The 144179-nt window shown below is 38.4% G+C and overlaps 3 protein-coding genes across 9 annotated transcripts in view; all 3 read left to right on the top strand.

Moving 5' to 3' along the window:
* Window positions 1-9224: 9224 nt before the first annotated feature.
* ATP5MC3 (ATP synthase membrane subunit c locus 3) lies at window positions 9225-12557 on the top strand. The gene is made up of 5 exons (XM_027678508.1): window positions 9225-9260; window positions 9340-9417; window positions 10393-10470; window positions 10823-11016; window positions 12316-12557. The coding sequence occupies exons 2-5, from the start codon at window positions 9379-9381 to the stop codon at window positions 12428-12430; spliced, it is 426 nt and encodes a 141-aa protein (XP_027534309.1). The 5' UTR covers window positions 9225-9260; window positions 9340-9378; the 3' UTR covers window positions 12431-12557.
* A 4061-nt stretch (window positions 12558-16618) lies between these two features.
* Window positions 16619-64081, top strand: ATF2 (activating transcription factor 2). 7 transcript variants are annotated; one of them, XM_027678501.1, is made up of 14 exons: window positions 16619-16714; window positions 20476-20509; window positions 25869-25937; window positions 26566-26635; window positions 28948-29044; window positions 30757-30875; window positions 32448-32576; window positions 38217-38395; window positions 38716-38830; window positions 39009-39095; window positions 46808-46957; window positions 48796-49002; window positions 54731-54836; window positions 61420-64081. In XM_027678501.1, exons 4-14 carry the CDS (start codon window positions 26588-26590, stop codon window positions 61644-61646), a joined length of 1464 nt encoding a protein of 487 aa, XP_027534302.1. In that variant the 5' UTR covers window positions 16619-16714; window positions 20476-20509; window positions 25869-25937; window positions 26566-26587; the 3' UTR covers window positions 61647-64081. The 7 variants fall into 7 exon arrangements, with proteins under 7 accessions (XP_027534302.1, XP_027534306.1, XP_027534308.1 ...); XM_027678502.1 differs by lacking the exon at window positions 16619-16714 and adding an exon at window positions 16923-16991; XM_027678503.1 differs by lacking the exon at window positions 16619-16714 and adding an exon at window positions 17213-17231.
* A 15199-nt stretch (window positions 64082-79280) lies between these two features.
* CHN1 (chimerin 1) overlaps window positions 79281-144179 on the top strand; it is a 99498-nt gene continuing 34599 nt past the window's right edge. The window contains exons 1-6 of the mRNA XM_027678510.1: window positions 79281-79494; window positions 101731-101769; window positions 105109-105164; window positions 112392-112423; window positions 113287-113400; window positions 127759-128047. Coding sequence (XP_027534311.1) covers window positions 79389-79494; window positions 101731-101769; window positions 105109-105164; window positions 112392-112423; window positions 113287-113400; window positions 127759-128047 — 636 coding nt within the window. The 5' untranslated portion in view covers window positions 79281-79388. The remainder of the gene's footprint in view (window positions 79495-101730; window positions 101770-105108; window positions 105165-112391; window positions 112424-113286; window positions 113401-127758; window positions 128048-144179) is intronic.

Genomic DNA, 144179 nt, shown 5'->3' on the forward strand with positions numbered 1-144179 from the left:
AACATTCTGTTTTTGCATCTGGCTTACATCAGTCAATAGTATATTATGTGATAGTATCATGGAAATAAAGAGTGTATGGAGGGATTCTAACACTCAGTTACCACATCTGTCTCTCTACATTATCATCATTAGAGTGTTTAGATGTAATTTATCTCCCTTTCCATTCGGAAGATTCATGTTCCCTCCCATGAACTGGGCATCAGCCCAGCCGTGATGGGTTGTGTCCATAGAGGAATGCCTTCACTTCGACACCTGCTATTAGCCATCATCAGCCCAGCAAGCTCTGCTTAGCTCATTTATGTATTTGCAATCCTTAGCCAAGCAAGTAAGGAACCAGCGTATGTTTCTCTGATGTGTTTCTCAGCAGAGAAAACTAAGGGAAAGAAAGATAAAGGTATGTCCACTCTTACACAGCTGACAGATTTTACACTTCAGACATACCAAAACTTACCAAGCTGGGCTCTGCTTTTAATTATTTATAAATAGAGAAGAAGAGTGCTGCTAGGGTTAAGGCCATTGGCTAAGGCACAAGAGATCAAGAGTGAGTCACTAGCAACAGGCACAGTCTGACACTGGGCAAATCAATCTCTCTGTCCCAGAGTTACCAAATAGCTTGTGTATTTAGACTTCATGTACTTTTGGGCAGGGATTAACTTTTATTACATTTTCGCCAGCATTCAGTACCCTGAAGCCCTGATCTCAATGAGGTCATCTGGTTATTAGCATAATGCAAACAGTCCCATCTATGTCTCTGCTCTCTGGCCTAAGTCTTACCAAAAATTTTTGTATATAAAAAGAAACTGAGGAAAAATACCTAGATGGAGCACAGAGAATTTTCCTTTCAGGTAAAAATTTCTATTATGTTAGAGCCAAATTGCTTATTGCTAATCAAGGCATAACAGGAAACACTGGAGCTGAAGCAACTCCCTTTGTCCAAGTCACTGGCATTGATGGCAAAATCAAAAAGCACTAAGGTGATCAGAAATTCCAGAGTACTGTTGCAGTGCATACTTTGTCAAGTCTGATAACTTCTGGAGATGGTTGTTAAAGTATGCTTGGAGAAAGGTACAAGTATCCCTATTTTCTCAGTCTTCTACCAGGGAGAATAATGAGGGTGGCCTGTACTTCTGCCAGCCTCATCTTACTGGGATGTGTAGGTGGGGTGATTCCTAATGCATAAAAGTCATTACGCGAGCTTTTATCTAGAAGCCAGCCTGCACAGGCTGTGATGACACATCCAGTTGCAGCATGCACAGATGTTAGATACAAAAGAAGACTAATTTGAATCAGGAGATCTGGGTTCTGTTAGTGACTCTGCTATATATTTCCTGTATTGCTTTAGGCAAGGCATTCAGGGCCTGATCCAGTATCCATTTAATTCCACAGCATGGTTTTCTCTGGCAGTACTCTGAGCTGGATTGGACTCCTAGCCTGTCACTTTCCCAGGCTCTCCATATTCCTCAGAGGTACAATATTACCTGCTCCATAGGTGTTTGATATGGCTTAAACCATTTTCTTCTAAAGTGATTTGCTACTTAGGCGTATCATGAATATGCAATTGAATTAAATTCTCGATTCAGCAAAAGCCTCAAACCTTTAATAAGCTTCAATCAAATAAACGCATACTGGAGAATTTCAGGTTCTGTGTCATTAGGTGTCAGTACATAGTCTTAAACATGCAAGAAGGTAAATTATTTCAGTGGAACTACTTAGGGACCTAACATTAAGCATACCTCAAAGTACCTTGCTCAAGGAGGTATTATCTATCATTAACCATACACATGTGCTTGAAGTTAAGCATCTGCTTAAGTGTATTGCTCGATTCATCCCTGAGAGCTTAATACTCACACACTTTCTAGCACAGAAAACAAACATTTGAGCCTAGAAGATACTAAAAATAAACTTACATTTGATTATATGAAAGATCACAAATTATTATTTAAATCTTTTTAATAAATCTAATGAAATAAAGAAAATTTAAGGTCAAGTAGCCCATGCTAATTTCCAGGAATCTTGCTTACCCTATAACCCTTCATTTTTACGTAACATTGAAATCACAATACGGATGTGTATTTTGAAGTAATTGTGTTGGTGGTCCCTTCATGCTTTCTGAACATCTAACAGTTAGCTAAGCAAACACACGTGACTGATTAAAAGAAGAAAGGGAACTATTTTTACAGGGACCATTAAAATTTAACTGCCATCTGGCAGGGAATGATTAGAGAAGATCAAAATTAAGGCAGTCAACACAAATACTGTGTGGATACCTCAGGGAATTAATGTGGATAGAAGATGGTGGACTTGTGGCTATGTTAAGAGACAGACAGAGAAGGAAGTGGTGAACACATCCTTTATGACTGCTGCCCTAATGGCCATATTCACAGAAACAGGAGCAGAGAAAGAAGAAATCAAGAACACCTGGGTATAATAGGACGCTTGCTGTCATAAAAAAGAAAGTTAAAGCATTATACAAGAGCCACACCATTGTTGTTCCTCAACAAGCCAGGAAGGAAATTTTTATTGTGGAGGTGTGTTGCAGTTGGCAGGTAGTTAATATTCAAATTACCCTACTATCTTTACATAGGCATTTTAAATAGGGTCTGTAATAAATCTTTTAATTGAAGGACCTTACAGAACACGAACCTGTGGTTGATCTAACTGAACACTGGATGTCACTATTTATACACACTATTACTCATTTTAGAGGCATTAAAAACACAATCCAGCCATGAATTGGAGCAATCCAGACATGGCTTTTTCAAATTAGTTCTCTTTAATTATTGGTGTTCTTGAGATAGCAGTTCAATGAGCCAAAGCTTCCAAGCTGCCTGAATATGCACAGGTCATTTTTTACAACTACTCAACTGCCTGCCCTGGCAATGCTGCTGTTAGGTGTTTCCTAACAAGAGTAGCACATCTGACTTCATATTTTACAGGAAAAATTTGAGGTTTGTACAGGGAGATAAGGGACTGGCTGTTTACTGCAACATATCATAGCTAAGACTCTGACCAGGCAGCCTTATAACTCTGCTGTTGTGACTGGTAAAAAACAATCAAAATACCACTCACCCAAAACTCCAACAGCCCCTACATGAGGCAGCTCCTGGTCTGACTGTGCTGGAGTAGAACCTTGTTTCCACCCCTCATGAGCTATTGGATTGGAAAACCCCTGTTCCCTCAAGCATCTGCCTTGAGGTTTGTTTTATTCTGTGCCACTAATAACATACACCTCTTCTGCCACTCTGCTGCCCTTACTTGAGGAACAGGTGATATCTAAGGTATACAGTTATTATGAGGGAGCACTTTTAGGAGACAGGGGAAGGTAAGAGAAAGAAAAGGGAAAAAAAAGAATATCTCTGAGTCCAAGTGGTATGGGAAAAAAATCAGTACTGATAGTCCACAAGGTCAGGTTAGCTGCCAAAAAGACTAAGGATAGAGACAGGTGAGAAGAGGCAAAGATTAGTAACAATTGATACAATAATGTACTGTGAAATGAGGCTGGTTGTTTTTTTGTTTCTTGAGCTCAACACAGCATTTTGAAGCTGGGCTTTTCAATAGCATAGGAGAAGCACATTAAGTACGCTTCACAGCCTATGATATCTTGTCAACTGTACCCAATTGCACAAACATGCTAAACAACAACAACATTATCAGAAATATACACAGTGCTATTCTGAAATGTACAGTCGGCATTAAAGTTTGGTAATCCTAGACCCTGATTCCCAACAGAATTTTTCAGTATATTCATGTGTCTACTTGTCACTCTGCATCCTTGAAAATGCTAGGACTCTAAAAAACATCTGACTCTTCTGAACTTTCTTAAATTCATCACTCTTTTAGAGAGAGGTAAAATATAACTAAAGACAGCCTTAGGTGTTTTTTGCTAATAAAGAGAACGACTGAAAATACCTTTCACGATTTGTAAAACTGCATTTTTATGCAGGGCACGTGAACATGGTCCTTCCTAGTGCTATACTGCGAGTGTAGTACTGTCAAAACACTATGGGTGTCAAGGGGGTTGCATTTTTTGGTTTATTTTCCACAGATCCTGGGTAAACAGTGCAATGTCTAATTATGACTAGAAATATATGGTTGGAAATTATCTATCCTGAATCTTACTTTATTTCAAATAGTATTTTTCAATAAATATTCTGAGCAAAATATTCTTTTGCTTAACTACAAAATTATATTTTAAAATTTGAGCCCAGGTTGCCATCCAGTTGAGGCTTGTTAACAGGTTTTGCTCTTTCCTAAGCCATGTCTAAGCCATTTCTAGCCTTATACAGTACAGAGTAATTCTGCTAACACAAGTAATGTGTTCAGTGGAGCAAAACAGGAGTCAAGTACAGCTATAATATATTAATATGATACTAAGGTGATGCTAATGATCTACTATATGACACTATTAAAATGTATCTTATAGAGACCTTTATATAGACTAAAAATTTTAATAAGCAGTATAATTTTGTTATACATATGTGCCACTTTACAATCGTGTGGGGACAGAATAAGCCTTATACACAAATATGTTGAGAACCTGGAAAGCCAAACGTGGTGTAAAAAGGCAATGGTCTATCATTCTCTCCTCAGAATACACCACAGACACCAAGCAGTCAAAAGCCACCTGAAAAAGCAGTGCAGCTCTGGTAAACTTCTGCAGTCTGTTGTCCCAGCTTTGATGCAGCAACCTGTTAAGACTGCTCAGGGCATATAACAGCCTATTGTTCACTCCTGTCAACAAGGTGCAGAGCATTCATTCTCCACATGCAAAATTCGGATCATTAAGCCAAGCTGAAAGAGAAATACAGTAGACATTTGCTGATTTTTTTTTTATGATGCCCACAAGCATCTACAGATGTGATCCCATGTAATGAGGCATGTGGCCTTAAGCTGCAATTATGTGCAAACAGCAGGATCTCCTGGCAAAAGAGATGGCACTTGCTGCGTTATGAAAGCTGTCCCTCTAAAACCATGTTTGGTTAGCACCTATGCCCTGTTGAAATTGGCATAGATAATTCCAAGTGGGAACAATGCCAGCATGACAGATGGGAATGAATATAGCCATGCCAGAGAACCAGGATGTTCATCAAGTCTGAGTATTAGGGACAGAGTCCTTTCCAAGAATTTAGAAATGGCAGGCTGTCCAGACTTTCTCTACTTGAGGTACGAAATATAAGACTATATGATCTCTTTTGTAACTATGAGCAAAATCAATTACATCATTTAAAAATAGCTTATCTGAGCCATGATAGTAGTCAGCTGAACTAGAACAACTTTTTCTCTGGATTCAGATTGGCACGAGGTCCTAGAGTGTAGAACCTGTGCATCAGAGTGAAAAGGATTCCACAGATTTTCTCCTAAGTGGTTTGCACTGAAAAGCTTTTGGATGATAATGAGTATTGTTCATTTATATACTGCCTTTCAGGCTGTGAGCCCAAAGCAATTTGAAAGTTTATGAGAATGTAAAGTTATAACTGGGAGGTATGTCATTTACAATTAAGCAAATGAATCTTGCATGTATTAATGGGCTATAGTCCTATCTCGCATCTCCTCTACCCCAGGGATCATAAACTGAAACTATAGTCTCTGTGAAGAGGGTGGAGGAAGGCAAAATCCCTCTGCCACAGTCCTGACAGATACGTGTGCTCTGCTTTTCTCTTTACATGGCACAAATGGCCATAACAGATCAGTTATCCAAAACACTAACTTAATCTCCAAACAAGAATTACTAAATCCTATGGGGTTTTTTGCACACTGAACAGTTACCTTCCCTATTTCTCTTTTCAGATTTTGAACAGCCAAAATATATCACCCAAAAAGACTTATCTATGATCATTTATGTAATTCTGAGAAACAGGAAGAACAGAAATTGCTTAGGTACTTTTGTTCAAAAACTAAGAATCTGGTGTTGCAATTCCCACTGCACAAAATGACTGGACTTCCAGAAGAGCCCACTAACAAAACATCCCTCCATTTTGGATTTGTTCAACTTCAGCAACCAAAATTTATGGATACCTCTGAAAAAATATTGGCTCTAATATGGACAAATTCGTGGCTGTCTGTGCTGTGTATCATATGAAAGGTATTATAACCGGGTTGCTGATGTTGTGTTCTAACCAGTGCAGCTAATAGTGTCCTCTTACAGCTGAACCCTGTTTTCTCTTCAAAAGAGTTTTAATACTATTAGTAGGAATAAAAAGCATTGCTGAATTTATTTTCATTTAATCCAGTGATATTCTGTAAACTAGAAATCTATATGTGTGTTATCCAGTGAACTGACTGACCATTTCAGGTATCAGCTCTTTTTTGCAACACAACCTTGAGTAATATCATGACTCATCTCAGTAAGAAACCTTAGTTAATAGAGTTCATGTTCTAAAGTAATATATGAAGAGATACATTCATTCTAAATGTCCTGAATTTTCTGCGCACTTATAAAAATTACTTTGATTAAAAATCAGTGGATTGTTTTATTACAACTTTTCCTCAAAAATCCGTTTCTGAAAAATATTGAATAGACACACAATAATGATCTTTAAACACAGGAGAGCTCACTCTGAATGTGGCAATCCTGACACACACAGCGCAATAGATGTGAAGCATCAAGTGAAACTACTCATGAACCTAATACTTCCTTTCACTTACAGTTATATTGCAAAGGTTAATGGTCGGACTCAATGATCTTTGAGGTCTTTTCCAACTTTAACAATTCTATTAGTCTATGAAATACAAATAAAAGTTACATTAAAATAGGGAAGCATAATTTTATATACAAATTATAATTTTTGACATATAAAATTAATTTTAAAAATGCAAGATTATCTTCTACCTTGTGACATGCTGCATTTTACGGAAGGGTAAAACATGTTTACACTGCCATACATCATCCTAAAGGTAACCAGAAGAACCCGAATGTAGACAATAGGGCTTGTTATTCAGGGTGAGAGCAGCTCCACCAGTCTTTTCTGGCAAGATTCCTTGGAGTCTTGATCTCACTTTCCACCAGAATCCAATAGCTAGGATGGGAATGAGAACACCTCTTTACCATTACCCCAGTTGTGTGAGAGGACCTATGCAGTCCTGAATGGGAAGATTCAACCACACAGCTGTGAATGGAAGAGGTAGAACTGAAACATGGCCCAGGCTGCGAAAAATGCTGAAAAACCCTGACTTTGTAAATCAATATCAATCAATGCCCTGCAAAGTACATCATAAATCTGGATGTTCAAGAGAGCTAACACTGAGGTAATAACACTACCTGAAGTTTTAAAACATTTCACAAACATTAGGAGAATCTCAGGAGGACTTTGATCCAATGTCCTCCTTGGGGGTCTTCCAACAATTAAGAGTTATTGGAATATATTGGTTTTCCAGACACATCTCCTCCTCAAAACAGAGTTTAAAAAAAAAAGACTAGTGTGAGTGTGGGACATGTTTTGAGTTAATAATCCTCTGCTGGGAGATAAAATTTAACCTGGAAGAATAGGTTTCAATGTAGAAGGAGAACATTTTATTTAGGCTTTGGACAATGGCATTTCTCTTGACTAGCCAAGATTTCTCCTTTAGCAAATATAGAACAGACATTCATCTTTTATAAGTCATTAATAATAAATGTTGAATTTTGACAGACCCTTCAGTGCAAAGCACTTAGGACATGCTCATTCATTCAGCATTGAACAGGATTTTACTTGTTCAATTGAACCAATATGCAACTGCCATCATTTGTCTGAACCTGGAGGAAAAGCAACCCATATTTACCAGGCAGGCTTTCCAGTTTAAGGGTACTGTGCCCAGTTTCCTTATTATCTGCTTTCTGGATGGATATAAGGCTTAGATAGTTTTCTTTTAAGAAGTCACCAGAAAAATGCCATTTGAATGCAATATCTGTTCTGCTGATACTGCCGATGTGCACCTCAGTTCCCAAAGAATGGGTGTAAGCTGTGAAAGGAAAAGTAAAAAATACAAAACCACCGGCAACCTATGACCTCTTTTGCTGGCCTTTACGGGCTGTTTTTTTAATGCTTTGTTACTAAGACTCTGGATGAACACTGGAACCAAACCAAGATTGCTGTTGTATTGAGGCTGGGAAATTCAAACTGTACTGTTTCTCACCTTCACACCTCTAACTGAGTACACCTCCACTGTACCTGAGGATCAGAAGACAATGTGTTGTAGGTTATAAAAGCAAAATTATCATTAACATTAGTATGCAGCTGCTGAAAGTACCTATTGGTCATGTTTGGTGGTGGGTGTTCAAGTTGCTGATATGGAGCATGTCAGCTGTGTGGCACCTGTGGTTTAATCCATGACAACATAAATTGTCCGTGTAAGTTTGCAGGAGGCCAGCAGTTGAGTCCTAAGAGACTGTGCTATGTTCCCATCCCTAAACACAGTGCACATATCGTCTTACTTGTTCTCTTAGAGGCAGTATGCTACACACAGACTATTTAGAATTTATTTTTATGGCACAGATTGTATCAAGTGAAAATTGTGCAATGACTTAAATACGTTTCCCAAAGTTTTACATAAAATGTGGATTTTTCTGCATCTTTCCTAGTTGACACTAATACTACTTATAATGGAAAATGACCATTAAAATGATGATCCCGTTATCAAATGAAAAACACTAAAGCACGTGTGAGTGATTAACGCGGGAATCTCAGGAACACATGCCCAGTTCAGTGATGATAATCCTGTTTCGACTAAGCTTGATTAAAAAGGATTTTTGTCGTTGCTTGGGTGTGAACCTGCTTATGGCGCAAAATTACTCATTACACAGAGGGGCTTTTTGAGCATTACTAATTAAACAGTAGCCGCATACGAGGACACAGCAGGTGTCCTCGGACGCGTCCCCTTCTCCTGCCGGTGACCCGAGTCCCGGGGAGGGGGCGCGACACCGACACCGAGGCACTGACACCGTGGCACCGACCCCACGACGCAGCCACCGCGATACCGTGTCACTGCCACCGCGACACCGCTACCGCAACACCGTGTCACCAACACCCCGTCCCCGCCCCGCCCTCAGCAGTCGCCCCGCCCCTCTCGCCCCGCCCCTGCCCCGCCCCCGGCGGGCGCGGTGCGACTGCGGCTGCGCGGGAGCAATGGCGCGCGCGCGCGCGCACCGCGCCCCCCGCGGCCGCCAATGGCGCCGGCACAAAGTGACCTTGGGCGCGCCCCGCCCCTTCCGCCGCCCGGCCCCGCCGCGCCTGCGCAGCCCGGCCCAGCCCGCCCGCCCTCGGCCCGAGCGCGGCAGCCGCACGGTGAGACCCGCGCCCCCCGCGCCATCCGCAACCATCGCCGCCCCCGCTCGCCGCTCCCTCACTCTCTCCCTCTCCGCAGAGACGCCGGATCGCGACCCCCGGGACGCCGCCCGCTAAGATGTTCGCTTGCGCCAAGCTCGCCACCTCGTCCTCCCTGGTGAGTGGGGGCCCGCGGGGGCGCCTGCGCCTCCGCAGTGGCTGCGTCCCCGGCGGCGGCGGGGGCCGTGGCGGACGCGGGGCGCCCGCGGGTCGGGCGGGCCTGTGGGTCCTGCGGCGGGGCCCTGGAACGAGCCCGTAGCGAGAGCCGCCCGCCCAAGTGCGGAGGGGCGAGGGAGGGGCGGTCGGGTTGCGGCAGGGCCGCGTTCTCCTTCCCGCCTCCTTGGCGGGGGCCGCGGCCCGGTGCCAAGGTGAGGGGCCTCCGCACACAGCAGCAGAGGGGGAGGGCAGCGCAGCCGGTGGCTCTTGGGCCTGCTGCTCTCCGCGCCTCGCTGTAGGTCAAACTCCAGCCTGTTGCTTGTCCTGTGCAAGGCCGGGACTTTTTGCCCTTGCGGAGACAAAAGAGTGACCTGCATGAAAACGATCTCTCTGGCCTGCAGAATGTGTGGTTTTGCATGGTGCAGGTACAGGTTTACCCTGCAGGAAGAGCTTTGTGCAAGAGCTTATATGACCTTACGCTGCCGGGAGCCCAAGGACACATGCAGGCCTCTTGTGAAAGAGAATTCATTCATTTGTGCCTCGCTAGATTTAAAACTTTAGATTACACCTGTGCATTTAACAGCTTTGAAATTCATTTTTAAGGCTTTTATTTTTTCATTTCAAAACGCATATCACTGCCTGCTGATTTGTCGGGCCTTTTTGTTGCTGTTTTGGTACATTGTCAGCATAATGCATGTACAGGGTCGTTGAATGATGTGACTGTTTGCACTAACATCTGCTGAGAACGGTGCTGTCAGATTGCATGACAGTGCTTGCTTCTCTATCATTGATTGTATACCCAGTTGTGCAGAGATGGCCGTCTTTCAAGGAAGACAAATGGCTTAGTAGCTAATAGCCTTATAATCTTACAGACTATTGTATGGAACGGCTGTGATCAAATGTTTCTTTTTTTATAGTTTTTTCCCTCCTCTTGCAGATCCGTGCTGGATCAAGAGTCTTGTACAGACCACTTTCGGCGTCTGTGTTGTCTAGGCCAGAGATCAAGAATGGAGAGGTACCTTATAAACAAAATTCTGTATCTTCTTAAATTACCTGGTGAGCCTAAATGTCCTCAGCCTAGAGTTCACTTGTACTAACTCAAATACCTATAGTGTGAAACTTAACTTAAGTGAAACACCTAATAATACTTGTTGTTGTCTTGCTGTTTACCCTGAGAAGTCTTTCACATTTAAAGTTGATGCTTTCAGGTGGAACAGGTAACATTCTGAAGTTTTTAACTCTTACAATGTCATCACTTGGACAAAGAGGTAGACATTGGATCTAATACAACTTTTAATACTGGATAATAACACTGCCACATGGTCTTATGTCTGAATATAATGCTTTTTCTTCTTTTGTTTTCTTAGGGCAACTCAACAGTTAATGGGGCCCAAAATACTGTCTCCCGACTAGCACTTAGAGAATTCCAGACTAGTGCTATCAGCAGGGACATTGACACTGCTGCCAAATTCATTGGTGCTGGTGCAGCCACAGTAGGTGTGGCTGGTTCTGGTGCTGGTATTGGAACAGTCTTCGGTAGTCTAATCATTGGTTATGCCAGGTAATCAATCTCTCTCTCTTTTAAAACTCTTAAGTTGTATGCAGATGTGTCTTGAGACAGAACCCCCAGATCAGCTAAGTTGTAGTAAGGATGTTGGCACTGTAATAAATTCTGTTAATGATTACTGTTACTGATAAACATGGCTGAATAGAACCATATGAAACTGTACTATATTCATCAGGACAGCTCTGTTAAATTCAGAACTTTGTACACTCTATCTGGAGGAGAGCCATGAAAGAAATTGCACCATTAGACTTGCTTGGTCTTTCAGTCACTGAAGTCCAGTGTTTCAGCCTAGAAACGAATTAAAAATCCATCCTGGGTCTTTTCCCATGTGAGGGGAAAAGTCCTAGAGAAAAACGGTCTGAAAACTGGTAATAAGGAGTGTGAGTCTGTGTGGTTAGTCTTCATAGTCAGGATTGTTGTTTATAAATGGATGTTTAATTCAGTTTTCTAACACATTCAGCTTTGCACTCAAATTATGTAATTTATCAAATGAGTTATCATTCCTTCTAGAAATCTGAAGGGGGTGAGGGTGGGGATTTTGTAGTAGGGATGAATTTCCACATAATTTTGCAACATTCCTGTTGTATAAATAGTTCACATGGCATCATGAAAGAGCAGAACTGATACAGGCATAAAAAAGGTTTCATGTTCTTCATTACTCTTTCAGCCAGTTAAGACTTAAGTCTTATTTCTTAACAAAGATTTTTAAGCCCTACTGAAGACAAGTATTTTCAGTACAAAATTAATGCATTGGTTTTTGAATTTGGCATGAACATGTCAATAAGAAGTTGTAGAACATTACTTCATAGTTTTATGTTGAATACTTTTTTCTCTCACTTCTTGAAGGTATATTCATTGCATTTTTGCAAAAAATTGCTGTGAATTTCAACCCCCCCCCCCCCGGTGGTTTCAGTTCCTGTATTTGTCTTGAGCTGCTTAAAACATTATAAACTACCTTGGGAGTATAGTTTCATGTCACAGATGTGAAATAAATGTCTAAAGCATAGTGCTTATAGTTTTTGCATGGGAGGATGTAGAGAAGTCAAATTCAAAAGTATATATGAGCGTAGTCATAAAAACTGCTCATTTGGAAAATCCCTGTACCATCTGCATAACCTGAATCTAGTCTTAATGGCCAACTCATTTGTCTTCAGTGAAATCCTTGCAAAAAAATAGTTCTGCTTGGATTTATTGGAGTTTCCTGTTCTGTATCAAGGAAGTATGAGGTTAAACTGTGTGAGAAACATCTTAATTGTAAAGATAAAAAGGTCTTACACCTTCACTTTCTTTTAGAAATCCTTCTCTGAAGCAGCAGCTGTTCTCATATGCTATCCTGGGATTCGCCCTGTCTGAAGCTATGGGTCTCTTCTGTCTGATGGTTGCTTTCTTGATCCTATTTGCCATGTGAATGGAGATCTGCCTGAAATACTGGCATTGGAATGTAACTGCATTTTATGGGACTCCCAAAATGTTGGTGTCATGGAAATTGATGCTATTTCCAAAGTCATTTCATTAAAGATAACTTTAACTGTCAACCTGTTGCCTGCATTTATTGTCTTTCTCACTAGGATATCTGGAAGATGGCATTTTGTTGTTCAGTTGCTGTGGATTTTTCCTGATAATGACATATTGCATAGGACCTTTCAAACAATGACTTCAAGTCAAACATTAATATAGATGGTCATGTGACTTGTTTGGTAAAATCCACGTGGCTTATCTTTGAAAGATGAAAGGATGCAGAGATGAAGTGTGAAAGGCTGTACTGCTGGCCGCCCTCCTATTTGCGTTTTAAACGTTGAGCACTGTTTCTCTGCACAATTTGGTTTTTCTCAAGCTAGCTGACACATAAGTTGTTCTGGCACCTCTTAATAGAAAGAGCTAAACACAAATCCATGGAAGGTTTAAGAAAGTTCTCTTTGTGTCAGTTTTCAGCTACACTAGAAATTTTGATTACCATGGTAAAAGTTTTCTACTTGGATCTGACCTGTGTCCCCATTGAACTAAATGATTGATTCAGTTTGGTCCAAGGCATTTAGTTGTGACACTCTGATATTATACTGCATTCTTGGCTACACCTAATTAAAAGGAAGAGCTTCCAGTTTCCTAATTTTGTAAAGTCAGCCCTGCATTATCTTGCAAATTTTTTTAAGAGCATTAGGATCAAAGCATTTTTGTTACAAAAATATTGCTGCAGTATCTATCCGTCCTTCTCGTAGTATCTGTCTTGTAACAATCTAAATGCATTTATAGTGTCATCTACACTTGGAGCAAAATACTTTGTGCTACTATAGTAATCTGGTCGGGGAGTTGATCACATCTCAAACTTCATTCAGAATATTAATCTGATCATTTGACAAATACAAGCTGAACTTGGTAAGAATGTGAGTGAGCTTGTTAAATGTTCTGTCATCTTCCTATTAAACGGGTAATTACTGAATTAAATATAGAAAACTTTAATCTGCCTATCCTGTAGGAAGTGGAGAGAGGATTACTGACTCTCAGATCAGTGCAAGATGCAGGTAAGATTTTTCATCTGAATTAAAAAGTACCAGATTGGTGTTTACAGAGATGTGGTGGACTTTGCAGTGTTAGGTTACTAGTTGGGCTTGATGATCTTAAAGTTCTGAGACCTCTCCTTAAAGGTGTTTCCCAACCTAAATGATTCTGTGATTCATGTAACATAACTTGGCCCTAGCATGAGAAGTAGCTTTCCCCACATGCTCTTAGGAGAAAATAGGCATCTCTAACACAGAGAACATCCTTTTATATATGTGAATTTCAGGAGTGTAGAATATGTAGCATCTTTAAGTATTAGCTTTATCACAATACAAGAAGAGTCTTATATGACAAGATGTGGAAATCAGGAGTTTGTGGAGAGGGGTAGGAGGTAAAGGATATTGCAGGTATCTTCCATATCTACACTCGTGCAGTGTTGATTTTAGGAACTGGCTATTACCCATTCTCAGCTGTTGAGTTGCAGAGCTGACATGCAGTGCATTTACCCTGGTTGAAAGGTAGATAATCTAGACTAAAACTCATATGTGTACTGCTGTCCTGGTAGGTGATGAACTTTATTCTGTTCTTTCAGTACAGCAGAGATGTCTGCCAGTATCTGATACTGCAATCTACATTTCCTAAAATCATGGACAGTAGTGGACTAGCTTAATTCAAGCTTCAGATTTCCTTCTCACTGAGATTTGGCCAAACAGGCATCTTCAAACTTGTCTCAGTCAAGTCTAGCTCCGGCTCTGTTAATTCTACTTAGGAATTTGTTTGCAAATAAAATGTTTCTGCTGAGTTGTTATTACATGTTCGGTGTAGATAGAAGACCCGGCTAAGCTGTTGCTCCATAATCTCAGTAAGAAAGCCACCTGAGTCACCATGAGTTACTTGAATCAGGTTTGAATAATAATTTCTGGATTTACATCCCATATTTTCCCATATGCTTCACCGTGTCAACATGTACCCTTTTTCTTGTGATCAGCCTTTCCTGAAAGGCAGCAGGACATCTTGGGTGATCCTGTATCTGGATGTGAAGTCTGTTTTAGTAGTAGCATCTCCCCAAGCTTGTTATCTTTTAAATCACTCAGACTGATGAACATAGGCCAAACTCAAGCAAAATGGCTGTTTGGTTATGCCAATCGTGAAAGAATCGGATCTGGATTTTACAGATAAAGATTAATCAAGGACTTTCAAAACATGGCCACAAACCTTCACACAGAGGATTATCCTCCTTATAGACAATAAGGGGCTTAGAGTTAACGAGTGATGGGCAGATGTTGACAGCTGAACTATCACAGGACACATTGAACCCTTTCTCTATTCCTCCATTTTCCCTATTCTTAAAAAACAGAGCTTAGTTGGTCAATTTGAGTGGTCTGACAAAGTACTCTGTTTTCCTAAAATGCTCACAAAAGTGTCAACTATAAATGTGTAAAAGACTAATTTTTTTTTTTACCAAAGAAAACACCAATCCAACCTCTTTGGATTGATAGAGCAGGAACAGACCAAGGTCTCTCAATCTTCTCCATAACAGTTTACATCAAAAAATCTTTCTGTAAGTCAGAGAAACCAAATTTAAAATTTTTTGAGGTGATACTGTAGGCTTCACTTCCTTGAAACCTTTTTCACGGTTTCTTCTGACATGGACTGTGCTGACCATAGGGATTGTCAACTCATGCGAATTTGTATTAGAGGTTCTCCAGACTCCCAAGACTGTGCTCATGTTTCATTGTTGAAGATGAAGCTAAGTGAAGCAGAGATCTTCATTGTCTCTGAATAACTGTTCTTCCCGCTGTTCAGGTAGATCAGACCTGACGCCATCTCTGGAAGTGGTGTGCACAGCGTGTTATTCTAATGGATAATGAAGGAAATGCTTATGTTAGCAATTACGCTCTTAAGTTATTGCTGCAGGTAAAAGTGAACATCCTGCTGCTGGTTTTCTCATTTTCCTCGTTTCCCTCTGTCTGTTTTTTTGCACCAGTTTCAGACTGAAGAAAAGTACTTGCAGTTCAGGTTTTTTTGTTTAGGCTCAGGACTGCTGCTGCCATGTGATGGTGGAACTAAACCATTGAAAAATGCTTGCTTCCAATACAGCTTTTAGTTGCTCTGTGAAGAAAGAAATATTTAAGATCTCCATTCCTCTCTTCTGCACTCACATTTGAGTCCTTTGCAACATGCTACATTAAAGAATAATACCACCTTTAAGTGAAAAGTGTACTTTTGTGCAATGCTTTTTATCCTACCATATCTCAAAGAACTTTTCAAAAGTGCTGCATAGTGCCTACCAAAACAATACACAAGAAATGAAACATACTATATTGTCTTTTGCAAGTTCAGATAAACTCAGACAAAATGTATTTTACTGGGACTAACACTACTTTTTTAGAAATACTTTATTGTTACAGTCTCGTAATCTCGGATCAGTCTCAGAACAAGACAGTTTGAAATGATACACAGGCACAGAATTAAAACTTCATCTGTGATTCAGAGCACATACTAGCTAAACTGTGTTGCCATATAGGGTTATATTTTTTTAATTAATCCAAAATGCTTTTAGTTCTGTGTAAAATAGAGGTGCTTGCCATCATTCTACAGTGCTGCAGCATTTCTGATATATGAGCAATGGTGAACGTTTAGCAGAACCACGGCTTCAGGCACACGCCAAGCTCCTGCCCCGACTTGTGTGAAGAGAGATGGGGAAACCAATGTAATGTAACCAGTACAGGGCTTTGGAGGTCTGATTATTCCAAAAATTAGATATGACAAGCACGTGAAGACTTGCCACTGAGCACAGCCAGGCAGTGGTTTAGACCCTGCCTGCTGCCTTCCCTTCGCAGCAGCTCCCGACCCTCCCGCAGCAGGGGACGGGCGCTCCATCCCGCGCTCCCGTCCGCCATGGCTGCACAGATCCTGCTCCTCCCACCGCGCTGGGCCCGGCACCGGCGCGGCCCGGCTGTCGCGGCAGAGGTGCTGCCCCGACGAGGCAGCGGAGCCCCGGGCAGCCCCGCGCTCGGTGTCCGTGGCAGGACCGGGCGCTGCTCCCGCCCCGCTGGCTTTGGGTGTGACAGCCGCGCCCCCGCTCGCCACGTGACCACCCCGCCCCCGCGGAGGTGTCAGCGGCGATCTCGCGAGAGGTGACGGAAGCCCGCGGGGGACCCGGCCTTTAATGTGCGGTGCGGCCGCGTTCCGGGTGAGTTTGTAAACACGGCCCGGCCCGGCCCGGCCCGGCCCCGCGGCTCCTCCTCCCTCCGCGCTGCGGCGGCGCCGGGCGGGCGGGGGCACCGGGGACGGCGCGGCGTGAGCGGCCCGCGCGGCGGTAGGCGGGGGATGCCCGGGAGGCAGTAACATGGCGCCGCCGCCGCTCTCCGCGGCAGCCCCCTCCCCCAGCGCGGCCTGCGGCTCCCGCCGCCCCTAGAGCGGGGCGGGGCGGCCCGGCCGGCGCCGCGGACACCGGCACCCGCCCGGAGGTAGGGCCTGGCGGAGCGAGCGGGTGGGCGAAGGGGCTGCGGCGCATACGGGAGCGGGGAGCCCTGCGGGGGCAGCGCCGGGACCTGCCCCGTCCCGGCCCGGCCCGGCCCGCGGCGGTGGGCGCAGGGCGGGAGGAGGGGGCGGCCAGGCCTCGCCTTTCCGCTCGGCTCGGCTCCAAGGAGGCGTCCTCCCCATCCATCTTCTGCTTTGGAAGGAGATCTCGATCCATGCCGGTGCTGGTGCGGAGAGGGCCGAGAGGAGTGCGGGTGTGAGGGGCGTTGGACGGGGGGGTGCGAACAGCTTTTCTGCACCACAGGGAGGTCTTGGCCTGCTTGGGGTTTGGCCGTGGCCGTGGATCTCCCGGACCAGTTGCCTCATTAACTTTGCCTGTTATTGTGCATTATGCCTCTCGAGTTGCCTAATAGAAGGTCTCTGAAGCTTTCACGTGAAAAAGACACATCACAGGCTCTCAATCAGTGATGGCTGCACGGTGTTTCAGGCACAAATGTTTTATGCCACGATGCAACCTGATGTTTGTAGTTAGGGCATGTGTGTGCTGCCATGTTGCTTCTGCAGTCTTATTCATTCTATAGCCTTTTTGCATCCCTATTCTTGAAGGGAGATCCATGAGTGTGTCTTCATGTCCTGTCCATGCGCTCTGTGTCAGTCATTTGCTTTTCCTTGTGTTGCTGTCTCCCGGAGATGTTTATCTTCAAATAGTGATGCTGTCGCCTGTTCCCTTGCACTGGAATGAGACATTTAAATAAAGCTGAAAATTCTGAACCGTTCTCTACTTTCCAAATAGGACCTCGAATATGGCCCAAGTGTATTTTATTTTCTGCCTTTTAAAATAATAGTTTTGTTTTCTTCTTGTCAAATTGGACTCATGGCAGTGAATGTCATGTCCCCAAGTCTTGCTGAGCGTAAAGCCAGATAAAAGTTAATAAAAACAAATGTTCCTGAAGTTAAGGTCATAACACTGCTAGATCAGTGTTAGATGCTAAATTCAGCACCAGCTGATAGGATGAGGACGAGGCCTAGTGGTCCTGATCTTCCCCAGGTGTTCCAAATGGGATTTCTTCAGCCTCCTCTGAAACAGGTTGTTGTCAGTTAATGGACATGCAGTTGCAGACATAATTTCAGAGGGGCAGACTATAGTTGATTTAGGCATTCACTTAAATTCTCTCAAGTGTTTATAATTCTGCATTCAAGAATCAAAATTGTTGTCTTGTTAAAAAACAAAACAGTAATTTTGTCAAGAATTGGTTGTTATATAGTGCATCAAAAGAATTGTGAAATAATAAAAAACCTTAATGTGTCCATAAAGTGAAGAAGCTCTTTTAAAAATCCATTTTGACTTTATGTTTCAATACTGATATTGCATGTTAATGCTTAATCAACTAGTTGAACTTTTGATCTTCACAATGTAGTTGATGTTTCTATCCTAACTTGGATTCTAGAAATATGAGTATGTTTGGTATGTCTTTTTCCAGAAACTTCTAGACTATGCAGTATCTAACATAAGGTGCCTTCAGCTCTTAAGCTGAATACTTTTATTAAGTGTTGTTTTCTCTTTTGTGACAAAATGTTGAACAGCTTGAAATATTATTCTGATTATGGTTTCATTACATTTTGGATGTACATAGTGCTAAAAATTCCTTTTCTGTCATCAACTTTTTTTTCTTCCATTCTTAACAAATTTAAACTTACAAATGCATATTTCTAGCTCCAAGGAGTTTTACTAACTTTAAAAGTTTCTTATGTCTAATATGAACATTTTTAATGGTTTCTTAAAATAGTCTTGAATTTCTGTATAAAAACTATGCATTAACTATTCTCAAAGCAGCCAACTTGATTCAATAATTTTAACTTTTTTTTTTTAACAATTAACAGATTTCAAGTTATCGTTGTCCTCCCGCATAACTCGACTGCATTTGTTTCACATATAATGTGCACTCTAAGGAGGCATTGGTTATAGTTAGTGATAGAAATATGAGTCAATATTTAATAATCATGCAATAAATATTTTTTTCAAGTCTGGGCTGTACTGTTTCCAACTTTATTCTGTGTCAGTTTCAGTGCAGCCTGAGAACTTTTCCATTAGCTTCACTTCAGATGGGAGCTTCTCTTCAGTAAAGCATTCCAAGCAATATTGTATGTTTCCCTTTCTAGATAAATACCAGTGGTCATTGATATAATTACTTATAGGAAAGAATAAGATCTTTTTTTTTTAATGAGCAAGAGGAGTCTTGTAGCGGGATATTTTTGATATATTTAAAGATTTTTTAAAATTAAATTCTTAATTATTGTATTCAATTTTATAATTCAGGGATGCAATCTGAGAAAATGTGAAAAGGAAGTAACTTTTTGTTAAGTTTTTTTTTAATTTGTTGAAAGTAGTGTAGAAAAAGGAGGTTGGATTTCTAATGTTTGTTAGATTGATGGGCAATATGAAGACGTCCAAACCTAGATAAATGAGCTGGGGAAAGTAAGCCCTTATATCTCTGTAAGCAAATTGTAAAAAGATGGGTGGAATATTAACCCCTCTGTATTTCTTCTTTGAGGTTCATTGACTTTTCATTTATCTACAAGAGCTGTAGTCACACAGCCTGAATTATTAATAAGTTAAAGAAAGATCAAGGTGCCTCTGAAAAATACTGAAGCCAGAAGGTTGAATTAGAACCCACCTATTCAGCCAACAGGAAGCATTTGGCCTAAGGACCTTTCCTAATGCCGTTAGTGTTCTCTCTTTACCAGAAATGTGTCTTCTTGTAGACGAAGTCTGCTTCTTCAGCAGAGGTGAAGGAACTTAACTGCTTTGTTCTGTATATGTGACTATCTCTCCAACTGGCTTTCTTGTTCTTATTTGAACTTGTTGAGTTAATCATCATTGATTCTTGGATCTATTCTTCTTGTCTAGAGGCTCTCCCCTCTACAGAATTTAGACAAACCATGGAAGGTATGGAATTAACTTCAGACATCAGATATAAGCGTTAATTAGTAATATCAGCACAAAGTGCGTAACATTTGACTTTTTTAAAGAAAAAATCTGAACATTATGTTACAGGTGTTCCAGTCTTCCTTATTCTTCCCCAGAACTCTCTGAAACAGATCATATGTCTTCTACAAAATAGCACAACCTTTCTACTAAGCAGTGTAGTCTGAAGAAGCAGCTCCTGTTTTCGTGTTCATCAGGTTTTGATATTTACAATCTTTAAATATTGTGGACTATGGGTTGTAGTTTCCTTGCAGAATCTACTGAGCTACTTTCTGGCAATCTTACTTTCATTATGAGGACAAATGTTTTTATTTTTCAAATTTTATCTCCTCCATTTTCTTCATCAATCAGTTTTAACTTTTAGAAATGCCGAATTCTACAGTGTGACACAAATACAGTTAGTCAGATCGCTTCTGAAAGTGCACTGTGATGGTCAAGTATTAATTACACTGCATTTGATTCACCTTTCTTCTTTTGCTTTATAGGAAACAGAAAAAATAGCTGTTCCAGTCCCTCCAGGTAAGTGGAGCAATGCTTTTTTTCCTTTAAAATACAAAACTTTAATTTTTTTTTTTAATTTATGTCACTTCTTATTAAGTAGTATATTCTATCTACTAACTTCTGATTTTTACTCAAATCAAAATTTGCAAGTCTACCTCTACAGAAAATTGTGGAAATAAAGATAGACTCAAATGTGGGAAGTGATTAAAATTTATGCTGTGAATGCTGTATGCAAGTGTTGAAAGTATAAAGGTGCCACATTCATTTTGATTTGTGTTGATTTGTTTGATTGCATGAGAAAGCCGTCTCTTTTAATTTTGAGGTGTTCAAATTTGGAAAACAAAAATAACTGCCTGTTATGTATTTGGTGGTTTTTTTCCCCCTCATCTAAAGAAGCATGTTAAGTGGAGCTAAGCAAAACACTAAATTCAACTCTTCAGGTAACCAGTAAGAGAATGTTGTCCTTTACTGTGGCAAATATGTTCAGTTCACTTTGAGTGAGTATGTACCTCAAGTAGAGCTCTTAAAGTTGACAAAGACTTAAAAATTTTGACCTTATCATTTTATACTTCAGTTTCCTGTTATAAAATGAAGCTTTAAAGTAAAGTTTTATACTATCTAAAGTAATTACACACTATGATGAGATTTACAGAAAAACTTAGTAAGAGTTAATAATTCTCTGTACAGTAAGGCTACTGTATCTTGCAGTAAAATGGGGCACAGTCCTAGATCAAATGTAAAGAATAAAAGGAAATGTTGACTAGACATGATCAGTCTTGAGGAAATGCAAACATCTGTAGGAAAATACATCACTGATACTGTAACATAAGCACTTTGTAATGTTTGGACCCAGAGAAGACTGAATGATGATGGACTACTGTAATTCTGACTTGTCTCAGTGGCCTAATATAGCTTTTGTCCAACTTTCATCTTTTTTCAAACCAGAATGTACAGATGTTTCTTGAGTTGGAGCCACATGCAAGTGGTCAGTCTGGCTGCAGAGCTTGGGTGTGCTTCACGTGTGAGCAGTAGTGGATCAATCAGCTACTACTGTAGCTGCAGACTGAGATTGTCCTCTATGGACTGTCCAGTTTGGGGGGTGACACAGTTCTGAGAATAAGCATCTCTTCTTGCTGGTTGGCCAGCAGAGGAATGCTGTCCTTTAAAAGTTTTAAGGTTTTTGTTTGTGGGGGTTATGTGTGTTTATAGTTGTCTTTTCTGTGTTCAGCTCTGGCAGTTTTACTCCATGCTCTCTGTGTCAGCCCTGACGTGTCAGGAGGGCAGTCTCTGTGTTGCTACAGTGCTTAAAATAAGTAATCACAGGGTAAGACTGCACAGCCCCTGAGCAGGTTCGTGCATGGAGGTCTTTCAGCACAAAACCTGCTTTCTACAGGTAAAGCAGAGGCTTTAGCTATAAGTCTGATGAATCTTTACTAGAGATGTGCAAAGAATTATTTTTCTCAGCAAATTTGTAGAGGTTTTTGCAAGGACTATCAATATGTATACAGTTTAAAAAGCTACTTAAATAGAAAATAAATTTTGAAACAGGGTGTAAGTTTTGTTTTCCATGCTCCTGTATGTGGGAAATTAAAAAAAGACAGAAGAACCTTTACCAGTAAAATAAGCCAATAAGACATGGTTTAAGTCAGTGTATGGTATGATTCTATTCTTTTACAAATTGTCTACAGAAAGGTATTTTGAAAGCAAGCCTCAGACTATATAGTAATAGTTTCCACGAAGTGTACCCAAGATGTTCAATTAAAATCTTATAGAAATATGCAGGTAATTGTTGAAGCTAATTTTGTAGCACATTTAAGTAAGCATTCTTGTGGCATTTTATAGAGACATCTTTATTTTTAAATAAGCACATCGTCCTAAATATTAGTGAATTACTTGCAAACCTTGTTTTTATTTCTCTGTATTAAATATATCTTGAAAATGTATATATACTTATTTATATATTTTACTGCACCATTTACATTCCAAAAGCAATAGAAGAGGCTTATGACATTTTAAATAGGTGTGCTTTGGAAGTATTTTACTTTTGCATTGAAAGTATGGAGCAAACACCAAAAAAGTGAGAGTATTTTCTGATTTCAGTACTGAAGGTGATTATACTGCCAAGATTATTTCATGTTTTTCCCATGTTCAGCTCTGACCCTGTTATTGTGTGACTTCAGATTCTTTGTATGGATTTCTTTACGCTACTGAAAGGAATGTAGAGTTGGAAGATTACAAAAGGAAGTTGCAGTTCAGTGGATTGTAGTAAGAATCACGTCACTGAATGTTCATTTTGTCTGAAGAGGTTAGTTAAGGCTGGAGTTTCGTGTTTTTTTCTATGGGTCAAGGTGTTTGCTGTTGCCTGGGTAACAGTCCAAGGTGTCTATAATTCACCTCTACTGACGGGGCAATCACTTTATGTATTTTATTTCTCATTTGGTTGGGTGATTAACATTTTTGTCAAGGTGGCATTTAAGTTGCTATTTTGGTTTTCAGGGGGACAGTATTTTCTAAATTCTTCTTTCTTACTGTGATATTCTCACGTAGAGCAATCATTTTCCAACAGAGACCATTGAAATCAGAGCGGGAATTACAAACATTTTTTTCTGAAAATTTGCCTTCGTTGTGTTAGTCTTGCTGTGCCTGTCAGGCAATGTAATCCAGAAGGAAAAGAGGAGGCAAAGGATTGTTTGTATTTTGTAGCAGCAACAGCTTTAGTTGTTGGGCTGTGAAGTTAACCACACAGTCTTCTAAAGCTGTCAGAACATTTCCCAAGTTTGGATTGTCTATTGCGGTTGTTCACCTCTGTTTCTAGCTATGATATCTCTATGGTATACTTTAAATTTCAGTTATCTTGGGTTGCTCAGAATTTCATCCACTCAAATTTTGAATTTCTACAAGGATGGAGATTCCACAGCCCCACTGGGCAGCCTGTACCTTGCTCTTAACTTTCCTGGTGTGCCTTGTGTTGCATCTCATACTTTTCTTGTACTCTACACAAAGTCTGGATCTGTCTTGTCTATATCAATACATCAGATAGTATAAGACAGCAAGTGTATCCTTCCTTAGCCTTCCTTCTCTGTTCTGAACAAACTTTGCTTCTTGATATTCCTGTTTTGATGGGGCCCTGGGTGGTTCCTCTCCAGTTCATCAACTGTCTTGAGGGGCTCAACAGTGGATATAGCACTCCAGCTGTAGCCTTATGAGTGCCAGATAAAGGGGAATAATCAATTCCCTTCGTCTGGTTGCTGTGCCTTTGCTAATTCATCCCAGTAGCCTGTTGGCTTTCAGTGCTGCGAGTGACATGATGCTGAATCGCATTCAGTTTTTTGACTGCCAGGAGTTACAGGATCTGCCCCTAAGCTGCTTGACAGCCAGTTGCCCCTCACCCTCCACTGCTGCATGGAGTTATTTCGTTCTAGGTGCAAGCTTTGCATTTGTCTTTGTAATGCATAAATACAATTCTTATCAATTTAGCAACACTAATGAATGCAAACCCTTTGTTTTTCCATCCTGTCAGATCCAGTTTCTATTTAGATTTAAAATATCAGAGGTCATGCTTGGAATGTGAGCACTCTTTTAGGTGCAAAAATTTCAGTGCTTCAAGATAATTTTTTTCTTCAGATATTAGCTGGAATCTTTTTACAAGGGATTACCTCACAAAATTCCATGTGGCCTGTAGTCAAATAATGTTACAAAGATGAGGACATGAATTTATCTCCAACTTTTTTCCAGTAAGTTTGCCAGGAAGACAGCACTGCTTTTCTTTTTCACAAGGATTGATTTTTAATTTATATATCAGGCATTCAAAATTCACAGGCTTCACAAACCAACACATGGAACCAGCCAACAACTTCATGTGCAAATACATGCTTTGGTGATACTCCTTTAAAAGGGAAAATGAGCAGACTTAAAAAATTGACCTTTACATCTTATCACCTAAGAAAAATGCTAACAGTATGAATGGAGTAGATTTTATGGCTGATACTATGCATTTCTCAGAGACAGAGAACAAGATACAGTAACAGTGGAAAAAATGTCCTACATGCATTTTGGTTAATCAAAATCTTCATCGTTTGGATAAAAAAACCCAAAACCAGAATTATTTCTTACACCATCAGATGTTTTTGATATGGGTATAACTCTTCTGCTCATAATCCATACTTGTATATTAGCATATGGTGGCATATGTAGCCATATATAACTTTATGGTGTCCCTTGATCACAGATTTTTAAAAAAACAAATTCCTTTTGAGATCTCAATGAGACAGACTCTTCTAGTTTAAACCTGCATTTAAAAAAATAAGATTGTTGCATAGCTGAAGAAGGATAATAAGCTTGTGGGATAGCTTTTAACTGTCTGTTGAAGTTCCACATAATGTAAGGATATAATCTTAAAGCTTCATTGATAAAGACCCTATCTCTTACCCTGAAGCCATAGTCATGAGACTTGCCCATAACTTGTTAATACTCTTTCTTAGTGAGAGTACAAAGTTCATAGTTTGAACAGTTCAAGAAATACTCTTTCAGAAACTTGAGACAGGTTATGAACTATTTGCAAAGAACAGCAGAACAGTCTGCATCCCTGATTTGCTTTGGCATCTTTCCTTTGGGACGTAAATGTTTCCCTGAGCTGTCAGTGCCAAAGACTCTTAAAGTTTCTGGCAGCCGTTCATCTCTTCTTGACTTGTGATCTCAGCTCAGTATCCTCATTCTGTTAAACATGTATATTTAGATGCGACAGTTTGGAATCTCCTCCACTGCATGTTTTGTTTCTTTGCTGTTTGATGTACATGTCCAAGGACACTGGGATCCCTTCCTCCTTGAAGTAATATCCAAAAAGTCTGTACAGATTTTTACTGTACAGGTACAGGCAAAAGGATGAGGTGACATGTTCACTATAGATTTCTGAGGTAATAAGTGTGAAATTTGCTTAGGTGTACTTGATTTGTCTTGTGTCTGGTGTTCAGTGGTGCACCAGAAGTGTACATTCTTAGGATGGCTAGACAGTTCCAGAAGCCTTGCAACTCTGCATGACCAGCATGCTGGGGGAGAGGTGCATTTATTCTGCTTATGATTTTTAATCATAAAGGCATCTTTATTTATCTTTATCTGCTTCATCAAGCTAAATAGTGTTCAGAACTAACATTGTTAGTTCTCCATACAAATGCTCACATTTAAACATGAATGTATTTCCTCCAGGGTAAAGCCACAGATGCCACAACTAATTAGAGAGGATGTATTGAAGTAACCATTTCTTTGAAAAACTGTTGTGTTTCATGGGTGAATAGTGGGCATTTTGTCATTTATCTTTACAAAATCATGCATTATTAGATTTTTAGCATGCATAATATTTAATATCTTCTTTTATTTACAGTTCATTGCCATGAAAAGGAGGATATGATAGTTTGCCCTATGAAACAGGTTTATATGTGAAATCTGGCAGGTATGTGTATTAGTATGTGGGGTGAGTATGCAAAACAGCACTAAATATAATTAATATCTCTTCTTTCTTGAATATTTTAGACCGTTAATAATTTAGTGGCTGAAACATTACTGAAGTACATGTTTTTGTAATTAAATTTGTAACAGTTTATGCAAAGGGCTAAGTATCAACTTACCTTTAAAGATAAGCTTTAAATAAAGATTGTGAAAAGACTAAGGAATCAACACTTCTTCCTTTCTGTTGGAACCATAACCTTGACTACTTGCTATTGTCTACTGCTTTTATACTTTTTTAATTGTGGGAATTGGATCATTATTACAATGTATTTGATTTCAGTGACAAGTTGTCTTATTGTGTTTTCAGATACTTTCTGCAGTTACTGATGTTACATATGAACACTTGCATTTCCAGTTGAGTGTGTGTTCAAAACCTGCTCTGTCTCTGTTGGGTTCTGTGTACCTTCCTGACATAGCTTGAAATCCATACTCCTTGAATCCTGGGTATTTAGAATATTAGTATAGCCAGAAGGCAGGAATTCTTGCCCATGGAATATTGAAATGTCGATGTTGAGGTATTGATAATTTGTTGCAGTATTTGTAAAATTTGTTCAATTCTGATTTTAATACAGGTAGCACAACGACCTGTGGAATATGAGTGATGACAAACCCTTTTTATGCACTGCCCCTGGATGTGGCCAGGTAATGGTCTGAACTGACAATACTAACATTAATCAAATAAAATTAAAAGAGTGAATGTATTTTTAGAGATTGAAGAAAAGGGGATGATGATAATTGCTACAAAGTATGGTTTGCTGAAGAGCAGGTGACAGCAAGAATTTGTAGCATATTGCATGTTTGTCCATTTACTTTCATTAAAAAAAAATCAAGAGAAAGCCTAATTTTTATCAGGTAACCTGTATTTTCCAGAATACTTCAGTGTTGGTGTGGAGCTTGCTTGTCACTAATCTTCACAGCTATGATGATTGCAAATATTTAATGGCATAATTTTGTTCTATGTATATTTTTGTGTATAGGAAGATGCTAACAGTATTCATGCCACAAAATGTATTTCAATTCCTATTGTAGTTTTAATGTGCTCTAGTAAATAGCATTAGTATATATAGAGGTGAATGCGAGCAGAAAAGTAAAAATGTTATGGAGTGTTTTAGCAGATGGTTGCTTAAAAGGAAGCTGTCTTAACACTTTAATTTAGTAACCTGAAAGTAAGTGAATTTGCATTATCTGCTGCATGAGATGGGCGTCCTTTATAAAGAATTAATTTCATAAGCTGAATCTTTTCATTATATTATAGCTGCTGTCTTTATATAGAATAGATTTCTTAAACAAGATGTTTTTCATTTTATAGTGCACTTTGATTTAGTTGGATTTTGAGTTCAAAATACTCTCATTTTTATTCTGAACACTTAGTTCTTATGATGAATGACAGCATTAATGTTATATTAACAGAGCCTTCTGTATTTAAAGTGGGAAAGGAGTAAGATTTCTTACTATGTCTCATATGTTCAGAGACATCAAAAGTAAGAGAAGAGGACTACTTTCTCCTAAGCAGCATGTTTGTCCCCATCCTGTTTGAATCTCAATGCGATGTAAGCTCTGTCAGAAGTGTTTTAGTAAATAAGTCTCATAGAAGACACATCATGGGGCTACAGCAGTCAGGATTGCAGTGCAGGCAAAGAGCAAAGTTCATGTCCCTGAAAATGGGCAAGGCTTCTCCAGAATAGATAGGATTCTCCAAAATTCATATTATAGAATAGAGAGAGTCGGGATCTGGAAATCCTCTTCCCTCTGAAAGAGCTTGTCCATCACTTAGTGGAAACAGAAAGATCCGTCTTTTAGCATGAGACTTATGTCCTTTCTTATGCTGTATGTAGAGATAGGGTACAGGAGTTATGGAGAGCTGGGTATTTGGAACCCTGGACAACAGAGTTCTAACAAAAAAAAAGTCCCTGGCCTGTTTCACCGTGTCCCACAGTGATCCTGGATTTTTTAATTTCCCTCACAGTTCCACATACACATGTCCTTTCTCACAGAAACATTCTGAATGACTGTACTCTGAGGTCAACTAAGCTTATGTATTGGTTTCTGATTGTATCTGTTATAAGATATATGTGGAGTGACTTAAATTAGTGAGGCATAACCAGAAACATAATTTGAGGCTCAAATGTTCCCAAAGAAAAGTAAGAATTTCAGTGTTTTGTGTAAAATACATTCTTTTTAGGAAACCTGCATCTTGGGAAACATTTTCTTAGATTATATCAATTGAAACACTAACTTTACGCACAGTTACAGATGCACAGCAAATTTCAGGTTAGTGAAAGTAAGAATATCTGTTTTACAGCACCTAGTTTGCCTGCTTATTGCTTTTTTATAGTATATACCCTGAATTTTGGGAAAAGTATGCACAAAACTAGCATAGTTTTGAAAACCTGACAGATTTTTAAAGTGCTGGTAATTTTAGTTCATTCACAGCATTTCAGTTGTCTGACATTGTTCCAGTGTTTCCCATTCTATCTGCCCCTTATTTTATGTAGTAAATAGTCAGGGAGCTGGAGCTATAGTTTATTTTGTCTTTATGCTGTTAAATACAGTGAAGTTTGGGATTACGGATCAATTCTCATTATTGTGATAATACACAATGCAGTAATGAAGTAGTGGTAATGAATTACTAGACATTGTCAAGATCCATTTGGCTGTTTGCTGATGGTTGATGGAGTCTGCAGCACTCTCAAATTCTATCTTGGAATTTGAATGAATTCAAGTACTTACACTACAATTTCCCTGGTATCATATTTAGTTACTGTGAACATCATTTGAATTTTATATTTCTGCTTGGTAGTGTTGACCAAGGAACAAGACATATCTGCCTAAAAGAGTTGTCTTTTAATGTTGTAATGGTAGTTTTTTGTGTTGTAAAAATTGCTGTCTGTGGAATGTCATTTACTCTGGTCACACTCAGAATTTCAACTGTTTCTTAAAACTTTCTGCTGCAGCGTTTTACCAATGAGGATCATTTGGCTGTCCATAAACATAAACATGAGATGACACTGAAATTTGGTCCGGCTCGTAATGATAGTGTCATTGTGGCTGGTTAGTATATACTTTTATAACTAGTTTGTTCCCTTTTTTGCTGAAATGGGCATATGTTTTATGCATTTTTGTGTACATAATGCATAGACTTATGTTAAGAGAATATGAAACACTTTCTTACTACAGTGTGTGCTTAGGTAATATTTTCTTATATAATTCATTTGTGTCAGAATTTGAAGCCAGTATTATTCTCCATAAGTTACTTTTATTTGGCTCTGATATATAATCTAAATATTTTTAAATTATCAATACTCAAATAATTGATTAAATCATGTAAAAAACATTCAGTAAGAACAGGCTAATAAAGGCTATGTCTAAGAGGATCTGTAACGGGGTTAAACTGTATTTCGATTTTAATTATTGATTGATATTACCTGTCTCCTAAATTTTAGAAGATATGGCATCTTTTACATATAATGGTGATATTAGAAGAATGAATCAGTAATTATTATTCTTCAGATGGGATAGTAGAAGAAAGATCAAATCTTCTGTTTTCATTTTAGCTTAAATTCAAAATACTTTTACTATCTTTCCACTTCTGAATTTATGATATATCTTTGGTCAGTTGTAACTAACTTTTCTTGTTTGTCCAGGATCAGAAGTAATCCCTAATGGATGATTGATTGCATTATAAATTTTAAAGTTTTTGAATGTAGATAGCATGTGCTAGGTATTCTAAAGTTACGGTCAGGCTGGGGTTTTTTTCAGTGGTGGAGCAGCATAAATGAACTTCACGAAGGCTTTCAGACATTTTCTGGTTGTTTTCCTTTTAAGTGGGTAATTTGTTAGGACAAGCAGACAAAAAAATATTGCTCCTAAACTAGCAGTTACAAATTTTAAAATTATTAATGTGCTCCTTGGCAATTATACCATAAGAAAGGGAACCTGTCAAATAATCAGGTGTTTGAGAATGAAACCATGGCAGTGTCTGTCTCTGTGCAGCCACATTCCAGTGCAGGAACTGTCGTAAACACCAGGTTACATTAGTAACTACACATAATAATACCACATTACAGTATTTTAAAAGCAGGTAACTCTGTGGCAAATGTGGTTAATTTTGACCTGGTAATGACAGTAAAATAAGGCAAATTTACATAGTACCAGAATTTTATATAAAGACGTTCTTGAAACTGCTTCATGAAGTGCTTCATTTGGGCACCCAGATGCCAGAAGTCTTATGATTCCAGATTGATAATACAGGCATCATAGGAGTCAATATGATCTTGTGTACAGTATCTCACTTCCCTTTAGAAGTTCCATGCACTGGAAAGTAGTCACTGCTGCTGTCAAATTATGAAAAGAATGAAGCAAACTGGCTGTGAGCTGTGCACTTTTCTCTCTCTTTATTAAAAGCCTTCATATGGGCTTTATCTTTATTTGAAAATAGAGCCTGCTTGCTCACTGAAGTGATCTGCTGTGCACTTGAGAATAGCTCCCTGTGGTTTCTGGACGCAGAAGAAATGCTTTGATACCCTCCCAAAATTGTAAGGGGCTTACTGCTTTGCAGGCTCCAATGCTTGTCTCCAGCAGGTGGAGTGTGCCTGCTGGCTGCCTCCCTGGAGGGCAGAATGGAACCACTTGCAAGGCACAAGAGTTTCCAACCTCCTCATCTCTTTCTCTGTGTTAGTATCCTAAAAAGTATTTACGATAAGTAGGTTCATAAATGGTATTTTAAAAATAAAATTGTGGGGGTTTTATACACTTCATTTCAGATCAGACACCAACACCAACTCGATTCTTGAAGAACTGTGAAGAAGTGGGCTTATTCAATGAATTAGCAAGTCCTTTTGAAAATGAGTTTAAAAAGGCTTCTGAAGATGACATTAAGAAAGTATGTTCAAAAACTTTTTCTTCTCAGAGCTTCTACTTTTTTATGTCAGAAATTCCATTCAAAAAGCAAACTTTGGATTTATATATTGCTTTCTAAACTATACCAATAATCATTTGTTAGCTGCTTATATATGTTGTATGGGGAGAATAAAAATCTGTGATTACTCTTCTGAAGGTTAGTTTACCTGATTAATTTTGCAGTTAGCATGGGCAGTGGGACACACTGACTTTGTCTTAGCTCTTAAAAGTATCTAGTCTAAATACTTCTGCAAATAAAAAATTTTGTTCAATGTCCCCTTTGAATCGTTTTGCCTTTAGTTGATTACCTGGTTGACTTCCATAGGAAGTGATAAAAAATACAATTTTATACTCATTTATACAGATTCTGTAGAATCAGTAGCATCATTTACTTTCTTTCAGTAAAGATTTTTAGAGGTACTTCTGAATAAGATGGATTATTATCCATTCCTGATAAGCCTCACCCTTGCTTTGTTGCCACAACTATATCAAATCATGGATTTTTAATTTTATTTTTTCTAATTGATATATGCTGTTTTTATAACATGACTTATGGTAAAGCTGATTCTGAATTTACTAAGACTGTATTTTCTGTATAGTTCACCACTGTCTTGGGGGAGGTTGTAAGTATTGCAAAGTATTTTAAACATTTTGTCTATTTCTTTAATTGATACTAATTTTCCAACCTGCCCTCTCTGTTACAAGAAGAAACACAGTCCTGCCATATCTCTGGATGAGTTATATAATAACCAATCACAGCAAAGTGAGGAAAAATAGCACACTTCCTAGGGGATTGATAGTTTGTTTTTTTCTGAAGTGTTTCGTGTTCACATATGGTATGAAGAGATTCCACTTCTAGCAGTCCTCCCTCTCTATTAGTAATATATTATGTAGGAAAACTAGGAACTGAATTGAAAAAAAAGGCATCTGGAAGAACTTAAAAAGAAGATGAGCTTTGGGGAAAGTTTCTTCCAAAGGTATTTGGATAGCAGACTAGACAGGAGTGTAGGCTTTCAAATCTATGGTATTGCTTTCAGTACTTTTGTAACTTAATTTCTTTGTGGCATTTCAGTGGATTTTGCCTGCGTAGTGATATAAAAATTGCTTTTTCAATAATTATTTGCTGCAATAAGCTTGAAATTAATTGTCCATAGTAGCTTTTCTTGATTTGAAAATATAGTTAGGATTTTGTGCTTTGTGGCATGAGGTCTAGTAATTTATAGAGGGATAGTACCTTATTTTAGCTGTAATTTAAGTGTAACACAGTCCTTCCTCAGCTATAATTTTCTTGTGCCTCTTGGGAAAGGAAAACTTTAAGAATGTTTTTAATTCTCAAGCAGAAAATACTTAGTCTGACATTGGTGTTACTGAATATTGGTGTTCATGCAGCTGCTGGTAAAATAACCTTGACTGGTAATGTGTCTGCAAACATCATCTTTCAAACATCAGCACCTGTATTGTTATGGGCTGATATTTCTCTTTAGTTATTTACATTTTCTTGCTTAGTTTAATTTTTTAGAGATTGAGTAATTTTGGATTACATTGTTTCTCACAGATGCCTCTAGATCTGTCTCCTCTTGCAACACCAATTATAAGAAATAAGATTGAAGAACCTTCAGTTGTAGAGACAACTCATCAAGATAGTCCTTTACCTCATCCAGAGTCTACTACCAATGATGAAAAGGTCAGAACCTTTACTTTTCTCTTTTGGGAGTTTATTTTTCAAATCTTCTGATGATCTGTAAGTTTGTTGTACATGGTAATAGCCACACCACTTAGGTGGTTGAAAGGAAAAGAGTTTTCATTTGCCTTATTCCGGTGGCTGTATAGATCATTTGTTCAGTTCTTTAGTTAGCTTTGTTCATTGCAATTATTTCTTTGCCTCCAGTAAAGCTAGAAAGGAAGTCAAATGTAAGAGTCATGCTATGTTAGAAAACACTAAACGGGCTCTTTATTCCTGTTTATGCATCATCATTCGTTAAAAAAACCCAAAGAAAATTTTTTTGGTTTTATTGTTTTTTCTTTTAAATAACATCAAAAGTTTGGGACCCTTCATGTGTATGTTTTTGTTTAGCCTATGTTCTACCAAAAATTGTTTTGTAGAACAGCAGGGGATGTTCTACAAAAATATACAAAACTAAGCACCAGGTAATTTTGTTTCAAATGTTATACACTTTAAGATATAGCAGTCTGTTTAAAAGTGATCCCAGGCATTTGCTTATTTAGAATTTACCTGAATACTCATAGAAGACTGAGGTATTGTCTGTCACTAGAGGATGTTGTAGTCAAATCAGATTTAGAACTGTTGCTTTAATGAATAAATAAATGGTTTAATAGTAGTGATCCCTTCGATATGTGACTTGCAGTGTTTTCATCATATGGAGTTCTCTTGAAGAACATAAAATGAAGCAAAATTAGTGGAATTAATCATTTCTTGTCAGCAGGATTTTTTAGGATCACAGGGTAATTCAGTTTGGAATGGACTACAGGATTTCCTGGTCCAACTTCCTCCTCAAAGCAGGAGCTAGCTCTGACATTGGACCATGTTACTCAGCACTTTACACAGTCTGGTCTTGAAACCTCTGTGGGAGAGAGGCTGCACAGCCTCTCCCTGCAGCCTGCTCCAGTACCAACTGTTCCTGTGAGGAAAGTGTTTTTCTTTGGATCTAGTCTGAACCTCACCTCTCTGATTTCAGCTCTTTCTCTTACACTGCCAACAGGAACCAATGTGAGAACAGCCTCGAGTGTGTGACAGAAATTGAAGAGAGTTTCCATTCAGATTTGTCCTTTAAAAGCTTTGCTCAGTTTTATTAGTTAGCAAGGATGAGTGGTCATGGGTAATCAAGACAATCATGTAGTCTCAAAAATAGTAAAAGTAGTTTAAAGAAATATGTATAAAGAGCTGCTTAGATTAAGTGAATCATAGTCCAAATCATAAGTTGTCTTTATTTCGTTTGTTCTTTATTTCAGAGGTTAGTTTGGTTTTTTTTGCTGCAAATACTTATTCCCAGTAGTCTATTTTTGGCAGAAGATAATATTAATATCTTTATACAGTAGTGGTTCAGTATCTGTTAGCATCAAGTGAAAATTATATCTCAATGCTTGGCAGTATTTATAAGCTTGTCTCATTCATGATGTAATTTCAGTGTGTCACTGTATCAGTGCTGCTGCTCAATGCTGTTCTGATGTCTGATTGTAGAGACAAGCTGAGCAAGGCTGAGGGTGCTGCTTGGAATCTGCTGCTGCTGAATGTGGCCTGCAGAAGTTGAGAAATGTGAGCAGAGTGTTGCTGTTTTCTCAGCATTTTGTATTCTCCTTTAGATTTATTGAAGGAGACAATTTTTTTTTCCAGGACTTAGCTGTTTTTAAAATATGTACGCCACTGTAACTGTTTCATTGGCTGAATGTATTTTAACAGCCTTAAATTATTACAGCCTGTTGATGTATGTGCAAAGCAGTTCTAATTTTCCTTGTAGTTGTCAAAAGAATTCCTTGGAGATTCTTAAAAAACTATGCTTAATTCTTTTCCTGGTTTTCAAAGAGTTCCATGAGTTCTATTAGGCTTCAGTAAGAGTTGATACTCTGCTTCGAATAGACCAAGGTATCATTAGAAGTATATAAAGTCTTGAAGCCTTAAAATAATAGTGAGAGCTTTCAAATGTTATCATTGTTTGTTAACAGTACTTTAAAGGGTGACCCTCAACAGAGTTTTAAAAGTTGCTTAGTTGTTTTCAAGTAGTTAATTGCCTAACTTATTTATCTGAAAACCAGTTTTCTTACAGTAATAATGAGTTACAAATAATGTATTAGTTCTGGCCCTCTACATTTCTGTATAAAGAATTCCATGTGTTTACTGACAGCATTAGAAAGTTGTTGCGTGATATTTGCTTTTAAATAGAAAATACTTGCAATTGTGTACATCTGAAAACATTTAAGTAGTATTTTCCAATTCAATGAGCTTTAGTTTCAAGAATAAAGGAGTTGGAGAAGTCCTTTCAGTAAGTTTCTAATATCTTTGAATAGGCTTAAACTATTTTGCATGGGTGGCTAAAGGTAGAGATCACTTTGACTTAGTCTCATGACTGCAAATTCATCTCTGTTTTTCTTATTCTTTAGCAGAATATATTTTCAATGTATTTTATTCCAGGCAAAATTTATACTTCATTAGTGCAATGCCTTGGTGACCAATTAGTATCTTCCATCAGACTGGTGGGCCTTTGGTTTTGTTTTCATATGCTCATAAAATATCAGCTTCCTTTAGAGTCATACTTCTAAATCTGCAGCTTATGTTATTGCCACGTTGTTGCAGTAACTAACACCTGCATGCATTTCTCAGCATAGCATAGGGCAAGTTAGTGTAAAGAGGAAGTTGAAAATACTTTTTCAGCTGCATAAACACACTTGTCATTAAACGTGTTATTTCTTTAATGGTTGAAGATAATTTTTGATCTTTTAAAACATAAATGCTGTCTTTAATAACACTGTGTGTATATGAGGTTTCCATTTTCAGAATTTTACAGATTTATTTCAGAATTTTATACATGCATCTTCCGACTCTTGCTAAAATCTGGTTTTCGTAGAGCACTTTGTCTAAAAGTTGCAAATTGCCCTTTTCCTAGTAGGAGTTCAAGCCAGGGAGAGATCCAGTTTTACAGTCAGTATTTATTAGAACACCTGTTAATTAAGTTGCTGTTATGAAGAGCAAAGAAGTATTCACAGACTGCCGTAACTTGCTCACTCGTACGTTGTTACCTGGTTGCAACAACAGTTGGGAGACCAATCCCAGCTGCTTGCTGAGAGGTAGAAGGTTTTGCTGACATGCCAGTGACGTGTAGGTAGATGTTCAGAAAGCGCTCAGGATCAGGTTGGTTGGGGCTCTGAGCAACCTGATCTGGTGGTAGATGTTCATAGCCATGGCAGAAGGGTTGGACTGGAATGATCTTTAAAAGTCACTTCCAGCTTCAACCATTCTATGATTCTGTGGAAGTTCTTCCAAGTATCCATTCTTTATCAAATGTATATATAGTCCTGTAGTCCTGGTTTGCATATAAGAACCACCATAATTTTGAATGTTGTCTGAATTGTGCAGCATGTTCATGCTAGCGTACAGATTCAGCTGGTGTTCTGAGTTCATGAATTGTTGCAAGGATGGTTTTCTCTGGAGCTTATCTGTTGTTGAGAGACTTGCACATGCTGCCTCTTGGCACTTCTTTTCTTGGCCTTCTCTATTTTGATAGCGTTTCACCATCCACACACAGAGGTACTTAGAGAAGCTACTGGGACAAACCCATACAGAAGGGGCTGTTATGGCATTGCTGTTGTTGACAGTGTGTGAATATCTGGTTAGTTTGCGTTTCTGTGTTAAAGCTGTATACATGGCTCCGTGGCTGTTTTTGACCAACTGTCCTTTTCTTCTCTTTTATGGAATTCAGAATTTCTTTGTGATAGCTATTTATTCTGGAGTGCTCATATAACTGCACTTATAACGATGCATGTACTTTTTTATATATGTGGTTACCGTGTATGACGATGTTTCAGAATAAAGGGGGAACAAGGAAAAGACCTCAGCTGGCTGTTAGAGCCAAATATGGGTGTTCCTCTGTCAAGATCCTACAATGGGAGCAGACTTTTTAGTGGCTCCTTGCTCACAGTAATGAGAGAGGTAATAGTGGCAGGAAAGGGTAAGCTGAAGCCAGTGAAGAATGACACAATGCTAATTTCTGAATTGGACATTGCCAAAAGATTATCAGGGCAAGTGTTTTCGCCTTATGCCTTCCTCTAATGTCCCACAGTCAAACAGTTCGGTCTAATTTATGTTTTCACTGAGACTCTTCTCACTGAGTAAGATCTGTATAGCTGTTTTACCAAATTCCTGATTTGCAAAGGAGTATTTATTCTTGTCCTAAGAGTACACATTAGGCTCTGGGGTTTTCTGTTTCTGCCATTCTGTACTGGATGCTTTCTTCTCTTTACTGAATGGTTATCTGTAATTCTAGGTACTGTGTTCAAATATTATATCTCAGATTGATACAAAAGAAAAAAATTCCTGCTTTCCTCAGCTCACTGTTAGTCTCCAAAAACTCTTCATTCACTGTGAATAGTCTTTTAGGTCCCATGGGATAAAGACTGAATGAACTAGTGAATCCTGATGACAAATCCAGCTGTTGGAAGGAGAAAATTTCATCGAAAGTCCTTTCCTTTGTGAAGGCCGCGGTTTGCCAGCAAACTTAGAGTTCTACCACTTGCTCAGAGGAGGACACACATTTTACATTAGTGTACAAAAAGAAAAGCAATCTGTTAAGAGAGCTAAGACCTTAGTACTTGAAGCTTTGTGGATGAATTTTCAAAACTTTAGCTTCATTCAGAGGAAATAATAATCAGTGCAGCCTGTATGACACAGGTATGAGATGTTTTCATTGAATTATGGTTTAACAGCAGAGCAAAAGTCTGCTGGTCTTAAGAATGTGATTTTATGTGTCATTGATTGCAGTAGGTATTGTCAAAAGAATAAATAACTTGTAGAAAGCCAGTCTGAAGGTAAATTTGAAGTCTGACAATATCAAGGGTTTTCTGAGAAGGAGGGCTTTGGTTACAGTAAGGCCTTCTAGGTTTTCAGAAATAGCAAATGCAAGTACAACATTCAATTGATAATGTACTTTACCTGATTGCTAAGCTAAGAACTGTGGTAATTTCTGTCTACTCTTTATTTCCACCTAAAGAAGTTTAAGTCCTGTGTTCAAGAAATTTTTTCTGCATCAGGATACTTGTATATTTTTGCAGAGTTGTGCATGTAACACTCCAAGTATTTTTATCGCTCTAGTTAAGAGAGCTTCATGGGTTAGGGATAAAAGCTTAAAAAAAACAGATTTTTTTTGTTGTTGTTGTTACTGAACCATAAAACTCTTGTTTCTCTTGTTTAAAGCCAGAACAATGGACTGAAACTGAAATGTACATAAGGACACCATAAAACGTTTTCCTTATTTGGAGTGTGGGTAAACATGATGGTGTTGATAGCACCATGGGTTTGTTGGAAAAAAAAATTAATATCTGATCAAAACTGAATTATAAGTAATAGCAGCCTTAGCATAAATTGCCAGGTTTGTCATAAAGCTAAAATCACTGTCGTTGGAACAAATTTTACTTTGATGGTTTAAATGATTCATCCAGAGGGTTTTTTTTGAATGTTTTTAATTGTATAACTGATTATACTTGCATAATGTTGCTGAAATTCTGATTTGTTCCTTCAAACTGTGTTCATTTAACAGTCGGAATTAGTGGTCTCTAATTGTATTTTACAAACTGATTAACCTTTATTTTTTCTCAGGAAGTGTCACTGCAGCAGACTGCACAGCCTACATCAACAATAGTTCGTCCAGCATCACTACAAGTTCCTAATGTACTACTTACGAGTTCTGACTCGAGTGTTATTATTCAACAGGCAATACCATCACCAACTTCTAGTACTGTTATTACCCAGGCTCCATCATCTAACAGACCGATAGTGTAAGTTACATAAATCTTAGTAAAATATTTTCTATTTTCTAATTTGAAATATCTTGTTTACTTTCAGTTACTGTTTCTGCAGTTAATGTATGAATTTGAGATGCTTTGGTGTAATGTGATGCTTTACTACACATGAAACATGTAACTTTCACTACATGTGAGATATAATGCCATGTTCTCCACATCACTAAGTTCATATTTTTGATCTCCAAATGAATATTACATTACACCTGTAAAGAAACAAACCAATTTAAAATAATGTGTAAACTTGTTCTCTTCTCTGGATAAGTTTTCTTTTATATAGTTCATTCCTTTTTCAGTCCAGTTCCAGGTCCTTTTCCTCTGCTGTTACATCTTCCTAATGGACAAACCATGCCTGTTGCTATTCCTGCATCTATCACAAATTCTAATGTGCATGTCCCTGCTGCAGTTCCAGTAAGTAAGCATGATGCTATATTAATTTGAAAGTGGAGCAGATTTGCATAAGTGCAGCATAGAACTTAGTTATAAGCACCTTGATAGCTGTTTTGGCTTCAGAGGGTAGTGTTGTCATATGCTCTCTATTATGATAACATACTCAGGTTTTCTTCATTTTTATACTTTATCTGGTCAGCTTGTTAGACCTGTCACCATGGTGCCTAGTATCCCAGGAATCCCAGGGCCTTCCTCCCCACAGCCAGTGCAGTCTGAGGCTAAATTGGTAAGTGAAAAACTCCATTATTCCTCAAGAAGAGTAACTTCAGAAATTAATTAAATTCTGTTGCTTTTTAAAACAGCTTTAGTTTTCTTTTGTTAGTCTAAATTCTGCAAGTACAGGTTTAATAAAAGCAGAATAATAACAGCTGCATTTATTTTACCGCTCTTTCCAATTTCAGCCTATGTTAGTTCTGTTGTTAATGGCCATTTTGATTTTATTTTTAAACATTCTTTTAAATTCATTAGATTTTAACTAATCTCCTTCTTGCTCCTTGTATCGGAGGATGGGAAATATTAGTTGGAAGAAAGACAAGATTAGTAGCATCTTAACAGTAAACATTTCCTTCAGAAAAGCAGAATACGTTTCCTCCCAAAGAACATGATATTGCTTAAAAAACTAGGAAAAGAAAAAGGTTTTTTTAAAAATGTTTTCAGAATCTCAACTGGATATAATCCACCTGGCAAGAGTTTTGTAATTAGATGTATTACTGACACAGTTAACAAATTGTTCTGTGTGGAGGTTGTTTCTGTTGTGTTGGGTATTTTGGGGGGTTTGAGGATTATTTGGAAAAATCATTAGTAAAACAAGCAAAAGAAATTTTGGGGGTTTTGTCTTTGTTGGGGTTTTTTTGTTTGTTTGTTTTTCTTAATAGTAGTGATCCATTTATGATGGTAGTTTGAATTAATTTCTTGAAAAATTTTCTGCAACGTTAGGTAGCTGCTTCTCTTTTTTGCTGTCTCGTTTGTTTGTTTATTCCAGCTGTTCTAAAGCAATAGAAAATCTATTATTAATAATTAGCCAGTTATATATTTACAAGATGCCTCCATAAACAGTATCTGTCCTCTGAAATAGTGTTTGTCTTCCTTCAACTCTTACTTTGTGCAAAACAAGAATCAGGAACACCTGCTAGATAAAATATATTTTTCTACATTAATATTGGTAAGTGTGAGGATGCCCTGAACATTCTTTGATACCCCATTTCTATTGTCCTAAATCTGTGGGCTGTCTTTCCTTACCGATTTTCTCTTCTCAATCCGCAATATGAAAAACAGTGAGTCTGGGAATACTGGTTATTCTGCTGTCTGGAGTAATGGGATTCCAGTAGAGTGGGCACACTAGACCACATTTACCAGATACTGAAACTGTTGAGAAGAGGTGGTTACCGGTGCACTGACTGGGCCTGATGCTGTCAGGTCTTCCTTCAGTTTCCTGCTCTTTTGAACCCAAGGACTTTTGAAAGAGTATAGAGAGGGACAGAAAGGAAGAAGGTGTATTTCTGTGCATCCTTGTCCCCCTGGGAATGGGAAAAGGAATCTTTTAATATTTGAGGAGATATCTAAATGTAACCAGCTCTGATGAAATGAGTTTACCTTAAATCCAGGAAAGAAGAATGTAAGAAAGTGAAAACAAGAGCTGTTTTCTCAGAAACTGCATGTCTTAAGAGTTAGGAAACTTATGCTCTGAATTCTGCTTTGTGATATCCAGGAGGAGTTGGTTCCAAATAATTTTTCAGATGGGCAAGAAATTAGGTTTTTAAGTGTATTACTGAGCGATTTGCTCTTAAAAAGCTTTTAAGGGCAGAAAGGAAATACATGGATGTGACAAAGATTTTGATGTCAAGTTGAAAGAAGCAATCACTCAAATGCAAAGAAAAACAAAAATCATTAGACTTAAATTTTAACAGTCTCATTAGCCTACTCATTACAATTTAGCTAATATATGCACTTCAGTGATTGCTTATCTTTTTTTCTAAAGTGAGACTGTAAAAAGGGTATTTGCAGTATTTCTTCTCTCCTTTCTTGTCACTTAATATCAAGCATGAGTAGAATTCAAGAATATCAGAATTATGTGTATTTCTTACGCTCATTTACTTTTATATAGTGCCTATTCGCAAAAAATAAAAAACTTAATTTCTTATCACTCTGAAAGTAAAAGCAATTTAATGAGAAACTTAATGTTTATGTAGAAGAGCTTCCAAACAGGAAGATTAAGTCTCTATACCATGTGATGTATTGTTGGCAGATATGTGATGGTTTATTAAAGGCAAAGTTCCATTTAATTTTTAAAATTTAAGTCTTTGTGATATCAACCCCCTTCTTTTTCATGTATCTCTTGAAAATAATTTTACTTGCTACATACTCAATTCTGCAAAGGTATGGTAACCAGGTTTATTTTTCACTTGTATTCCTGGTTAAGTCAACAGAAGACTTAATATTTAGTTTTACAGTTTGTTTTTTATTTCATTAATAGTTCACATATAGTGTTGAAATACAAGCTGTTACAAATTTAATAAATGAACAGTGTGTTTTTCGTGCATTAATGGTATACTGCAATTTGTGGATTTATTAGTATGGTTAAGTTAGCAGAACACTGGGAACATGTCCTCTGTCTCTTTGCCTGCCATAGCCACATTTCTCCCTCATGTTGGGAGGCAATTCTGAAGGGCAAAGGAGTTCAGGACATCCTTTAAGAAGAAAATTTCAAAAGAACAGGAGCAGGCCATCCCCTTGTGATGAACAATGAGCCAGCAGAGAAGAAGAGTGGCCTGGCTGAACAGAGAGCTTTGGCTGGAACTCAGGAAAAAAAGGAAAGTTTACGACCTGTGGAAGAAGGGGCAGGCAACTCAGGAGGACTACATGGGTGTTGTGAGGTTATGCAACTAGGGAACTAGTGAAAAAGCTTGCCAAGCCTCTTTCAGTCTTTTACCGGTAGTCCTGGCTAACTGGGGAGGCCCCAGGTGACCAGAGTAATGTAATGTAAATGTGATGCTCATCTTCAAGAAGGACCAGAAGGAGGATCCAGGGAACTAAAGGCCTGTCATCTTTACCTGTTGGGGAAGGTCATGGAGCAGATGATTTTGAGTGCCATCCCATGGCACATACAGGAAAACCAGGGGATCAGACCCAGCCAGCTTGGATCTGTGGAAGGCAGGTTGTGCTTCACTAACCTGCTTGGCTTCTGTGACAAGGTGACCCACTTAGTGGATGAGGAAAAGGCTGCCAGTGTTGTCTGTCTGTTGGCTTTTCTAAAGCCTTCGACTCTGTTTGCCACAGCATTCTCCTGGGGAAACTGACTGCCCATGACTTAGACAGGCATATTCTTTGCTGGATTAAAAAAATAGCTGGATGGCTGAGCCCAGAAAGTGGTGGTGAATGGAGTTAAATCCAGTTGGTGGCCAGTTACAAGTGGTGGTCCCTGGGGCTCAGTGTCGGGGCCAGTTTTGTTCAATATCTTTATCAACAATCAGAACGAAGTGGTTGAGCCCTCCCTCAGTCAGTTTGCACATGACACCAGTTTGGGTAAGAGTGTTGATCTGCAGGCTCTGCCTTGCAGAAGATCTGGACAGGTCGGATGCATGGGCTGAGGACAGTTGTATGAGCACTTGGGTCATAACAACCCCAGGCGGTGCTACAGGCGGGGGGGCAAAGTGTCTGGGAAGCTGATTTTTGGAGAAGAACCTGGGGCTGCTGATCAGCAGCTAGCTGAATATGAGCCATCAGTGAGCCCAGGTGGCCAAAAAGGCTTTTGTGCTTTGGGCCTCCCTTTTGTAGAAGGTATTTCTGCAGTTCATGTCTTGTATGACATTTCAAGGAGCTAATGTAGTTTTGTAGTAAGAAAAGCACTTCATGCTCTGATTTCATTCCTTATCGCAATCATTCATTTCTCTCTTACCTGCTTACAAAAGGCTACTGTTGTGTAACTTTTTTTTTTTAAGTGAAGGTGGGAACCAATTAAAGTCAAATTAGAGATTGTAGTGCCATTATTTCCTAATGCTATGAAACTTAATTATTTAAATATGAATTTGGATAATTTATTGATTTTTATTAACATGAAAACAACACATTTTTCTCTATTTTTATGAATATCTGTTGGTTTTTTATGAGCTGCATGTTCCAAATTGTACAAAGAGCAGTGTAAATTCATGACCGAACCTTAGTAAAACAAATTGATATTTTCATTTCTAAAAGCTAAAGCTTAAAATAACTGGTAAAAGACGTCTTTGGTAATGGGCATGGGATGCCTTCCTAGAGCACAGTTAAATTTTTCTTCAGCTATCATAAGTCTAAAAAACCTTTAAGGATAAGGGAACTAAGATACTTGCTGAGTAATTTTTCCCACTGTGGGCAACTTTTGGAGACTTTTTCCTTTTGGTAAATGGGCTCTCTTACAGCTTTTTAAAGTGTATTTAGATTAGAGTGTCCAAACTTAATAATCAAAACTGTGTATTTATTTCTGTGTTTGGCGCTTCAGGTTGAAAACTTTATCAAACTCCTTCAGCATGGCAGTTTTGGTTATTCATGTAAAGCGAGTTACTGAGATGTCACCTCTAGAACTTGGTTCTTTTTTTCTGAAATAGTCTTTTCTCTGGTTACTATTTAAGTTGCTTGACACTAAATGATCATGTGAATTCCATAGGGGGACAGTTGCATTTGGGAACAGGTTCACTGAGTGAAATAGCAGATAGAAAAATATATGTCAACTGCAAGGACTAATGACTGAGAGGAAAGAAAAAGTCATTAAAAAAAAAATCATAAAACGATGACAGACAAAAATTTAAAAATTGGCTATGCCAAGGCTCTAAGGAGCCAAATCCTTAGATTGGTGACATTATTGCAAGAGGCTCTTGACTGAAACAGCTGACATTTAGTGGAAGAGTGCATAAAGCACAATCTTAGTGTCTGCTTCACCACAGAAACATGTACAGTGCTGTATGTGTTTCAGTGCTATGGAAGAATTACATGAAATTAGATTGCGGTTTAATTTTATTGCCCCAGTACTGAAGTTATTGTAGTGAATATAGCTGGTCCAGTCACACCTGTGAAAGACACTGTTACTATAGTTTTAAACGTTCTTGGATCCCCTTTCTCCTGCTAGTTGTAGAACTGAAGTGAAAAATTACTAGAGATTTTATTCAGACACAAACTGTCTTTTACTGCTATTCTTTTGAAAATACCCTTCCATCTTGTACTGAGAATGACATTCAATAGGAGTGAAAATGAGTTAAAGATTTCTGTGGCACACTTAATATAAATTGTCAGTTTTTCTGACGTGACTCCCATGTTTGTTATGCTAAAGAAACTAACTTTCACATACTTAAGTAAAATCAAATGTGTAAGTCAGTTTTATGGTATTTTAGAGAAGCTTAGAAGTAGATGCAATAGCTGCCTTTAAAAAAGCAAAACCAACAAAACAAAAAGACTTTGTCACTAAGATAAGGATGCATGATTCTAAATGTTGCAGAATCGCTTCTGATCTTCTTGTAAGAAGATCCATAATTGTATGCTTTCGGTGTATGAAACATGAGCCCTGAGTTGCAGCTGTAAAACATCCTTTTTTGAGTGTACAGCTTGTGAACGCGGACTTAACGTTCAGACCCTTCTGCATGTATTGCAGAAGTTTCTGAAGAACTTAAAAGTCGCTTTAACACTGAATGTTTTCCTCAGTCTCCTTCTTTGCATATAAAACCTTTTGTCACAATCTGAGAAATACCTTGCACTCAGTGGGCAACCAGTAGACTTTCCGCAGGAGGTTTCTATTGAGAAGTGACAGAGGGCAGCTTGGCAAATGTTCAGAAACCAACATTAACTTGCTGGAGCCCGGCATGGGACCTTGTGTTCAGCAGAATTCTTCTGACCTGTCTCTCTGCATGCCGAGCTAATCAGCAAACACCTAATGAGCCTACTCTAAAGAAACAGACCCTCTCACAACCTACTTCATTTTCATGTGTTCTCTGGGGGTGGAGAGACAAGACTTCATAAGGACTGATGATGCTGCAAAGACCACAATAATGATAATTAACTTGCTGAATTTAGAAGATTATGCTGTTAATTAGTTGCAAAATAAAGATAAGTAATAGAGCAGCAGATGGTAGGATAACACCCAGGAGAAGGAGGGTTATTACTCTGATGAGCTTTTGTGGCAGATATGAAATATGGATCTGAGTTTTTCACAAATTGTTTCTGGAGTATATTATCTTGTTTCTGTGAGCTCTTGATGGAATGATCTGGTCCTACCAAATTTTGACAGATGTGGTGAGGATTTGTTTTCAAGGATATACATGAACAATAAAATCTTCCTAATCAAGATTTTTAAAAGCTATTAAGCTATCTGAAAATACCAGTTTTAGTTTGCCTATAACCAAATAATACCAAAATACCTTGGTGTCATCAGGTTTCCCCACTCCCATCAAAATCTTGCTGTGCAAACACAATACAAGTAATTTTTGAAACAGTAATTTTGAAAAATTTCCTAATATGAGGGCTTGAAATAAAAGAGAGCATGCCCTTTAAAACCTCAGAAGTTGAAGTAGACAAATTGTAACTGATTTGTTACAACTGATTCCTACTGTCACTACTCTCTTGATGATGACTGATGAAAGTCTGTCACATCCTAACAGTAAGTTATAATACAAGAAGTACTTCTAGAGTAATTCAGGTCATAAATGAAAATATTTTGAGAAAAATTGTATGTTAATAACTTTTAGAAAGAATATTATCAATGTTAAAAACTTCCTACTTTCTTCTGAAAATATTTTTTACAAACTGACTTGGAAGTGATATGTTTCTCTGGTAGTCCTGGTGGTTGCTTAGAAAAATTTACCATTTAGAAACCAGGATTAGTTGAAGAGGGAGACGAATCAACTTTGCTGTTGTTGCAGGAAGATCATAGGGTTTGGTTTTAGCAATTTTGTTAAACAATTAGAAAACACTAGGCCTTGCTGGAGACAGGAACTGAAATTTTTTGTTAGCTTGTTTTCCAAGAAGAATTAGGAAGGTACAAAATAATTCTTGAGTGTTAAATACCTACGGGCTTTCAGAGTGCTGTATGTATACTAAAAAGTATGAACACATCATCTTGAAAATTTTTGTAGCCCTGCCCTAATGCTTGCAACTATCCTAAATTTTTGTTTTTAAAGCTGAGCTCTGGGGAAATTGCAGTAAATTTGGTTTGTGTACTTTTCTGAAACCGCCTTCTTCATTCTGGGAAACTTTCTGTTTTTCGTAGTGGCTGTGTACAATAAAGGAAGAACATCAAACCTTTTAGCAGTTTTTTACTGTAAAATAGCATGCCATAAGAGTTACCTTGCATATTTCTACATAAATAGTCTTTACATATAGCCTGTACAAGTATTTTGTGCATTTTTAAGATGTTTCAGCAAACATCTTGGCTTTAATCTAATTACCATAGGAAGGATTTCAGAGGTGAGTATTTGTAAAGATCATGAAAAAGCAGAGGCATAACGAGCTATTTTAAATGGATAGAGAATACCAGAATTTTTAAAATGGAAAGATGTTTACATTCTGTTTTTTACTTATTTTCCTTCATGTGTGGTGGTTACACATGTAACTACTGTGGTAGCACACCTTTGTGTGCTACCAGTCTCAGCAAGTGTTTGTTCATGGCCTTCCAGAAATCTCCTTTTGGGCACAGTTCATCAAGAAGGAGGCTTTCTCTTCTCCATACAGCTTACAATCCCTTTCTTTCTGGGATCCTATGTAAGCCTTACTGCTATTGTCATGCTTGCCAAAAATTGTTACCTATTAGTAGGTATATGCCTAGATCACTGTTAAAAGCCTATGAAAAGAAACAACTGTTTAAGAGGTGGAACTCCTGTTTCCGAAATGGAAGTAGCTACTAGTATAAATAATTATTTGCTTAAGTTTGCATGATAGAATATTTCTTTTTTTTTCCCCCTCTTCTTTTTCTGCTTTCAGAGATTGAAAGCAGCCTTGACCCAGCAGCACCCTCAGGTAACAAATGGAGATACTGCCAAGGGACATCCAAGTGGGTTGGTTAGGACTCAGTCAGAGGAACCACGACCACAGTCACTACAACAGCCTGCAACTTCAACAACTGAAACACCGGTATGACAACAGAGTGGACATGTACTTCTTACGCCCTCTCTTTATTTTGCAAATAAATATATTTTTTCTTTACATTTGATTTGTGAAATAGATGTTAATGTACTTCTCTTGGAGTCAATAGTTCTGTAGCAGTAAAGTGGTTATAGTTCTTACATGTTCTTAAATGCTTCTAAAATCTGTTATCCAAGACGATCATTTCAAAATAAATATTATCTATCTTCCTAAATTTAGGACTAAGTCCTGCTTTCTGGAGTTGATTAACAGGAGATTCTGTGGTAGCTGAAATTTGTACAACTGGTCAATATATATACTGGGAAAAAAAAGTGGTTTTATTTTGTATTTCTATTGCATATGTTGTATGTTTAAATGCTCTTAGAAATTTTTTAATTCCATCAGGTATCATGCTTTGTTAATTTATATGAAAGATCCTTTCTGGCCTGGCACACGAAGAGTTTCAGCTCTATGATTAAGTGTACTGTGTCATCTCAGGCTCTGAAAGGGGGGCTCTGATTTTAGGTACGGTGTGCTGTGCTTTTGGGATGTTAGATGAAAACAGGGGAGTAAAAGGCAAGACCCCTGAGTCAGACTGAAGTGGGAGTGCTGCTGGAGGAAAGACAGACTTCCATGGGTGAATCCTGGAGGATTGCAGGTGTTCTATGTCTAAAAAAACCAGTTGAAATGTGTTTTCAGAATGCTTTAAAAAATCTTGAAGAGTTATTTTCAGAATTTGTAGCGTAATACTGATTTTATAAAAGTCACACACTGGATCCAGAACCAGAAGGACCTGTCTCTGCAGTGAAAGCCTCACAGACTGGCCAGTAAAGTCAGATAATGTATCAAAAGAAATATATTTGGAACAAAAGAAGTAAAAGGGTGACCCATCATAAAATGATTTCCTTTTTATGGCTGCTGTTCACCATACTTCCTTCAGTTTTTAAAAGAATATTTTTGTAATATCACATAGCACAATTTTCAAGGTGGAAATCTTGCTGTTTGATTATTTTATGGTTATTTCACAATTAGTATTAATCAAAAATTGCAAGTGTTTCATTCTTAAAAGGCAGATTTGAGTTCCCAGATTTTTTTTATTATTAGCTATCTAGAATTTATGCCAAGTTGATATGCCAACTGATACATGTTTGGGGTTTTTAATTTAAAAAGAAAAACTTTCTTATTGTGCTAGACTGAATGTGCAGGTGCACCTGTGAATATGTCATGTAGACAGTTATGTTCTGTCTATCTTATCCCATTAAAGGATTTTAAGATCCATTATATTCTTATCATGTGTTGTTAAATCTTTGTTTAGGTTCTGTATACAGCTGTGAAATGAGCATAATGTATAATTTAAAGTATTGAAATTTTTTGATCCTGTCATAATATGTGGGTGGATTAAGGGAAATTGGTATTCAGTGGTGGGGAACACATCAACAAGTAGGAAATTGCTATCTGGAGATTCAGGGATCAGTGAGTCTCAGCACTGGCAGCATTTGTCAAGCAGCTTCTGTGTGGTGGGCTTAAGCAATTGAGTTGTGATGAGGTTTGTGGGAAGAGTATCTTGGAAGAGTCAAAAATAGAAAATGTATTTCCTACTAAATGTAATTTGAAAGCTATTTTGGGTGTATTATGTTAATGTAACACGATCAGGAGTGTAAATATGGTAGAAGTTTTACAACCATAGCTGTAGAGTTAAGTGGACATAACTTTCCACAGAAGAAATGTATTTAGAAATGCGCTGAATGCTTTTCTCAAGATGTGATGACTGTTTATACCAGTGCTGTAGTTTAAGTCATGAGAGGTATTACACTGATAACTTAATTAATACTTTCTACTGTTTTCAGGCATCACCAGCTCAGCCTACGCCACAAACACCAAATACAGGTGGTCGGCGAAGAAGAGCTGCCAATGAAGACCCTGATGAGAAAAGGAGAAAGTTTCTGGAGAGAAACCGGGCTGCTGCTTCCAGATGCCGACAGAAACGGAAAGTCTGGGTGCAGTCATTGGAGAAAAAAGCCGAGGACCTGAGCTCACTAAATGGCCAGTTACAGGTATACTTTTTATTTCAAGTCAAAATGAGTTAAGTTTTTCCATTCTTAGACAGTGATTCTCAATGGAACTAAAATGTTGCATGAAATCTGAAATAGAAATGATTTTGTAACTGGTGGCTCAGATCAGACTTGAAAATTCAGCACTAATTGCATATAGCAGTAAAATTAGAGTATAAGAGCATACTCCTGTTTCACAATGTGTGAACTTTAGGATCATACCCTTTTATCCTGTGTTCCATTTTAAATAACTTTCAGACTATGATACTAAAGAAAGATGACAAGATGTGTTGGAGTAAAGGCTTATTAGCAATGTAATAGTCTTACCTTGAACACATCTTGCTCTTAATAATTTGTTTCACAACCTGAGTTATTTAAATAAGTTTTGAGTTTATTTCCTGTGGTTCTTTTAAACTTCACTTTTTTTCCTTTAAAGTGAATGTAGTGCTCGTGAAAGGTGCCAGATTGACATCACTGGAAACTGAAGGCCTCTTTTGTCCACAGAACAGGTACAACACAGGCAGTGGCAGTGCAAATTTCACCACACTGCCCTCCCAGTGTGCATAAATCCTATAGAGATGGAAGTATGCTGTAAGAGAGTAGGCTAGTGTATGCTGCTACTCATTTTTCCACCTCATCTGAGGTTGTCAATCTTGGAAGGTTTTCATATGGGCACACTTTTTCCCCTACAGAACAATCCATGACCCTTTTATTTAAACTACTCTTAAATGTTAAAGCATACTTTCCTAATGTTTTCCAGCAGCACAGAAGAATTGGCACAAAGTGTTGTTTTCAAAATAAAAAGTCTAAAAGCTTCATTTTGAAAATTCCTGAAAGGAAAAATTATGTCATTTCCTAAATGAAGCATTCATTTAGAAAATGTAGTGAAATGTATTTTCATATGTTAAACTTTCACTTCTTTTTCTTCATCCGAACTGTCCACTGAGTCAAATTCACATATCTTCTCTTTCCTATGAGAGCTCCTCTTACATGCTGTTTGGTAAAGAAAACATCATAGTTTTACTAGCAAGAAAGTAGGGAATGTTGAGATTACTTTTTATCATGTAATCAAAATTACAGTGTATGAATCATCTTCATGTCTTTAAAAATACTCAGCATCCCAGACCCTAAAATGTAAAAAAATTCCTACCTAAGCACACAACATGAAATGATTTCCCGTGTTCCAAGAATCATGACACTGCACCAGCATTAGTTAAATTTCTTGCAAATATATATTCTCATACCTGTTCACAATTTTTAGACATGTTCCTTTAATGCAGTCACAGTCCTCAATTAAGTCCAATAATTACAAAATTATACATAGCACTGTAGCTGAAATAATCTAAGAAACAAGTGAAGAAGAATGAAAAAAATTGGCCATAGTTCAGTTTTTTTCAGTGATACAAAGTAATATTTTGTATCACGTGAACTTATCACTTATATGTACCAATTTTTATAACAAAAAAATCACCTAATTACCATAACCAAAAGGTTTCCAAGAGTTAACTCAGTAATAGTGAATTCAAGGAAGGTTTTCTTATGATCTAACCAAAGCAAAACTGTTAACTGTAAAGAACAGAAGGACTTGTAAAGAAAATTGAATGTCAGAGAAATAATTAAACTGTACTTTATGTGAAAAAATTAATCAATCCTGTATTTCCATAATAATTCTTCACTTGACAGGCTAACACAGCTGATCAGCACAGTGGGCAGTTATGACCCATGATTACTTACTTTATATTTAATAGAAAATTTAATAAGTTTGGAATTTTGCCTTAGTGCAGTTTTATAGACTGAGTGTTTGGGTTAGTAGTTCATATTTTGTTTAATATCTAAGTGGCCTGCTCAGCTGAATTTACCGAGATGTCACATTTCCTAAAGCAGGTTCGTACCAAAATTACTGCATTGCATTGCTTCATGTAACAATTCTGACTCCTTTCAACACAGTAGCTTTCTTGTAATGTCTGTGTTAAAGCTTCTGATGTCAATGGGAAGGTTTTTAAGGCTGAAAGCTTGCTAACGGTACATATGGATTTTGAAGAGGTTTACTTGGTTGATGTATGTATTTTGTTCTGTAGATTAACTTCTGCCAAGTTCTTTTAAATGTTTGAAGGTAATTTCCTTTTTAAGCAGTATTTTTCAAATTTTTCCTTAAGGGAAAATTTCCATCTATTACATCACAGTAGTAACATACATAGGTTAGGCAGGCTGTTTTTATTTTAGGCTCTGCTATGTAAATATTTTTCATGCTTCCAACCATTTAAAGTTTATTTACTGTTTGATTTTTGTTGACTGGGTGTTCTACTAATGTGTTGACTTGTTTATTAATCTTAAATTTTGTTCATCACCTTGTTTAGCTTGTATGCCTTACACAATCCTGCAGGGTACAGGGTGCTGTATAATGTATTAAGAAGGTATTGACAGTGTGTCCACGGCGGCCACTCAGCGGTATTGCAGGATCAGATGCCAAAGTGCATTATATGGACTGTATTTGGTCCCTGTTGCTTTAATAATCTTAGAGGACAAAGTATTAGAAGAAGAATAGGCTGTCTTCCTCACAATGTCACTGTGGGTTCTCAGTGAGCAGCAATCAAGTGATGGTTTGTACTGATGCTGCAGAAGCTGCTTTAGGAAGGCTGAATTGTGAAAGTATGCCTGTAAGTAAAGATTCTTTCCCATATAGGAAGGTGTTCAAAAAGAAGCAGCAAGAGCATTGTTTAACTCAGCCACAGACAATCCCCTATCCCCAGAAATCACATCTACCTGTCTCTGATGATAATTCTGGTAAATATATATCACAAATACTGTCCCACACCTTGCTGAGTAAGGGTTAATCTGGTTCCACCATTACATACGCATTTTGGATGCAAGGAGAAAGAAGCAGATACCAAAGAACGTGTTGTACACTGTGTGGTATATCTTCGTAAGAATACAGAAGGGAGAGCATCTTTTGAAAGATGGAGTGCAGGTAAAAGTCAATATGCTTTCCTCCAGAAACCTGCTTTTTAATGTTAGCACATTTTGAAATGTGGGAATGTACAAATTCTTCTAGACAGCATGTGAGATATATTTCATGCTCATTTAAAGAAATGTTGATGCCTACACTTGACTCAAAGACTCATTAATGAGGAGGACCTTTCCAGTACGAAAACTTGAAATGATCTTTCTTCATGCCAACTGTTAAAGTGTTTATTCCATGTGTTGCTTGTTAGCCTGTTTTCAACAGGTTAACCACGTGTTAAATGACCACCACACGTTAATGTTAATGTGTTTTGAACAAGATGAAAAAGACTTGCCATTGTCACATACAAGATAAGTAACTACAATGTGTATAGGAATTGGTTTCAACAGCCCCTCTTCACCAGTTAGAAGTGGTAATATATAAATGGCAACCATAGATTGCCTTGCTGTGACATTCCGCGTCCCACGTGTCTAGCAGACATAACTCAGTTCTAGTTTAAGAGTGATTTGTGCATTGCATATAGCATTCTTGGCACAAGAGTTCATATTATGGAATACACAGCTAGCATTGTTATTGAGATTACCTCAACCTTTTTTTTATATGGGAATGCTGTTCCATTTTTTCAAGTCTGCTTTAATGCAAGATAATATATTTGCTTTTTGTATTTTTGCTAGCAACATTCTTAATATTTTCAATACAGCTGACATTAATCTATAAACTTGTAACAATTTTTCATAAACATTATTTTACTTACACAGATAAACTGCAACTTCATACTTTAATGTGCTTTTTCTGTATAAAATTCCTCCTTAAAATGTGGGAGACAAGACAGAAAATTTCTGGAAGCCTTTTCCTGATTTGATCACTTCTTTTGCCAAGGTTCCTTTGAACTAAACAGAAGTATATTTCATAGTCTTGAATGTTGTTACTTCTGTAGATTATCAAGAAGTTGTCTGTAAACTACATCAATACAGGCTTTTTCTTCCTACCAGCTATGTCAGTTCTGTGCAGCTCCCTGCTTTGCATCCAGATTTGTGTCTCCTCAGTAAGTAACATGGTGAACTAAGGGGAGACTGAGTGCTGGAGGCCCCAGTAGTGTGCTTTCTTAACAGCCTAAGGTTTCAGGATGCGTAATGCCAGCTGGCAGAGAATTTATGGGGCTTTTGGTTGGGTTTCTTTAGTTGCAACCTTTTTTGTTTGCAGTCACATTTTTCTTTTGTTAAAAATGTTTGTGAAGTCAGATTTTTGGCATCTCTCAGCTTTTGCTTTTAATATAAAGTTTCTAAAGGAGATATTTTACAAAGTGAAATGACTGAATAGAGAAGGATTAATAGTTTAGCAGGATTTTGTAAGTATAAAGGCTTGAAATTTGTTGTCTTCTAAATGGAGGGAGAGAATACAAAGAGGAGCTTTTCTTTTAACAATCCGGTATTTTAGTTACTTAGCGTAATTAAGCCTAGGAAGTTCTGTTCTGAAAAAATTGTTTTTCTTTGGAATCGTTTTACTTGTAATTCATCTCATTTCTGACTGCATTGCCTTATTTCTAGCTTACAAGTAAATAAGTTGACTTTCTTGTGGTTAATTTTTGCAGATAATTTTAGTTGCAATCCAATTTTCCTGTGTTTGCTTTTATTTTAACTTGTTCCTAAATGCATAAACATAAGCTTTTACCAAACAATTATGTCACATGTGTGGTATATTATGCTAATGTGCAAAGGTTATTATACTTGAAGTAACTTCAAGTGTCAGTGGAAAGGATTTATATTTAAAATAAAATAACCCATGAAAAACACATATTATGTCAAGATATGGGGATCACAAAGCATTACAGATAATTTGATTAATAATATTTTTCTACTATTTAAAGTGAAAATGGTTCTATCAAAATGCCATACCATTCCTACTTTAGATTGTCACATGTAATGCAGTTATGTAGCACTTCTCATCTACAGACACCAAACTGCTTTACAGGGAAGGTAAGTGTTGCTGTCTTCCATTTTACAAATGGGGAAAGTGAAGCACGAAGCCGTAAAATGACCTTGCTCAAGGTCACCCAGTAGTGGAAAGGCACAGTCTGGAAATGAACCCAGTCACTAGATTTTGCAGGTGCTGTCTCTTAGGTCGCACTACGCTTCAGTGGCATAAGCAGACATCTCTGGATTTTGTCATTATTGTCAATGATTCCTTCGTACAACACATTTATGTATGGCTGCCAAAGAAAAAAATCGGTCTGGAGATCAGCAAATATTTGCTAAATTATTTTCCATTACATGAGATTTTCTTTCTTGAAGTCCAAGTATAAATATAGTCACTAAAAAATTATTCTGCATTGGCTTTTTGGATTTTATATTTTTTTCCCTTTTCTTAATGTTGGCTGTGGCATCTGTTAAAATGTGTGTAGCTAAATGTAGGTTTACTCTGATTAGAATTCATCACAAAACCTTGAGAAGAGCCTCTCAGTAGCTGGATCATGTGAATGAGACTATATGTAAACTCTGCATCTGCAAACTGAAAAACATATGTTGTATTTTTTTTTAAAAAAGCATTTCCTAGTTACAGAAAATAATAAAGTTAGCCAAGTTTCAGCTAATATTTACATTTTCAGAGATAAAAGAAATGCATACATTTTTGTAGTATATGCCAAATGGAAACTTCTTGTATTTTAGCTACCCCTAAATGAACAACTGAAAATCCTATAAAACTTAATGCTTACCTTCAAAACGTGTGTAGTTTGAGCCTGGTAAAGTATATAACTTTCTTCTCCTTTAGAACGAAGTCACCCTGCTGAGAAATGAAGTGGCACAGCTGAAACAGCTTCTTCTGGCTCATAAAGATTGCCCTGTAACTGCCATGCAGAAGAAATCTGGCTATCATAGTGAGTAATGTTCCATTACCTATAGCCTGAGGCTGCATCAATGAAATACTGCCAAAGTGAACTGAATGAGCATTAAAATTGAGAAGTGCAGTTCTAATATTATATATATTACATTAAAGATTTTTTTTTAATCTCAAAGGTTATTGGAAGACAGGAATTAATATGTGATATTTAGAAATGTATTTTTAAGTCGAAATTGAATTGTTGCATAACATTGAAGGTTTTATGTTTGCTTAATAAATGCATATGATAATTAGCATTTAAGGACTATCGGTTACTACACCTGCTTTGGAAAATATAATTAAAGTATTAAGAGCACATGATAAACCATTTTTTATACTTTATCTTAGCTTAGTACAGTGAAAGGTCCTTGTGGGTTTTTTTCCTTCATCATAATGAGATTTCAGTAGAGGTACTATAACAGCTGTCCTCATTTACCACAACATCCAGGATCAGTCAAGCCATTAAAATAATCAGATGCAGGTTCATGGCTCCTACTGTACGTCTTCTAGATTGTTCTGATTTCCACATTAAGTGACTGCTGTTCTATAAACAGGGTGTTCTTAAAAGTTCTAATATTGACAGGAATACTGAGACTTTCAGTACCAGTTTTCTTCTAATCCATATTTTTACTTTAGATTGTTCTTTTGATTTTTCATCCCTCCAGCATTTTAAAGGTTAATTATGCTTTCCTGACTTGTAACTTCCTTTTTGGCTGTGATACACAGTGCCAGAACCAGCTGCTGCTGCTGTAGAATAAATGGCCAATTTTGTCCATTGTACACAAATTTGTTACAAATAACTGAGCTGGGAATGCATTAGGCAACATTCATAATATATAACCCACAGCTTTCGTTTTTATGATTTAGTGATATTTCAAGATATTTGTAAATGTGAAGATTGTTTCTGCCATATGTAGCCACTTCATTTTAATTTGCCAGTGTCAGTAATTCAGGAGAATAAAGGAACATTTTGTATTGCATGCAAACAGATCCTCAGGTGCTTGCGATAAAACTTAATGGCCACCATCTTTACTTGTAGTCATTGTAAGCAATTTCATCAGAATGGGCAATATTTTTTAATTTAAAAGATTCAGGAGATTTAGCAACTCTGTATTGCCATATATATTTAGAATACTGATTTTGTCAGTTTTGAGCTTATAAATCTTGGTCCTTTGATCTCCAGTCATTTTGACAAGACAGAAAATAGCATCTTGGAGTAAATTGGAACAGTATAGAAATATGTTTGGGATTTATATTAACAATGATTGCTGCAGGGATGAGGCCATTATGGCTCCCGTCTGACAGAACAAGATAATTTCATAGGGAAGCTACTAGGGAGATAGCATTATGCATGCAAGGTTTTTAAAAAAACCAAACAAAAAAAAACCTGTGGGTTTCTTAAATTTTGATGGGTTTGAGGGTGCATGTTCCTGAATTGTCATGAAAAATATTTAATCCTAAGTCATAAACTGACAAACTGGTTACATGGTAAGGATTTCTTTGTTGAAGAGTTAGCAAATGGCCTGTTTAGTAATGCTGGTTTTCTGCCCTCAGAAAAGGACTATAATGCTTCTGATTTACTGAAGAATGCAAAATGAATTAGACCTGAAATACTAGTTAGTAGCAAAAGCAAATTTTAGAAAAAATAATAGTTAGCAAGGAGATTGGAAGCGTAGCTCACTTAGTTTCTTGAAAAGTCTCTTGAAAGTAAAAGCTTAACATGAACAATAGTTGTAATGCCATCCCTCTGAAAGGATTTTGTCACATTATCTCTGTGTGAATATTGTTAGGAAGGCATGTTGGCTAAGTGACATACCCACAGTTCAATTTATGAGAGGAAAAAATTGTTTCAGTCAATATGTTCATGAAAATGGTGTTCCTATAAATAAACATATTATATTCATCAAGTAATCAAAGCTGAATTGCTTCAAAAATGTAGTGAGTGGATTAATAGTCTTGTCTCTGTGAAAGAATTGAAGACCTCAGCTTACAGAACTCCTGCAGTGCTGAGTATTGTGCACTGCTTAAAAAATGATAGTTTAGGACATGTAGACCACAGGTGTTTTAACGGCTAAGTCCACAATTTTATGGGTTTTCATGTTATTTTTATGCATTTAAATAGGCACAAATAATCTGTCACTTTTCAGGGTATTTTTGGCGCTTAATTTTGCATACCTTTTAAGATCTTTTCAATTTTGCAGGCAGTTTTTTCACAGGTCAAATGAAAAGCACAAAACTGCAGGTACCCCTTTCTTCTAAGATTGTTCTTGGGATCATATTTTCTTTATTTAAAGTCTTGTTCCTGCTTCAAAAGAGGGTGTCATCAGGACAGAGAAACCAGAAAAATCATTATTGCACTTTGAGTCAGTATAGATGAATTTCTGTTGCAATGTTTGAGTTTTCAGCCAGCTTAAACTTTTTTATTTCCCAGTGAAGGATGCTATTGGTTCCGAATGTATCTTAAGCCGTGGCAGAGAAAGTGCTGTGTATAGAAGAAATCCAGATGCTGTTCATTTATTTTTCATGTTATCTTTTCCATACTAGATAGTTTCTAGAAGTCTTCTACAATACACCCTATATTTTCTCAGGATTTTTCTGAACTTGTAGTAGGAGAAAGGGGAAAACTTGTGAAAAGAAAATGTGTTGTGAAAATCCAAGTTTTAAAAAAAAAAGAAAGTAAAGGGATTTTTAGGTATTTTTTCATATTTTTGGCAAGGACATCATAATATTTGAGAGCATTTGTTCTAAACTGAATATAAATGAAGATAAATAGAGGCTGCAGTGTAGGTGATGTTAAATGAGAGGGTTTGTGGTCTTTCTGTCGTTAGTTTTAAAGAAATGGTAGAAGGTGACTAACCAGTTTCAGACCTTGAATGATTTGAACCTCTCAAACCATTATGCTCCTGCAGCCTGTTCTGGATAAGCAACAGCTCTTCAGTAACTGCAGGGGACATTCACAAAGGCCAACTCGCTGGAAATGAGCATTACTAGGCTTAAGTCCCTCTATAGTCCTTGAAAGGCCTAATAAGAATTACCATGAGGCTTCCTTTCTAGTGATTGTCAGGGGACTGAAGGAGTTCAGAATCACGTCAGTGCTTGTGTACTCACTCTCATTTTGGTTTTGGTGGGTTTTTTTCTTCTGAAGACTGAAATCCCTCTTTGTTTGCTTGCCTGAATGAAAGCTATTGGTAAGCAGTGCTAAGCAAATAGTTTGAGTACTCTAAAAGGGTACTTTTTAGTGCATCCTCAAAAATCTCTGCTTTTTTGTTGTTTTTTAATTCTTTTCTATAGTTCATCTAGTCCACGTTGCATTCCATTTCCAAAATGGCTTGCCTCTCATGACACAGCTTGTCTAGGAACTATCTGGCCTTGAGGAAAGGTCATGGGATGTAGCTCTGTAAATTTTCAACTTTCTAATATACAGCAAATGTTATTTCTAATTTGGACTGTGTATTTTCCTTGATTTGAGGCAAAGCTGAGGGAGCCATGAAAAAAGCTAAAATGCCTTGGCTGGTTTTTTACATTGTTAGCTACAGTATGATTCTGGTATGTATCAGTTGCGCTCTTGAAAGCACAGTCCTGTGTCTGGCAATTCTCTGGTTGACTAAGAAAAAAGGAAGAAATCAGAATTTAAGTATGACTTTTCTGTGTTCTTCTAAAAGCCTTTGTTCTTTATTCCCAGTCTTCAGGCTTAAGAAAACAAGTCACCTCTGTAATGAGGTGACTTTTAAGTATCTTCTGTATTCATTGAGTGATTTTCTTGTTTGGTTTTCATTTCTCAAATGGAGTTTTTATTCAGCTTTTGGCCACTATTCCTGTAAAGTTAGGGCTACCTTAGGAAGGACATTAAAGAAAATCCAAATAGCTATTCTTTAGGGTGGCACCTAATTTCTAAGTATTGGTTTGTAGTTATTACAAGGATTTACGCTTCCAGTCCAATTTATTACCATGAACTAGTGTTAGGTCTGTGTCTTATATAATGACCTGTCTACCATAAGCTCCCCCTCTCTGGCCCCTGGCATCTGAAAATACCTGAATCGTGTACTTTTGTGTCTTCAGCACAGTATGTTTATCTGCTCAATGAAATGAACGCTTCTATTGGTCATCATAAGTGTACTCATAACTGTTTCTTCCAGCACATATAGGGTCTTCCTGAGCCCATCAAAGTGAGAAAATCAGACCTCTCTCATGTTCTTTACCATTGTGATATTATTACAGAAATTTCTTTTGAGTTAAGAACATACATGTTAAGGGAGACATGACAATGGAAGACCTTCCTTCTGTGGCTGAAAGATGGTGATCTATTTTAACTTCCTCTCTATCTCTGGCTCATAGCATTTAAAACTAACCCTTTTTCTTGGGTATAAGGAGAATTTGGACAACAAGGAAATTGGGGATCAGCACAAGAAGCTTGATAGGAAGATGAAGATTCATAGGAAAATAACAGCAGCTCTGGAGAGGAGGAGCAGGTGTTACAGCAGGGAGACTGTATTTGATACATGTCATCTTACTTGCTGCCGTTTCCCCCTGTCTGAGGGGAAGAATATGCTACTCTGGGAAGTGGCACTAGAGTTTCTATTTTTAACAAAGTTTGCATATGTTCCTTCTTGTTTTTACATGAGATCTTGTACATCTTGATAGAGGTTCAGCAAAGATTAAATCCTGTTGAATACTGTTAACTGAATTGACACTTGTTCATGTTCTTTCTGTTCCTGAATGGGCAAACTCTGCTAAGGATCACAAATGTCTTCTGAAATGTCCTAATTTTCTTCCTCTTGCTGTATACAGTTACTATGAAACCTTTGGATATGTGGTAATTGTCAGCAGATCTAGCTCAGTGTCATGTGTCCCTCTCTCCTTTAATGCTTGAAAGATCTGTTTTTGAAAAAGTGCAGTATCTGTAAAATAGTTGGCCTTGTGGGTAAGAACAGTATAACTTCCGAACAATTATGTCCATGCTCTTGTAGTAGAGTTGTAAGAGAAATTGCTACTTTGATTGTGTAGGCAGTATTTGTTAGAAAGAAATATAGCAGTTTTCTTGCTTACCCATCTTTTTTGACCTTACTGTTACTTTCTAGAAGCGGTCAATAGTAGAATTGCTTTTAAGCTTTGAAGAGAAGTGTGTTAATAGTATGCATGGGGCTGCTAAAAGATCTTTACATTGGGGTCTTGACTTGCTAATGTAGCAAATTTTCTTACCCATAGCTGGTATGTTATATAAACCTCAGTCCAACATGAACTTCATTTCACTATTGTTTGTTGATGCTTAGTGTTCTGTTGCTGCTGTTAGCCTGACTTTCTGTGGAAACAAGGATGTGATACCACAGCCTTGTTCGTCTTCTCATGTCATCCTTTCCCATCCTTTCTCTTCCCCTGGGACACTTCTAAATTCATAGGCCAATCTCAAGCAAATTTGAAAGGGATTGCGAAGACAAGACTAGAGAAAATCAAGCTTTGTTCCATTGTTTAGTCACAAGCAATGGTTCATGCCTGCTTCTGGCTCTGTGTATATCACCATAGTCAGTAGTGGTTTAAAAGGCACTTCCAGTATTCCATCTGGGTACTGCTTTTAGTTGGCGTGTAAAACTGTTTTTAAAAATACTTGAAAACATTAGGTAACACAAAGTGGTACAAAAAGGTTACAATGAAATTCAGCATTCGTATTTCTAATTTTGAGTAAAAAACGGTAGGCTTATTTTCTTTTTTTGTTTTTTTTTAGTCTTCAGATCAGCTTTTTGCTTGACAGTGTTTGCATAATGCCTTGGCAAACATTTGCAACTCTGGAAAAAAGAATGATTTTATAGTGACTAGGAGGTCTGTGCAAGAAGGACATTTAAAATTATGCTCATTTTGGAAATTCTGATTTTGCACAGTGAAAATTATTTTTTAACCTGCTTACCCTCTGTCATGGGAGAAAATGGTGTAACTCTGTGGCTAATTCACTTCAGTTTTGTGGAGAACACCTGAAATATTCTGAAGATATTTTTAAAACAATTTTTAACAATTTTAAACCCTATTGAGAGGCATTTGTATACTAAAGAAGATACGGAATTTCATTCCTTAAAAGAATGTGTGTTGAAAACTTGTTGAAGTATTGTCCAATTAATATAGTGCTATAAATAATATTTTTTCAGATATCTTATTCATGATCACGAGTATTCATTACTGAATACTGAAAGGAGATGCAGTAAATAGCATATATTAAAAATCTAAAGCAAATTCTTACAGAAAGAAGAGGTCTGGTAGCATTTTTAGTCTGTGAATATTGCTTATTGATGTGAACATGCATCATTAGAATTAGGCATGGTACCCACCAGCTGATTTACTAGGAAGAAATCAGACAATTTTAATCATGGCTTTGAAGATGTGAAAATCAGTTCTGGTTTCCTGAATAGTCCATACTGCAGTCTGGTTTTTTGCTTACAAAGTAGTATTTCTTTTTAAAAAAACGAAAATAAGATTGTTTTGCCATTTGTGCTGCGTTACACCATGAATTTTAATCATTTAGGGACTGATTGCTGTTACTGGGATGGGGTGGTGTGCATTCTGGGAGACAAAATCAATTAGTTTTTCTTCTTCAGCTGCAGAGAAAGATGACAGCTCGGAAGACATATCAGTGCCAAGCAGTCCACACACAGAAGCTATTCAGCACAGTTCTGTCAGCACTTCCAACGGCGTAAGCTCCACTTCCAAGGCCGAAGCGGTGGCCACCTCCGTTCTCACCCAGATGGCGGACCAGAGCACGGAGCCCGTGCTTTCCCAGATCGTCATGGCGCCTCCCTCCCAGTCGCAGCCTTCAGGAAGTTGATTAAAAACTTGCGTTGCATCAGTTTCTTAGATACACACCTGTGACTTTAAAGGGAAACCAACAAAAGACCAGTCTCCATCTAGGAGAAATTGTAGCTTAAAATTACTCATTTTTAAAAATCCAACTTAAATTTGGCTTTAATGATTGGCAGGTGGAGATGAGACAGAACAGCAGTTCTAGTCTCTTGGCAAAAGACTTTTTTTTTTTTTAAGTATTAGTTTTACTAGTTATTTTTTGTGCTTAATGTGTAAAGTGTGTGTACAGTACAATGTGGTTTATTTCATTTTTAATTTGGTATTATTTCAACAAACATTGGGGTGAATTACTGAAGGTCATCCCCAAGACTGTGATAGTAATATTATGTGACATTTTTATACCAAAGTTCTGCATAGTCCCTATTGACTTTGTAACGTTGGCAAGGTCATAAAGCACTAGGCAAGAGAAAGACAGTAACAGTAAATTTGCTTTTAGTCTTTTTGCCTTTTTGTTGTTTTGCACATTATGAGAGGAAGAACATTGGGAGAAAAAATTTGGATTGTTTTATGTATAGCATTTTGGTTGGCTTTTAACTGTTGGGGTTTTTAATTTTAATAGGGCCAGTACAGTATATGAGATACAGTACTCTTATGCACATACCAATCCTAGATGAGGATCATTACTAAATAGATTTGATTTTTTTTTTTAAGTTTAAATTGATGTCAGGTGGTTTTTTTCCACTCCAACACTTCCATTCTGGTGGGAGAAGAGCTTTATTTCTCTAGTCAGAATAGATATCTATAACCACCCCTCACTGCTAGGCTGAAATCAGTAAGCATATTGTAAAATACAGGGTTATCAGCTATGGAATACATAGTATTCCAAAGTAGGTTGATATTTTGTGGATTTTTGAGTCTCAGACTAAGGAGTTTACTCAAGGTTTTGGATGCCAGAAAAGCCTAAAATCCTTCTTCAGACAACTCGACTTTTTTTTGTCATTGTCTTGTATTTGCAAGCTAACTTGTACTTAATTCTTGTGTAAGCACTGTCATCTTTTAGTAGCAAAAATTTTGATACCTTTCTTGTGGAAAAAAAAAATCAGTATCTACCGTATCTTGGAAACAATGTAATTATAATGTGGTGTGTGTGGTGTGTGCGTGAGAATGGTTCAGTAGTTAATGCCAGCAGTCTTTTGCTTGAATGTTTAAAGATGCCTTCAATGTGATGCTGGCTGATAGGTGATTGCAGTTTTAAAATGTTATTTACTGTGCGAACTTGGATAACTAACATTCCATGATGTAGTTTGTTTCTGATGAGATGATTGTAGGTACACTTTTTCTCATTATCCAATCATCTGTAGGATATTGAGTTTTTTAAATGTGCCATTATCTATTTTGATTCTGTACTCATGTCAAAATACAGTTTAATATTTTACAATAGATTAAGTTGTTTTAAAAAAAGTAGATGTGTGCTTTCAGGTCGGAAAACTTTGTATAATAGCAAAAACAGATGCATAGTAGCAACTGGCAGTAAAGCAGGATTCCATTATGTATATAACAAAGATTTAATGCATTTATAATGGGTTGTGTAGTTCATTTGCTCTTTCTTCTCCACACTATACCATGTGTTTTTAAGTGTCAGTGCCATCAAGTTTCTGTTCAGTTCAGTTCAAAGTCTAAAAATGTAATTGATCCACAGGAAAATCATAATTTCTGCAATATATATACAACCATACTATAATGAAAGCTGGACAAAGAAGTATCTAAGTCGTATATGTATCATTGCAGGGCTTTAAGCATGAAAATAATAGGGATTCTAAATATTTTGTATTTTAAATCTAGGAAAGTTGTGTTGAAAACCTCATGTGTTTAAAAGTCTTACTTTCCCAATTTCAACATAAAAAGCTGTAACAGTTATTGAACGTTTCCAGGGTGGGGAAATACAATGGAACTCTTGTGAGAACGAAATTAATTGCATAGGCACAAAATGTGAATTCTGCAAGAAAGCTCTACAGTCACTTTTCATTGTAATTTTGGTGGACTAGATAAGGCCTCGTTGATTATAATATAATTTGCTCTCCTAAACACAAAGGCTTTTAAATCATATAAGTGGAGTTTTTTTATAACAAAACTGTTGCGCTTGTAAAATAAGTCTACATAAGTGTATAGGAGATATGTAAACAGTTAATGAATTTAACAGTGGGGCTGGAAAAAGAACCATTAAAATCTGTGTTCAGCAAATAGAGAAAAGGTATTAGCCGTACTACCATGGATTCCGTTTTGAGACGTATGTCACACTACTTCTGTACTTAGCATTTTGGGTCTTTACATTTGACATGTTTCACAAACTGTACTGTTTTATTTTATGTGCAGTTTGCATGAGTAAATCATCAAAGAGAATAAAATCTATCTTTAAGTTATGTTCCTATTTTAATGAAATTATAATTGTTCTAAAAGGCAGCACTGTCTTCAGACTTATTTCTTCACCCTTGCAATTATCAGCGTTTTTCTGGAAGTCATTACTATAATGTCAGAGTAATGTTATGTAAACAAGAACACGTACATTTCTATAGAAAATAAGGCAAATTCCACTGCTCTGTAGTTGAGCTCCAGCAGCTTCTGAGGAATAAACCTTGTATCATTAGTTCCAGGAGCCCAGGGTAATCCACAGACAAATGAGTTCATAAACATAGCTTGGTGATCCCAGATGTTGCTCAGCCATTTCTGGTTGCCCCGAGTTCCACAGCAAAAGCACTGTATGTAATCAGAATGTCCAGCTAAGTTCCAGCTATTTTAATTTTATTTCAATATGCATGAAGCCAGAAATAACAGCTGTAGTCAGATGAACGGCTGACCACAGTTGTGTTGTCAAAGGTTCATAAAAAATCATGCCCTTGCCTGATTTTTAGAATAGTAAAAATGATTTGGGCTTATTTATGGGTGTTGGAAACATACATGGAGAGGCACGTGTTGTTATCATTTGAAAAGCTCTTGACAGAACCCTACTATGGAGGCTTTGGAGGAAACAAAAGGGTAAAGCTGTTGTGTGTTTCCAATTGTTGCCTTTACTGCCTTTACTACCAAAGGAAATGAAGTTAAGCTGCTCACAACTTTGAGCCCAATATGAAAATAATGCCCAAGGCCTCTATTGCTCCATTATGTTCTTTTTCTGACTGTATGAGTTATACTTGTCACTCCAAGGGGGAAAAAAAGAAGGCAGTATAACAGAGATACTCAGGGCAAGGGGTGGAGGGGTGGGGTGGAGAACCAACCCGCTTTTTAATGTCTGTCCTGTAAAAGGACTCAGGTTTATACCTTAACTACTCAATCCAAGTAAGCTTTTTCTCTTTAAAATGCTAATAGAGGCTGGGCAAAGAAAGATATTACACTGAGGGAGGGAGATGACAGAAGTGTGGGATGAGCGGTGATTTCAGCTACCTGAATTACAGAAGTAATTTGCTTAAAGACAGACACAAACATTTTAATTGGTCATCATAAATGATAATGAGGAGAAAACATAGTGAAATTGAGTGCATCCTAATAAAGTAAGGTATGTTAAATTGCGCTGAAGGAAACTTCAGCAATGCTTCTTGACATGATTAATATACTCATGGCAATGTGTCTAATGAAGGCTGTTTGCATTTATATGCTGTCTGTTGCTCCCCTCAGTAGAGACATAATTGGAACTGCGCTCATTTACATTGCAGAACAGTGAGTGTAAGATTGGCTTGTGGTTGTCTTTACATATATTTTTAACCATCGGATTGATGGTAATACAGGTATGATTATTTTAACCTGTGTCTTGTATAACACTGTGTAGGGCTGGTTCGGACAAGAGTATCATGAAATTTTCAAAGTTTCATCTTCTTTAACAGTAAGTGTCCTGTCCTTTTAATTTTACGTTTTAATATGACTTTTTTTCTTTTTTTTTCCTTCACTTTCTTCAAAATATTTTTCCTTGTGTCATGAGCCCCAGAAAGTGCTTATATATTTAGTGTGGAATTCCTTTTTTCATATTGCTTCCTCCTTGGTTAACTCTCTATAGCAAACTTCTGTTTTGAGAAGTTAGTAGTCAGAAAAGGAATTTCTGCACACTGTATATCTTGTTTTCTTAAGCTAAAATAGATATGAGAAGCTTATAATATCTTGACATTTAGATCTTCCTAAACCAAGATATATTATAATACATATGTTTAGGTATAGAGGGACTTTTAAGTGTTACAAAAGATTTCATTACAGACTGTCTGCACAACTAATGAGTGTGGGTTGTAAGCTGATAGCTTCATAATTCTGCAAAGTGCCACCCTCTTCAAAAAGAGTTTAAACTTCCTAGGTATGGGGTTAGTTGTTATCTATCATGTGGCTATCAATAGAATATCGACAAATAAACTTGATCCAATTTATGTAATGATTTTATTTTAAACCTTGCTCAAATCTTTATCCCTCCTCTATTACCAGTTTTATAATAATGTATATTGTTCCAAGCACTTAATGCTGTTCATTTTTGGGAAAGAAGAAGGGACAAAAGATAAGGTTCTTAAGTTTCTAAATAAACTACCTGTAACAATTTAATCTGGGAATGAATAGCTAATCAGAAAAGTGTTGTAAAATCATTATGAAAGGATATTTATTATTTGTAGTCAGTGTAAAGAAACAGTATCTTAAGCTGCCTAGACAAACTACAAGTGGTAACAAACATAAAAGTTGCAAAACAGCTTGAAGCAAAGAAAAGGAGTCATGGTTCTAGGAACTTTTATATGGTTTTAATACCAATAGCAGAAAGAAAGTAGGGTAGGGAGTGGGCAGTATTTGTAACCACCATAGGCAGCAGAGCCTGGTGATACTCCAGTTTACAATTAATGAGCTTAGGGAGGTCTGTCAGTGCTAGCCTGTGATGAGCTTCAGGAATGAAGCGCTGGCACATAGATTCCTTGCAGGTAACCAGATTTTCCTTGCTTCGCTCTTGCCTGTGGCTATCTCAGTACATCAAAGTACAAACATGAGTTATTACACCTCCATTTAACACCATCCTGTGCACGTGGATTGAATGCACTGAATGTCTGTCTGATGGCTGTGTTCAGCTACCTGAAAGATAAAAGACTGCGGTTTTTTTACTGCCTAAAACGCTCCTGCTCTTGTTTTGCTGCAAGCTACTATTGCCACGGTACATAAATAGTACTTCCCTCCCTTTAGGTGAATCACTTGTTCTAGGCCATTACAGGAGGCAAAAACACCGCCTTTGAGAAATTACTGGGCTGATGTATTTTATTAACTGGATGATTTCAAAAAGCCTACTAATTTGCTTATGTTTAAAAATAAAATCAGAAATCATATCCATGTCCTACGTCTGGGATTCTAATCAGGAGAAAAGGGAGATGAGCAAGGAGAGAATGAGCCCTCTGCCTTAGCAGCAAACAAAATAAATTGACTTTCTGAATAAATTGAAAGAATGACATTCGGGGGGCAAAATGTCTGAACTATTGCCCACTATTTCCTCTGAGCAAGAAGGTGCTATCTTTCACTGCCCAACTATAGCAGCCCTTTCCTCTGACACAAGCATGCGTTCTGTGAAGATATATTCCTTCCAAATGTTTACAGTGATGTTAGGAATGTTTGGATCTCACTTGAGGTAAGTAGTATAAACATCCTATTATTCATAAGGCTGTGTTGAGAAAAATTCTGTTAAAAGTGATATACAGTCATTCTGGTTGCCTCTAAAATGCCGACAGACTTTACAGTCAGCCTGGCTGTGATTTGAAAACAAGCAAAAGGTTTTCTTGCTTTCTGTCCTCTCTTTCAGCAGAATTGATATAAAGGACTAATGATTTTTGCCAGAAAAATAGATAATCCATGTAAATGTCGAGCAGATGCTGTATATTTCACTGGTTGATAAGAACATTTTGAACACTTGCTCATTTTGTTGACTATTTAATGACTCTTAAGTTATTAAGATTGCAATTTATGACTTGCACATATGTGTAAAATATTTCTTAATTCTGTATCTAACTGTTTACCCAAAATTTTTAGAGCTCTGATTCTAATAGCACTTTACTCTTTTTTCTTCTATAAATTATGCAGCACTCTCTTGAATGCTGTGTAGGGAGGTTGCTGGCCATAGAACTTTGAGCTCTGTTCCCAGTCACCATACAACTGCAATGCTATTTCTGAGTTAACAGTTGTATTTGTCACATATGGCACAGCATTGGCTTCTTGCGATAGAAACACTTTATACTGACTTGGATTTATACTTAAATTGTAAGTACCAGTTTGTTATATAAATTTTGTACTTGTTACAAAGGTCTGGCAAAGTAATTTTGTTTCAAGAAGGAAACGCATGATCTTTACCTGCTCTTGTAAGTTCACGTCTAGTTTAGGTTTTGTTGTTGTTTTCACATACTGGATAAGGGCACACCCCCCACCTTCACTGAACTGCCCTTTGCAATATGGCAGGCACCCAGGCATGTTCCCGAGGGTGCATAAAATCTGTGAGTCTTGTCTACCTGAGAAAATGTCACCAGTTTGGCAGAATTAGATTGTTACAAACACAGACTTCTACAGATTGTAAACTTTTGGTTTGACATGTCTACTGATTGATTCTAGTCCAGTTTATGTTGCTGGAGAATAGTATTAAGCTAAATTTAAACTAAAAAAAGTGCGGGTATATACTTATTAAAACAATATAAAGCCATTTTAAAAAGCCAATTAATTTTGCAGTACACTCTCTCTTAAAATACTTGACTTAAAGCAAAGCAGTTTTCCTACACTGAGAACTTCAGAGAAACTTGTGCCTGTTTTATGAAGAGGTGAGGGTTATTTTCATTAATATTCTGCTTGCTGAATTTTGCTGTGATTAACTGTTAGGCTGCTCTATGCTCAGAGCAGCAGTGCTTATGATAATCTAATGAAAAAACATCCTCATAATATTTGCATACATGCAAAATTAAGGACATTTCTTGAAGATGTTTTGACTTTCTATAAGAAGAGTTAACTGTCCTCTAGTCTCTTTTAAGGAAAAAGTTAATAGTTCACTTCTCAGTCTCCTATTTTGATGCAGAGTAAGGGAAATAACCTTGCTTAGTTTAATCTGACATGGAGAGGCTTACAGATGTCAAACAATGTCGTATTAAACAATGCCACCTATATGTCACCCCAGGTTGTGCCCAGTAGAGCTTCATTGCACCTCTGCGTATGATACATTGTACCCTGCAAAGATTAAGAATGTAAATGTCACCTTGTATATCACAGCTTGTACAAGCTGCCATTAAAATGAACCAGTGAAAAATATAATATTAATAAGTGAATATTATTAAATTATTCCTTCATAATAAGCAAACTGTAACAGCTCTATTCCTGAATGGAATTATTTTTTGTACTGCCGTCTGTATTAAGGGTTTATCCAAAAATAACACAGGAAATACTGCGTACAGTTACTGGAGCAAGGCATTTCTGGCAGATTTCCATGGCATGCTCAAAGTCTGTGAATTGGCCTACATTTGCCTTTCATTTAAAAGTGTGGAAGAGATTTTTGTAAGTGCTGACTACAGCTCAGACCTCTGCCTACTGGGCAGAGGGTTGAAGAGTCACTTGAAGAGCTATAGTTAAATAAAAGCAATTTATAAACTTGAAAATAAAATGTCTTCTGTTAGTGATGTCTTGCTTATACAAGACAATGGATAATAAATTATTAACTGAACGAGATAAGTAATTCCATTTCCTACTGTTTCCTGCTGTCTGTAACATCTAATTTGAACTCTGGGAGTTTCTAATTTCTCAGGAACAAAATGCCATCTAGTGGTAACTGCTGAATATTTTCAGAAAATACTTTATTTACATTGACATCGTTTTCATACTTTTTTCCTAATATTCTACATTTTACAGTGCATTAAGCTCTTGAGAGAAGAAGATAAAGAGGGAGAGGGAAGGTACAGTCCCCCCAGCCTGGGCCAGCCGTGGCAGAGACGCCACACTGCCATGCTACCTGGGAGCTCCTTGCCTGCCTCTGCAGCTGGGCCCAGGTAGGTCATGGAGTTTTCCCCTGCTAAGGGTTGAATAAAATTTCATACCTAGTTGGTAGGCTGCACCTTACTGTTACTTGATAATAAAATATAATTTGGCCAGCACTGTTTGAAAGGAGCTGAAAGCCACCTCTGCTTCACTGACTCTGTCCCTCTCCTGGTAGAAGGCTTTGGCCTCTGGTTCATCATTCTCCAAGGAGTTAAGGGGAAGCCATCCCTTTTGCTCTTCTAATGAACTACCAGGGAATGGTATAAGTTTCTTCATTGCACAGTTTGCCTACTTGACTCCTTAGAGTAGAATATAAACTCTAAAAAAATTAACAAAACAAATTTGGCTTCTAGAATAGACTCCTGAAAAAGTAACTGCCATAAACTGGCTTGCAGAGTTGAAGAACAGATTTTACTTGTACAGCAAGAATAAATAATAAAAATAATTTTAAAAGTTATTCTATGTAAATATATTCATCAATGTAAACTGGGCATAGGAGCCAGCATGTGATATGAGCCCACTGATGGAGATAGTCCGGCTTTATACATGGAGCTGACTGAAGAGAGCTCTGCAGTGTTTCACCTTTCTATGAGTTTGCACTTCACTGTGATGAGGGTTTGTTGTTGTTGTTGTTTATGGGTCTGCTTTTTCCATGCACTATTTGAATTCCTTCATCTACTGGTCCTTGTTGCCCTGTTCCATTGCAAGATGTTTGCAGCAGCAGCAGTCGCCAGGGCTGTGCACAGACCGAGGGTCTCTGGGGTGTGTTCTGCAGGCTGGTGCAGAAATCTAATCTGTCCCACTGACGTCATTGTAAAGTCTGTGAAAGTGGCACGACATTGGTTTGATGGGCTGTGAAAGAGTTTGTGGATGGATAAAGAAATATTCATTTTGATTCTTGTTTTGTATGGTATTTGAAGTAAACTGCAGCAGACTAAAGAGTCTGATTAACAAGGGCACTCACAGCACAGCTTACAAAGAGGGGCTTCGGAGAGTTTGGGCTGCTCTGGAGTCCCTGCCCTTGCTGTGATGGCAGTACTGGCACTCGTGCACTCATCTGTCCCTCTAGGATGCTGCTGGTTATTTTCCTAGGCCCTGGTGTTGGCCAACAGCCAGTGCAGCTGCAGAGAAATAGCAGGGAGCAGAAACAGGACTAGAGCAGCACTGATTTTGATGGGAGTAAATTGTCATGGAAGCACATTTAGGTAGGTGGAACAGGAAGGGTTCGGGAAGCAGTGGCAAATGCAGTCTGAAAAGCACCAAGAAATCTGTCTTGTTTGTCCTTGCTAAATATACACAAGGAAATCCCTAGATCTGGGACAATTTCTTAAAGCTAGAATGGTGGCTTTCTCTGAGTAACAACTGCAGTCTTGCAGCTGTTATCGCTACATCTGCCCTTCACTCTCAAGTTTTCAGAGCAGCAGGATGCTTTAAAGAGGATTCTTAGGATTTTCCACAGTCAGACGGAAGGCGTTTTGCTGTGCACACAGCAAAGAAAAGAATAAAGGAGAAAGAATAGGGAAAACAACTGATTAGTAATGATCCACGTGAACTTTGCATCTATGTTTTTGAAGCTATCTAGCTAAATACAAATGCAAGTGAAACAGTATATAGTGCCTTCACAATATTTTTCCTTCCTTGAAAGAACTGGACAGAATACAGACAATGTTACTTTCAGTGGTTTGGGGGGGGAATTGTCTTTATGTGGCTAATGATTATATGCTATAAAGAGGAAATTATTTTAATGCTGTATAACATAACAATCTGGATTATTGCTTTTGATTTTAACACTCTGAGGATAAACTAATTAGATTTCTTTAGCCATTGTTCCCATAAAATAGTTTAAGACACATTCTTCATGAAAGTACATCCATCTGGGATCACAAAGGAGAGCAGCTTTCCCTTGGTGGACCAAAGAAACTGGGTTTTGACAACAAGCAGCAAATTGGCAGTTGAAACGTTGCTATAACCCACACCAAAATGGTGAAGGCCTGGATCCCCCCTGCACCTGCAGTGTTGTGCAAAGTTTCCCAAAGAACTTTGCTTGGTTGTGTATGTTCAAAACATACTTCCTTGACTTATTGGGGTTTAAGAAAAAAAACCAAACAGTCCTCTTTGGAAACTGCTTCCCTTGTTAGTGACTTGTTGTGCAGATAAACTCTGAATTCTGAAGTCATTGTGTTTGCATAGGCTGAAAGCACTGGGATCATATCTGTGTAGAAAACTGCTAGGAACTGGATGTTGGAAGGACTAAACCAGGAATTAGTTTCCTATATATCCATTTGATTGAGGATTGCAGGAGTTCACAATTGAATACATGAGGTTGAATTCCAGATCTGAGCTTGGTGTGGTGATGGGCAAGTCAGATTGCAAGATCAGTTACCTGATCTCTGATTTTTTTTAAATAAAACCGCTGCATGCACAGCTGAAAAGTTTCCAAGTCTTAGTAATAGTCTCTGGCATCCAATTTAGGACCTGGATATCTGCTAATTTAGTTTTGCTTTGTTGAGGGGCTTTCCATGTGTCTTGGTTAACAATAAGGAAAACGTGCACAACAATGGGATGCAATTATTTTATTATTAAAGAAACGGGAAGTAACGATTTTTTCTCCCTTCCTTCTCTCCTCCTCCCCCAGAAGGAAACAGTGACATAAGGTACAGAAAAGAGAAATTTCTCTACGTGGGCTACATAATAAATAATTGAGGCACAGTTAAAAGGGCTCAGAAAGAATCAGATAATTTTTTCCTTTCATAAGGAATCCTACTGTTGTAAACTTACAGTTCACTAAAACTATTGTGAAACTGGCAGATAAATTAACGAACACTGAACAATTTCAAATTCTAATTAAATCTCACTATTACTTCCAGGACTGGTTTATCTCCTCTCCAGGAATACTTGATTTGAACAGCTTGTTTAACAGAAGAGCTATTGATCCCTTCAGTAACACTTTAGAATCATTAAGAGGAAAAACTTTAATCTCTTTCAGCTCTTTGAAGTTGCTTTGGTAAATGTCATCTCTCTGCGATCCTGAAGAACTAATGCTGGTCTTGAAAGATATTTCCCACATTATTCTCTGCTGCCTTTTGCACCCTGCTGCCATTACCTGCCTGCTCACACTTAGCTGTGCATTAAAGCAGAGAGATATCACTAGTGCATGTGCTTGCCCACTTGGTTTGGAAGATTTTATATTCTCCTTCAAAAGTCTTCCTGGTGGAAGTAAACACATCTCTCAGAGACTTGTTGAACTGCAAATTAGTTATCCAGTGCTTCTGCTATCTCAACACTTTGAGGCTTGGACTTAGAAGCATCTTCAGGTCATTAAAGTTCATTTTACAAAGGCACCTGATAAGTAGATTGCATATGTCTATACAGCAGGAAATTCTTAGAACTTTTCCAAACTTCATTTCTTATTCATATAGTCCATTTTCTAAATTATCGCATAGAATTCAACTTAAAATCTGATGCAGTTTGCCTTACCAGGGCTCGTACACCTTTGTTCAAGTAAAGTACATTACTGAGGCTTAAAATACCCTTAAACATTTGATGTGCTCTAAAACATGAACATTATCTCAAAGAACCCTAAGTAGTCTAGAAGATGCAACTCTTTCTGAGAAGCAAGTTGCATGGGATAACTAATATCCTCATTAAAAACATTACTTTTGACTAGCTTCAGTAACACATACATAGGTTCTCTAAGAATATAGAAATTACTTTGAAGGACCGGTATTAGAAAATTGAGTAATTGTGTGTCAGTTCTGTATAGCACCTCAGAATTGCTGGTTTGGGTTGCTTATGAGAAAGTTCAATTTCTTTAACAATCCTTCAAATCCATCCAGTGGATCTACAAGTGGATCTAGGGGTTCTAGAAGTCTGAACTGATTGCAGAACCACAGCCAGCTCTGTGCCATAGCTTATGGCTTCAAGTAGGAGATCATCGCTCAGGGTCAAACACATTTTGAAAGACAAGACTAGAGGTATCTTGGAGACTTTTATATTTTTTGATGGCTAGCTTGTTCTTAGTTTTTAGTGTTTATGGATGAAATTATAGTCATAACAGTTTATTCCCAAGACTGTTTTGCCAATGGCTTGCCTTCTGTTTTTTAACTTGCAATTACCAGGGATTTTTTTCAAATATATACAAGCACTACTTCAACTAATGTCTTAATATGAATTTCTAAGCATGGTATAAAAAGGAAATATTATGAAAGTTAAATAGAAGCTATAAGTTGCATTTTACAGCCAGTATAAACAGACTTGGGTGTTTTATAGCCATCAGTATTATCTCCTTTGACACTTGAGGCATGTCCCTAGGAGACAGAAAGCAGAAACTTCCTGGAATTTCTTTAATTAGCCTGTTCATTTCACTTAATAAAGCAAGCAATCAAAAACATATTGTGTTTCTTGCACAGGACTCTTAAAAATGTAACTTAGAGTATGTGGCTCTTACATCTGAGCAAAAGTGCAAGCAATTTTGAAATTTCCGAATATTTTAATAATTTTATTACTAGCTGATCTCACACTAGAAGTCTATGCTGATGCGATATGCTAGTAAGTGTGCACATGAGCAGTAAGAAAGCTCATAAAAAGTCTGGTGTTAAAGTACATTCAGACCAGCTGCAAATAATAATTTAAAAAAACCCTTTTGCAGTTATAAATAGTTTAGTCACTTGCCTATTTTGATATTGCTGCCTCTAAATATCATTGGGAACCTGCTATGAGAGAAATGCCCCACGTGTCAGCATCAAAGTTTAAGATCATATGATTTTGCCAAGATACATAGGTTGCATCACCTATATCCTATCCATAGTACCTGTTCATGATGTAATTCTAACCACATTTATGCACATCTTGGAAATCCAATTAAGTGGGAGTCATGATGTAAAATTCATTAAAAATTCTTTTAGAAAGGACTTTGTTCAGGAAACATAGGCAAGGGGGAGCTTTTTTTACTTTAATGCAGTTCCATTCAAAAATGGCATAATGTCTCATAACATCAGTCTAAACAAAGCACATTCTTTAGGCTTCAAAGAAAACAGCTTTATTTTAATTTTAAAACTATGACTGTGCTCATGTGCTGGTTCCCCTTAGATCTTGTGGCATTCACTTTGACTGTAACCAGGAAAAGCCAACTCTAAAGGTTGTCATTGCCAGCTATTTCTGTCAAATATTTTTTCATGACCCAGAGAGCCAGAAGCAGGTGTGTTAAGCCCATTTTTCATTTCATTGGTGTACACCACCTACTGTGTACTAAACTGCTGTAAGTTGTTATGGGACATAGTGCCATAGTCCTATGGATTTGGGTAGGATGGCAAATGTGAGTTCCTAATTTGGTAGTTGTGATTTAAAACAGGAGCCATGGTGGATATGTTACACTTATGTCACTTTCTTTGGCAATGATCATAAAATTCAACATGCAAGTTCCCCCTAGTAACTGTTATTTTGCTAGTCTGTACCCTGTAGATAAAAGAAAAAAAAAGTTACCACCAAAATCTGCAGACTAGCATAGATCCCAGTAAAACACTGATTATGTCTGGTTTGCAAAGGTTGCTCATAGCTGCTGTACTTGATGCAGGAATTCTCTCTCCCTCTATGCCTGTAACAGTGTTAGGTAATATTGTGTTTAAATAACTTTGCTACTAATAATAAACAATAGCAGCATCCAAAATATAAGCTCAAATGCCAGTTCTCTCATTAAAGGGAGAAAGATTATCCAAAATGCTGGTAATGTGCAATGACAATCCTGGGTTTGGTGATAAGGCTTGATGTTACATTTAAATAGTTGTCATCTACATAAACATTAATTATAACTAGCAAGCTTGGTAGTCAGTCTTCAAACTTTTAATTGATGACTTTTAAATTAGCTAAAATAATTGAATTTATCTTACTGAATAAGTGGTAGAAATCTGCCTTGCTGTTTTCCAAGGAGTAAATGTTCCATTGCAAATACTGTGAACTCCGAATCTGCTCGGTAAGGCAGCCCTTGGCCACCTCCCTGCCTGCCTCACAAACTCCAAGCAATTACACATTCGAAGTTAAATTAAATTCTGCACGTGGCAAGGCTTCTACCAGTGCTGTTTTCCTGCTGTCAAGGGGGTCTGTAGCACAAAGACACTAACTGTGATAAGATGCTACCACTGTTCATCAGGTAACATCTCCCCATGTCTTCAGTTTTACTGCTTCCCTTTAATACAGGACAGCTTCAATTTATAGTGGGTTTTTTTTTCCTTCACACAACATTATATTTACTAGCTGGGAACCTTTTTTTCCAGTTGTGTATAAATCTTTTAAAATGTCAGTGATTAATTTTAAAAATCTCATTTATCACTATATGATTAGCGAATTAGTTAAGGTTTGAAGAATAAACATCAGGTAATTAGAAGCAATTTTGTACCAGACTCTCAGACAAAGTGATGGATCAAAGAAAGGCCACTAGAAAATGGGGTACTGGTCCCATGGTGCTCAGCACCCAGAGCAAGGCAGCAAAAGGAGAGGGGCTAAAATAAAAAAACCTAAACACTAGAAACCAATCGCAAATCCCAGTGATGAAATTTTACCTGAATAACGAAGCAGTAGTAACTGACTGCAGTTTTTAAAGAGCCTTGAGGTTTGGGAGACAAGGCAAGAAACCTACTGAAGGACAGTGAGCAGGCCAGAAAATAGCATGTTATTCATGTATTTCTCTTTGGAGACTTTATCCTTGAGGTACACTTTGTAAATACACCCCTAAATACTCCTAGGAGGTGGCAAGTATAATAGTGCTTTTTCTACACTAATGATGCTAACAAGCCAATTTTGCAAAAGGAGGGCTTTTCAAGGGCTAAAGATCCAGGGAAACAAGACACTAAGGTCATGCTTGCTGCCATTTACATCAAGGTCATGCACAACCGGGTTCTCTTTTGTGCTCTCCCCTGCAAAAGATCAAGCCTGCGCTCTGGGGTCTCTGCGAAGGAACAGCCCCTCTGGCCAAACAGCGCCAGGTGGGAACTGTGGTTCAGCTGCTCCCGAGCATCTGCATTTCCTCCCTTCGCCCCTGTGCAAGGCGACGTAGGTCAGCGCTCAGTCAGCTCCAGCTCTCTTCTAACGAAATTCCCACAGTAGCAGTTAAATCATTGTTATTGCTGGTGCACTAAGATGTGCTGGCTCGATAAGGCATTATGTAATTTTAAGATAATGTTGTTGTTAAACAGAAATCTCCATCAGGATTTCAGGTCCATTCAAAAGTAGGGTGTGGTGGAAGGGACCTTTGCCTGGTGAACTTCGGGCTAATTCTTTTTTTCTGCTTTCCATCTTTGATTTCTTCCTGCCATGTTAAGGCTGTCAGCCCTTGTAAAAGCCAGAGCTGCCATCGGGTAAGAGGGTACATACTGTGTACACACACACCTCTTGCTGCCCTCGTCACCTTTTTTTTTGCCAACGCCTGTGAGGGCTGGTTGAGAGCTCTGGGTATGAGCTTGATGGTGAAGTCCTTCCAAAATCTGCTGCTGTTCTCTGCAGGGTGCTGGAGCCTGGGTCAAAACATCCTCCTAAACCAAGAAAAGCATCTAATCAGAGATAATAATTGAGCTCAATTTGTTTTGAAAGTTCAGATCAGCTGCAGAACTCTTCTAGGCACAGTAAAATACAGCTCCAGTAACTAACTGTGAAATGACCAATACACTTCCCTAGGTTTTAGCCATAACTGCACTAATAGGAAAGGCATTATTAGACAATTGAAATGACTAATCAAATCACTCAGACTGATCTTAACAAGTCTAGTATTGATAATGCCTATCATGAAAAACTGTGTTACACTCTCTGTACAGGAAAGCATTTTTAAAGTAAACATGCAGTTCAGTAGTTAGCAATAAAGATTTGGGAGTAGTGGAATAGTAAAAACTGGCTGTTTAATTGAAGGAAGTTGGAGTGAAAGCTTAGGATTTAATTCCAGGAAATGTAAGAGGGAAAAAATCTGTAGGAAGGTCTAACTTATTTCCAAAAAGCCAAGCAAAACAGTCCGTGCACACAAAGGTCAAATCATGTAGGCAGGATGGCAAAGATTTATTGTGTTGCTTTTTTCCAAACCAGTTTTCATCTATTTTTAACCTTTTAGCTCTGCAATTAAAATATTATTTCTCAGTAGTCCAGCTGCTCAATAAACTTTTGCACTTTATACATGCAAAATGAAAATGTTTTGTGAAATCAGGTCCATCATGCTAGAATTCCTTTGGCAAGGAATAAAATGAAGGAAATGATCACCCTGGGATAAAATGTTTATTTTTCTTTTAACTTTGCATGCTAAGCAAAGTATATCAACATAAAAACCTATGTTTTGAAATATTTGACAGACATAACAAACCTGCATGTTTTTCTTGTTGTCTTAAACCGGATTTAAAGATACTGAAAACTCCCACACTATCTTGTCCTTTTGTTATCTACAAAAAAGATTAGGTAGAACACTGAGTATGAAAACAGCTAGCTGCATAAACCACCTGTTTTTCAGACAGACCTTTGTTTTAGTTGTCTTGTTGAAAGAAAATGTATTTTATGTACTTGCTGACCCTGAGCTGCATTCACAGAACTGGAACTATTAATTGCAGCAGCTGTGGATGCAGCCTGTGTACACACTCTTCTTCCTTCAGGCTGTCCTCTGCCAAAAATCTTATCTTGAAGGCAGGATTCTCACTGTGCACCCGCTGCAGAAGCCACCACAGTGCCCCAAGCGAAGGTGGGACAGGCTCTATGATGTTCATAAAAACACCTGCAATGCCTGCTTGCCCTGGCTGAGGTCTCCGAAGCCTTCGGCTGAAGGTTGTGAATTTCTACAGCTGTAGTAGATTAAACTTGTGTGGATTGTGCTCAGGCTGGATTTGAATTCTCAGCACGCACAGTTTGCATCTGAGAGAAGTACCTGTGAGTGAGGAACTTCTGTACAGCCAAGAGAGGTGGGTCTGGTTATCCTGCGTGTGCTGGGAGGGTCTGCCGAGTACTCGCTACCCTCTCTTGTATCTGTTTTCAGGTTGAAAATGCAAACTGTACAAGTGAGTTACACCAGGCGCGATGCTGTCTTCTCAATTAAATGCTTTTAGCGCTGAAGTTTACAGTCCTAGACAGCGAAAAATGACGGTAGCTGGGCTGGCTGAAATGTCTCAAATCAAAGATTTGGAGGGGAAGTATATGGGTTTGCTCTCTTCGTGCTTGCTGGCATTTAAGAGGCAATTCTCACCTCGCTTTCAAAAGAGTCATGTGTTTCACAGGACCGGTGGCTCTCCTGCTGGACCAGGCAAGCAAAGCCCCGCCAAGGCGGGGGAAGCACCGGCCGTGGGGCAGCGGTGCTTTCCACGGGGAATCTTCTCAGGGGAGCAAAGGCGTGCGGGACGGCTCGGCGGTGCCCTAGGGATGAGCTGGTGCCCCGTCGGTGTGCGGGAATGGGAGTCGGGAGCCCCGCGGGAGGGGACGCGCTTCCCTTTGTGCCCCGGCGGCGGCGGCCGCGTTGCCATGGGAACCGTCCCGGCGGCCGCGGCGGGCGGGGCCGGGCCGTGCGGCGCAAGATGGCTCCCCGAGGCGGCGGGACGCAGCGTGAGCAGCGGGCGGGGGGCGGGCGCGGGTTGCCCCCGGTGCCGCGCGTCCCTGGCTGCCCTCCCCCGACACCCCCGGCCCTGCCCTCCCCTCCCCTGCGGGCTGCACCCGCCCCGCCCCGCGGCAGCAAGTGGCGGCGGCCGCCGGCGCCGCGGGGCGTCCTGACAGCCCCGCGCCCAACTTGTGTTGCAGGCGCGCCCCGCCGCTGATGCGAGAGCTGCCGCCGCGCCAATGCCAGCGCCGCGCCGCCCGGCCAGCCCCCGCCGCCCTCCGGGCCCGCCCCGCCGCCGCCGCGATGGCTCTGACCTTGTTCGGTGAGTGAAGCGCCGCCGCCGCCGCGGCCCGGCGGGCGCGGGGCTGCCGCCCCCATTGTCTGCGGCGCGGCAGCGCCTGGGCGTGGGCGCCGCCCCGCAGGGCCGGGCCCGGGGGCTGCGGGGAATCGCGCCCCGGCGGGGCAGCCCCGGGGCCGAGCCGGCGGAGGTCGGCTGCGGCAGGAGGGTAGAAGTTACGGTGCCTCGGGAAGCCCACGGCCGCCGAGGGGCTGCGCGGTGGAGTTGCGGACTGGCTCGGGAGGGACCCCCGGGGCGCTCGGGGCGCCGCTGCCCGCGGGGACCTGGTGTGTCCCTGCCGAGGTGTTCAACGGCACAGTCCGTGAAAGGATGTTTCGGGAGGCTGCCAGTGTAGCCCGGTGTGGCTGTGCTTCACAGCGTGGTGGGAACCGGCGTGGGAGAACTGTAGTTTAAACTGTTGAACATGCGGGTGCTCTTAAGTAAGGTTATTAAATTAAGCTTGTTTGTGCTTAACATGCTTAATTTTACGGGGAGGGGAACTGTGCCTAGCAACATTAGGTAAATGCAGCAATGCGAAGGAAAGCAGAAATTAACATGACTAACATCAGTACAGAGTTAGCAGGATAATCGGGATACTCTCTCCTAGGAGGCTCGTGCACCTGAAGTGATTTCTAGTGAACAGGTTTAAGTGAGGATATGAAGTCTATTCGTAGTGTTTAGACTGTGGATTTTAGTTCATGTGTAAACAAATTACTTGCTTTCGTTCATCTGCTGATTCTTGGGCTGATACGATTTCTTAAAAGAATAAAAAGAGTTTCATGGGTTTTTCTAAAATTTAACACCTGTTATATTATTGTGGCATATTAAGCCCCATCTAAAAACAAGTTTAGCTCGTGTTGCAAGATAGCTCTCTGTAGATAAAATCTGTGCAGTATTGGATTTAGTTACCGTGCTGTCTCTTATATTTATATTTCCTGCTCGAGTTTTTCAGGATGCAAAAGGTCACAGATCATAAGTTGCAGTAAACTGTGTCTATCATTATAGGCCTGATGATGTCACTTGAGTTCATGTGAGTCCCCAGATTTCAGGAGGTGCAGGTACGGGGGCCCTGCACATTGTCAAGTACAGGGTGAGCATCGAGCTCTTTAATTTAGAAGCAAAAGTGAACAAAGAGATCAAATGGCAGATTGGCTGTTGTAAAACAACTACTGCACGTTTCATTGTATCATTGTAAATAGATTGTTAAGAAAATACGTAGTTTGTTACACAGGCACTGGAGGTAAATACTGTAGTCTCTAACAGAAAAAGAATTTTTAGGCTATTGAAAATACATTTTCCATGCTGAGTGTCATTACAGTCTTTGTCTGCAAAAATTAAGAATATTTTAATTTTAGATTTTAAAGAACATGGCATTCCTACATCAAGTACCTTTTTTTTTTAAACTCCTATGATTCAGTTCTAATTCGCATGTGTTTGGTCTACTGAATGACATTTTCTATTAATACAAATTTGCATTACAAAGTAAATTGAAGTTTTTGTGTGTTAGCACATCTGTTGTTACAGTAAATGACATTGATACATGTCAAAGATAATGAGTCAAGAGAAGATAGAGAGGGGTACTGTGCTGTGTCTAGGTTTTAAACGTTATCTTGCCCAGGGTAAAACCTCAGGATTAACACTCTTAAGAAAACACAAAGTGACAATAAAACAATGCAACAAATATGGCTAATGTGTGTCAACAAATGAATGTGGTGTCTTTCACAAATGTAAAAGCTTTAGAGTATGTCTTCAACTATGAATGCAAGAGTGTGAGTTGTGTAAATGCAGAAATGTATGAAAGTGCAATATGTTTGCAGATGCTGTAGTGATTAACTTAGGGTTGAGCTAGCACAGCTGACTGTGTTGCTGTGTGTTCTCTGAGCTGAGGTAGCTTGCCACACTTCGTCTCAGCAAATAACAAAGACAGACCACAACGTCCTTGCTTTGAGCTTCAGGACAGAGTTCGACCTTTATTTTAAATTTTGGCTGCCTGTGGATAGTTGCATTTTCAGTTACTGTGCTACAGCTGACCCATAGCAACTCGTTAAAAATATAACCCACAAAAGAGTGGGTTTTAGTTTGTTTCAAAATACGCCCCTACCAAAGCAACGTAAGCAAATTTGAGGAAAGGCAAAATAAATGTGTCTGAATTAATGTATCTATTTTGAGGGAGTAAGCATCTGTAATTGTACTATTTTAAATTCACATCTATCTTATACCAGTAAAATTGCCCTAAACAAACAGGTTCCAAAAGAGTTGTTTCTTTGGTTCTGCTCATTCACATAAATTCTAGGCTCATTATTGCATTTTTATTTCCCCTAGCCCACACTGAACCAAATTTCACACATTCTTGGGTTACTTCTAATAAGTTGTGCTCCAAAAGCATGTAAAATTTGAGATAAATTGCCATGTCAGCTCAAATGGGGGAGAAAATTCACCAAGTTTTCTGGGTCTCTTTCAATTACTGTGTATGTGTGTGAGCACAGCAAGGGAGAGGAGAGGGATGGGAAGTGTCATAATGCGCTTTCTCCATGCTCTTGACACTGTTTTATGGCTATTTTGGGGCAAAGTCCAAAGACTGCACTATAAGGAGACAGGTCTAGAGATCAGGGTGACGTTGCAGATTCTGGATTAAAATGGACATGGGATTATGAGGCAGTTGAAAAGTCAGGTGTACCTTATTTTTACTTGACAGAGTGGTTGGGAGCTTCCTGTTCCTGTTGGAGGTTGCCCTTTGCCATTGTACCCAGAGCAACCCCCCATAGCCACAGGAGCACTAACTGCAGTTTGCACCTTTGAGGTGGCACCTTGAGTCTCTTTGGAAAGTTGGTTGAAGAAAAGAGCTTCTAGTGTATCAACAACATTTTTCTGGTATCAAAAAAAGGTCGTTACTCTTGGACTATGTGTGTCTCCAGACTTATTCCATTTCAGTTACAGCTTATTGTCGAAATTGAGATGCAACATTAAAGTACAAAGGAGGAAAATGCTAAGACTCTTCACTTTATCAGTTTTAGTTATTTTAAAATTCTTTTCTTCGTTTTATCATATTCTCTCAGTCATGACCTTCCAAGATATCCTGTGCTGACAGTTGGCTGTATGGAAGATCAGTAGGGAGCTGCCCATGTTCCCATGGTGCACTGGTACAAATGATGAGTCTGTTTGTGGTGTGGGTTATGGGGAAGAGGAGTTCGGCTGTTCCACAGACACAGAGAGGAAGAGGAACCCCTGTTGGAAGCAATCAGTGGTAGGAGAGCATGGAGGTTGTTAGCTGAAAACTTACCTCTGTTACCTATCAATCACTCTGGCTACTTCAGGCAAAAGTGTTGTCCCAGCAGGGTTCATAGTTACATGAAGTTAATGCTCACAGACATATGGTGGGATTTTGGGGGTTGTCCTGTGCAGGGCCAGGAGCTGGACTTAATGATCCTTTTGGGTGCCTTCCAACTCAGGATATTCAATGATTCTGTGATAAAGTTATGGTGGCAGAAATGGCCTGTTGTGACAGTTAGCGGTCACCCACATGTGACGTGGCTTTTTATGGTACCAGCAGAGGTAGGGTTTCACCGGTACATTCAGTTTGTGCTCTAGTGAGCAAGCACGTAGAATGCAGGATTGACAGAGGAAAGCAGATCCTGTACAAGGACCACATCAGCAAAAGACCGGGAGACAGTCAATTTCTACGAGAAGTGGAAAAAAAATGCTGTCTGATCCTTTTGTTTGTTGCAAATAATAGATGTGATGGATGTGATATCCATATGAATTGCCTGCTAAGAGTTGGTGGGGTTTTAAAAACATCTTAGTCCACAAAACATTGCATACTTTCACATGCATAAATGCATGTGTGTATAAATGTCTGGAACTTGAGCAGATGTCCAGTTCTAGTGCTGTTTTTCATCCTAAAGCAGATGCGTGTTCCCTTACAGAAGGCTGTGGCGATTACAGGTGTAGCCTTCTTTTTCTCTCTCTTTCTTCCTGCCTGCTGCAGCAGCTGAAATGGCTTATAAGTCAGTGTCCTTCTCTGCTGTTTCAGCACCAAGTCCAGTGACTTCATGCCCAGCCATTGTGGAGCTGGGCTGAAGCCACTTGCCTGGTTTAGCAGGGAGGTGGCTGAGGGATACCCGCCAGTTCTGCTCCACTGAATCTGTAAAAGGGATAACAGCTTCCTAGAGACAGGAAGAACAGTCGTGTTTCTAGACTTCCTAAAGCCCATCTGTTAATACCCTAAGTTGTGAGATCGCACAGTGACAGGGCTGAGGTGTGTGCTGCCATTCCACTTGGATGATTCAAGTATGGGAAAGATAACCAACAATGTAGAGGGAAAAGGAGGGAAGTATTAAGTTATCCCATTGCTACTGCTGTTTGCTTGAGTCTTTGAATGTCCTGAGAAGTGTTTAAAGAAAGTCAACATTGTACCTTGAAAGAAAAATAGTTTTGTTATATTTTAGTGCTTATGAATTGCCTTTGTGTTTTATGAATTCCCTTCCTGTTCATTTGTTTACTCATCAACTCTCTTGAGTGAACAAAGACGTTTCAAAACAGCCAAGAGAGATCTTCATGGACATATTTGTCATTAGTTATTCATGCTCTTGCCTTCCTGCTCAGAGCCTGCCAATGGATGAAAACTCATCCCTGAATATTGGTGGTTAAGAAATGAAAAGTGAAGCAATTCTCTTTTAATCTTTGAAGTGCTTGCATTCTGATGAGTGGCTACAGATGAATGGGATTAGAGACAGAGCTGTATTCAGCATGACAGATATGGTTATATAAGGGATGATGAACAAGGGCAGTTTTTAGAGAAATCTATAGGGAAAATATCAGATTAAAAGAAACAAGCAATATACTGCTACAGGCAGGAAGGGTAGGGACAAAGAAGCCAATTATACTTCCATTTCAGGTGTCCATACATTTCTGAAAGAGCACGTAAATATTAATTTGCTCACTTGACAGAATTGCTTCCACAGCTGTGAGCTCTGGTATCATACTGCACAGAATTAATTTTCTATGAATCTATTTGGTACTATAGGTATGAAGTGAACCTTTTGAAGTAAGTCCTTCCATACTTGAAATACTAATTAACAAATTACTATTTAAAGTTCTATGCATCTATGATTACTGTTCTCCATGCACACTGTGCTTATTGACTCATGGCTGCTTCAAAAGGTAGGGTATACTTATGTTGGTACAAGCACATATTTTCTAATGTGTCAATCTTAAAAGAGAGAAATTGCTCTCTAAATAAATGTTTTGCTGTCTTGGGAAAGGGTGTTAAATTTTAGAGTGCTTGGTTAGCACAGGTACATAGAAAATAAATATTCCTCTAAAAAATTACAACAGGTAATGCCTGCAGATTCTCTGTGGGATAGGAAATACTCAATCTGCTTATTTCTTGTCTTGTGTGCAGAGCCTTCTAAGAACAGGAAATAAACAGATCCCCTATAATTCAAGTTCTTCTCTATATTTGTATATGTGGCCCTAAACTATGCTTAAAACTTCTGGCTAGATGTGATGGTAAAGTTTACTGACAGAGCCCCTTAACTAAAGAGTCAGGTTGTACCAGAAAAGTGTTCTTTGAATATGTTCCTTAACTGAAGTAGGTGATAGAAGCTTGGGGAATGGAATTGGGGTATTTACAGTAGGGCTTTTGTCACTACAGGGAACATAAATGTGGGATGCTATAGGAATGGTACCTATCATGGATGCTTCTAGGCTAAAAAAAATGTGTAAAGAACTTTGAGAACTGTTCTAAGAGCATAAGATGAGCAACAAAGTGAATACATACCACATGCGGCACTGCCTGTGCTAGATCTTTTTCACCAGAAAAACAGTGAATTCAAACTGATCTTTTTTAACCTGGTTACAGTAGATACTCTTGAAGTGTTTAGCCCTTGCTGAAAATATTTGGGCTTCATTCACTACCAAGTGACAGGCCAATTTTAGAGGAGATTTAAGCAATTCAACATCTAGTCACAATGAGAACTACAGATAGTCTAATTAGACAAAACAATTTAGGGACATTAGTACAATGTTTGGGGTTTTTTGTCTGTTTGTTTTTTAAACAAGATGTAAGAATTAAGATGATTTGTTAAAAATTGGAACCACTGTAGAGAGAAACTAGACCTTCCTGGCTCCTGTTCATGTGTCTGGGAAGGAAAGTGCCCAAGTGCTGAGAATCATAAGAATTTATTTTCCTAGGTATTGTGCTAACCTTTCCTGATTTATAGAACCTAATGAAGCAAATAAGGAGAGCAGCCTTGAAAGTTTTGCCAGCAATGCAATTGGAAGGAAAACCTGCATAGGATCTGGGAAGATTGATCTTTTAACTAGTAAATTGGTATCAATTGATCAAAATATCAGAGAAGTGACACTAACACTTATAAACAGGGATGAAAACATTTCATTCATGGCTTCTCAGCTTAGTGCCTAGGAGTGTGCTTCATGCAGTGGTTGGTATAAAATTTTGTTTCCTGTTAATTGTGAATATTGTATAAAGATCTTAAGAAATCAGAGGTTTGACAGTTGTTGTTGAAACAGGAAAGGGCAGGTCCACTTGTGTGCTCAAGTAATGAATTAAGATGAGATTTTGGAATTTTCTCCAAGGAGATTCTCTTATGCTATCATCAGTTCAGGCACACTGAACAATTGTGTCCCTTCCTCCTTGACATCAAGTGATCCACGTAGAAGTGGAGATGGTCTGTGTCACACAGAATCTCATCCGATGATGTTGAAGTGAAATACACTTTGGATCTGAGGATCCAGGAAGAGTTCCCAAGCCTTGCCAATGTACACTTCACGTCAGCCGAGGACTGATGTTTCAGGTGTAAATCTGGGTTTTCTTCTATTTGTTTTGGACTCAGCTGATGCATTCTGCCTTGTTGGGTCTCCATATGAGAGACCCAACAAGGTCTCTTGTTCTCTTACAAACTCTCTCCAAGAGTTCTTAACTGGTTTTTTAGGTGTATGAAAAGATTTCCATTGATAGAAAGCACATCTCTGTGTCAAGAAAAGACTGTGTTTACACACAATGGCAGTGCCATAGTCATTACTTAAATATTACTGTAATCAGTAAACTCAAAGCGTAAACCCAATGCAATCCTTTTGGAAGACTGTGTTATTTTCCTTAAATAAAAGAACATTAATCAGGATCCTCCAAGGGTGCAGACATCAGTAACCGATCTGTGCAGTCTAAGTTGACTGTGCATTGTGAGATGATTTTTCTTTTTTTCTGAATGTGGGGCTTAGCATCAGCAGCTCAGGCTATTGAGCTACTCCACCCTGTGGTCAGAGATCGTACAGCTCTGCACAAACATGTCTTCATGATGAAACAAAACAGACACAAGACCTGGCCCAAGGGCACTTTTGTAGTTATTAGCAGAGTATGAGATGCTTCCTCCTCCATGATAAAATCATGAACCGGCTTGGTTGTTCTTTCAGTGGGGTGGACTGCATCTGGCCTTTATGTTTTCACAAATGATGACAGAAAATTAAAAACCCTCTAGATTTTGATTTTTTGAGTCTATATTGAAAAAAGGAAAAGTGTTATTTAAAGTCTCTGAAATATTTGTTCTTCTAAAGCATTTAACAATACAGCTAGGACTTTGTAAGTGCATGACATCTGGGCCTCAAGCACCCTACCTGGCAATGCCTGAGGAGATGCTGGGAAGAGTTCTTGCAGTTCCCAACACTGTTCCTGAGGTTTGGCTGTATGGTGGAGTGCGTGGTTGGTCACTGTCCTGATTCTAGTCAGGAGAAGGGGAGAGGGTTGGTCACACCTAGCTGGGAAACCAATAGTATTCACTGTGTGTTCAGCAGCCTCTGTGAATGTGTAAGAATTGATTGACATTTGGCGTTTCCAGCACTCTGCCAGAATGAAAAAGGTGATGTATCTGAAGTGATTTCATAGTTACTAGAAACTGTGCTCATAAAATCCTATTTATTCCTATGGGAGTCTAATTTCCATGATGTATTTTGATACATTCATGCCCAAATTTATTTTTATGACTTTATTAGCAGTTCTGTCATAAGCATCATGGAAGGCTGGTCGTGTCAGCGCTGGTTAGATTTGGGTTAAAAATGTTGTTTAGTGCTAATAGGATGTGATAAAGTCTGTTTTTCATGTGACCGAATCGTCGTCCCTGGGGAAAATGCATTGGGAAAACTGCATCCTCTGGTTGTGGATCACTGAAGAAGTTGCAAGCAACACTTTCCTGCTCACAGTGAGCAGGTAACTGCCCTTTTGGTCTCTGCCAGCTCTGTGAGGAAGTCCACTGTCACATCCATCTTTGGTGCAGGTGGCAGGATCTGGCTCTGTTGAAAACATCAACGGCTGGATATATTCTTGGTGCTGGTGGGAGGTGGTGATTTCCTTTCTGCTGCAGTCCTCCTCTCCATCTCCATCTCCTTCCTGCTTCCTTTGTTGCAGGAGCAGCTGCTTGTAGGTAGCTTTGCCACTTAAGAAGCTGAAATTAAAATGTTTTCTGATCTTGATCAGAAACTGGATGTCCCAAGACAGCTTGCTTGTGGGAAATTTCACTCTAAAGGTAAAGATAAAACTCTGCTTCCTAAATACTAGAATTGTTTTGTTGCCAGTTGCATTGTGATGTAACACCACAGCTACAAAGCCATAACTGCAACCATTTAAATTATACAGCAAGTACTATAGAGCATCATAGTGGTTTCAGTTAGAGGGGACCTTAAAGATCATCTAGTTCCAACCTCCCTGCTATGGGCACCTTCCACTAGATCACATTGCTCAAAGTCTCATCCAACCTGGCCTTGAACACCTCCAGGAATGCGGCATCCACAACTTCTTTGGGCAGCCTGTTCCAGTGTCTCACCACCCTCACACTGAAGAGTTTCATGTAGCAAAGTCTTAGAGTACTGCTGCAGCAATGGATAAGGAGGTATGACATGATTTCTTGTGCAGTGTAAATAGGGGACTGTGAAAAAGGGAGTAATAATACAGTTCTGAAAAACAAACCCAGTGCATTAGTGTAGTACCTGACCGTTCCTTTCTCTTGCATTGGCAGAGTACAAGTGAGGCTCCTCAACGGTGAGTTAGTATCTGATACATATACAATCCAGAGCAGATTACAGACTATAAAAATTGCCAATAATTATTTGGTAGTGCCAGTCTTCCAGGGTTTTTCAGCTGCACTTTATGGTTTCCATATGAATCTGAACTCAATGCTTCAAAGTGCAATCTTGGATCACTTTTCACTAAAAGGAAAACCAAAAAAGAACAACCCAAAACAAAAAACAGCCCACAAAAAAAACCCCAACAGGATGTACTTCTTCCTCACCTCTGCCTTACACACTGAACATGCACACATGGATATATCCTTCCAATAAAGGAAGCATGATTTTGACACAGCAATTAATTTTACTGATTTCCTTTCCAGTATTTTTTTTCTTAGGAGTATATCTATAAATAGGACTTGCAAGTGTTGAAAAAAGTCTTCATGGGTTTAATAGAAGCAGAGAAGTATTTTGAAATTAAATAGTGATTCTTCATCCTGGTGAGAAAACATTCAGAAACTTTGTGTTGAATATTATTTCAGTGCCAAAATTTACATGGTAAATGAACTATGTTAGGTACTTCTTTGTTGAGAAATAACATTTTTAGTATAACAAGGTAAATATTTGCAAGTATGTGAAGGAAAATTACCAACCTGAAAAAAACACAAGAGGAGAGGAAACTTGTCACAGCATTCATTTCCAATGGTGAGCTCATATGCATATAGCTGTGCTGTTGCTTTCATGTGGTTCTCAGGGAACTCCTGGCTGACCTGTGTATCTGCCCAATTCCACATCATATCAAAACAAGCTGTGGTCACAGCTCCCTCCCAGCACCCTTGGGTGCCCCTCCTTGGTGGCAGAGCAGCAAGCTCATCAGTAACTCAATGGAGCATCTCTTATTCCTGAGCTTTCATTGAAACTGTACTATATAAGAAGATATCCCCACCCCATCTACCTCCTCCTGCATCAGATCGAAGGTGATCGTTTTGTCCTGACTTGCTCTTTTGCAGGCTTAGAATTAGCAGGAGCTGAAACGCAGCCCCTGTGTCGCAGCTGTCCCAAGCATGGTGAGCTCCAGGGCGGGACAGAGAATGATGCACTCCTGGGCTGGTAAATTGGGGCATGCCTCCAAAGCAGCCTCTGAGATGAGTGAGTTGCAGACTGCTCTGTCAGAGGGAGAGCTCACTCTGGCTAACTCATCTTATTGGCTTTTTTTTCCACTGAATAGAAAGATCTGTGAGAAACAGAAAAAGCTTTTTTTTCTGCTTTGTTGGTGGGGTGCTGTTGGTGCTGCATGAATCATGTTAGTCCTGATTCTTAAATGTAAAAAAAAATGGCATCTTCCTTCTCCTGTTGCTGTTCAAGAGCAGCTGTGGAAGACACAGGCTGGGCTTGTTGTGTCTCAGAGCTGCATTTGCCCTTATTTCTGTATGGAAATACTGTGTATTACAATCTGACAATTTCTTGCAATGTTCTGCCTCCAGCAGTTTCCAGCAAGCCATATAGTCAGACCAGGATGATTTTTAAACTATAACATGGGTTTTTGATCTGTCATATCCTATCACTATCCCTGTCTGTCTGTATATGTTTTCCTGTGCTGTCAATTGCCATGATAAGCTGCTTTTTATAAAGTCAAAGTGGAGCTGAAGACACTAAAAGAGCTTTTATCCAGAGAGACAATGCTGGCTGGGGGAATATTGGTTTAGCAAGACTTGGGAATATAGATACTGAGATCTTTCTTTGATCTATAGGATGATCTCATCTAGAAAGGCCTCTGCTTCTCCCACCAGCTCCCGTTCCTATTTTCTGTTCAGATGTCTTGTTCTGTAGGACAAAGACTGCTTTTCACTTGTGGACATTTCCATGGGGTCTCAGTTCCACCAAGGATACATCAATATCCCAGAAATGCAGCTAGTAATTGTTGAAAACCTCCTGTTTAATGCATTGCCATGATAATGAGAGCTAATAACTCAAGTTTCCATTATTTATGGACCAATATTTCTTCCTTCTAATTAGCAGAAAAAAGCAAAAAGAACTCCAGAACAGAGATAAGAAAACCATCTGAATTAATTTCCTGTAGGGGGAAAGAAACATATGGAGTTAGATGGGAAAGGACTTGGAAGTTATCTCCGAGCATTGATCATATCACGCTTTCCCGCTAGTTTTCCCATTCCCGCAGGGAGGTGACAAACCTTTGTGTTCAGCACTCCTTCCAGCAGCCTGTTCCCAGCTCCCCTGATCTACTTTTCTCCTCCCAAACACAGAAGGAACTGAGGACAGATGGGGAGCCCATGCAGAAAACCTCTCATTGCTTGCAGAGCTGCTAGAGCACCTCTGAGATGGTTGGTTGGCTGTTGCTCCAGCCCCACGATGTGCTGGGTGGTGCAGGAGTGGACCCAGAGCACAGCTTCTCCATGGACTGGCCCTCACACCTACTATCTCTCCTTTCTCTGTTTCCTGCCTACTGCAGCAGATGAGGAGTAAAATAGTTATGAAAAAGATGGATGTAATGCTATAAACACAGAGGGGCTGTTGAGTAGATATCTTTGTTCTTTGGCTGCAGTTGTAACAGTGAGCTATGGAATTGCCTAAAAGGAATGTGAAGTTTTCAGCTTTTTAACCTGGACCATCCTACTTTGTGCCACTGGAGACCTCTTGGATGTTTTATATGAGAACAGAAAGAGATAAGGAGTGGTGCAACTTTCAGACTGGGGAGAAGCTCACAGCAATTGGAGAATGCCTTTTGGAATAATAACTTCAATTCCAATTCAAGAAAAGGTATCCCACCACATTGTGTCCATTTCCCTTTCTCAGACTCTGCCAATAATGGTTTTTAGGACTTTCCTTCATGACATTAAAAAAACAATCATGATCCTGGGCGAGGGTACTTTACTTGGTAGTTGCATCTGCTGTGGAAATAAGGACATAAATACAAGCCATATTTTTGCCTGAGCAATGATGTGTGTTATTGACGACTGTTTTAGAAAATGAAAAATCTGTTTGTAATAAGAACCATAATAGGTTTGTTGTAACTTGATGGTCTAGGAGTTGAAATGGGTCAAGTCTGGGGAAGGAGAGGCAACAGCATCTATTAGACCATCTGACATAGTTAGATGTGCTTTGGAACACATGAGTCTGTCTTGAGGCCAGTTATAACAGCAGTCAGAAATCAGATCTGCTTTTAATTTTCTCTAGATGATGCTGATTTTTGCCTGGGCTGCTAATGGGTGGTTTGGTTTAGGGGTTTTTTTCCCCCAGGAGGCTGATGAATGCACAACAGTTTTCTTGGTCTAAAATGCAAGGGCTGACAAGTTCTCAGCAGATACTTAACAATGGATAGGGAGGCAGTCAGTGTTGTGCTCTTGTTGTGGTTCAGCTTTTGGTAAAGCCACAACACTTTACTTAAAAGTGGGTTTTAGAGCAGGAAAGTAAACTTATGTTCATTATTTCTATGTCTTGTGTGGAAAAAAAAATTCAAAGCAACCAAGCAAATGGTGATAAAGCATGTCTCCCCATTCAGAAAATTGGGGCATTATGCAATAGATGGAGGGGTTGTATTTCAAAAGTGCCTGAAAGCTTGTCTTTTTTTTAGGGCCTCTTCAGCTCAACCTTGACTGGACAGACTTCATATTCAGAGGAGAGGATTAATTTAGAGCTAGAAGACACTTTTATACTGTATCATGTTGTTCTTTTTCGCTGTTAGGGCAACTGTTCAGAATATTTGTGTAATCAAGCTGCAATCAATATTCCCTGGTAGATGTGTTAGAGAAATGAAGACAGAATGTTTTGATGAATGCCTTGAGGCTGTGGCTGTAACAGTTGTCACTGGCTTGAAGTTATGGTAAAAGTGATGTGCCCCTGTTAGTATTATTAATGTTTGGAAGAAGTGAAGCAAGTGATGGGAAATGAGCTCAGTCTCTGTGCAGGCAGACTTTTAAAACAGGAGACAAAGATGGATTTGTGGAAGAGAAAAAGTAGGAAAGGATATGTCGAAGGTTAAATGTTTTCTGCTGTATTACCCTTGCCATAGTTGGAATGAGAGACTGTAAGAGCAATAGCCTCAGCAAACATTTCTCCAGGCTTCCAAGGAAACTTCACTAACCATGATCAAAACAGTATCTCTGAAGAAAAGCAATCTGGATTTAAACCAGAGAAGTTTGATTACAGTGTTCAAGCTTGTGTTACCTGACATAACTCTGAATTTACAAGAGTTTGCTGTACTGATTTAAAAGATATTTGGACAAATTTCCTGTTAAATCTAAAAGATGTGATTCATCCAATAAAGGCATATTTCTGTCAATTTTGAACTTGCAAAATTAGGTTGCAACAGACCTTTCAAACCCTTAGGGACGATGGGGAACTGCCTACTTCATTGATCCAGCACTTCAGGGCTGCAGCCAGACACAGTCATTTTGTCATGATGAGTTTTAAAAAAAATAAATTCACAGGCTGTTTCTCTTTGAAATAGATACATTAGAGAGGCATGTTTGATTTGGACAGCATCTTCATCTGGAAGTTTTTTACTGTATAAATTAGACATTTCAGGATACCTGTGACTGTGTAGAGCTGTCATGACTCCTGTGGCAATGTAAAGCAGAGGGTTACAGGTACCTGGTGGCCTGACTCTGTTGTTGTGCCTGCAGCTGACCCACAGAGCCATGTCAGGTATCAGTTCCCATCGTGTCTGTCTTTTCTTAGGGAGCAAAGGTGGTGTTCCCAGTAATACTGAAAATCATCTACAGCCTGTTGCCTGGAGGCGGAGATACCCCCTTGGAAACAGCAGCATTAAATTCTGTCTTTGTTATATGCCCACAAGGTGGCACTTGTCATCTTTTTACCTCTCTGAGATCTAAATTTTTATACATTCAGCAACACTAAGAAATAATACTAGAGGTTTTGAAACTTATCTTAAACAGTAAGCTACCTGTGCTTTCATGGTGTGGGTATTTCCCTACCCCTCCATTAAACTACAGTCAACACAAAGAGAAAAACAGCTGTGTTTTGCTTATTACCATTGCATATGTGAAAATTCCAGCTTAAAATTAAAATTAATTTGAATGTTTTTGTTGTAAAGGATTTTAAAAATTTTTATTTCTCATAGTTCATGCAGTCATGTGCCAGTATTTATCTGGCAAAGGGGAGGAAAATGAATACTTGCTTCTCCTGCTTTGGTTAAATGAAAATCTAGAAATGGATCATTTGCAACCTGGTCTAATCACTTAGAAGATGAGTTCATTTAACAGCAGCAGTGCTTGTGATGGGCAAAATATTACTTATTAAAATTTCCCATCATTCATAAAGAGCCAATAATAATAGACCTGCTAATAAAAAGCATTGAACTCTGGCTGGTTTTAGTGGGTCTCTCATTCAACCCCATTAGAAGCATTCCCACAGAATTTATTGTTGCTAGATCAGACATTTGTAGAAACCAGGATGGCAACGTGATCTGTGTTCTCTTTCCCCCTCAAGACTGATGCAATTATTCAGAGCATGCCCTTCTTTAAGCCCCTTCACTTTTGCTGAGTGTGCTTTCTTGTCTCCCACTTGGTCACATCGGAGAAATGGTATTAGCCTTTGTAGCTTTTGGGGGCATTGTTCACGCTGGCTTTCACTTAATCATTTTAACTCCAGGATTAATTAGAAAACTAATTGTACTTATTTGCAGTAGTAAAAGCAAAAACAAGTGAGGATGAAAGAGCATATAAAAATAATTTTTGTCTTGTTAAAAATTCCTGGGGCACAGTGTGTGTGATGTAGTGCCTTCTTGCAGCCAAAGGGATGCTTTTGTTATCTGTGCCTGTTTTCACTGGTTTTTATCTTTCCTTTTGATTGTATTGTGATCTTGTTCTCCTCCCAGATGCAAATGCCTTTGAAAAAGAGAAGAAAATACATTCAACTATTTTCTTGCTTAGATAACTCAAACATCATTTAATTTTAAAAGTCCAAAACTGACCATGTGCATGGGAATTTATGGGCATTAAGAGTGTAGCCTGTGCCAAAGGACAAGGCAAAGCAGTAGAACTTTGTGTAAGGAGAGCTGTCGCTGGTGACTGTCCCCTCTGCCCAAAGGCTTGGACACATCCCTTTGGGTGGATGGCTTGAGTGGTGGACAGCCTTTCTTGTGTGCCAGCTTTCCCAGGAAACAGGTGTTTGAGCCAGCTGCCTGTGTCCTCTGCCTGCAAGTTGCCATCCACTAGCAGAAGGCAAACCATGTAAGCTGGCAATAGCTCCGTTTTGGTCCTAGAGGCAATTTGTCTCTGTGATCAGACTGAGATTTACTTTAACACTTAACAGCTACCCCACTGCAGCTCCCTACCAGGGTGGGTTGTGTCGGCAGCACAGTGGGCTCAGAGCAGGGGATTCTCCACTGGGAGGGTTAGCTGTCTGCACACTGCTGGGACACAGGTGAAGCTCTTACATCTGCCCACATGTTAAAGTGGATGCCTGTCTGATGTCTTTTCTCTGCCTGGAAAAGGTGGAGAAAATAGATGGCGTATTTGGAAGCTTTTGCACTGAAGCTCCTTACAGCAATGGTGTCTGACTGCCTTAGTAATAGCCTTGACGGGTCTAAAAGTTTTCAAAGCTTTTTTTTCTAATTCAAAGGAAATTGTGTGCCAAGGATAACATTGAAGTAGCATCAAAGACCCAGTAACAGTCTAGAAGTATCAGTCATCGTGTCTGAGTATCATACAGTATATTGCATATTCAGGAATTGGCAGAAAATATGGCTCTTATTGCCTGGGGTGTTCTCAGCCCTGTGGGGATCTTCCCATAAACAAAGGAAATTCTGTGACACACTAGTTGTGAAACCCTAAGTGTTTTCCACATGGCTCCAGGCCATGTATGCCATCAGGTTCTTATCATTAATGTCTTTGTTTTAAGGGGCTAATAAAGCAACGTTACTTTTGGATTAACATTATTTATTCAGTGACTTTTAAACCCCAACATTTTTGTAAAATAACAATGTAATAGCTTTTATTTAAGAAAAGGACAATATACCAAAAAGTTGCCTGACATGTCTTAAAAAGAGTGCTGTAAGTCTGTGCAAGATATTTTGGTCAGAAATAGTTTGTTACCCCTGTGCTATGAAAAGGTGAAGACAGGTTGAGACTGAGCCAGAGGATCATTTCCCTTTTTGTATTCATGTGATGGACTTGAATTCTGAAAAAGTATTTGTTTCTAAGAAAACATTTCATGCCAGGCAAGAAAGCCTGACCTCAGCTTTCTCTCTGGTTTATAGAGCACCGACTGAAATGAAATGCCAAATGGCCTTTGGCAGCCCTGTGTGTGTGTGGCACCCTGAAGCCAAGAGCAGGGACGGGTTGGATTCCACAGGACCTCGTGTAATGCGCGTGGAGCCACACGTGGTGCTTGCTCTTTGCACCGAGGTGCTGCTTCTGCCCACCACGCCGTTACAGACTGTCATTAACTTACTGCTGCTGATAGCTGAGGGGTGGAAAGGGACTTTGTAGAAAGAAATGCACATCCCAAGGTCTCATCTAGGAGTGATGAAGGAAGTTTGGTGTGTGCCCCTTCCTTCTTTAGTACACATGCAGTAGACAGGGATATTTTGGCCATTCTCTGCACCCTCCACCCTGCTGCCCCCTCCCAGAAGCTGCCTGCCATCACTTTCCCCTCCTGCTGCCAGCTGCACAGGGACTTCTGCAGAACACTTCCAGTGCTGCTGCAGCCAATGATTGGCTTCTCCTATTTACCCTGAAACCATGGAGTTGAAGCCCATCTGTTTTAGTGCCGCTGCCTAGGGCAATGGCTGGATTCATCCTTTAATTACCTCAATGCTGTTTCAGTTTTATTTTGGTTGGAGTGTGTAAAAGCCCTAACTGCTAGGGCCTGCTTGAATGCTGCTGAAAACATTTTGTGATGACTTGAGCTTAGTTTCTGAAATGCTGTTGGCACTTGTACTCTGAAAAACAGAGATGAAATGATATTTTCTGTTCAACTGTGCTGTTTTTTTGTGGCTTGAGAATCTCACCAGCCAATAAATTATGGCTTTGTTTCTGTAGGTCGAGTGATTTTTTTTTTTTATGTGCATCCTTTGGGCATAGAGAAATTGCTAATAAGGAAGAGTTTGGGGCAAAGGAGGAATTTTTTAGAAAAAGTTTTTCAGGCACAAAAAGGAGTCTGTTGTATGGGTCAGCAAATGGCCACATCCACTGGTTGTGCATATCTCCAGGAGTTAATTTTTGACAGATGCTGCTGCCAAGCAAAGCAAGATTAGCATCTCACAACACATGCTAATGCTTTCTGGTTAGTGCCTAGGCTGTAGCTTACAGAAGAATGTTTATACTTTCTTGTATCTTTTCATATTTGTGACTTACACCATTTTTTGACCCCAGTTCAGTTCAGAACATGAAATAAGACATTTTTTTCTCCTGATGATATTGGCGTTTGGTCCACATTACTGAGAACTGGCCTCTTCCACAAAGTTCACCACCTGAGGCCTGACCTGGGTTTAGTAGGGATATTATCAAAGAAAATCAAACTTTAGGGCAAGAGCTGCTGTGTCAGCAGATAGCTGATTATTTCCTCCCAGACAGCGTTACCCTCTGATGTTAGAGATGACCGTGCTGCAGGGAATGACACCCAGTAAAAGAAAAATAAAACTGAATTCTCTACAGGAAATCTCTCTAAGTCCTACATTGCTTTATGGGGTTACCATGCAGAGTTAAATTGCTGCTGCTCCTCTACCCTAGAGCTGGCTGATCTTCGATGGGGAGAGAAAAAGAACCAGTTCAAGCAGAGGTAAACATTTTTATTCTTTCTGTTAAAGGAATACACGAAGGCAAGCACTCTAAACAGTTTGAGGCAATAGTAACAGTTTTCATATCTGCAGTTAAAATGTACACTCTGAAAGTACTCCAGTTGTCCAGATTTATATAATGGATAAAATAAGAGTGGGTAAGAAAGAAGGAAAATACCACATTTTAATGTCACAATTAGTCACGTTTGTGTTTATGGAAAATCTGAGATGCTCTCCTAGTATTTGTGTCTGTATATGAACTTCTAAATGGCTGTAGATTGTCTATTGGCAGAAGCCCTTTTCTGTGGAAGTGTGTATTTCTGATGGTCCCTCTGTGCTTTTCAGTTCTTCATTGCCAGCAGTTTGTGCCCAAGATCATAGTTTCCTTTTTTTTGTCATGAATTGGTGTGTTCAAAGGAGGGCATGCTAGGCCCAGAGAGCAACACTCCTGCCCACTGTGACATTTCTGGCTGTTGCCAGAAACTGCCTGTTTTGCTGTTCTGGGCTTTCTGTCTCTGTTTTCTCTGCATTTAAGCAAATTTCAAGGAAACTTTGAGTAGAGATGAGATGAGACGAGATGGCTTGAGAATGAGATGCTGAGTGGGCTGGTAGGTGAGTCCTAGCAGGACAACAGTGGGAAGCAAACCAAAGCACTGCTTAAGGATGAGAGGAGAGGTCTTGCGTGCAGATGAAGGGTGCTAAGGTTGGGGGAAAGGCAAAGTCCTGGAAAAGAGAGGAGGGGAAAGTGTGTTTGCGAGGCAAGAAGATGATGGCAAGAAAGTGCTGAGTATTCAGAACTTCTCCTGTGGTTAGAATATAGGGGAATCAAAGGTATATCTTGAAGAAACATTGCGCTTCTGAACGGCTTGAAATGGAGTGAGAAAGGATGAGCCACTTGGATCTTGTTATCCACAGGACTCTGCATATAGAAACTGATGGCCTTAAATATTGCTTGTACAAACTGCCAAAGTAAAAACAAACACTATGCCCATGTTGCTGGGAATAAAGTTGGTGTAACAATGCTTGTGGGAAGCTTTACAGAAAGTTGGAGAACAGTGTTTACAGTCTTACATGGTAAATTTGTCTTACAGGGAAGCTGTGTGGCTTTTTACGCAAACTGCACTGTGTATGTAGCCCAGCTAATTCTGAGTGAAGGTATCTGTCAGCTTGAAAGTGGTCTCTGTTTGAAATTGAATTTAGGTACATGGACAGTGTCCATGATGTAAAAAGTCTTTGTTGATGAGAGTGCCCCCATACTGGCAAAAATCTCACCAATGCCGGTAGGAGCTGGTAGCATCAGTTTAGGTATTTATGTCGTCTGTAGTGCTCTAGGCCTTTGGAGAAGTGTAGCTTTAAGCTGAATTGCATCTTGCTTAAGGCAGAAAATGCAGTTAGATAAAACATGATGCACAGCTTATAGAAAATTATTTTATCCTGGAAACATTTAGCAGAGCTGAGCTACTGTGAAAAAATCTGAGAACTGACAGCGTAGAGTTGATTGTGTTAATTAGAAAGTGGTGCAGCATTAGTGAGAAAATGTATTTTGGGTTCCGCATTTTCTGTGGGTTTTTTATCATGCCCTAAAGTGCTTTTCAGATGCCTAATTGGAGATGCCAAACATGAAAGCCTGCACTGTCTGAAAATCAAGCCCTTCTCTTGATAATGCATTTCAAAATACTGATGATGTGTTAAATGCGACCACATCGTTTAATCTTTTAAAAGGGGTAACTAATAGACAGGGGTTGTGTTTATGCTTATCCTTATCCTATTTCATCTTTGTGTAGTGGGATAGTTTTAGTTATAGAAACATTCTTGCACAGTCTTGCAGACTTCACTCTGGCCTCTACAAGAGTTTTCTGCTTGTTTCATGTAACTCACAGGCCCCTGCGTTCTCAGACATGGTGAGTATCAGTGACCCTTTCTGGCCTCCCTGTAAATGACCTCAGTCTTCTCCCTGGCACAGCAGAAGAGTATCAACTATGGTAGTCTTTTCCAGCCTTATAGGTACTGAAATGTGTCCCTAAAAATTGCTACTAATTCAGTCTCCCTGTGTTCCTCTCATTGCTGTATTTTAAAAAAAGAACTATTTTTGTTTGTATATATATAAATATATATATATCTAAAAACTTTCATTTACAGAACACTCATTTTCAGGCAGAAAATACTCTTTATTTTCTGAAAAAACTGCTTCACCATTGTTACTGTGCTGTACTTGCTACTATAGTGTTTTATATTAGATAACTTTTTTTAAAAAAATCACAATAGAAATGACCTTTTGTTTTTTCATTACCTCATGTGGATGGCCGGAGGGTATTCTCACACTGTAAAGGCAATAAAGCTCACTGGCAGATTTTTTTTCTAATAAAATCCTGTGCACAGCTGCATAACATAAATCATTCCTTCCCATTTCTGAATGTTAAATGTTTGTTGTATGAAAGTTACTGCTGTTCTTGCCTGACTTTAACAAGGTTTGAGGTTTTTTGTTTGGCACAAATATTGTTGCTTTTTAGTTTTATAAGCATGCTGCCCTTAGTTGCAACAATTATATGGCTTGAGTGTGAGCAAGTATATGTTAGACTGCCAGGATATGTGTATTTTCATAACAGTCAGCTCATATTTTGCAAATACAGTGTGTTGTCCTTTACTTAAATTATTTATTTGTAAATTTAGTGGGTGCATGTATTGCCAAAAAACAGAGTATAGCAAAAGCAAATTCAGCTAGTGGGGTAAGAGTTGTCTTCTGGGACTAAAGCTATTATTTTTACTTACAAATTTTGCCCCTTTTCCATGTGACATTGCATTGCTAAGGGATCACATTACAATGCTTCTGGAATGAATCGACTTGCACTGCCTTAATTAAAGGTATCAAAGTAGGAATGAATAATCATGGCTGCATCTGTTGCTGCTGATTTGCTTTTACTGCCATAGTACAGTGCAAGCTGCTTAAGGTCTCTCTGCAGATTCAAGGTGTTTTGGCCAATCCGCAGGATGTGGTAGAGCATCTGCAGGACCTTCCAAAGATCAAAACCCATCATATTCTGGGGGATGGCAGTTTAATTGAGTGCTGCCTCAATAATAAAGTCATAATGGATTGTATTCGTAAAACCCACTGCCACCAAGGTAGTTTGCAAGGACTGCATCCTCTTCATGTGTAGAGCTAAAATACAGGGTAAAAAATTACAGTGCAGGCAGGGAAGAGAGTGTGCTGAGAGGATCTGAGCAAGTCTGTGTCAATTAAACTGGAAAATACCTTGTTCCACTAAGCTCTAATTTAGAGATTTTTGGCATGACTATATGTGGGAGAAATGGACGACAACAAGTATCTGAAGAAGACAGATTCCTTACCCTAAGGGGAGGCAAAGCAAAATCCTTTCTGTGCTTCAGGCTTGGTTTTGCAGGCCTTAAGGACTCTCAAGTGTAGATGCCACTCAGGCTAAAATTCAGGCAACAGGTTCCCGGATTGCTTGATCTTTACATAACCTTATAATAAAAACTAGAAATTTGGGGTTTGTTGGATGCAGCAGGTAGTTACAGAGAGCAGAGAATTGCAAACAGAGCTCAGATATGAATGCTGCAGTCAGAAGAGGTTTCAGACAGCAAGGCTGGGTGTGTGGTTGACTCAGCTTGTGACCTTGTAGTGTTATGAGTATGGAGTAACTCTCACCAGCTCCAAGGCAGAGAAGCACAGTGTCTTGCAGAAAGCCTCAGTGACTTATAGCATCAAAACTGAAGATGGTCAAGAGCGGTAAAACAGTGGATCAGAGTTGAAGTTTGCATCATAGCCCTGAGCTCAAAACGTCAGATTAGTTGTCAGCGAGTCATAAGGGTGACAGAAAAGTAGAAGACACTGAAATTTTATTTTTTTTAATTTGGTTTGAGAATTAAAATTTCGGATTAAAATTATGTTGGTACTTTTAATACATACTCACTACTTCCAAATAGAGATTGTACTCAGTATGAAAAAAAATCCTTTTTTTCAAAATATTTCACAGTACTTTCATACTCTGATTTTATTTTAGGAGTTGTTAATTGCTGTCCAGAAGAGGAAAAAGCTAATGACAGGAATAAGTTGCATGGAAACCCATTTATTGGAATATAAATTGAGATTAAAAAAAATCTTTCTGATGTAGTTTAAAATAGAATTTATAGATATATGTATAGTAAAATAATATGAATTTCCCTTCCCCCTCACAGTATGTTGGCTTCTGATCTGCGTGTTTGCCATTATGCAAACGTATTTCTTTAGTTTTTCTAGCTGGATAAAGAAAATAACTTTTTCACGGTTTTAGTTTGAGTAAAGAGGGGGACCTTTTAACAGGTTGTTTTATAATAATTTAGAACCTAGGTGCAATATTTATCTTAATAATTCTGCAAGTGCGTCTGCAAGGTTATTTCTGTGTTAAAATGTTTCCAACACAACATTAAGATTTTTTGTTTTCTTTCAGATACTGATGAATACAGACCACCTGTTTGGAAATCTTACTGTAAGTATCTCAGTGCTTTTTTTCTCCAACTCAGAGCTGAAAAAGTTTCACTTGGGTGCTTTAAAAGACTTATTTTTCTTTTCATCAGAATGTGAGTTTAAGAAGCATCAAGGGGTTCATTGCTGCTTAGAGATAGTGCAGTTGAACGATCTCCAAGGACAAGTGAGCATTGATTATTTAGAGTAATGGATTCTCTGCACGCTGTTAACTAAGTTGTCCCACTCCTGGTTGGTCTGGCTTATATTGGTTTGGCTGCCTAGACCAGGGTTTACATAAATTCTATTCATGCCTTAAAGTTGGTAACCTTACAAACTTTTAAGTGATCTAGTCCCTTGCATTACTAGAGCTGAGACTTGAGCTGGTTAGAAAAAGACTCAAAATAGTTTTCCTCCAGAATTTGCTGATGTAATATTGTTGCTTTTTATAATCATGCTACCCTTAGTTGTAATAATTATATGGCTTGAGTGCAAGCAAGCGTAATGCTTGCTCACACTGTGCATAAAATGATGTGGTAAAACAAGAGCGTTTGTTTGGCCTGGCATGACAAATCACAAGCAGGTTTTTTGAAGCCTGCTGGTCTGGGCTCTGCAGCTCTTCAGTGTGTGTGTGTGCCCTAGCCCAGAGGAAGCTGGCCTTGCAGCTGTCTTAGTCAGGTGAGTAGGACAGCAGTCCAGATGCATTGCCCTGAGATCAGTGCCACTCTCTTGGGAACTTCACAACTTGCTGGGTTTTATTTCAAATTAAAAAAAATAACTCACAAACAAAAAAAACCCTCACAAACCAAAAAACTCAAACCCATAAAAAAGCACATCCAACATTACATTTTTAAATGTAAAAGAATTCCACGTAAAGGAGTGACCTGTTGTTTGGCTGGGCTAATGAAGGTTCAGGGATGTGGAAGAGAACATGAGACAAATGGCACTGTAAAAGGGCATCTCAGCTTCCCATAGTATCTCACCTATAAATTCTAGTTCTTTGTAGATAGAAAAGCCAAGACATAAGACATTTTGAGACTCAAGGAAACACAGCAAGAAAGAAGAGTCTTCTGTGAAAAGCAGATTTTGAAAGCAGAATGTTTTTGTGTAGAACACACTTAACAGTTTAGGGATATCAGACTTACACTTGCATTACTTTGTATGTATTCAGCTTGGTGTCTTCAGGTTGGATAAAGGGATTTGCTCAAGCAGCATTTCACACCATGAAAATGTCCCCTCTAAAGGTTGGGGAGATTTAGCACCTGATAAAATGTAGTTATTTCAAAAGGTTTCCATCCTGCTGTGGGAGACTTTTCAGTCAGAGATATGGGAGTGTTCTTAAAGGGTTGGTGAGAACCATGGTTAGAAAGACAGTCAGTGTTAAGAGAGCAGTTAAAAGTATTTTTTTCAGTGTACCTTCTGTGAACTGGGGAACACTGCTTCCTTGTTTGGTTTATTCCCTGCCATAATCTGTAACGGGGAGGTACAACCTCTCTAAATATCCAGTCTTCATTAGCACCTTGCCAGGAGCTGAAAGCATGGGCACATGCAAATGTGTATGCACCCACTCTCCTACAACATCATTGTTTGCCTGCCACAGTGAACCCTTCATGTGGTTCAGAAGTAAGCTCAGAATCACAGGGTTTGATTATGTTTCTGTCTCATGACAGATGAAGAGGAATGTCTTGTTTGACTTTCCTGGCAATCATTACAGCAAGGTAACTGGTGTTGAACGGTTTGAATTGCATACATCAATTAGAGGAGGAGGGATAGGCATCCTGTTTTGTAACATAGCTAGTCAACCTGCTGTGCTTCTTACTGGAAGAGAAGAAGGGTACTGCCATTGGTGAAAAATAATTTCCTTTCAGAAAATCTTTTCAACCTGGCTTGAAGTAAGGTGGAAAACAGTTCTCAGTTTTCAAGCAATTTCTGTAGACCATGCCCATTGTAAGTCTCCACTGCTCTTCTTTGAAATTCAGAAAAATCCATACTTGATCTGTAATTTTATTTTTTTTTCTTTGAACTTGGCTCTGCAGTTTTCAGCATTAGATGTGGACAAGGCCTGGTGCCATCAAATACAACTTTTACAATAAAAACTGGGGAACTGCTGGCAAAATAAATGGTCATGCTATGCTTGAAATGCTAACTGCAGTTTTATATACCAATGTGCTGATCTTCATCACTTGCAAAAATCATTCTTGTATTACCAATACCGAATGGTAAGGATCGATTTTAGTAACAACCGGAAAAACCATTAGCTTTTTTTGTGTGGAACAAAGGCAGTGGTTTTTTCCAGTTTATCTTATGATTCTGTGATCATCTGGCATCTTGCCATTTTCTCCATTCCCATGTAACTTAGCCCATAAATACGGCATTTGCCAGTGGAAAAGACTTGTAATCAAATGAGAAGTGTAATGAAGTCAAATCATATTTGTTAAATTAATGTATGGTCTTAATACCTTAAGAAGGTGATAACACATGTTATTAGACCTTGGTATTAGTACTAATTGAAACATAATTTAATTTTGAAAGATTACAATTCCAAATGTCAATTTTGTCAGTTCTAGAGTACTGTTCAAATACTAACTTAGTGTTGACAGCCTCATTTTGAAGGAGACTTGCCAAACCATACTCAGTTGGGGTAGAAGTTGGAAGTCACTCCTTTGGTATTATATTAGAAAGTCTGCACATACTAATACCATTAAATTTACATGTGGTTCCTAAGATCTATTCTGGTGTGATGAAGCTTATTTTAAAAGTAGAGAAAAAGGAGGAGAGAAGATGTAAATGTAAGTAAGTGTATGTCCTAATTTGGACTTTAACTGTTTTACTCTGCTGCTCAAGTCCTGATGTCTTTTGATCTGCAAATGCAAAGGCCATCTTTCTCTTTCTTCAGAAAGGTCATCACTGAGTAGTGGCAAAAGCAGAGTGTTTGATACTGCATAGCTCTCAGTGATTCTTGTCTTGTTGTGTGACTGAATGTGTGCTCAGCATAGTAGGATGGGGCTCCATCTGTTTACTGAAGAAAGTCTGACAGCAGCCTGATTTGACATATAATAAACTTTAATTTGTGTTTAGTATGATTCTTTTTCTGATCTCCTTGTTGGAAACTTAACTGGTCTCACCTAGTTATTCCATATTACTTGATCAATTAATTGTAAAGAAAATCAATATCCTGTTTTGGCTAGCAACATTCTTTTTTCTGACCACATATTGGTAAATTTTGAGACTTTGGTATCCTTAGTATCCTTGCATTAAACTTTGCAGAAAGTCTCCTTATTTAAGCAACAATATTTAATGTTAAAATGTCCAACTACTGCAATGATTCTGTATTAATTAGAGTTTAACTTCTGCCTCCTCCCAGTGTATCAGTTGCAACAGGAAGCTCCCCATCCTAGAAGAATAACCTGCACTCGTGAGGTAGGTATTATGACATTCAGTTTATTATAGAGTCCAGTAATTCCATGTCTATACTTAATTGTGTCCAACCCCAGCAGTGGTTCTTTGGGACACTTTTTGTGCTGTGATTGGAGTGAGTAGCCTTGGGGGCACTGGTACTTGGAAATCCATTTGGTCTAAAAATGGAATTAAAAGCATTTTGAGTATCATGTGTATACCTGAGAATCATTTAATACTTTTTGATTCTTAGATACATGGAAACACACATTTTCTCCTCCTTTTTGGGTCAGAAATTCACAGAAGCAAGAGCAGAGCTGTAGAGGGGGACTATGTACCTGTTTGTCCAGACATCACTGCTAGATGTGTAAAATAAATCAGCAGAGGGAAGACTGAACCCTGGTGCTGTTATTTGAGTCATAATACTTAAGACTCATTAATAGCAGGAGCTAAGCTATGCAGAGCCACAGATTTTAAGACTGAACTGATAACTATGGAATCCCATTGATAGACAGTGATACAGAAGCACCTGCTCATGGTGTCAGCTGTTGAGGCAGACCCCAAATTCTAGTGTGCCCTGAGCTGCAGAGCAGCACCTCTCCAGAGCTGTGGTGCTGGAGGGTTTAACTGATACCAAACATGAGTGCCACCAAGATTTACTCATAACTACGTCTGTCTTGCCGCTTCAGTTAGGAACCTGGGAAACATTAATTTCAGTTTCAAAAATTCTGAAATGTTAGGTAGTATTACAACACACAGCTCTTACTGAATAACTGAAGTTTATTACATGGCTACAATAAAGATTTAATATTTTTATCTAAAGAAAAAGAAATTTAATCTTTGCCAAGAGAAAGAAAAATTAATCTTTGAGACATGCTGGTTGCTTCAATGTAATAATAAATACAGAGAGATCTAACACTGTCCAGAACATTAATAGCTTATAGTTTAGATCACAAGGAGAATTACTTGACAGAATTAAATGGGTGTTTCTCTGTCATCTCTTCAATGCCCAATTGTGATTCTGTGAACTAGTCTGTAAATTTTTAAAATAAAACATAGAGATTTAACAGAAGTTAAATACTGCACTTAGCGGAAGCACGCTTGCTTTCCTTTGTGAATTTCATAGATTTGTGTTTTTAAAAAAGGTATAGCTGTAACTTATTGCACTTAGGAAAGATATAGCTGTAGAAAAAGAACAACACACAAATTTTACAAGAATTTTAGCAAAAAGCTCGTTTTGACGAGGGTTTCTACTGTTAATGAATGTCCAAGCAGAGGTATTCCTGTTAAAATTGTTGTGCAGGTGTCTTATGTACATCAAATAAATTGGGATGGAGATTTGAAGGAAAGATAAGTACAGAAGATAAGATCTGAGCTGTGAAAAAAAGGAAGGTTTTCCAGTTTTTTATTCCCATTACAACATTATTAAGAAGGTTCTCTTCTATTTTGTGTGTTTTCTATGATACATTTTTTCATTACAGTAATATACAAAGTATCTGAATTCTTGTAAAAGCTTAGTCTTACAGTACTGGTTTATGATTGTTCAGAGTGCTCACCTGGATAAAGTATTTTATTCCTTTCCTCCAGTGGATTATGTTTGTTGTTGCAAAGTGCTGCTGGTCAGTTGGTTTTTTCTTCCTCTCATCAAAAGTATTTCCCTGGTGGAAGAAGTGGTAGTATGTGTAGGTATATGTATATTTGTGTATTGTAAAACACTTCAAGAGATTTTTGGTAGGTTATTTCTGACACTGTTCATTGATGTGCTGATGGTACAGCTGTACAATAATCACTGTAGGCTTTTATTTTTTGAGTCTTATCTCGGAATCCTGCTGTTGTTTACCCCCATAGTAGCAGACTTATAGTGTAATGCTCATAAATATTTTGCACGTCAGCTGCACAAAGTATATGTACCCTGTAGTCAAGAAGAAACTGTAAACTGATAAAAGAAGTCTGGTATATTCGGTAAGATCTGTTGGCATTATATCCCATGCTAGTTTGACTGCAGAGAAGTGCTTTGGGGTCATTTTGCCCTAGGTGATAAGAAGTCACAAGCAAATTTTATACTGAGTTCTCCTTCGTACTATTTCTCAGAATACTATTAGCCTATCCAGTCAAATAAGCAGAGACATAAATGTGTATTCAGTATATGAAAATTAAAAATGTCTCCTGCCTCTGGAGTGCTGAAAATCCTTCAGCTGTTGATCAGATACAGATTGTCTTCTTTTTAGAATCAAACAAGAGACTTACTCTTGCCAGCCAAATATAGAAGCATCTGTGTAAAACTTCTTCAAATACGAATCACATTGAGTACTACAACTTTCTCATCCTCATTATCACTGAATTTAAATTAGAAGATTTTATTAGCTATAGAGGTAGCAAATCAAAAAGTTGGACTGGTTTACAAAGGAATATTTGCTGTGGGTGAGTGGTGTCCTGCATGAACTAATCATCCAAGCTCTTTGGAGGGTACCTGATCTTACTGCATCCCTACATAGAGAGGTCCTCCGGGTCTAATTCTATGAACTGATAGCCTGTTAATGGGAGATTGGCAAAAGTACCACAAACAATCAAAACACTCTGCTAAGTTCTGTCATCACTGAAAAAAGAAACACAACACATTAGTGCCTTTAATGTCATATTTCTATGAATTTATTCCAAAACAAGATGATAACATATGACAAACTTTAAGTAAGTGTAGAACTATCCCTGTGTCAGAGTGAACAGAAAAATGAGATATTCTGTATTTTAAAATAGCTTCTTGAACTCCGCAGCATACGCCTGTGTCTGCACCATGAACATTGTTGTAGAAACTAAGAACTCAAAGCTGCAGATTTAGAAACCAGTGAGAATTGATAAAATGGAACTATGAAAGAATCAGTCAGTTCCAGGTATTTAGCTGCAGAACAGAACACGTTAAATACACATTTTATCATTAAAGAATCAGATTATTTTTAAAAAAGTTCTTTGAAGCTTATTTTTATCTAATAAAGGTAAAATTGAAAGAATACAGTATCAATGTGCATTTTCCTACTTCTGCATTAATTCTTTATAATGCACATAACTGGTTTTCATTATAAGTGTTGAACAATTTATGCAGCTGAGCTGATTTGAAGTGAAAATATATTCAGCGAGCAGTAATTTGTTTAACCTTTCCCTCTAGTCTCAGCCTCTTCTGCTTGTGTTGAGCTTTGTGATCTGTTCTTTCTCAGCTGGGTTTCTATTAGCAGCCATGCATGAGTCAGTGGGGAGCAGAATCTTTTCCTAAGTGGTTGAATTATTCAGCTGTATAAACAAATTCATAAATATTAGGAAAAGAATCTTGGTCCTGAGAACATCAAAGAGGTCAGTAGGAGGGAACAATATGTAATTTGGTGAGGTATTAGCACAAAAATTGCTCTTCTTGCCTTACTGTAATCCACTTGTTGACATAAGCAAAAGTGATGATTAAGGGAAAAAAGCACTTGTTAAAGAATAATTGGAAATCACACCATAAAAACCCCAACCTTTTATTTAATGTGCAAAGGCACGCGTTGTACAAGTGCTGATACCGAGAGGTGTATTCAACAGAATGACCTACTTAACATGAAATACTTCTCAAATACAAAGAATTCAAGTTTCTGCTCTGCTACACCAGTTTCATATTAGAGCAACACACAGATCAGTGGAGGGGCTCAGAAGTAAAAGAGCATTGCATTCATTTGGGATTTTTTAGGGTAAAAGCCAAGGCTTTTAACATTCTGTGAGGTTAAAGTTGATGATTCCGTAACATTCTAAGGATATCTGACTTCTGCATGAGGCTTGCATCCAAATTATAATGTTGTTTATCCAATTAATATTGTATTTCCTCTATGAAATTTGTATTTTTTGTGCATATAATCTTTTACATACACATGTGCAGGCATATTTAGGGCATCCTTGACTGCTATATGAAAGCATTGCATGCTACATTTTAAATAACTATATGAAAAAATACGTATTATGAAGATAATTAAAAGCACTGGCTTTTTCTGTTCTATTGGGAGGCTTCATCCTAATTCAGTGCTAGTAGTTAAGAAGCCTGTCAAACAACATCTCTGTGTAGTATTGTGAAAATGGTCTGTTAGTAGTCAAGAAACATATAGATGGGCATATATAATGCACATCCTTGTTAGAGCTGTTTGTAAAGTGACTTTTTCTGTAGGATATTCGGCCAGGTTGACTTCCCAAATTTCATGGTAGCTAAGCTCTTTTCCAAAGGAATGGCTACCATAAGGTACTTGCCAAATCTGCCCCACTTACCTATTTGTAATTGGTTTCACACCTCAGTTTGAAAAAATCGGAAATTAAACAATGGTGGATATCTTGTTGATTTTTGTGTTTCTTGCAGGTATCACAGGGAGACCTTATTTTTTTCCTGTGGCCTCTGCATCAGTGATATACAAGTATACACATTGAAAACAAGTATCTCACCTTTTTTTCTTATTTTTTTCCTGAGTTAGAAGGAATTTTTAAAACTTTGCCAAACAAACAGCAATAGGAAATTTTTCACATAAATAAAAAGTCCAGAGAAGTCAAAAGAGAGCATTCAGCTGATCTTTGCTGGATACAGAGAAAATTAAGTACTTAAGGTTGCCTTTACTTGTGCCTAATGATACTTTAGTCCAAAAATACTGCCAAATCAGAAAGAAACTCTGCAGAGGATAATTATACTGTATTTTCAGCTAACGGTTTTAGCTAAAATGACCAATTTCTTGCTATCGCTTTGATCTTATTTAAAAATGTATTTCCTTTCTTAGGTGGGTTTTAGTTCCAGTCCAGATGCATGTTTTGGTTTTGTCTCCTTAACTTAAGGATGACTGACTGTTAAAGTTAGACTAATGAAACCTCTAAACTAAAATGTTTTGGCTTTCAGTGCTCATGTACAATGGGAGGATACGTGGGTGCCTGTGATTCTAAATTGTAGAATTAATTATTAAGTCAGGAGCTTTGTGAAGTCCAGGCAGACACAAAAGACCAAAAAAGCTGCATGTCACTTCTGGTTCTGGTGCAGCTAAGGATACCTAGAGTAAGAACAAACACTATGTCTAAGCTGCTAGGAGTATAGTTGGTGTAAAAACACTTTTTATAGGAAGCTGCAGAACAGTGTTTACTGTCTTACATGGTAAATTTGGCTTACAGGGAATCTGTGTGGTTTTTTAAGTACACATGAACTGCACTGTGTATGTAGCCCAGCTAATTCTGAATTAATTACAAGGCCTCTGCTGAGTTCTGATGGAATTTCTTTAAACTCTTGATGTATGTATTCAATCTAGATGTCAAAAACCCCTAATATTGTCATATGTAAAAAGTTGTGGGAAAACCCCCAAAACACAAACAGGCAGTAAAACTCAGTGAATTGAGGTTCTAGCTGCACTGTCTTATATAAGCAAACAGTGCTGCACATCAACATTTATACTAAAGGTTTTGCAAGTTGGTAAAACTGATCAGTAGAGACTCAGTGTTAACAGAAGTGGTTATTTTCCTTTTGAACTCATCATCCACCAAGATGAACTGCAAGCCCAGCTATAATTGCCTGGAAGTCCAGTGGAGCTTTTTTTCTCATGCTTTGCTTCAGTCTTCTGCCAATTCACACTTTCAAATGTTTGCACACAGAGTATATTATAAATTGTCTTAGGAATTGCAAGTACTCTGAAGATGCTCTGTCACATTACTAATCCATTTCTGAAAAGGAATGCCTTTGCTTATATAAATTTTCCAGTTTTGTCATATAAATTCACTGAGATAAATATACAATTTCAGTAGACAGACAACAAAATCTTATTCATGACAGGATTCTTTTTCTAATAACTGCCTGAAACTAGTGTCTTGGCTTAAGGGTTTTAGTTAGGAATTGTTGCAAGTTTCTATAATATCAACAATAAAATGCTTTCACTTTTTCTCTGTTCATATTGCTATCTTCTTATTGAAGAAATAGCCTACATTTAACAAAAAAATATTTAAGACCTTTCTTCTTTTTTGAAATTATTAAGTCTCTTCAGGCCCTTTGAAAACAATTATCACACCAGTCAACTCTTGTTTGCTCTTTTAAAGGAAAAGGAAATCTTTTAGAACAAGATAAATCTTTCCATGGAATGTTTTTTCAAAAGTGATGAACCATCACAGTAGCTTTTTATTTGCTGGGAATGTAGAAGAATTGTTATTAGACTGTACATCAGGATGTATGTTGGTTTTTGTTGTTTTGGACATCTGAAATCTTTATACTCCACTGAAATAATTGGAGAAAAGTGCTAATATTAATAGGCTTTTTGTTGAAAAGATGGAAAAAAGAAACTGAAGTGGCAGTTTACTGTATTTTATGTTTCAGTACAGCTGAATTGTTTTATGCTTTTGTAGCTCAGGTTGTATAACTGTTGAATTTTACTCCCCAAAGAGTTTCCTCCTTTAAATTTAACAAGAAAGGATAATCTGGTGGTTTAGATTATTGAGCTGATTTCTGGGAGGTCTGCTGTTCCTCACTTAGCTATAAACTTCCTGGAAAAATGCAGATGCATTATTTCATCCAAAATAATCATCAGGCAAATTGCAATCTGACACTCTTGCATTTTGTGTGCATTTATGTAGTATGGTCTCTAGAGCACAGTCAGGTTGGAGTTACACAACATAACACATGCATACCTGTTGTTGAGATCCTTTAGTTGATACTACAGATCACATAGTTTAATGAAGTTGAGAAGTACAAGGCTTAGGCACTTGATCGCTTTAATTCACTTTAATTTAGGCACTTTAATTAACCATTTGCCCTCACTGAGAGGATATGGTAGTGGCTTTATTTCTCTCAGCAGTGACACCAGCAGCTCTGTGATGGAAGGTAACCTATAAATTTAAGTGGTTTATAGATGTTTCACTCTATTAGTGCACTCAACAATACTGTGCACTTACATGCAAGAAATTCAAACTTTGTTGTCCCTTTTTGGCAGTTTGTACAAGCAATATTCAATGCCATCAGTTTGTATATGTGGAGTCCTGAGGATGACGTGATCCAAGTGGTTCATTCTGTCTCACTCCAGGCCATTCAGAAGTGCAGTGTTTCCTGAAGGCCTACCTATGGTTTCCCTATGTTCTAATCACAGGAGAAATTCTGGATAGTAGATGATTTTTGTCTGAACTTTCACATTATATCCCTCTCTATTTTTGATACTATATTGTGGACAGTATGCTTACTGTATAGATTCTCTTGTTATGAAACATTACAATTTCTGTTATTTCTTCTAGGTAGAGAACAGACCCAAATATTATGGAAGAGAGTAAGTAACATACACCTCTAAAAGTGGTTTATCTGAACATGTTGGTTGATACTAGGTACAGAAGGTGGCAATTGTTTACTCTGTGCCCTGTGTTTCTTCTGTATATTTTACAGCAGTGTGTCTTTGCTCACCATCAAATTGTTATTGCTTTTGTCTGCCTACAATTACAGCTGCAGTTTCTGATGGATATGGATATCACTAAGTGCTGTTTTAAGTGAGAAACACATACATGTGTTTCTATACTTTCAAAGGATTGTCTTTTTCTACCTCCCCTTCCAGATGGCTTTGCAAAAAGGTGTTTCTGTGTATGAAAAAAAGATATTTGGATCACAAATGCAATATATGTACAGTCTGTATGTGTTTTAGGTTGCTAAGGCAAAGATGGTTAGATTTAGTGTGGAGAAACAAAGCAGACCTTACTTAGGTTTATTTGGTAAAAGATGTGTAGTGTTGCTAAGTTATTACACCAGTAATTACTGAGATTATGGCAACTTGCTAAAATCTTGGGGATTGCATATAATATCCTTGAATGCTTCAGAATGTTTGATTGCATGCCACTGGCACAAAACATGTGAAGCCAGCAGGAGAGAATGGATTTATTTCTACATATTAAATTGATAGATGCAGATTTAAAAAGCAATATAGTTGTTTCATAGATATTGTTTCCTAGAAGGCTTTCTAAACCATTTAAAGTGATTTCAAATGCAGGCAGAAAGGGAGATTAATTTAAGCTGTAGATTCCTGCAAATCAGTCATTTTAATGTTTGTTTCTTTTTTAATTACTGTGGCTGGTGCTTTTTAAAAGAGCAAAAGGTGATTTAAAAGAGAAAAGGCATGTGTTTCAAAAAATTTTTGTTCCTTAGATTCCATGGGATGATCTCAAGGGAGGAAGCTGACCAATTATTAAGTGTTGCAGAGGGAAGCTATCTCATTCGTGAAAGCCAAAGGCAACCTGGAACCTACACTTTGGCATTAAGGTTGGTAATTAATATTTCATTTTTAAATTTATAAAATATTCAGAAGACTTTACTGTGTTGTTGACCTCAGATCTTAAACTTCCTTGTAATTGTTTTAATTTTTTTTTTTAAATCATGGTACTTTTTTTACCCTAATTAGAGATTTGGTGTCTTTGAATTTCCCTAGCCCTTTCTGAAGTGCTAACATTCCTTATTGTTTGCACCATCAGGATAATAGCAGTCATGGTGGTGCTTCATTTTGCCCTTCTCCCACTATGTTACGGATGTGACCGTGTGCAGATGTCGGGAGGGCAGGTGGTCAAGAAATAAAAGGCATTGTATGAGTTGCCCTGACTGGTTTACCGTGTGGGTTACTGGCTAGCTAGCTGTTGCTGAGGAGCACTTAGTTCTCCCTCTGTGGGATGGCAATAAATCAGGAGTGGTTTTTTGTCTGAACATCTGCTAGCTAACAATGTTTGCAGATCCGCTTCCTTCATTCTGCAAAATTCTGGCACGTGGATCAGATAGAAATAAGAAACTGAAATAAGAGGTCAAATAAAAATAGTTTTAGGTTTTAAATAGTTTCATTACTTTTAAGAAAATGGAGGTTATTTTCGCTTGTGCTACATACCTAAGTACTCAAATGGGAGATGGTGATTATTAGCAATGTTTTAAATCTAAGTGGGACAGAGAAACATTGAAGGAGAAGATGCAGTTACTAAAAATTTGATATGGGTAAAATAAGAGTTTAATTAAAATAATGATATCTTGAAATAATAGATTGTGATGAATCAGTTTTCTTTTTCAGGGGAAAAAAAGGTATATTTTAATGAGATATTTGTTTCTGTAGTAATAAGATTCCGAAGAGAATCTTTGGAAACTCTGTCCAAAGAGAATTTACACTGTATTGCATTAACAGTGTAAATTTGGTTTCTTATTAAAGCAGTACTCAATTTTATCTTCTTCTCCTCTTGCAATATTCATTTATAACTAAAAAGAAAACAGTTGTTGTAACACCTGGCTTGAAGACAGAGCTCCTGCCCCTTGCTTCTGATGGTGCAGAAGGCACAGGGCCTATAGATTGTCAAAGACAAAGCTGCTGACCATCTTGTAGGATGTATTGCTACAGCTTGTTTTTTAAATGAGCCTCCAGTCTCGCAAGTCAAAAGATGGCTTTTTTTTTAGGTTTGATAATATCTCTTTCAAACTGGAAACCTTGAAAGCTACTGGAAACTTTGAAAGCAATGAAATAAATTTTCATACCCAATAGAAAAAAGAATGGATAGCTATTGGTGATCAGTTTGGGAAAAGGTTTCAAGTGGTAGTAAAGGTGTTATCATTGATTTATTTTGAGGAAATTCAGCATTCAGCAAAACACATCAGAATCTGAAACTGAAGCATCTTGCAGCCATTTCATTATGTTTAAGTGCTACCTGAATGACTTGTGTATTAAGGGCAGTGGGTCTGGGTGGCTGGTTTCCATCCCACAGCAGGTAATGCTCTGTTGTCTTGCTGTTGGCCTTCGAAGTGTATGAATGAGGGTCTTTAGTCTCATACCTTAGGAGCTCTGTGAACTGCAGTGCCATGTCTTCCACACATGGGAATTTTACCACTAGGATTTCTTCTCTCTACTAGAAAGTGTAGCAGGAGTCTGCGTTTCCACTGACTGGAGGGAGAGTTTTGCTCAGTTTCTATTTTTCCTCTCCCTGGAATTATATATGCAGAATATACCCATTAGCCAATGTGCCCACTGACTGCGTTGCTGACATTATAGCCTCTCTTAAAGACTAGGCCCTTTCTGCGGTCTGTTCATACTAATTGTGAGAAGTTTGCTGTGATTGCCATCGTGAGTTTATGTATTTTACCTGTAATTTATAGCATTTTTTGAGACCATCATTTGTGTTTGTGTCACTACACTGCCAGACGGCAAAGGTAGCCCTATCTGAAGTGTAGATAATCCCAGTAGGAATTTAAGAATGTTATTTCTGTGGCCAAAAATGGATCTTGTCAGTAGGGTGGTATGTATGAGCAAAACCTTCCAAGTTCAACAGAAGGCCTTGAGTTCAGGGTCTCTGATTTCACCCTTTCTCTTCTAGCTGTGTGAATCAATTTGATATTTTCATACTAGGTTTAAGTGCCACTCTGTCCTTCAAACAGTCATGTTAATTTTCATATAACTTCAGTATGATTTTTGCTTTTCCTTTTTTACCTCTGTTTTACCCTTTAGAAGGTGTGGGAGGAAAGAAAACTTGGTCAGCTGTTAGTTTTATATAAAGAAACAGACACAGAACAGGTGTCATGGAATTTTTTGAAGTTAACACAGAAATGCTTTAGAGGTTCTCTAGTTCTGCAACAAATAGCATAGTGACAAAACATAAAACTAAATATCCGTGTGTTCTGATTGTTCTTCAGGCATGTTTTGGAAAAAAATGAAAAAAGTTAGGAAAATTTAGATTCTTGAGGGTACCCATTGACTCTTGGCATAAACACTTTTGGTTCCCTCTGTATTTCTGTGTATCTATTCAATCTCTCTCTCACTGTGTTTGTTGCCTGGTTTGTTGGTCTGACAGTCTGTCAATTCTGATTAGGGCAAATTGGAAACTGCCTATGAAGTGTGGTCGCATCATGAAATGCCAGTTTATCGAGACGTAAAAGTCTTGTGGTACCTTTGGGTAGGAGCAGCTGATGCTGAGACTGAGACAGGTTTGTTTCCTGGCTTGTAGTTACCTGTTCTTCTGCTGGGGAGGGAGGCAATTCAGTGATACAGACAGCTCAGCACATCCAGCTCTGGCAGATGTCTTCTTCCTGTGTTTGTGTCAGCATGCCTGGGAATCCTGAAAAACCCAGTGCATCCAGTCGTGAAGAGCAGTTTAGTGAAACAGGATCATATCCCTTTCTGTGGCAAAGTATGATGTCTCTGTAATGAAATATTTCCAGTCATCTTTCCTACAAAGGAAAAGAGCAAGCTTTTTGTGCTTTGTCCCGAGGACCCAAGCCAGACAACTCCTCAAATCATCATGGAACACTTTGAATTTAATTCCACAAGCTATTGTAGCTGATGTCTAAAATCTCAAAGGTGTGTTCATACCAGACAGGACTGCACATCATGTTCAAGATGAAGTGGGCCACGATGTTTTAGTTCTTTGTTCTCAAAACCTTTCTAAATGAATTTTTGACAACTGTGAAGCATTAGGCTGTGGCGCTTTTATAGAACTAGCTTCAGTAGATTTAAAGATCTTGTTCCTGAGCTGCAATAGCTACAGACATAGCCTAGCACTGTTTAAATGACCAAATATAGGACAGCAAAAAATAATATTTTTGCAGATTTAAGCAAGGCAGTCAAATATTCTTACTGCGATGCTCTGGAATAGTTAACTGAGTTCAAAGTGAAGATTTTTAATGTTTTTCTTCAATAGGGTAGGGAAGGTGACTGTTAACTGCAAAAAAACTTTTCAGTTTTTAAAGTTGCTGTTGAGTTTCTGTAAAATCTGCTTTCCACTTATATAAGAAGCTGCATTTTGATCATCTTCTGAAGAGCTATTTTTGTCTACTTTCATCCATTATTGTGCAATTAATTTGGATCATGACTTTTTTTTAAGGCAGACTACCTTTTAAATCTAAATTTGAAACAAAAGAGGGTGAGTTTTTTTCAGAAAACAAATTTCTCAGAATTTGTAACAGAGGTAGAAGTATGTTCTTAAAGAAAAAGAAAACTATAATTTAAATGTTGTTTTAAGTGTATAAGTTTGACTAAATATTCAGACCTGTCCTTCAGACAGAATTGATGTTCAGAGCCTAAGAAGGCCTGCAAAATTATATCAGCTCAGACACCAGATAAAGAGAATGAAGCATAAACACAAATGAGAGCAACAAATCAGCACCCTACTCTATTTAATGCCTGTACTTAATCATGGATGCATTCACCAATGTTTACTAATTAATTAATCAGAGAATGCCACTAAAAATGTTTTGCAATCCTGAGGGTTAAGGAAAATTAGTAACATAAAAAATTTTCGTAGATGTATATCTGTGTCCATGCATATCTGCAAGTCTCTGTTACAATAAAAATATATAAAATGCATTGTAATGTTAATTCAATGTTCCAAACAGATTAAAAGAATAAAAATTCCTAATTGACTTCTGGAGCTATTAGGTCTGCTTTTAAATTTTAAATTTGGCAAAAGAGTAGTACATTGCTTAATGTTAGGACCTACAGCAAATGACAGTCACAGTAAGATGTAGTTTGCAATGTAGCCTTTTGTGGTGGAGATTTTGTTTAATAATTAGGATGAGGATAAAGAGGAAATGGGTAGAGATTGTACTACTGGGTAGGCGTTGAAGTGTGATGGTACTGCATGTTCTTTTGAGCAGATATCTGCTGTAGCACAGTTAATTGGTTACCATGGTTTCCCTTCCTGCAAATTCTATTGTTGTGATGCTGAGAACGAATCGAAATAAGGTTCTGCAGCATGATTTAAAAAAAAAGGTAATAATGTGAGCTGTGATTATGAGTCATGTTTTCTTTATGTTTGGGGGTTAGGGCACATTCAAGATTATGTAGCACCAGGAAAGAATTCTTGAGGTGAAATAAATGTCAAAAATTAGTAATCTTTATTTTAGTAGACCAACTACATGTATTGTGCAAGAAATTCATACATGTTTTCTCTCTCTAAATTATGAAATTGTGTTAAGAAACTAGCCACTGGCATTTTAAAAGGAGTCCTAATTGGTGGGCTATTAGAACATAATGCTGCAGATGAACCTTTTAAATTTCAGAGGACAACTGCTTTGGTAGCCGGATGGTGTTTATTTTCAGTGGGCTCTTCTGGGACAGGTGTGTAGTGCTGTTCCAGAACATGCGTTAATTGCTGTGGGATTACTTACGCATGTAGAATTCAACACCTGCAAAAGGCTTCTCGAATTCAGAGGTTAGAACTGTGCATCTGCTGAAAAGCCTTGTTGTACAGACTGGGACATGGGAGAGCAATGGGGAAAGAAGAAATGTTTGAAACTACTTTCTACATGATAATAGCTAAGTTACATTTCTTGAATTATGGATGTATCAAAATTTGGTCTAGTTTATCCTGAATCCACAGCTGATCTCTAAGTAGTCAGAAGGAGCCCAGCAAAACAGTAGCTAACTGCATCCCTTCACTTTACCATGGTAACAGTATTCTGACATCATGCTAATTGGTAGGAAAAAATTATAAAGACCATTTTAAAGACTAAACTTTGCATATCTTTCTGTGTATTTTTTTTACTTGATTTGCAAATGCAGTAATTGGCAGTAGCAAGGGCTGAATTCAGTTTCTAGAAACCTTTCTAAAATATTCACACAATATTCCTTGGTTGCTAGCTGAAAAACCCAGGGGAAAATGCACTGATAAATTTTGGAGCTTGCTTTTCTGCTCTCAGGTATAACAATTGGCCCTCTATTTAAATGATCTTCCATGTAAAAAGTTTCTTTCCCTATATAAAATTTCACACTAAATAATATACTCTGTTAGTTTGTCAATAACAAGGTTCAGCTACCAGTAAACAGCATAGGTGTCCAGCACGTCATCTGCCTTATGTAAGTGCACCTGGGCCCTACCAGGATGGCTTCACTTAAGTATTTATAATAATAATAAATAGCTACTAACTTTAATGAGTAATTAACTGGCTACCTAGGTCCTCCCACAGATTAGAATGCTTTTTTCCTTATGGTTCACGTCTTCTTACTGTGTTCCTGTTCTCCTTCCCTCCTCTTCCCATCTGTTGTTGTTGTCAGCTCTGTTTTCTTTTGGCTAGAGTGTCTAATTTATCTTTGGCGATTCAGTTTGCTCCAGTCTTTCTCCTGTTTGTGTAAGTTCAGCATTTCTCAGAGGAATATTCTCTGCTTCGGTGATGTTGTGAACTTTTTTGGTAGAACTTGTCCAAGACATGTCTGTGCTCAGTGCACATAGCTCATGTTCATTTTATGCCATGTTCTTCACCCTGACAGTAGCTCCTTCTACACCACTAAGGTCTAGTGTAATCTGTTGCACAGTGGAGGTATTGGGCTTATGGTGAGGTACTATGGTGAAGCTCAGAAGATCTGGGCTCACTTCTTGGCTTCACATATGATTTGGCTTGGGGCTATTAAGTTTTGCATGCTTCATTTCTCCATCAGAGAGGATATTTTCTCTCCCCTATTGTCTCGCATGCCTGTTCAGGACAAAAGTCTAGGATCTCTTAAAAATGGGCCAGACAGACCGAAAGTAGCCCATGTCTCAGACTACCCCCAGTCACAGTTCCTGAGCAGGAATCTGTGTTGTACTGTGCTATTTTTATGGTGTATAATGTCTGCCGGGTTTGAAGCTTCTAGGCACTGTTGGAGTTGAAATAGTAAAAAGGTAAATTGTAGTACAACCAGTTGATAATTAAATTGTATATACAAGTACATGGCATACATTGCGCTCTCCTCCCTGTCAAAAGCACGCACATCGTTTCTGTCTCCTGCAGGTTCTACTGGAATGCCCCTTTTTCTCTACTGCCTTTAGAAAATGCTAGTTAGTCCTTTTGATTGGCCTCTTCTTTTGTATGTTTTTGGAATACATATTTAGAAATTTTTGTATTTGGAGAAACACCTTGATTCCTGTGCTTCATTAATAAGCAAAAAAGTCCTTCAGCTCTAGATACTATGGATGCTTTATAAACATGTTTTCAAGACAACGCACAATAGCCTTCTATTGTTGTTTAATCTCATAATTGTTTTCATCAAAACATCTATGAATTAAAACAACTGACAGCAGTAAATGTTATCTGGCCCAGTTTTCCTCTTCCTTCTCCCTCCTTTATGCTTGGTGTAGCTCAGCTGATGTAAGTATGGTTCCTCCTGATTTGATAGGTGCTAGGAAGAGAATCAAGCTAATTTTTTTCTTTTGTATCTTGAGATGAGTAAATGAACTCTTAACAGTTTCAGTAATAAATTGACATCTGCCCTAGCTATTGCTTGCACTTGCACGAAGGAAGAAATTGTATTCTAGAAAAACAAAATATAATAGTAAAAAAGCTACCAGTCCTCACTGATGAACTGTTAGTAGCCCCAAAAATTCTAACACTGCGTGTTATATATGCAGGAACCATTTCATTTTACATTATTATGCTTGTTTATTGTTAAGGAATGAAGCTTTGAGGAAAAACCATTTTAGAGAGCAGGATGAGTATGTTGGTGAATCTCACTGTTTGCAAAAATGTAATGAATGAGTACCAGAAGATCAGAGATAGAATACATTGAGAAAATAAGCTAAGTGAGTAGCAAATGCTGTAATAGCTTTAAGTAAGTAAACCTGCACTATAAGGTTGAAATTAACAGTGGCTTAAGGCAAATCTGATTTGACAAAATCTCTGTGGAACAGAAATCTTACTGTAGTTATTTTTAATCTTAGGGATTTTTTTCTGAGACCTTAAACAACCTGCCACATACATTAAAAAAAAAAAATCAAAAAACAGGAACAACAACAAAAACAATGTTTCTCCACTCTGCTCTCCAAAAACTCTTTTTGCACTTGCAAAACTATTTTATGATAAGGACATTTCTTTGAGTTTTGACTTGATGTCTTCCACTCAGGTTTCCTTGCTGTACTGAATTAAAATATGCATATTGTTTTAGGAATATAAATTAAGAGAAAGTTGCTTTTAGTGTGAGAAGGTCTATAGAAGCAAAATGGAAATATGACAATCATGAGTAACTTCTAAACTAAAAGAGGGAAAATTTTAAGTATATATAAAAAAAGAGATTTTTTATGATGAGGTTGGTGAAACACTGGAACAGGTTGCCCAGAGAGGCGGTAGATGCCCCATCCCTGGAAACATTCATTGGACAGTGCTCTGAGCATCCTGGTCTAGGTTAAGATGTCACTGCTTATTGTAGGGGTATTGGACTAGATGACCTTTAAAGGTCCAACCCAAACCATTCTGTGTCTCTATGAACTTAAGCACTTGTAAGAAAAGCTGTTTTAAGTGAAATAATAAATATGAACATGTTTCAGTATTATACTGTGGCAGTTCTCTCTCCATAGTACACAGTTGCAGTGGAATTTCCGTTGCATTTCCAATGTTGTTCTACTTCTAAATATACCAGAAAAACAGTATCATATATGACCTAAAATGAAAACTTTATACATAGAGTAAAATTTGCATGCACATTTTGAAGTTCACTGAGCAGACACTGGCGAGGGCTGATACCTTAATTTAGAAGAACTGAAACACAGTTCTATTTTAAAGTAATATGAAAGCTCTTAGTAGCATGAAGTCACACTGTAAAATTAACTCTTGAATAACATTTCTTAAAAAATTTTGGTAAAGAACTGTAAGTATTTACTTAATATGAAACTGTGAAAGTTTACTAACATTCCTGCTAGTAACGTTTCCTGAAGGTATTTATTCCAGACAAATTGGCGTAGGTTTCCAAATACTTTCAATTAAAGAGAAGATATCAGGCTTCTAATACGTTCCCACGTGTATATAGAATTCAAATGTGTTTCAACCTCTAACCACAGTGAGTCTTTCTGCAGGAAGTACAGAGCTTTCATCAGGTAGAAAAGGCAACAAAACATTGCCCAAAACATTGGTATGGATTCTGACACAATCATCAAATCAATCCCAGCAATTTATATCAGGTTTAAATGGAATAGGGCATGTAAGCACAGTACTAAGGAGAGATAATGCATCTGTTTGAAGCAAACAGATTATTTTCAAATGCTTATCACTGATCAAGAACAGTAACAGTTATCTTAAGTATTAAGTGATCTGACTGCATATTAATAACATACATACTCCTTGATCAGCTGACATTTGTTCAGAGTTTGACATGGTGAAAATCAGCTGTTAATAGTAAAATAAGACATTGAGACAAAAGAATACATTTCTTATTTTGTTAGATTTTTTTGTGAAACACTCCATTACAGGTACCAAGGGCTGATAACACTTTGTCTTCATTGTTTTCAGCATCTATCTCCTACTTCCAATGCCCTAGAGCAGTTGGTTTGTCCCTGACAGTGCTTATGATCCACAGGGAAGTGCCATCGCTCTGGTCCTCACTGCCTGGTGTTTGCAGCACACTATTTGCACAGTATTGTTTTCCCACTTGGACAAGGAAGTCTGGGCAGAGATGCAGGTAAAAGTCTCTCAATTGAGAGAGACTGCTGGGAAGCCATTGTCAATGGTACAGCACAAGCTCTAAATTTTTTTATTTGATCCCAGTTAGACAGAGGGAGCTGAGGATTCTGTCTGCATTGGCATGGAATAGACACATTGCAGTTCCAGCTCTGGGATTTGTTTGCTGTTCTGAAGGATGCCATACATTTTCCATGCTGAACTAAAGTATCATGCGTTGAGCCAGTGCATGGGTCTTACCGGCTTTAGGGATAACTTTATTCATGTTCATAAGCAACAGCCAGCCAACCAGTGCCACCCTTCCAAATGGCACTGGAAAACTATCCATTGTGGCTGTATTCTGCCACCCTTCCCAGCCATATCAGACGGCGAGGATTTTTTGTCCCCACTTGTATAAAATGCACTTTTACTTTCAATCCTTAATGCATTTGATTTCATTTATACATATTGTGTATAATGATTGTAAAATACTGCTACGGTTTTGAAAACTATGTTATTTATCAGGCAGTGTATTAGGGAAGGGTTCGGATCATACTGAAATTTGAAACGATGACACCATTGAAAGCTCAACAAAACTGATATTTATTACCAAGAGGTGACCAACAAAACGAATAAACCCAAAAGAGAGGAAGGAGGAGAGAGATAAGCCTTCAGTACAACCTCCCCACTCACCCAGCTGTTGCATATAAAGCTATCTTACTGTCCCAGAATGCCTATAGTTACCCATAGCAGGAGCTGCATTCCCGGAGAGAATAGGCTCACAAATTGGCAGGCGTCCCCACCAAAAGGCAGCATTGTCCTTGGTGTGAAGCTTGCTACCCTCCAAAAAAGAGCTATCTGCTTTTATACAATTACTGATTACGTCTGCCTAGGCAGGTGTGGTCAGCACTGCCCCACCAGAGGTTCTCAGTCCCACCCCCTTGGTTATGCAAGTGCCTCCCTTCAGCGCGTGAGTACTTTGGAATTTCCCTTCCACATGTGCACTATGCTTCGGGTGTCTTTTCTAATTGAGTCTAAAGGTGTTACTTCATCAACTCCTCTTCGGTTTCTCCTTCAAATGTCCTTGACAGACAATGAGCCAATCACATAACACTAATTAAAACAGTTTATACAAGAAGCTCTCTCTCCAAGGACGAAGTACCCGTTTATCAGTGTTTGTTTTCTCATAACTTGGCGGGGAAAGAACAAAACTTTTACCGGTGGCTGGGCCAAACACAGACCAAAAGTGTCAGCATAATTAACCCCTGATACAGGCAGGTACTCTGGAAAGTTGGCAAGTTCCACAATTCCTCATTCTTGGCCATCCTCAGAAATGTTGTTGCCAATAAATAATTAAATAAAATTAAAAAAGGAGCTGCTCTCAGGAGTTGGAGACCTTCAGTGATAACTGTGTAGAGGTGTTAGCTGCATGCAAGGCGTATGTTTGTTTGACAAGGAAATGGGCCAAAAGAGGATCTGTGGAATAATTTGTTTTCATTCCCAAGAACACAGCACGATTAGGAGACATTCCTGATTGCAATATTGCTTATATTCCTGTGGCTTTTTATGGAGTGTCAAGTCTCTAGTCATAAGTGTTGGTTGAGAGTTTTCAGACTGAATTCTGGCACCTGATTTTAAGTAAGACTTCTGCCTTCTGGCCACAAAGCACATTAAGACACTCTTTCTCCAAGCAAAGATTAAGTCCAAGTGACCTTTAGGCTCAGACTTACCATTTCCCAGTTCAGTGTATGAAGTTGTTTGCAACTGAGGAGGACACGAGTAGTCCTGAGGGGCATTAACTTTGTGGTGTGGTTGCAGCTACATATTCTAAATAATACCTTTGTCTAGAAAGTCTTCTCATCATAAAATAGCCCGTGAAAGTGGTGAATAGCTACTGTACAATTCTGTATGTGGACTGTAAAATCCATCTTCTCAGATGGTAATAAAGTAATGTACGGGCTCTCAGTCCTTCGCTTCTTCCTTTTGTTTCTTCAGTGAATGCTGCATCAAGGGTAGGTACCTTTTTCTCTTCTCTCATGGTATGATACCTAATTCAACTCCTCAGTCCTTTATTACTGGCCACATTTGCTCTACCGTTTAATACATTTTCCCACGTTGTTATCCACTCTGCCCCACTGGCAACCAAAGGAACTAGACAAAGTGATTGCTTTTCAGACAACTTGGAATAAAAAAAGTCTTTTATCTGTAGTCCTGCTGCTTGCAAACAAATGCGCAGTGGACACAATGAGACTGTTTGACATGTCAGAGGCCTTTTTCTTTTTCTTGGAAAAACATCTAATGCTCCCCTGTTTAAACCAAAAGAGAACATACTTTATCTGTGTCCTGCTTTCTACTTCTTAAACAAAAGCCAGCTGGTACTAGTGCTTGCCTCTAGGAAGAGACCATCAGGAAGTTGAAATATCAAATCTTGGTTCTACTTAGTTGCCACGGTGATGTATAATTAACAAGACTTCAGGAATGTTATAGAAAGTAAACATAAGAAAATAGTCTTGGTAATGGAAAAATTTAAACCATAATTTTAAGTAAGACTGAAGGGACTGAAGATTAAATTTTAATTAATAATTTTCAGTTGAACATGTATATTTGTTTTTATATTGTAATTTAATCAAAACAGTGTCATTGTGTGGTCAGGAAAAAATTTAAATTAATTTGAAAGAAAACAGGATTCTGAGACACACTATTGATGATACAGTTTTTGTAGGAGATTGGTGTTTCATTGATTGGTGGGGATTTTGGGGGGTTTATCTCCTTGCTATTAATAGGATTCTATTTGAAAAACAGTATGTTTCTCCACAATGTATCTAATAAGAAAATAATAGAGTAAAAAGTTTGGTTTGGAACAAATGGGAAATTAGATAAAGGCAAACATTCATCTCTTGGAAATCCTATTCCTTATAGTATCTCTCAAAGACACACTTTATGTGCAGCAGTCTTAACAGATGTAGAGCATAGTGGCTGCTCAGTAAAACATACCTGGAGTAGGAGTGCTTGCCTTCTGACCCTGATGGAAAGAGGACTAACCCTCTAAGAACTTATGTTTGTTCTCTGTATTTGGTCGTCTTGTTCTTCAGAACTGGTTTTAGACTTCAAGGGGTGTTGCTAAAGTCAAGGCACCATGCACACTTAGTAATAGGCCCTGAGATGTTTTTCTGTGCCTTATCTTCTCTTGATGAGATTAGTGTAATACTTTTTCTTCTAGAAAGCTGAGAGCAGAAAATGACCTTCAGGTTGTTTAAAACTCTGCTCTAAGTACTGTCAGAGCAGATGTTACTGATTAGAGCAGCAGTTCACCTGCATCTCTTAATAAAAGTAATTCTAATGTATATTGTCATTTAAGGCCCATTATTCTTCACCTTCAAACTTATTTGGTTCTCCCGATGAAGTTTAACATCAAGGTGCTTGTATGTGCTCAATGTGCATTATTCCCACTGACTTGAGCAGATGACTGTGAAGGTTGCTCATTTTGGCACTGCAAAGTGCTGAGCACTCTTGGCTCATGTTGACTTCTCTGACAGTCAAGGGTATACAAGGAGGACATCTCATGGTCAAAGCTTGTTTGCCACACACTGTGTTGAGTATAAAGATGCCCTGAAGAGTGAGCCTGAACACATCTATCCCTTCTGCTGTAACTTATGACATTATCTTTCTGCTTTCTAAATTACTTTTATTCACTCAGAACTGCTTCTTGTGATGAAATTAGGATCAAGTAAAAATTTATTTCTTTCTGTCATTTTGTAATTTCTTGCATTTCAGTTTGATTCACTGAACTTCTAGTTTGTGTGGCACAAAAATGTGCATGGAAGTAACTATTAATTTGCAGTAAAATGCCCACGTAGTTCCTACACATCATATTCTCTTTTCTTACTGAGGAGGATGCAGATTCCTGAGGGCCCCCTCACATTTGAGTTTTATGTAGAAATAACAGCTTCTGAAATTGCTATCACTGTCAGACTATTGATAGGGGGGATGGGAAGGTTTGGCATTTTGACTTAGAACACAGAAAAAAATGCAGATCATAGAACCGTGTATTTTTGTCCATATTTTCAAGAAGAGTGCAATATTTTACCTGAGGCAAGGTCTAAAATTAATTATACTTTTTACTGTTTGGCAAGGCCCCACTGAGAAGAGGAGCCACTTCAGCAAAGTACCCATGTTTACTGTGTTTCTTAACGTCTCCTATGAAGCATTTGATTGTAAAGTGAAAGCAATCCATCCTGTCAAATTTAGTTTTTAATACTTATTTGGCAGATCTGACCTTGTAAGGGGGCCCAGTACCCTTGCTGCTGACTGACCAAGGAACAACACTGGAGTGAGCTGTGAAAGCAGCTTCTTGCCTCCATCTTCTCCTCAGGAAGTGTGTTGGTTGTTGCCAGGTGCAAACACTAGTGTGTTTCCACATGTTTAGACTGCTTAGAGGCAGAAAATTGCTGCAGATTCTATGTACAGTTTGTGAAAATACGCTACCGTTCAGGTAAAATTGGCATTCTTATGGTTGCTAAGAGCCTGTATGTAAATCCTATTCCACCCTGATGCAGAATGGCCAGTGTTGGGTAGCTTTCATGTTATATATCCTGTATATTACAGAGATTTGCTTGAAGCTTGAGACTTAACAAGCATAACACAGAAGGACTTTTGTACAAAGCTTGAAGAGTTAGTCCTGGGCCTTTGGCCAGGAATAAAGAATGCTTGCCCTTGTGCCATTTTGTCCTGTGCTGCTCCAGTTCTGGCAGCAGTTCTGCTTCAGTGTAATTGTTGGCACTAAAGCTCAGCTGAACCCTGAATGGCCTCTTCCTGCAAGCAAGCAGGGGCGCAGAGGTCTGAGACAGCATCAAAACTCCATATTGATCAACTGTAATAGAGGACTCTATTATGAGAACTCTTCATATCAGAGCCAAGCGAATTGACTATGGTGATGTAGTAGTAATGTACTAAAAAAAACCATAAAGAGTGTGAAGTAATTTTTCACTTTTTCCATGGGATAATGGAGAGGCTAAAAGAAAAAAAGAACAAACAGCTCCTTCTGGAACAGTCACTGTTTTGGCTATCTATCTGCAGTTGTTGTTGATTTCTCCTTCCTATCTGTGCTAAGTAGAGGTTCTCCACTCGGCTGGACCAGACACAGAGCATAGTCACAGCTTTAAGTGATAAAGTGTTTTTAATTGTTTGCAAAGGCTTGCTTACTCTTATTTGTTCTGCTTACTGTTCTTTAAAAAAAAACACTTTCCCATTTCATTGAGGCAGATTTGGAAGTCAAACCAGAAACTTCAGACTCTACTACGATGGAAAGCACTTTGTTGGGGAGAAACGTTTTGAGTCCATCCATGACCTGGTGACAGATGGATTGATTACTCTTTATATTGAAACGAAGGCAGCTGAATACATTTCCAAGATGACAATAAATCCAATTTATGAACACATAGGATATACAACTTTAAACAGAGAGCCAGCACACAAAAAGCATATGCCAACCCTGAGAGATGAACATGATGGCAAAGAGTCTACAGGAGAGGATGAGGTAGCAGAAAAGAGGGTAAGCAATTGTTAACCCACACTTTTTTTTCTGTTAGACTTCTTACTTTTAACCTTCTCACTCTACTATAAAGTACTAAAAGTATCTGCAGATATTTAGTCTACATATTAATTTCCAGTGTTACATTAATAATAATATTTAAACTGGTTATAGAATTTTATAGTGGTAATTTTTGCATATTGCAAATCTTCATGATTTGGCGGTTAGTTATTTGTCCTTGTGAGATTCCTTTCTTCAGGTATGTTTACAGTTATAGATGTTACCATTAAGCCATTCCTTTATTTCAAATGGGCAAACAATATTTAATCTTTAAATTGTTTACAGTGTATAAGAGAACTGCTTTTTGGTCAAAAATTTTATTTTCTATTATATTCATCATTCCCCAAACAAATGCATTCCGTAATCTATTCAGTAGTCTGCATACAATGACAGTGAAGTTGTCCACATTATAAATAAGACTGTTCATCAAGTTGATAAAATGTTAAAACATTTCACTTGGCTAAGTTCAGCCTATCAGAAGCTGACAGAGCTATTTTTGGCCTCAGCCAGATTTACGAAGAAGGATTGCTCTCTTCAGAGAGTTGCACTATCAGCTGAGAAGTAATTGCGTCCTGGATTATAAAAAAAAAAAAATGAACAAGAAAGAAATCTTAGAACCAGTGAACATAAAAATATTAAAGGAGGTAGGGAAGGTAATGGGCAGACAGTGCAGCTGCCTAAAATCTAATTTGTGTTTCAGTGACTAAAGTTAGAAAGAAAACATAATGTAAATTCCATTGTGTTAAATTAAATACTTTGTTTATTGAAAATCTGACATATGAAAGTCTTTTTTAGAGTTATTTTTACACACATGTAGTTGTTAATGCATGTATAATAGTCTGATATGTTCCCTTATTTCACAAACTTCAGAATGACATTAGGAGTATCTAACATAGTGCTTAGAAGAAATGCTAACCTTAGTTGGAACCCTTTCCAATCAGAAATATGTCTGTGATTTTAGTTTTTCTTGAGGTGGAGGAAAGATCTCACTGACAATTTCCAACCTACATGACTATTACAGTGAAACTAAACTCTGTAGAGAGTACACAGAGAGAGGAAGCTCGTAGCTTTGGTCCTTGAAATCCTTCTTCAGCAGAATCTGTCATTCTGCACTGAATTTTCTGAGAGATGAAACACCTAACTTAGCTTAAAGTATGAATCTTTGCCATTATCAGATCATTTTGACAAAAGAAATACTGGTGGGGATATTGAAGCTACCTGGCCACGTTAAATATCCAATTTCTTGCCTCTTGGGTATCAGTAGTAGAGGGGTGAGTTATCACTTACAGTGCCTGACAGCTGCTGCTTTCAGCGTGCTGTTTCAAAAGGATTTTTTTTGCATATTATCATAGACAGTTTATCATAATGCAAAGCCTGGGTAAAAATCTTCTGTAAGACTTCTGGAAGTCACTGATTTGGGTTTCTTTGGTAAAATTAACTCTTCCTGCATTTAGAAACTTTCAAGTGACAACTGAACGCTGTTCTCTTACAACGCTTTTTAAATTGATGAAAAAGTGTTCATAGTAAGGGAATTTCAATGATTAGTATTGAAGAATGCTGGTTTTTCCATAGATTACGTTGTGTTATGTCACTCACCAACAAGGTATACATTTTTCATTAAATAGCTCAAGGACTATTGAATATTTCTCAAATATTGAAATTTTAGGTGAAAAACATTTAGACAGGTTAGTCATGTAATCACAACGTCACACCCTCTTTGTCTGGAACTTAAAAGCAGCTAAAGGGGCTTCATCCACAACATAGTTCAACAGTAGTGGTGTTTTCTGTCCTGAAGCACAGCTTTTGAGCCTTTTCTCTTTGTCATGGAACCATGTTGATGTGAACACACTGAAGCACACAGATGTCGCAGTATAGTTAATTGTGGAAATTGCAATTTACTTTTTGAGTCATTATGCAGTTGGGATTGCTACTCATGGCTGCATGGGAAAGGTACAGTGTGATCTTTCTCACCATGGAGTGGCACGGAGGTGACATCTTTGCTGCCTTTGCAGCTCTCAGGGTTTTGGTGGAAAATGACACATTGTCCTTTCACCCTGCAAATCTCCAAGGAGAGTAAGGCCTTCAACCCCATGACCAACACCTGATCCCAGAAGCAATCTCAGCATTTGGAACAAGCAGACATTTATAAATAGGTCAAGTGGTTTTTCTTTCTTTTTGGTGGGAGGAATGGCAGAGTGATTCCTGTCTCTATAAAGAGAATATCATTGAATCTCAATGAATACAAAGAAAAATGTTCAAAGTCCTAACAGCAAGATCTGTGTGCCCATTAGCCCCATGGTGAGGATGAAAATTCTGCAGGGTGTACAGTATTTGACAATTAATGCATCTTTATCAGTTCTATACTGTAGTTGCACAGCTTCTCTCTACACAGTATGCCTCCTCCTCTGTAAAGAGAGAAAGAAGCCTGGGTCTTTAACGCGGATGGTACTGAGCCTAAATACGTTCCCAGATTTGCCAAGGCTGTTCAGATACGACTCTAAACTTTGTGCCTGTGACTGTTGCCCAATCATTTGTGGGTGGTGTATGAAATATAAGCCCTTCAAAAGAAGGAGAGACACAAAGACACAGTCACAGCCTAGGGAACAGCTGGTGGGAACGGAGTTTCCCTTTCTGCCATGGAAACTGGGCAGCTAGAGAACACACTCCAAGCTTGAGAATGAAATATTAAAGAGCATTCACCTAGTCTTCAGTCTGGGGGGGAGCAGTAGCAGGGAATGCCTCATATTACTGTTACATGCCTCCCAGCATGCACTAGAAATACATTATTTGGTTCCCACTCTTTTCTGCAATTAACATATTGTAGAAGAATTCAGCATGTGTTTTCGGTGACACTTTTCATAAGCAATACCCGAGCCTTAGTAAAGGGGAAAGATTTAAAGACCATAGGAGATGAAAAGACAAAAATTATGCAATCATTAGATAAGGATGGTAGGACACAAATGGCAATACTCCTGAATCCTGCAAGAGACCATATTGTGGTGTGATTTAAGATGCAGTTTTTAATAGGAAAAGCATGAGAATATAATCCACTGCACAGCATGTACTTCACTGATTATGAGAAGGAATATGACTACGTACCATATACAAGTATATATTAAAAATTAAAATTCCTGGTTAATGATTTAATGCTTTTCATAACCTATGAAGAAATTGATAAATAGTCAGAGATAACTGGAGGAGTGGAGATTAAAAACAGGAGAGTGCTTGTCATGCTTGAGTGCCCCAAATAGACATTTTAGCTGCTGGGCTAAAAAGGTAATGCTGGTTCCCAAAACAGTCTGCAGATTGTTCAGAACTCAATTGTGGAGCCTTCGTGGTCTGTGTGTTAAGAGAGGGCTAAGATTAATTTGAAAGAGGGTTTTCCGTGTGGATTCAATCTGTATGGCCTAGTGTGGAAGTGAAAATAATACCAGGTATCATAAGATTTAGTATTCCTCCTGTGCCTTGAATGCTGATGGATCTCTGAACATTCAAATGTAATTATGACCTTAAAGCAGATGACTTAATTCAGTTAAATACCTTATAAAAATGGTAGCTCTCAGAAATTAGTAAATATCTAGATACATATATCAAAGTCCTTCTTTAAAGCCCTGCAAAACATATTTTGTTTTTTTTTATTTTGACATGCTTTTGATTTCTTTTTATTAATGTAAGAAGTTGTATGAATGATTGATTCAAGATTTAATATTTGTTATGAGAAAATGAAATGATTAGTAATGAGTTATCCTGTATTTCAGAATGAAATGCTGAGGTTAATATTAGGATAGCAACTGAACCACATTTATTCATGTTTACTTTGGTGATGTCTGCTATTTCTTCACGAAACTTCACTGGTTACAAACCAATTAAAGACCCCTTTTAGACTGTACTACACTCAAGTCAATTCCTATAGATGGAAGGAATTGAGAGAAGGTTTGTAGCACCAGTCACCCAACAAAGGCAATCTTCTGTTTTCAGTTACCTTAGTGATGATACCATTTTTCCTCCATAGTAATGAAGGCTAATTTTCTGCAGCCCCATGCAAAGAAATCTGGAAATGTAAATCTGTATCGTTTTACTAGAAAACATGCTTTTACATCTGCCTCCAAAAATAATCCAGATGACAAAGTTAAATGCAATCTCTCTGTATATTCCTAATGGATTCATAATGGACTCCACATGAAAAGTCAAGGATCATACTTATGGGTGTTTGCAGAGAGACCAGTCTCACTTTCCAACCTTGAGCTGACAGTGATATTTTTGTTAATGACACTACTACTATTTTACTTTTGCTGTCAGTCAGGTCTGTTGGTAAGATCTCCTTAAACCCTTCCTTCACCAAGGTTTTTTATTTTATCTTCAGTGAAAGGACATGAGACTGTAGCTGAGGAAGTTACCGCAGGCTGTCATAGAAGCACAGGCACCATTATCGAGGTCTGTGATGGAGGAAGACAGCTTTGTACAGCACTGTTTGGTGCCCAGCAATGCCAATTCTGGAACTGATAGGAGCTAAAAAGAAGACGTGGTTGTAATAATCAGGGAGGAAAATGTGGTTTGAGACTTGAAGCAATCTTCATGCTGGAAATTGTTTGAAATATTTCCATTTACTTGAATTAAGAGAAAAGATGGGCATATAATATATACAACATCTAAACAAGCCATAGCTATAACAAGGGTAGTGATGAAGCAATAATGTTCAGGAAGGATATTGAGGTGCTGGAGCAGGTCCAGAGAACAGCAACGAGGCTGGTGAAGGGACTCAAGCACAAGTCCTATGAGGAGAGGTTGAGGGAGCTGGGGTTGTTTATCCTGGAGAGGTGGAGGCTCAGGGGAGACCTCATCACTCTCTACAACTCCCTGAAAGGAGGTTGTAGCCAGGTGGGGGTTGGTCTCTTCTCCCAGGCAACCAGCAGTAGGACAAGAGGGCACGATCTTAAACTGTGCCAGGGGAGGTTTAGGTTGGACATTAGGAAGAAATTCTTTACAGAAAGGGTAATCAGACATTGGAATGGGCTGCCCAGGGAGGTGGTGGATTCACTGTCCCTGGAGGTTTTTAAGATGAGACTGGATGTGGCACTTAGTGCCATGGTCTAGTAACTGTAGTGGTAGTGGATCAAGGGTTGGACTTCATGATGTTAGAGGTCTTTTCCAACCCGGCTGATTCTATGAAAAGTACAACTAAGAAATGTTTACCTTAAAGTACGTTTAAGATGCAGGAGACTGAGGAGTGAAGAATCCCATGGGTTAACTTGAGGAGATTGTCAACTCTTTTCTCACAAATGTTCCTTTCCAGTCCCTGCGCGGGTGTCCATGACAATCACTCTGTAAGTTTAATGTAATTTATAAATAAAACATAACTCTGTGGAAGGCAGAAACTTCTATTTATTTCTTCTGGGTTTAGCCCATCTTTCAGCAGAGACTTCAAAGTACAGACAATTTTGTCAATACCAACAAAATTCTTTGCAGGATGAAAGACAAGCCTACTTTTTAGGTAGCTACTCCAGCATATCAGCAACACTGTACTCAGAAGAGTTTGTCCCAGCCTCAGTCTTCCTCATCTTTCCTTTCTACACATTAGCATTTATGGTGGTGGGGAACCAGTGTCATATATGTTTTTATATATGGCACATGCAGTTCAAGCTAAGACTGCAAATGTTTACAATGCCTTTTTATAGGCATATATGTCCTTAACTTAATCCTATATTTTTTAATACCCAAGAAAGGAGAGTTAAGTGCGTGTGTTGCCCAGCATGCAGACATCAGCACAAAGAAAATTCTTTTCTCCAAACTGCAGGGTGCTTTTTCTACACATAATCACCAAGAATAACCTCAGCCATTATTTATGTTCATTATGGCAATAAAATTGATTCACTAAAAAAGATTATATAAACTGATCTTGTTTTAAGATTCAGAGCTTCCAAATGAAGCATACACTTTGTTAATTTAAACCCTAGGTCAGACACAGAATATCTAGTTTATTCTTATCAGTATCTCATGCTTCTAAAGGATAAATTAGCAAGCAAGACTTTTTTTTAAGGGTCTCTAACTGGACCTGTAGCTCAGCTCCAATCCCAAACACTGTCCCATAGCTTTTCTGTTTTTCCCAGACCAAATTCTTTATTCTCCTCTTGTTGCCAGCTCTGGTTGGTTCTCAGCTGTGCACTATTAGTTCCTGCAGGTTACTAATGCCATGGATATGGCATCCCAGCTAATTCCAGTGAGCCTTGCAGGACCTTGTTTGCCTGCCTGCCTGCCTGCCTCTGGGGGGAAGGAGAGAGGAAGTGTCTATCTGTCTGTCTGTACATACCTTCAAAGCACATCACTGTAATGCTTACACATTAATGTGGGATTAATGTGAAGTAAAAGTCGTGTGTTTGTGCTGGTAGACTGATTGCATGTTGTTGATCTAGTATGACAAGGTTCAAAACAAATAAGTGTCCACAAACTTCGGCCACTGAGGAGTGCCTTAGGTCAGGTTGCATTTCAAGCACAAACTGCACTTCCTGTTGCTATGCGACTCCTGTAGAGGTGTTTGCTCCGCTGTGTAGGTAAGCACAGTTGAGAATCCTGTTTCAGCCTTTTGTTAATGGGTACAAGTCCCTTCAGTGCTTGCTGAGATGACCTTTCAAGTTACTTTCTGCTTTTTCAGCTAAGTGTGGCTCTCTTATGATCTGGCATGTGGGATGTGTACACAAAGATACAATCTTCAGAAAGTTTAGTGTCTAATTATACTGAGACAGGCAGCTGCCGTGTGAAATCAGAGGGGGGTTAGTCTTTCAGACTCACACATCAGACCCTCAGCAAAAACGTGGTGAGTAATTACCCTCAGCATATGCCCTGTGCCTGATTGAGCTTTTCTAAGATGAATAGTGTACATAACTGTTAAAAAGGCTGTAAAGCATTACAGTTGCTGTGCAATTAATTCTGAAGAATAATGCTTGTTACTGATCAAATTAAACCTTTAGCAGTGAATAAACTACTCTTTTCCTGTTTCTCCATGTTGTGAGGTCAGTCTGTGAAGCCCTCACCACAGTTCTTTGCAGGGTTTCTAACAGTGGTTTGGATCTGGTTACATTTTTAATATCCCTTAGAAAGTACTGTATAGCCCTAGCCTCTCTTACATATACTGTCAGAAGTCTCCTTCCTTTTTAACTGGGATAGGCTAGTGCAAGAAGACTCACAGGGAGGGAGGAAATAATCTCCTTTCACTCTTGAATAGCCAAAGATGATAGCCTTCTTTGGGTGCTCTTCAGGGTGAGAGAGTTTTCCCATCCTGGTGGATCTTGGTAGATGGGACATAGAAATACAGAGGTCCAGCTCAATTCCCAGTGAGCAATGGAGAACCATCGTGGCTTCAGCCTTAGCACACTGTGGGAGTCTTCTTACCTTCCCTAGGGGCCTCATATGTGAGGTTTCCGAAAAGGCTGCCTAGATGTACAGCGGGGAAGCCCCATAGACATATGTAAGGAAATTATAATTTTCTTTCCCTGCTTTTTAAAAAAACCCTGTGGTTACCCTTGACTTTTTATGCCTTCTCACAACTGAATAATCCATGCAGTGGCCAAAGAAGGGAGAAGGTGGGTCCCTCTCAGAGCTGCCTCTAAAGCAGGTGTATGGTTCTTATTTATTGCTTATGCAAAGAGCTTTCTGGATGGTGAGGGACTGCGGTGGGTTGCTAGTTGGCAGCTCCCTCGTTTGTTGTTCTCATTCCTTAGCTGTGTGAGTTTTGGGTCTTTTTTTTCTAACTCCTCCTCCCATCTGGCATCTCCTAATTATTTTCTATTACTAATCACTTCTACAGGAAACAGACTGGACTGTTGAATTAAGAGCCCTATAAAAGGATAATTTTGTTATTTACAAGTTTCTTACCTCACTTAGACTTTATAACGTGACACTGTATAGCTGGTGATAATCACCTTGGGCTACGATTGTGTCCAATCTCATAAACTGGGCAGGGTCAGGTCTGGTCAGTAGTAGAACATGAGAGACCCAAGGAAAAGCTGTGGCTGCAGGAAGTGCAGTTGGTTGCACCTTTGGCTGTGAACTAATATCTGATATGTCTTGTGTTTTATGCCTTCTTGAGCAATGTGTAGCCTGTTCAAACCTATGCTCAGAGTCTGACTAGCAGGGATTTTCTCTGCTTACCCCTCTCTCTATTCAGATGAACTCCTTTCTTTCCTTACTGTTTGCTCTGTCTGTGTGTGTATGTGTCTAGATGGGAGTGGGAAAAGCATTTTACACTGGTCACTGTTAACGTACTCACAAGTACAAATCCATGTCATTTGGCTTCTGTACAAAGATGGAAAGGATGTGAGTCTGTGGTGGTCTGGTGTGTCACCCCCATCCGGTTAGAAAATCCCCTGATAGGCAGGTGCATCTGCTCCACTAATAATTGCCCATTCATAAGTGGTTACCAAATCCTTAAGACCCATGAAGAGTGAAATGATTGGTTTAGAAGTGGTAGCAGAAAGAGAAGTAGTTACGGGTGCCTAAATGAAGTATTAGGGTGTAAAAATAAAAAAGAACAACCATTTATGCTTTGCTTAATGCCACAGCTGATCTGTTCTGGCCCTCGTTTCTTTCTTTTTAATCTTTCACAAGAAAAAATATATTTTCAGCTGAAACTTCTCATGCTTAATTTTAGTCTCTAGCTGAATGTTTTCTGACTTTGAACAAAGTAAGGAGAGCAGTTTTGTTACTAACTCAATAAACTACTTGCTCCTATTATTTCAAACCTGTCACACTTGTCATCGGCGAAGACAGCAACTCTTGACAGTTTTGCAAAGTCTTCCTTTGATCATTAACTTTTAGAACATAAAACTTTTCCATATTTAACCTTTTTTCTGCATAGCATCAGCAGTTAGAAACAGTGTTGCTTTTGGCATTTACTCTTCCTACAGTCTTAATGTTTAAGCAAGGTAAGAATTGCCATGCTGAAAGATCTGGTTCTCAGTTGATGAACAGTTCTTGCTCTAATCTTCATCATCTTAGTATTGATATTCCTCCATACAACTTCTAAGATAATTACAGGATAATGTGTTTCTAATAGTGAAGTTCATATTATAATGCACTTTGATTATATTGCTGTTCAGTGGGGATTATTATTGCATTTTCTTAGAGCTTAAGCAGTTTGAAATAGGTTGCCTAAGGAACATTAGAGCTAGTATCACAGACTGAAATGTCCTCTATTAAGCCTTAGTCATATGTGTATGTGATTTAATAAATTTTTTCATGTTTCCCAATTTGTGAATTAGATTAGTAGCACTTAGAGACAAGCAGCTTTTACCCTTCCTGAGAGAGGACTGGAGGAATTCTGTGAAAATATGAAAGGCTGTGTTCCCAATTTCCATTTTGCATGTAATGGTGAAATATTTTAAAAGCTCTATGCTTTATATCATGTATCAAATAGTTTATTGGTAGAAGATTTCTGATGATTTACCGTTGCTGAAAAAGTGTTGAAGCCATTTCCCAGAGTTAATATGGTAGTGAATTGCATTTGCATTCAGGCATTTCTGTGAATTGGCTGATGATTAGAGTAGCGATGTGTTTAATGCAAATGCACAAAAATTGCAAAAAGTATTCTGTGTTGTTATGTTTCACAGAATTTCAAGTGCTGAGTCTCTTAAGTGACAGCTTCTCATTCCCTCCAGCCTTCACCCAAATCCTTGCTAGCGTTCGTCGCAGTGCTGCAGCCGGGTGCCTGGGAGCTTCCAGTCGCTTCTGTCACACTGAAGTTCGCCAGGCAGACTCACTGCTCAGCAAGCTGATCATGCTGAGAGCTTATTGGATAATTATTTTCATTATAGGCCTTATGGGTTAATTCTCTTGGGCTATTTTTATTGTTGAAAATTCAAACAACCTTGGTGTTAGAAATAAGCGGTCTCATTTAAAGTGCTAGTTGACAGTGGCAGTACAAATGAAAAATTGCCCTGTAAGATGAGATGAAAAGCACACTAAGAAAGAAGGAAGCAGATGTGCTGGTTTAACATTTTGTTCATTTCCAATGAATTTAAGTAATGGAAATATACCCCAAACTTAGTCTTTTAGCTTTGACGTGACTTATACTCACAATAAAAGCTGCTGTTCAAAAATTGCGCACACCTGAAATCCCAAATGTACTGATTGGGACCTAGGACTAGTGTATTTCATCTGAAAATAGACATCAGTTAAACATTATGTTGTAAGAAACCACAGACTTGCTGGGAGGGTGGGAAAATAAAACCCCCTGGAGTCTCTCCTGTGTAACAGAGGTTGTATAACTTGTCCATATGCCAATGCGTCTCCCTCAAAAGGTAAATATTCTGCGTAGCCCAAATTTATGATGGGGAGTTGCATTGCCAGCCCCATTTTGAATCATTCAAAATCATTCCATTTTCAAATCAAGTCATTATTTAAATTTGTTTCAAAGATGCTGTGTTTGACCATTTGAGATGATGGTTTCTTGAGTGCCTGTCTCAAAAATTTTTAAGAGTCATAGCTTTCTGTAGGGAAATGGGATCTTTCCTGCCTTTACACGAAAATTTTCATGATAGAAGCACTTTAAAATGTCAATTAGGAAACTAAGAGGGAATAAATAGGAAAGATGAACCATATGTGGAAAAGGAGAGAGGAGAAAATTGGAACACTGGTTAACAGAAGTAAAAGGGGCCTTTTCGAAGAATGTGATAAGGGATTAGATGATTTTATGGGTGGAAATAAACTGATAATTTGTTAATAACTGGTAATTTGAGTTTGGGAGCAGAGTATAATTCCACTGCCAATTCCACTCTGGTTTCATTCATTGCAGGTTTCAGAGCAGTCTTGATTTAAATAGAGATTTATGCAAGATAGTGGGAGCACACGAGACCCATCTGAAGAGTGATCAGCCCACTTCATTCTCCAAGTCTGCCTAATTGCCTTGTATAAATTGAATAGACCCTGACCCACGGCACTGGTGCAGCTATGCCCATGGACACATATAGACCTAGAAAACTGGTAATTGAGGTCCACAAGGAGTGCTGGTGAGCACTGGGGGTCACCCAATTTTTTTTTTTTTTTTTTTTTTTTGCAGTGAGGTGGTCCATAACAGATTTTCACCATTATAAATTTTGCAAGAATGTTGTATATATCCATGTGACAACTATAGTATTCCTTCAGGTTAAAAATTGTTTTCACCTTGACTCATGGGTTTGAATCAAATGATAATTGAGGGAGGATTAGGAGACTTTGCATTCTTAGTCTTATTTATGCTAAATAAGTATGATTATGGACTGAAAGTATGTTTAAGAAAGAAACTGTGACAGCACACGTATCATAGCAACATAGCTTATTCAGGAAGAAGAGGATGGATTCGAAATAGAGGATATGCCAAAGGAGCAGGTGTAGTCTGAAATACAAAGAGTGTTTAGAAATTAATGAGCTGCAGTTTTCAATTATAACATACATTGAATTATTCCAAATTGAATTACTGTGTAGAACAAAAAAGGCTAATATTAGATGCATTAGACTGCCAAACGAGGCTAATGTGAAATGAGTATTATACATCAGGTTAGAAAATATCAATGAGACATAAAAAGAAATTTCCATACTCTTGCCCACGTTATACTAGTAGCCAAAGCTTCTATTCCATAAGGAATAAATTAAAAAAACCTAATGAATACAATAATAGAAAGACCTTGTAGATTACATGGTTGTCATTACCCCTAAGTGTATACTTTTTCAGTTCCAAAAAGATATAGAGGTTGCTTGTAAAAACTGCTTTTATCAATATGATTGATATTATAAAGGAGGTGTTGTAACTTATGTATTTCCTCATCAAAAGGGTATGGTTAAACTTTTTGATGTGCCTTCTCTTTTATTTTTATTTTTCCTTTTATTTGAGGAAATCCTTATAACAGTATGGGTCAGATGAGGAATAAATTATCACCAGTCCCTTGTGGTTTCCGAAGATTAGTCTTAACAGCGTGTTTTCTCTTATGATACTTTAATGTAGTATATCAGTAAAAAAGAGCATTTGCCAAAAGAGTGGCATTCATGCAGCTGCCAATTTGCATTACATTTTGATTCTTATCACTGCTGTAGAGCACATGGCATTTATAAATTACTTTTAAGGTCTTTTTGGAATACAGTCTGCCTTGACATGTCACAAGTAAAGAGGTTTCTGCTGGAGTGACCCCTCACTGCAGTGAACGTCAGTCATGCCTTGGTCACAGCAGCACAGGTCTCTGCAGGCCAGCAAGGAGACACATAACAGACCAAGGGATGGGAAGGAAACACAAGGCTGTTAGCTGAAATAGAAAATGCTGACTCAGTGGGAGCAGGATGGAGGAGCTGTTGAGGAACAGGCTCTCTGTTGCTGACCAGTGTGAGGGTTCCTCCCTTAGGCAGAGCTCCTTGTTTCAATTCCTCTTCCCAAAGGTGTCACAGCTGCAGAACAGATCTCTCTAGCCCTGATTTAGTGATGTATAATGGTATAATAGTTAACTTCAGCTATGTGAGTAGTCTTCCCAGTCTCTCTACTTCTGCCTTCCCAGGGAGAAGAGTACCTGGCACAGGCCTATTCTTTAACTGCTTTAACTCACTGTTTAACTTACCACCTTCATGGTCCAGGCTCCTGGCAGGAGGGGAGGAAGATAGGATGGACCAAAACCAAAACTATGGAGGATGGAAGGGTGGATGGAAAGGATGGAAAGCAAAATTGCAAAGGACAGTCTTTGTCTGAAGGATTTACTGGAGACAAATTCCAGTGTTTAATGATGCTTCTCTTCTTGTTCACGAATCTGGAACGCTTTGCCTGGGGAATAGTGAGGCTGCCAGCCCCCTGAGGCAGGGAGGTGGTATCTTCTGTGCTCTACCAGTTCTTGGTCCCCTTCTGTACTTTGCAAGTTTGGCTGGAGTTGGCCCCCTGTTAATGCAGTTTGTTTTCCCGGTGGAAGAATGGGGTTGTGGTAACGAGCTGCTACAAAGCAAGGAAACAATTGCTGAGGCTGATACCTCAGCTTGAACTCGTGGTCATGGGGAACTGCTTTCCTTGCCACAGTCAGAGTTAGGAGTGAAAAGAGCTCGTTTCTTAGCTTTCTGGGTAGCTTTTATCATGGTGTTTGATTGGCATCTCCTGCCTTAGTGTCACACAGCTTGGTAGCAGCTCCACTTTTGTCAAGCAGTCATATCCTGCCTCTTGCAAGCAGGCTGGTAGTCTGTCTTTAAGGAAGGGCTGGAGCAGTTGGTTATTTTTACAGAGGCAGCTGGGGTCATGGGGGCATCTTGCATTGGGGTCTGCAGGGAAGAGCCCTGTGGCTTCAGCTGGCTCAGGACAAGGCAGGAGCCCTGGGAAGAGGGCAGGACTGCACTTTCTCATCCAGAACACAACCCTGTTGGGAAGCAGGAGCATATTATTATTTATACAGCGTAAAGGAAGTTGTAGCTATAGCTTATAAAACCCAGCTTAGCACCATTATTGATTGCAACACCCACACCCCTACCTGTGCACATTCTCACATGCCCACATACACCCCTGTAGTGGGATTTGTACTTATGGAGTGTGGAGGAAATCCCTGGAATTACCCTGCTCTGTCAGTGTACGCAGTGGGTCAGTTACTGATCTCCCTAAAAGCTAAGTGGCTTGATATTAGCAAAGTCCCCCAGAACTAGACCAAAAGCAGAACTTCTTAGTGGAGGCACTGTGAAATTTTTATTTTATTTTTGCCATGGCTAGATCCATAGTTATATACCAAAATAGCCCTCTCCCTAAGGAGTAAAATGGATTGTATTTGCCACTGAAAAGTATCTTGCTTTTGTGCCAGTATCTCCAGAACAATAAATGTTCATTTGCTTTGTCTTGCCAGTTTCTGAAAGAGAGAAATAGTCACATGGGTGCTTTTTGCCAGTGCCCAGTTTCGAATTGTCATTTCCAAAGGCCCATACTGGTAACTGCTGGGAGCAAATCTGCAACCCATTTTGCCACCAGGAACAAAATAAACCGGCTGACCCAGATCCCAATCAACTGCAGGGATCAGTAGGTTAAAGGACTAAAGCTGCAGAAAAACTTTTCTGTTGGCTTCCTTTAAGATCTCTCTGCTTTTTTATGAGTATGCTTCCTTGTTATGAAAACATGGTAAGCACACCAGTGTGAACATACAATCTTCCCAAATAATGCCAATACACTTTAATTGTATTGCACAATACAGTACCGAATGAACTCACTGTCAGTGCAGTAATTTCTAGCAGCAATATTGGGCAACATTTTTTCCATAATTTAAACTAAACTAAATTTATTTTTTTAATTTAACAGCCATACTTTAAATCAAGACAACATTTTGGCTGAATTTGTTTGATTAAATTTTCAATTTAAAAATTGAAATTTAAAAACTTCTTCTCAGAGTCTAGATATAAAAATGTTCATTACTTACTGTGGAAATCATATACACTTACATAAAAAATGTAAATAGCCATTTTATTGCATTTTGCAATAAGTATTTCATTGGAGGGGGTGGGGAAAGGTCTGATTTAATTAGAAGTCAGTCCATTTGGAAAATTTTGTTATAAAAACCAAAACTTTTCTCAGCAGTACGTTTTCATCATTTAACCATGTCTTAAACCCCAGCTCCCCTGTGGGTAACTCTGAACTGAAAGCAGGGTTCTGTGTTGCCTAAGGATTCCATTATACTTTGAGCACTCTGGGAGCCTGATGGTGTCCATGTGCCAGGTAAATGTGGTTGTGTTGGAATGGCAGCAAGAGAAGTCCAGCCCTGATGGTCCTTCCCACCCAGCTTCTGAGATGTCAGCTTTCAGGTTGGCCTTTTCTTTGAATAGCATTTCTACTCTCTGCTCATGCCACATGTCTGTGGGCAGAGGCTATGCTTGGTATTAGTATATCCACAAGTGAAGAAAATTAATTGAAAGCAGCTGATTTTATTTAAGAAGTAACATTTTGGGCTCCCTTTTCCCCCTTGTAACAATCCTATGAAAGATGACTGGGGAAATTATATTTAGCATGGAACAAGCTTCCACTAAGAACAGCATTGAGGAAATTGGGCTCAGTTTCACAATCTGACTGATTAGCTTTTGAAAATCATGTACTAAGCCCGTAAAATATGCTCATAAAGTGTTCAGACAAGGAAGGATTTTCTGAGCACATGCATTTGGCTAAGTTAGCTATACAGTGAAACAGAATATGGTAAAATGTACAGTGGCTCACTGCATAGCAAACCAAATGTCGTGTTTCTTGATATATGTACAATAGGGCATCATCTGTGATGTTTTTAAAAAATGCATGCAATATAACTGCTGGCTAATATTATTATTAAAATACATTCCTTTGAGGGAAGGAATCATATATATAAAGTCTGAAATAATAAAGGCATATTTAGTCATAACAACGTGAAAATACCATATGAGAATGAAAAGCCTGCTGTCTACTGCACGTGCATTCCTGAGACTGAAGAAAACATGATAATGTGTTTAAGAGCAGAGCCAGGTGCTCATGAAACTAAACACTCCATTGTATTGGAAAGGCACACAGTCTTCAGGAGACCTGATCAACTCTAATCTGGTTATTTTAGGACTTGTGAGCTTAACCTTGATTTGAAGTTTTCTGGTTTGGTTTGGTTTGGTTTTTTGGTTGTTTGGGTTTTTTTTCTGGAGTAACTTTAGTTTATTACTCAACAAACGGGAATGCATTGGTTTCCCATTTTAGAAAGATAATTTGTATGATGTTGACTGGATTAAACTTCCACGATATGTCTTTCAGTGAGTGACTAATTGGAATTTACTGCAAGTCAGGGATGACTTTTAAATCAATTCTGTGGAGGCTTCATAATAAGACTTACTGATTGGGAGATTAGTACCGGAAAATACTCATACATTATGCAGCTAATACTGAGAGCAAATAGTGCTCAAGAAAACAGCTGTTTCTCCTGCACCCTGAAGGACTACTTTAGAGACAAGTAAGGAAAGTGGAGTCCCAGAAGAATCTATACTGAACCACTCTTACAGTTGAGGTTTTATAACAAATGAGAACATTTGAAATAGCATGTTACAGTCTTTTCTTTTCCTTTTTTTTTTCCCCCTTCAGTCCATATGTACAATATAGAACCTCTAAACAGATGTCTTGGTT

Source organism: Neopelma chrysocephalum, unplaced genomic scaffold, assembly GCF_003984885.1.
Source record: "Neopelma chrysocephalum unplaced genomic scaffold, ASM398488v2 Primary Assembly neopelma1_44, whole genome shotgun sequence".
Taxonomy (NCBI): Eukaryota; Metazoa; Chordata; class Aves; order Passeriformes; family Pipridae; genus Neopelma; species Neopelma chrysocephalum.

What these genes read in the sequence shown, in the direction of transcription:
- ATP5MC3 (XM_027678508.1), top strand. Translation starts at nt 9,379, where the DNA reads ATGTTCGCTTGCGCCAAGCTCGCCACCTCGTCCTCCCTG. An exon ending in TCGCCACCTCGTCCTCCCTG is followed by an intron (nt 9,418 to 10,392) that starts GTGAGTGGGGGC and finishes CTCCTCTTGCAG; the next exon opens with ATCCGTGCTGGATCAAGAGT. An exon ending in CTAATCATTGGTTATGCCAG is followed by an intron (nt 11,017 to 12,315) that starts GTAATCAATCTC and finishes ACTTTCTTTTAG; the next exon opens with AAATCCTTCTCTGAAGCAGC.
- ATF2 (XM_027678501.1), top strand. Translation starts at nt 26,588, where the DNA reads ATGAGTGATGACAAACCCTTTTTATGCACTGCCCCTGGATGTGGCCAG. An exon ending in CTACTACCAATGATGAAAAG is followed by an intron (nt 32,577 to 38,216) that starts GTCAGAACCTTT and finishes ATTTTTTCTCAG; the next exon opens with GAAGTGTCACTGCAGCAGAC. An exon ending in CACTAAATGGCCAGTTACAG is followed by an intron (nt 49,003 to 54,730) that starts GTATACTTTTTA and finishes CTTCTCCTTTAG; the next exon opens with AACGAAGTCACCCTGCTGAG.